The following is a 141,125-nucleotide window of genomic DNA, read 5'->3' on the forward strand; positions in this document are numbered from 1 at the left end:
TTTTGACAGTTTTGCTGCTTTTGTTTTTTTATAATCATTTTTCTCACCAAGTCTGGGATGCAAAACAACTAATTTAGCCATGTAAATGGTAGGTTTCTCTGAATCACTTGCCCCAAACCTCTGGAAAGAGTTGGGGTCTCCACTGAGCCCTTCAAGCACTATCTTCAGTGCCTTTCCTAAGAGGGGGGAATCACCCCAAAAATGCAACTCGAGGGGCGGGCACAGGCTGAGGTATCCAGCATTTAGGTACCTTAATGAAGACAACAGCATGAGTCCCTGAAGGCCATTTCAATTTGTGATGCTTGAAATCAAAAGTATGTTTTATGAAGTCAAAATCAAGAAAGAAAAGGAGAATAATAATTAAAAAAAAAAAAAAAAAAAAAAGAAGGAAAAGAAAAAAAGAAAATATAAAAGAAAATAAAAGAAACCTCTTTTAACTTGTACTACAAACAGAAATGGGGGTTGACCCCAAGCATTGCCTGGGAAGTGCGTTTCAGCTTCTGGCTTTGGTTTAGACAAATCCTGGTTTCCCCAAACAGCTGGAATTTCCCCCAAAGCTGAACTTCCCACAGCATTTCAACCCAAGCCCCCAACAGGGAGGTGTCATAAGTCCAGAGAGGAGTTTGTCAGTCCTGCAGCAGAGCTTGGTACCTGCCAGGGACAGACATGTTACTCCCTCCTCTCTGGGTCGAGTGACCCAGCAGGTCTCACCAGCATCCCGATTATGCCAACTATCCCACAAAAAAACCCATAGACTTCCCCTCCCACCCCGAGCCCTGCAGATAATTAGGCAACACATCAGGGGCTGCTGCACTTCAGAAGGGTGGTTTGGTGTTTTCCCGGCTGATGTGATACTCATCTCGGTGGCGCGGGTGGCCGTGGGACAGATGGGGTGGCTGACGACCACAGGAAGACTTGGATGTCCTCATCTGCCACCCCCACTCCTGGGAACCCTTGCCCAGGGCACCACTGCTATCCTTTTTGCAAGGTTTGATGCTTCCAACCCCCCCTCATCACTTCTCACATGCACAGCTTGGGGCTAAATTTATTGCATGGGTTTGGCTGCTTGAGGCTGGAAGCTGATAGATCCTACAGCAGAGAGGACTAGTGACAACCACACACAGCAAGTCCAACTGTCCTACAACCTGGACCTGAAGGAGTCACGTCACAGCTCCCCCTGACGTCTATCCAACAAGTCCCTTAGGTATTTAAACTGCTAGTTATTATCTCCAACCAGGTATTTATTATAAAATTTGTGATTGTTTGTTGCTTCATCTCAGTTCTACATGTGCCTGCCAGCTCCAGCCACTGAAAGGACTTTGTTTGCATGTCAAATCGTATGTTCAGTTTTGGGTCCCTCACGCCAAGGAAGACTTTGAGGTGCTGGAGTGAGTTCAGAGAAGGGAATAGAGCTGGTGAGGGGTTGGAGCACAAGTGTGATGGGAGCGGCTGAGGGACCTGGGGGGTTCAGCCTGGAGAACAGGAGGCTGAGGGGAGACCTTCTTACTCTCTGCAACCACCCGAGAGAAGGTTGGAGTGAGCGGGGGGGTTGGTCTCTTCTTTCAAGTAACAAGCAATAGGATAAGAGGCAATGGCCTTAAGTTGTGCCTTGGGAGGTTTAGATTGGATATTAGGAACAATTTATTTCCAGAAAGGGCTGTCAGGCATTGGAACAGGCTGCCCAGGGCAGTGGTGGAGTCACCATCCCTGGAGGGGTTGAACAGACACAGAGATGAGGTTCTCGGGGACATGGTTTAGTTCCAGCATTAGGATAACAGTTGGACTCTGTCATCTTGAGCGTCTCTTCCAACCAAATGATTCTATGATTCTAAGATTCTGTGATTCTAAGTGCCATGCTTGGACACTTATTTCTCCATGAACCTTTCTCCACCTCTTGCACTGGGGTCTTTTAGCCCCTTTGGAGGATAACAGCCCACTCTCCCCTCTCTCCGCATGTCTGGCTGGTTGGGTATCCTCTCCACAAATGCCTGTAATAACACTATGCTGAGCCTCTGTAGCATCTTTCTCCCACACCCTGGGCCATCTCCAGCTGAGTTGTCTCTTTTGCACTGTGCAGTGCCCCAAAACCCGAGTCCTGCCCTGTGCTGGGGAGAGCAGAAGGGCTCCTTCACCTCTCTCCCACCCCTCCCATCGCCATCAGATCTTTGAATGGGGTCAGAGAAGCTCAGTGGGGTCTGTAGTGATGATAATGAATTATTTTCCACCCAGTGCACAACCATTTCTGTTTAGGGTCCCCCAAGCCCCTTTCAAACCCCGGGGGGTGAACACTGCCTTGTATGATGACACAGCAGAAGGCTCAGGGTAATTTTCTGGACAGCCCCATCCACGTGCTAATGACTGACATCTCTCTGTGATGCAAATTGTCCATAATTAGTGGTCATAATTAGTGGTTAGGAATCACACAGGCCTCTTCTGACTCCCTACATAGCTTTGGTCTATTGGAGAGGAGTAATTGCCACTCGGGGTAGCTTTGCACCAAGGGAGAAGGGCAGTTTTAAGCATCCTTGAGCTGCAATGCCCTTTGGGCAAGGGAAATAACCCATTTGCTCTTCGGCTATGCCCAGGACAATTTATTTCCCCTTTATATTAACCATGGGATACAATAATGCTCTTTTTTTTTGGAGTAAAGGCGGACTGAATCAAGCAAAAAACAGCCAGTTTTGCTTTAAAGCAGCAAAAAAAATATACCAAACTGTGTCTTCCTGCAGGCTGCAGGGGACTCTGTCTCTGCTACTGCAGGATGTGTAAATCCAACACAATTAAATATTAATTATTAGAGTCTGTCTAACTGGGACTCCTCAGTGCTTTCAGAGAGCTAAAAAATTCTGGCACACACACAAAAAAAAAAAAGCAACAAAACAACAAACTACACAAGTCCTTTTATTTCTATGAGAAAATATTGTGGAGGGAGTACATAAGAGCTTTTGAGAATTCAGGCTGAGGGACAGGAGGGGGGTTGGCTTGCCTCAGGGCGAAAAATGCAAATTACTAAAGGGGATATGAAAGAGATGGTGGTCTAATGGAGGGGTAAAGGGAGATGCATCACCCAGCGTGGCTCCTTCGGCACAGAGATCTGCCCTCGCAGTGTGGTGTAGCTCTGAGAGGGAGAGGGCAAAGGAAAGTAGAAGTCAATTAATAAAAAGAGAGCGCAGATCTCTGAAGACTCCTGTTTATGCAGCACTTCAGAAGAATGAATTTATCCAGAGCAGCCACGGGCACCGGGTCAAGGCAGACGCGCCAGCACAGCTCAAAGACCCTTTTGTCCCCCTTGTTTACCAGAGTTGGGTTCCAAGCACAGCACGGAGCATCATCCTTCAGCTGAGCAATGTTTTGCAGATTTAGGAGCCCAGGCTGACACAAGTTTAGGCATTTCCATGCTCTTTCCAGAGCAAAACTCCAAAAAATTGCTTCTTGGAAAGAGGAAGAGGTATTCAGCAGCACCTCTGGCAAAGAAAAACCTATGAGCTCTCGTCATTGTTCACTTTTTCAACTTCCTTTTGCCCTCATTTCTCTGCAGCCTTTGGAAACATCTACATGAAATATTTGGCCTCTCTGAAATCTGTATTCTTCTCTTATAAATCCCTCCACTGTTCTTCACCAGCTCGACCCAAATGCTGCAAATACTTTTCCTTTCCCTGCAGTTGCTTTGGGGGATGTCTGAGGGAAGGGTAAATTAATGGTTTTCTGGAAGACACATTGCCAAGCAGTTGATTCAGGGCAGTGCTAGCCCTGGGTAAGGTCACTTGGCTTGAACAACAGCCACAACCAAGCAAGGCAACATGAAGAAATGGATGAGGAAGAAATTTTTGACACTGAGAATGGTAAAACACTGGCCCAGGTTGACCAGAGAGCTGGTGGATGCCAGACATCCCAGGCCAGGCTGGACGGGGCTCTGAGCAACCTGATCTGGGTGAAGATGTCCATGCTTATGTCAGGTGTGGAACTGGATGAGTTTTGAAGGTCCCTCCCAACCCAAAGAATTCTATGATTCTGTGAGCAAGGACGGCTGCTGGAGATGGAGGTAAGAACAAAGACTGCAGATAAGGAGATATGCACAGATGTGCAGGCTGTGCAGATAATCATCATTTTAATAAAAATATGGCACTGCATACAGAGCCAACAGGAACAGGCATGTAGCTGACATGTCTGACTCTTAATAGGGCACAGGGGGGTGTCATTGTCCCCAGCTTGGGGCTGGGAATGAGAGGCTGGATGGAGTGGGTGAGGGATGCAAAGAGGAAGAGCTGATGCTAGCACCCATTGCAGGAATCAGGATTTTATACACAGAACTGCCCTTTTTCCTTCTCCAGCAGCAACCCTGTGAGTTTGCAAGGTTTATCTTCTGAGTTTATGCAGAGGGGTTTGTAATTTTTCCCCACCCCCGCTCCCTAATTCTGGAAGCTGCCACTGTGTGGCTCCCAGCTGCACCTGAAATAAGGCAAGATTGCAGAAGAAACCCTTCTAGAGATTTGCAGGACATGCAGAAGCAGCATCTCCCTCCCTGAGGCTGCAGGAAACATAGCATGGCCACTTCTCCGCCAAGCCGCCAAGGTGACAGAGCTCAGGCATGAGAAGCAAGTGAGAAGCTACAGGCTGTGAGGCAACACAGGGCAGAAGGTGGTGAAGGTAATACTTTATCTACTCTGCAGCATGCACGGTGTCCATATCCTCCTGGGGGAATCTGAACGTGCTCTTCAGGGCTTCAGGAGCCCCTTTATCCCACCACCGCTGAAGAAGGACACAGGCACAGGACCCTCTACCATTTCACGGTCGAGCCAGCCTGGGTCCTGGGCATGCATGCAGGTTACACAAGAAGCTTTGGCAGCAATACGAGGTGTAGGTAGCCAGGCCCATGAGGAAGTTGTAGTGTGGGCACGTCTTGGAGCACTTCTTGGTGATCCTCTTCCACAAAGACAAAGAGCCTTGCCCAAAGAAGAGAGAGCAGCATTAGCAATGAGAGTTTGTTGAGTGTTCCTCCATCTTGTACAGGATGGAGAGGGGCTGATGAGTCCCACTGTCCCCAACAGCCCCAAGGGCCAGCACAGCCAATGAGACCCACCCCAATCCCACCACAGCCCAGTAATTGCTGGTGACCAGCTACACAAGGTATTCAATGTCCTTCCCAGGCATCTGGCACCTCCCAGCATGGACACTCATGTCAAGGCTTCCTTAGGTGTACAATAGCATCCATGACACAATGTTCATGCCTGAAAGCACATTTCCAGACTTTTCTGCCTGAATGAAATAATTTTATTCCCCTCTATATCTCTCTAGACCTTATCCACCCCGGCTACCTGTTTCTTTTCATCTCCTTGTCTAATCAAGGTTCAAATTTATTCTTCCCCTGAAAGATCCTCTTTGTCCTTCCTTGGTGTCCCTTGCCTGTTTCAAGCAGGCATAAAACAAAGCTTAAAGGGGAAAATCTCAATGTGTGATGGGGAGGAGGATTTCAAAATGTATGAACTTCAGCACAGCCAGGCTGAGCTAGCAAGGGTTCCACCTCGCACATGTCCTTCCCTGTGACTTCTCAGCCCATCCATCCACAAAGGGCAACCATAAAAAATCCAGGCAAAACCCCACATCTCATTCCTGAGTCCTCGCTGGAGGATACACAGTGAGCACATACCAATTCCTACAGAGCCAACATTGGTCACACAGTACTGATCCTTGTCTGAACACTTCTCAGCCTTCAGACAGTTCCAGTTGCTTCGTTCCCACTCGCAAGTGTAGCAATAAAGGGCATTTGCTGCAGGAGGAGACACAAGATATAGAAGATGGAGACAAAAAGGCTACCAGTCACGGCAGCAAAAGTGACCATTTTCTTTCCATTAACTCCCAAATGCATGAGGTGCAGGTCTGTTGAAAACAGTGGGGCTGCAAGACCCAGACCCAACCCAACCCTGCTGTCCACACACTTGCACATTTACACTCAACACATCTGTACATACACGCACTAATGGTGCAAATCTGCCTTTCCTGCCCTACACTGAAAATAATAGTATGGTCACAGAATGACAGAATGTTAGGGATTGGAAGGGACCTCAAAAGGTCATCTAGTCCAATCCCCATGATGGGCCAAGGGTACTGGGTTTGATGTGATGCAGGGAGCTGGGAAGGACAAGGACCTCTGTAAGAGTCTACAGGGATGTCCCAAGGCTTGGGCATCACCCTTTCTAGTTGATGGAGACACTATAACATAGACTAAAGTCTAATTGGGCAGTAGGCATGGCAGTTGAATAGGATTAATTGGGACCTCCACAGCCTAAAAAATTCAGTGTCCTATGCTGGTGTCTTTGGGAGGGACTTAAATGCCCTCAAATATATATCCATTACTGGATTAAAAAAAAAAAAAAAAAAAGGCAAATAGGCTTTTTAACTCTTTGTTCTGTGAATTCATCCCTAAGACACATATAGTCTAACATTTCATTTTTATTGCCTAGGTTATCTAACATGGATTAGGTCAGTCTTTGTCTTGGCACTGACAATCTCATTGTCTCTTGGGCCTTGTTAACACTTGGAAATGCGCCAGAATAGCTATTCTGGTAAGTGGACAAAGATGAATAGCAGAAAGGTATTCTTAGGCCACAACGAGATGGAAATAACTATTCCCATAAATTATTTTTCTGCACCAGACAATGTGGCAAATTTCCAAGTGCTGGCAAACCCTCTTTCTCTTTACAAAATGAGGATAACATTTACTCTGTCCGTTTACTTAAAGTCTCACCTATAGAGGCTATAAGATCATATACCGTAAGAGGGCTCTGAGTTCATTTGCAGTGTCCCTCTGAAATAAAATACATAACCTATAATGCAAATAATATGGAAATATACATATCCACCCAATATCCCAGCACAAGGATGCTTAGCCCATTTAGCCCACCACCCAACTTCTCCCTAATTCCCCAGTTTTGTTCCAAAAGCTCTGAAATCAGCAGGCTTGTTGGGTCTCTGAGATGGGTAGAAATCAGGAGTGTCCAACAGGCAGCTGCAAAAAGCCAGATGTTGTAGGTCTGGCTCCATCCCACTGCTTCTGCTAGAAACGGTGTCACTGACTGGAGCAGAAACCAGGCACATGGAGCTGCTGATGTGTCGTGCTATCGTAGGCTGAAGTATTTCTTCATCAAGATTTAGAAATAACCACATTCCTGCATCAATGACTCCCCAGACAAGCTCACTGGAGAGTCACTTAGCAAAGGCAGAACAGTAGCAACTGCTTCCTTTTTCTGTCTTGCTTTCATAAAAATCCAGTGGTGCATGAGTCCATAGAGAAATTTCCTTGAAGAAAACAAACCGTTCACACATCCAGGCTGAGACTGCAGATAAGAAACCCACTGCGTCCTTCAGCTTCAAGAGCCAATGCGCCCTCTCCCATGATTTCTTTCTCTGGTTACGAGGCCTCCCTGACTTTAAAACACTCAGCTACTCTTTGTCTAGTAGCAAACCATGACACCTCACCTTGAACTGCACATAGGACCAAAGCCAGCACGGCAAGGAGGGAGGACTTCATCTTCTCTCAGCCGTGTCCACAGCCCAGGAAAAGCACCCTCACCTGGGGACAGGATATATATCTTCCCTGCGTTTGGACTGGGCGATGATGAAGACAACAATTTTGAAAGAGTGGGCAGGGATCACGTATTATTTGAGAGGCTAGGAATGTACGTGGGTTGTTTTTTCACCTCGGCATTGCCTTCAGGCTTGTCTGATGGGTCTTGAAGAGGAGTGAAAGCACCGAGGTAATTCATTTCATTTATTGCTTTTGATACTTTAATTTACCAATGGTCAGGCTAGCAGTGCTACTGATGTCTGAGTGGGGGTTTTGTACTGTTTGGCTCCAATCTGATCACCACATCTGTGGGCAGATAGTTCAGTGAAGGCGGCTACTCAAAGCAAAATAGTAATAAGTGGCACAAATTAATGGCTTCATCTGGGTGGATTATTGCCAAGTCCGTTTCAGAGTTAGACCTGGAGAACTCCCAATATCTACAGTCAGGGTAGATCTAGCTGTGTATTCAAGGTTGGCAATATAAACAGGAAGTGTCTTATAATTTCCTGTTTCCCTATAAAAGTTGCTTGCCATCTATAAAATCCTAAATGCTCTGCCTCATGGTTTTGAGAGCAGCTGCAGCAAGAAAACAATGGCTTTGGGGTTGAAATCCAGGAGAGGGGACACGGGAGGTCAGTTTCCAGCTTTGTAACATCTGAGCAATGAGTACAAACATATTTGTCCCCTGTTTATATGGAGCATCCAACTCAAAGTCCTGCTAGATGCCAGTCGGATAAAATGTTCTCAGTCTTTACAATTTCTCTGCATGCTTACAATTTGGGTGGAGCTGGATCTGATAACTTCATCCCTCCTGGGGCCTTCATTTGACAGCCTGTCTCACTTGGGCTTCCAAGGAAAGAGTTGCCGGGAAGTTTGGTGCTGGATATCAACCAGCAGACATCTCCATGAGTCACCTCTCACCAAGCCACCAAAGAGCAGAGAGGACGAAGCAGGAGCAGCTTGGGCAATCAGCTGTCTTCTCGCCCCTTTCTTCTCAGCCCTGCAAGACTCATTCTGCAGGAAAGAGGACAGAGACCCAGGTGTAGCTACACAGCCTGGGGTTTAGAAGATGGAGATGCAGAAGAGGCAGAGGCTCAGAAAACATGTGGAAGAAAGAGATTAGATGGATGAGGTGAGGGCTAAAATGATTTGGGGCCAACATTAGTTTTTTGGCAGGAGATCAGTTAGATGAGCAAGCATCCCTGAATCAAGAGTCATGCTCATCAGAGACATTTAGAGCATTTGATGGGACTAATCATTGCCCATGACAGAGAAGGCATGGCCAGAGGAAGTTCAAAGGGACACCAAAACCCATAGCATCTTCCTTTTAAAGAAAAAAAAAAAAAAGGCAAAGGGGAATTATTGGGTTGAGATTTTTTTTGTTGATTTGCACATGGTTTTGAGGTTTCTGACACTGGTGTTAAACCACTGGGTCTACCAATAGAGCTGACATAAAGCAGGATTTACAGGATGGTGAAGTCAGCCCTGATAACGCCATGAGTGCAAACCATTCCTCTGTGATAGACATACACCTTCTGGGTGTGAGAGGATAAACCACATCACTTGCCCAACAGATGAAATTCTGGCAGACTCAGGGACCACATGCCACCGTGGATGCCAGTGGAGGTGAGTCAGTTCTCCCAGATGTCACAAGGCAGCAACCAAAGAGCTCGACCTACTCCAGGGAGTAAGGATTGCCCAGCATGATTCACTGCATGGTGTCCTTCTGCAGGGGTGACTCTTCAGGGGTGTCTGGAAATCATCCTGGAATGCCAAGGCTCTATGTTCTGCAGCAGCAGGAGCATCCTGGCAAAGATCTGCACTGTTAAAGCAGTTTGCTTTAATCAGATTTGGGTGGTTTTTTTGAGGAACAAGGGAAAAATAATGGTGTTACTCTTCAGTATGATTAAAAAAATGCATTCTTGATTATTTCTTTTTTTTTTAACAAATAAATGTGTCAGGTCAGTTTATTCTCCCACTTCCAAGGACTCATCATGTAATCATAGAATGTCCCAAGTTGGAAGAGACCCACAAGGATCATTGAGTCCAACTCCTGTCCCTGCACAGAACAACCCCACAGTTCACACCATGTGTCTGAGGACATCGTCCAGTCTCTTCTTGAACACTGTCAGGCTTGGGGCTGTTACACCTCCCTGGGGAGCCTGTTCAGTGTCCAGCACCCTCTGGGTGAAGAACCTTTTCCTAATGTCCAACCTGAGCCTCCCCTGGCACATCTTCCTGCCATTCCCTCGTGTCCTAACACTGATCACCAGAGAAACGAGATCAGCACCTGCTGCTCCTCTTCCCCTTGTGAAGAAGCTGTAGACAGCAATGAGGTCTCCCCTCAGTCTCCTCCAGGCTGAACAAACCAATTGACTTTAGCTTACCCTCCAAACCCTTCACCAACTTCTAATGACGTGAATGTCTCCTCTCTGACGTATAGCTGGAGAAGAGTCACCTGGTCCAAGGACTCAAATTAGCTCCTCGCTGACAGTGGGAAGATGATCTGCAAGGCCACGGGAAGCGGTCCACCACTGGTCCACTGGCAAGAGTGGTTTGATGGACAAGGGCCACTTGACATTTTGAGGGTTGTTGGTGGCCCATTGATCCAGATAGCTGGCCTCAGGTATGTCTGGTGCACATGTGTGAAGTGTGGGAGTACCATGGGTAGCATTTCCTCAAAGGCACATGAGAGACTGAGGATGGTGGTGTCACCCTAGGTGGCCAACACATGACTGCAGTATGGAAGGCAGTGCTTGGACTGGATAAGGACAGATACCTGCCAAAAAAGATGTCCCAGTATCTAGCATCACAGAGCAGAAATGAAGCTACAGCTGTAGTAGTAAATTCAGTGTGACCAGAACCACCTCCAGCATGGAGGCCAAGAGGTGGACATCAATGGGGCCTCTTGCAAGTGGCCTTTCCCTTGTGCTCAATCCTCTCTTTTTTCCCAGACATTGCATCAGACAATGGTAGTTGGCCCATGTTGAAACCTTTCCAGGGAATATGTTAGCAATTAAAATGATTAATTAAATGTTGCGGATGGTGGCATTACAGATCATGGAATATTCCCAGGAACTGTTTATTTCCCTATCTCAGGTTGAGCCTTGGAGATCAGGCCCTTGCAGATGTGTGGATCACATGCTTCAGGGTAAGAGTTTGGTCCCAGATTTTACTCTTGTTTGTGCCACACTGTACTGCACAACTGTGTTGGAGCTGGCTGGTAAATACAGCTTTATTTGGCTGCCCTCTGCAATGTTCTGCCCATTGTGTCTTCCTAGATGGAGAACAGAGATCAGAAGTCACTGAACAGAAGTCAGCCATGGAGCTGCTCATCTCCCGTCTCCTGGAAGCTTCATACTGGGCTCTCCTCAAAAGGCCTAAGGACAAGTGTCCACCTATGGAATCAGAGTGGGGAGGAACAGAACCAATGTGGGTTGGTCTCATGGAAGCTCCTCCTGTTATTTGCCCTAAAGTTTTTCAATTTTTCAGGTTCCCTGTGGTCAGATCATTATGTCTGCCAGACCCTCCTACCCTCATCACTTCTTAGGTGGTATCTCAGAAGGTCCCAAAATATTTCCATCTATCCCAGCATCATCCCAGCCTGCACATATTGCCATTTCCCACCCATTTGCTAGTACACCAGGGATTGCAGGACAGAAGAGGTTCTCGGCACCAGGTGTGATTGCACCAACAATGATTTTTAAGCCCTATACAAAAGCCACTGAAGCAGTTGTGGAATCTAACCCTGTCTTGTTCTCCAGCCTCTGTTTTGGGTGGGGTTTTGTTGGAGGAAGACGACAGGTCAACATGATGCCTCTTGTTGTTTTGGGAAGGAAAGACCACAGTTTGAAGTAGGCATTGTCCTGGAAGAACAGGCAGCTGTGTGTACTGAGCACCTCCCGGGTGAGGGCAAGATCCAGTTCTTCCCATCCTTGCATCCAATGACAGTAGCTGAAGAGTAATTTTACCTCCTGGTTCTCTCCCTCCATCTTTCTCCTTCTCAGGGATTTACTTGTGGTTGGTCTTACAAGACTCATTCTTTGTATCCTTCCTGGCTGTGACACCTCCAAAATCAGGACAGCAAGGTAGGTTGTCATCACCATCCCCCTGAGGCAGATCTGTCGCCATCTCAGACCTTCAGAGATATTTCAGTGCTTAAATTACAGGGAAGCCAAGGGGAATTCAGAGCTAATCCCAGACATGAGGTTTATCGCAAACTAACATGGGCTTAAACGCTCTACATGCCAAATCATGGAAGGACTCAGACCCAGTGGCTTCTCCTACCCTGCGTCCCACACGCTCCCTGTTGCTGGGTGCTGTGAAGATCACCAGGTACTCACTGTAGGAGCCTGTTAGTAAGGCAGACATAATTGTGTTCAAGAACATAGTGTGGGCAGCCTGGGGCCAGGTTACACCAAGGTGTTGAAAACCTTCTGAGAACCTGTCCTTTCAAGCAGGGCGGGGAAATGGTGCCCCAAGGGTATCCCAAATCTCTGTTTACTGGTATGACCTGATTTTGTGGTGTCTCCGGGACTCCTGTATTGCCCAAATCCCAGCTGGGTCTGGATATAAGTTGCATACAGGATCGTACCTGCACGCAGAGGCATAAATAGGGGTATCCAGCAGTGATGTCTGGGTGTCACAAGCTCCAGAGGAGGTCACCACCCTTTTAGCTGGCCTGGGGCTGGAACCAGACTGCAGAAGAGCTGTCATGAAGGCAGCTATGTCTACACCAATAACACATGGAGAGTGCATGCACACTTTCAAGAGTTGCCCCACTGTTGTCCACACTGTTTAACTGTTAGCATACTCCTCAGCAGGTTTTTGGCCTGACAATCTGGGACCATCCCAGACAATTGCAGATCTACTTTTGAATTGGTATTTTGGATTCAGCCATCTTATTTTGTAGAAAGAAGCTTGGCTATACAGATGGGCACCCCAGGACCAGGAAAAGACACAGAGTGTTTCATTTGCTAATATGCTTCCCTCATGCTGTCCCAGACCTTGTCAGGACCATAGAATCATAGAATAATGCAATAGTTTGGGTTGGAATAGACTTTCAAAGCTCATCTAGGCTGACTCCCTGCTATGAGCAGGGACATCTTCACCCAGATCAGGTTGCTCAGAGGCCCATCCAGCCTGGCCTGGGATGTCTCCAGGGATGGGGCATCCACCACCTCTCTAGGAAACCTGGGCTAGTATTTTTCCACCTTCATTGTAAAAAATTTCTTCCTCATGTCTAGCCTGGATTTCCCCTCCTTTAATTTAAAACCATTACCTCTTGTCCTATCTTGACCAGTGTGTTGACAGCATACTAGAACAGTACCATTAGAGATGCAAATCCATTATTTTCCAGATGTTTTCCTACAAGCCTTCAGAAATTTCTGCCTGGCTGAGACAGTAAAAGACTTACTCTGATCTGGGGCTGTGCTGATCAAGATTGTATCTTCCTCCTACTCACCTCCATTTGTTTAGCTCTCTGTGTAATTGCATGAACAACTTGACCATGCTGCTTCCAAACCCCAGGCCTGCTGTGAGTCAGAACTCAACAGACATCTCCAAGATGTTTATTATTTTTTAAAATAGTGGCTGCAGAGTCCTGTGCGTGAGAAGCTATAAAAGAATAAATGACAGGTGTCTTCTCCATCAAGCTCAAGCTAGTTTCAGACTGGCCTTTCCGTGCCTGAACATCAGATGTTCAGAAGATGTTCTGGGGATAGATGGGCAAAATGACTGTAGGTCAGGACCAGGACAGGTTAAGAGGCTTGGACAGGTTATTCAGCAGGGACCTCATCACAGTCTAGCCCAGAGAAGGGACCTGATAACACTGACCAGAACTGCAATTCCCAGCACCACTATGGGAGGTCTCATCCCCGATGCCTCATTGCAATTGCATTTGTCCTGACTGCAACGTTTGTAAAGGTCTCAAAACATTTGAGATTTGGAACTTGAAATGCATTTTTTTTGCTGATCAGCTTCTGTTGGTGAGCGTTTGGAGAAAAAGCCAAAATCAAGCAAGCCATGCATCTTCCTTCTAAGGGCAAATCCTGACTTTACTGTGTAGGCAGCACATGAGGTCACCTAAGTTTATACAGGTTATGGTGTTCATTTAACTACCCTGTGTCTCACTATTCAAGCAAACAAATAATTTTGCTATAATCCAACACTATTCAAGTTCTCCCAAAGCCCCATGGAAGGGGAATGTTTTATACACAAGTTCGCTAGAGCAGGAAGGGGGAAAAGACATAGACACACTGATATGGGGGCTGGGACACACAGGAGCATTAGGAGGCCACAACCCAGGCATTTTGTGACAGTGGGACTCACCAGCACCTATTTTCTCAACTACAGTCATGCGGGCTGTCTCATTTTTGGTTCATGGGGAAGTCATCAGGCACTGATCATTGCTGGTGTGGTTGGCTACAGGAGGGGAACATAAATGAGGTCAAAGCAAGAAACTCCTTCCCAGCTGGACCTATTCCAATCATCATGCAGGCCACAAGACTTAAGACACACTGAGTCAGTTCTACCGCTTCTTCTATCCCACATCCAAAATTGCTAAACACACACTTCCCTGTAGAAAAACCCTGCTTCTGGGTGAGTGGGAAGCAGAGGATTTCTGCAGACATTGATAGACAACTACCCCATTACAGCACTTAGGAAAAGGTCACAGGGTCAGAAGAGCAGTGAAGGTTGCAGTCAACATTTAGCTCAAAGCTTAATTGCATCCTAATCCAAGGAGTCTCCGGGAAGATCTTATTGTGGCCTTTCAGTACTTACAATGGGCTGATAAGGAAGATGGGGACACTGGCCCAGGTTGCCCAGAGAGGTGGTGGATGCCCCATCCCTGAAGACATCCCAGGCCAGGCTGGATGGGGCTCTGAGCAACCTGAGCTGGTGAAGATGCCCCTGCTCATGGCAGGAGTTGGACTGGATGAGCTTTGAAGGTGCCTTCCAACCCAGACTACATATGATTCTATGATAGCAGCCAAATGCCATCAGTAGAGCCTTCATCTCTGTTTGCTCTTCTCTACCTGCATGTTCTTCAGGGGAATCAGTTCCCAACCCTTCATGAAGCCCTAGCCAGGAGGGCAGCTAATGCAAAGGCTGAGACAGGTCAACCCACGTGCTACACAATGTGCAAAGCCCAAACCAGAGGCTGACAGGTACTTGCAGAGCCTTGCAGAAGCACAGTGCTCACATGTGCTGCCCAGGTTTTGTGCACTGCCTCTGAGCACATGTTACCAAAAACCTCAAAATAAGCCAAAATGAAAGCAGTTGTTTGAGATAACAGTAGATCCTCTTTGAAAGAAGCTGGGAGATTAAAGAAGAGAAGGAAGTGGTAACTAGCCTAGAAGGAAGCAAAGCCACCAGAAGAGGGATAGAGACTCTTGGACTTGCATGCTGTGCCTTGATCCTAGAGAAACATAATATCATTTGGTTGGGAAAGACCTTTAAGATCACTGAGTCCAGCCATTAATCCCACACTGACACTAAACCACGTTCTTAAGAACTTCATCTACATGTCTTTTAAACGCCTCCAGGGATGGTGACTCTACCATTGCCCTGGGCAGTTTGTTCCAATGCCCAACAGCCCTTTCTGCATTTTTCCCTAATTTCTAATCTAAACCTCCTCTGGTGCAACTTGAGGCAACTTGTTCTTTGTGAGAAGAGACCAATACCCTCCATGCTATGCATTGCTAGGTCCACCAAGGAGGAACCAGAATTGAGGGTCAGGACAAATATTGCATTTAACCTATTGGCTTCCTCCCCTCCATCTTCAGTTGCCCAGTAGGGGTCAAGCCTGGAGCCTTGGATTAGGACTTGTTTTCCCTGTGGCTATGGAGATTTCCCTCCAGTGACTTGGCCCCAAGCACTGGTCTAGCACCTCTGTTACCACAACTCTAAGCTTGGTGTGGTACCAGAAAGATCAGAGAGTCCATGAGAAGAAGGGAAAGATGCCATGCTACTTCTACAACCTCAAAATCTCATTTTACGGGCATACAATGTATGTATGTATATATATTAGTAGTAGAATTGAAAGCCTAACACTCTCATCCAAGAATGATTGTTGGTCTAGATCTAACTACTAAAGGAAAACAAAGAATAATCCTACGCAGAATGACGTTATAATTAAAATTACTACACACACTTAGTCACTTCTACCCTTTTTCTTGGTGTGATGCTCACCCTTCCCAGTCTTGGGGGTTTCATGCTAGTGGCATTATGGTGAGTCATCAGCATCTGAAGCCTGTGCAGAAATAAGATGTTCATGTTGGTGGTTCCTTCTTCCTCTCCCAAGGATCCACTCAGAGTAATTTCAGTTAGGTTTAGTAAGTTTTGGTTTTTCTTTTTCCATTAGTCTTCAGCTGTGTGTTACATCTCAATGTGCTATATGCAGTATTTTTTACATATGTCAGGGACTACTTTTGTACTGTTTGTTAGCCCTAAAACCAGTCTGGTCCAGCTACAGATCTTTTTCAGCTGGATGAGTGGTTTATAGCTGAGGGGTCTCCAGTTCCAACGCAAGCCCCATCTCATCACCCCATACCAGCACTTCTGTGCACTACTTCCCACTCTTCAAAAGCTTTTCTGTTGTACCAAGCCTGCATTTATCTATAACATATCCTTGGGTCAGTTATAAATACTTCATCCTATACAGAATAATGACTTGTTACTGTTATCTATATAAGCCTACACTTGCACTATGCAAAGATACACAAAAGTTAAAACAAATTAGCCTTAGCAACTTGGTCAATTAGAAAAATTGCTCTTACCACTCAGCCAAATTAAACAAAAAAAAAAGCCTCAGGCAGGTCAAGACAAGCTCAGTCAGAGCAAGACTAATAAGCCTCAATCCTGAGGTCTTGCAAACTCAGTGCAAACCTTGTGGCCCATTACTAGCAATGTCAATACCAAATTAAAATTGCTAATGGATAATAAACCATCTTGTCTTAGACTCTCAAAGGGGAAACACCGGACTGAATTATTCTCTCTTTTATTTACGGAAGCGTATCTCTGTTTGGGTTTTATTTATTTTGTTTCTCTTTCGCATCTGTGCTTTTTTCCCCTGTTCATTTTGTTCTTCTATTTCGATTAGTTTTGTTTCTTTCTTTGGAGTTTTTTGGGGGGTTGTTTTTGGGTTTGGGGCTATGTTTGTGTGGGGCTTTTTGTTTGTTTATTGGTTTTGTTGTTGTTTGGGGTATTGTTGTTTTTTTATTTGTTTGTTTTGTTTTGTTTGGGGTTTTTTGTGCTATGAGAACAGCCCAGCACAGCCCCTCATTGGGGAAAAAAAATAAACAATTATTTGCACAGCAAGGGAGTCAGGGGTTGTGCAGCCACAGTCCAGTCACATTACTTGCTCAAGCAACCACCCTGCAAATCCTGCCCAACTGGCTGTAGGGAAAGTGGAACTAAATCAAACCCAGCTAAGACCCAATGCAAAGGTGCTCATCTCTTTGCCAGCATTGCCAAGACTCCATCAGGACAAAGCTGAGATTGGTGACCCCCCAATGAAGGACATGGGGGTGAAGCAGAAAGCTGCATGAGACACAAAGCCATTGTCATCCAGTATGGGGTCCCAAAGGAGAAGGAAGATAAGTCCAATACAGATAAACAGGATTGTGCCAAGTTCCTGGGCTAGGAAGAGCGAAGAGACCTCCTGGGTCCAGTTCTTTATCTCCCCTCAACACCTTCAAATCACACCCCTAGAAAGGCAGCAGCAGAATTTGCATTTGCAGGCACTTGCGTCCATCTCATGCCTATTTTTGTCAGGAATCCTTCTACATAAAGAAATAAGGACAGTGCCGGGTGTCCAATAATGCACAGGAGAAGCAGGGGGATATTTAACCTTTCCATGTGTTCCCTCCAGTAGAAATGAACTGCATGAGGTCAGGATCTGTTTCTGCCTGGGGAACTACCAAGAATGAAATGCAAGCCCTAATTAAAACTGGTTGTAACAATCACCATACTGTTCTTTTCTGCTTTGGCAAACTAAGCCTTCAGGAGTTGAAGAGTTCAAGCTATAGCTTGAAAAATAGATGGAGGAGATTACACAGAACAGCTTTAAACAAAAATCAAAACAAAAGAAACAAAAAAAAAATACCCATGAAAATAAAAGAACAAACCAAAGAGCTCATTCAAGTGTGATACCTAACAAGGGATTGGAGACTTCCTTGTGTGGCTCACCTTGGCAGACAAATAATCTGCCCTGTTTACAAGAGAAGGGGCAGTGAGTATGCAACCCACCAAGCTTGAAACACAGCACTTTTATTGCAAAGCATCAGCTCCCTGCCTCAACATCCCTCCTGCAATATGGGGCAACCCCAGGGAACTGCTGGGAGCTGCCTTGGTTTGTAGAGATGTCACATCAGCTCTTCTCAGGCTCACGACAGCAGAAGGAACTCGACATCCCTCCTGCAGCTGCAAAAGCACTTATTCAAAGGGTTATTTCTGAGTTAAGCCAATCACTTGTAATTGCAGCCTAACCCAGGCCTGGATTAAGAATATTAATTAAGTAATGTATTGGAATTCCTCCTGCCCCAGCTTGCAGTAGCTCAGGATTAGAGGCTGGAGGAGTCATCCTCAGAGCTCAAGAGAAGCTTGGCTGAGCTCTTCCTGAGTCTTAATTACATTTTGAATAACACAGGTGCTCAGCTGGCCAAAAATATCACTATTATGGCTAAAAAAACACCTGTGAGAAGAATTAACCTATGTCATCTACTCCTTCCCTGGGGACACCTATGATGGCCAACCCATCCCCCTTCCACAGTGGCACATTGCAAATGCCAAGAGTTCCCCTTCACAGGGCACAAACATGATATCGTGGACTTTCATCCTTGCTTTGGAAGCCTTTCCTCTGCCCCTCATTGGACCATCCTTCATTTTATCACAGCAATTCAATTTCTCGTAGGTTAATAATTTATTCTCCTTTGCAGCCACTCTCCTTGGCACCAGCAGCACTGCATCTACAAACATGTGGCGAAGGCTAATGTCTGCCCCGTTTGAGCCTATTTTACCGCAGTCTAAACTTAGCTGACTGTTGACGGACTCTGAGTGCAACCGTGTAAACCCAGGGAGCTCCTTAAGCCCATATTTTATTTATGTCAAACCAGAGATGTGATCTTCTCTCCCACTAATCCCTGTTGGAAAAGGAAATTCCTCCATTTGCTCTGTTCAGAGACAGAGGGTCTGAAGTACAGCCATGATAGCCCCAATTTAAATGTTTTTCTACCCCTTTCCTCTCATACTGACAAAAGCATTACCCATAAAAGTTTCTATTCTGCTTCTCCCTCTTTTTTTCCCCGTTTCCATTTTTACAACATCAAACCTCAAGGGAAGGAAGGAGCAGAGGAAAGACCCTCTGAAAACCCTTCACATTTCTCTTCCTCGTGTCCCCACAGGGGTTTCCCACCTCTCACATATCTCTGCCAGACTACAGCTGGTTTGTTTTCCCCTTAATCCGATCACTCACCAGGGAGCAGATGCAGAGCAGAAGCAGCAGCTCAACAGCAAATGCTCCTCGCTGAGGAGTTTTCCTCACACCCACTTCCCTCTCTGCACCAATTAAGATGAATCAGCCAAAAGCCCATCTCTCCAAACCACCTACGAGTGAGTGAAGGCCCTGTCATTAAGCAGATAAAAGAGCAGATAAGCAGTTTTGACGGCTGTTCTTCCTCAGATCACCTGCCAGGACCTCTTCTCCACCCCATGTAGCCCTGCCAGCCCCCACCACTATGCAAAGCAACTCAAACGAGGAAGCTGATTCACTTTCTTCATCAACAAGGATCAATACTCTGTTGGCTGCGCATCAAGAGCTTGACTCACCCCCAGGAGAAAGCACGACGTGGGAAGGTTTCTGATGAGCGTGGCTCGGTCAAGAGCTTTAGCATCTGCAAAAGATGCACATGTGGAGCTTTATGTTCCTCTGTCTTCAGGATGTTGATGCAGAAGGAATAGGCAGGGATGGAGCCCCATGGGAGCCTCTGGTGGCTCAAACAACTTAAGTGGGGAGAGGGTACAGCTCCAAGCTATATAAGTTAATAGAATACTTTGGGTTGGAAGGGATTTTCAAAGCTCATCCCCCCTCTGCCATGAGCAGGGACATCTTCACCCAGATCAGGTTGCTCAGAGCCCTGTCCATCCTGGCCTGGGATGTTTCCAGGGGTGGGGCATCCACCACCTCTCTGGGCAACCTGGGCCAGGCTCTCATCACCCTCAGTGTCAAAAATTTCTTCCTCATATCCAGCCTGAATCCCCTCTCCTTTAGTTTAAAACCATCACCCCTTGTACTATAAGAACAGACTCTGCTAAGAAGTCTGAGCCCATCTTTCTTATTGACCCTTTTTAAGCACTGAAAGGCCACAATAAGGTCTCCCCAGAGCCTTCTCCAGGCTGATTGAGATGGTCCCATCTCCTTTTGACACATCCCTCCAAGGGTCATAAGGCTGGGGTTTGGTGGAAGGGGAAGCTCAGTAGAGCTCATGAAGTTCAGCAGAGTTCTAGATATGGGGCTAAATGATCCCATGCAACAGGGCAGGCTGGAGGGAAGGGAGTTGCTGCCTTCAACTTCTTCCTGGTGGGCAGGTATAGCTACAGATAAGACATAGCCAGACTCTCTTCAGAGGTCCACAGAGAAAGGACAAGCAGCTGGTCACAAGACACATCAAGGGAAATTCCAACCAGATATAAGGGAGAAAAGTTTGCCAGGGCAGTGATTAAGTGCCAAAACAGAGACCCTGGGATGTGGTGGAGGAACCTCTCTCCCTGGAGATACCAAAATCCAGCTGAAGAAGGCACTGAGCAACCCAATTTTGACAACCCCCTTTGACCTTTTGAGCAGGAGGTTGGACTCAAGCCCTCCAGAAGCCTTGTCAAACTTCAGCATTTCTGGGAAGAGTCTGGGCATGGGCAGCAGATGCCAAAGCAAGACGAGAAACTTCTTGCTACCTCCCACCACCCAGAGGTTTCTCGTATCAAAGACTCACAGTATCAGAGCTGTCCTTGTGCCATCAAACAGTGTAAGACATCCCCGTCCCACAGGCAGGGAGAGACACTCTCCAGACCCCAGAAGATTTTTTTTTTTAAAGCATCATTTTAAGCATATCTAGAGCAGCCCTAAGCCTGTCCCAGTATCAGCATGAGCTTAGTTGCTCATAGATTTGCCTTGAGGTCTCATCCCAACCAATATTAACAACAGGCTTTTATGAAAAGCACAACAGTAACCCAAGAATTTACAGAGGAAGGTACCACTTCTGGTTTTGTCTGAAATCAGATATTCCCTTTTCACTTTTTTTTAAGATAAAAAGAAAGAAGAAAGTAATTGCAAAGGAAAAAAAAAATGATAAACTTTTGACCTTGCATTTCACTAGTCAAATACCGGCAAAAAATGCCAGTATCTTGACTTTGGGCTACGAAGTGTCTTAGGCAAAGCACAGGCTTTTCCACGCCTACTGAAAAGGCACTTTAGTGGAGAATCTGAGTTGAAAACATCCCTGGAAGGGCCGAGGCAGGTAAGGTTCACATGAGTAATTCAGCATTGCTTAGAATCACCAAAAAATCCAAAACCAGGAGAGGGAGCATCCTCTCAGAGGTATCTGTGATGGGGTCATGATCCTGCTTCTCCACAGGGCCCTGAGCAGTGGAAAAAACCCATCAGATTGGGCATCAGGCCACAACTGCTGCTTCATGATGCTGTGATGCCAACAGCGAGTAGCTCAACTTCCCCAACCCAAATCTCACTTGCTTATGGCAAACAGCCATGAGGACACTCCCCAGGACTCAGCCTCTATTTAAAGCTTAACTATTTCAAACACATTGTCTTACTCCAGTATGGGTTATTTGATACCTGGTGAAATGTGTGAATTCTCCACCTTGTGCTTGCTTCACACCTCCCATGAACTTAGGCTTCCAATCTTGATTTCACTGAGCTTTTTGACAGAAGTGCCCAAGCCCCATAGAACCGGCTCACAGGACAATACAATCCAGGGTAACACCCTTTGAGAAAAAGATGTTTCATTTAAGCTCCTGAAGAAGAGCCAATAATTACTGTTTGGCTGACACTGGCAGATCTCTGCAGACCTGACTTCCAGAGCATCTGAGCATGGCCAAGGAGCCCCTGCACAGACCCATCTGCCAGCCTGGACCTCCTCATTTGCAGCAGCACAAGAGGCAAACGCGAACTTCATTATCTGAGCTGTCACTGGGCTTGAACCACCTCCATTTTTCTCCAAGCATGGCCATTTGGAGAGAAGCAGGATGCTTTGATAGAGGCAGAGGAGCTGTTGAGGAAAGCACAACCTTTTAAGTATGAAACATTGGCAGCAGCCACTTTTGACATCCACCACCCCAGAAAAATGAACAAACAGAAAACCCCACAAAACAACAACAATGACAAAAAAAAGCCACAAGAGCAAAACAGAGTGAAGATGGACAGGACCATGTGGCACAGCAATTACCCAGCCTTTCCACCTCACTAACCCACAGCACTGACAGGAACCTACTGGACGAGAGGCCAAGGACCAAGTTACTAATTTTCCTAAAAAAATGTAATAGGATTTGCTTTCCAGGGTGATTTTTCCACAGCTCCCCCAGTAGCTGTTCCAACTGCTGCAGCTGCTCTTACTAATGCAGCTCCTTTCTCTCACATGGTGCTTGACAGACATTTTCCTCTAGGAAATACTTAAAAATCTATTGGTTCAATGGAAATCCGCAGTGCTCATCCATTTGCATTTTGCTCTCTATTTTTTGTCCTTCTGGGAAACAGGAGCACTGTTTCACTAAGGGCTTGGCTAGAATTGTTCCTTTGCTCAAGATGGAACTAATCTCTACTACAGTTAGTGGTGAATATTTGCTTTAACCTCTTTCAAAAGCCAGAAAGCATTTAGCAAGGTGGGCAGAAAAACACCTCCATCCATTGGGACCAAACTGGTTACCTCTTGTTTCACAGGTACAAATCCAACATGGGGGTCAATACATGCTTGGCAGCTTGTTTCTTGTGCAGCTGATAACTGGTCTGCTTTTGACAGAAAAGTAAACCTTGCCACCATTCAGTTTTATTTAAATCCCCATTTTAGAAGTTAGTTGCCTTGTTAAAACTGATGTGAGCTCTTGGGCTTGGAGAGATGAACAAGTTGGAGCTTCACAAGCTGTCACATCTCAGCCAAGTGATGGAGCACACCCCAGTGCAGATGAGAGATAAAACAGCTTTGGCTTCATCCACATGTTTTTGCTTTATATTTGTCACAACTCTGCTATCATGCAGCAATTCAATTTTGGTGGCCCAGTTTTGTATATGGGTCCTTAGGGACCAAGCACAAATGGTTTTTGAGATCTGCAGGCAGACTCTTTGCTTCAAGGCAAAGGATTTCCTATCAAGCCTGATCTGTGCAGACAACTGAGCACACACAGACCCCATAATAGAGATTGAGCCCTGGCTCGGATCTCTGCACAGCAGCTCACAGCAGAACCGCACCTTGGATGGGTTATAAAACGGCCTCCAGTCACCAATACTCAGAAAAAAAAAAAATCACTTCTACTTTTAATGAAATGCATTTCAAGTCCCTGATTTCCAACCAAAACAGCAAGTTTAAACACAAAGAGCAAGTGGTTGTAAATGAACACGTGGGAAGCACCGAGAGCTTTGGACTGTAGCGACCTGAACATCAGCCCTGAGATGACAAAAGGCTTTTCTGCCAAAGCAACAGCTTGTTTACACCTGAGATTCTCTGGCATGTAGCTAACTCATGCCAGGTAGATGCTGATATTTGGGGTTTTTTTTCCTCTGAAAAGCAGCCAATTAGGCAGCAAGCACCAACAGTTTAATGCTATCAGTCCCTACCTGCTCCATGCCCAGCAGGAATGAAAAGGGGAGGATGCAGCCTGGTGAACAAGCTGTGATCCAAACACAGGCACAGCTCCAGCGAGGTTGGTACCACTGCACCGTCACATCCCACGGGAACCTGGTCCAACCTCATCCTCTCCCATTGCTGAAATCCATAGTTGGACAGTTTAACTGCAGACACAGTGAGCTGGGCCAGAGCCAAACGAAGCAAGCAGAGGAAAGAAAGAAAGATGTCCTCTCCCAGACCAAGGTTTAACCACATAGGAGTGATTAAAGTACACTTTGCTCATGTCAAGGTGAATTTCATCCCTCCAATGTGAAACCTGTTTTATTCCAGCATCTTCCCCTCTCCTCCTTCTCATGCCATGACAGTTACCCTCTCCCACAACGTTATTTTTTTCCATTTTGACTACCCCTGACCCAATCCCAGATCTTATGCCACAGCTGCCTGTTTCGGTGCTGTCATTGCCTCATGTTTCTCCATCAGGCCAATTCAGAGAGTCAGAAAAGGGCAGAACAGCTCCACTGCATCAAGGAGATAGGATTAGATCTAATCTCATTTTATCAGCACAATTAAGGCTTTCATTCAATCTTCTTTCCCAGCCTCCAGGAGGAGGAAAGAAAAGATCCAAAGCACTTGGCAAATCTGAAGAGGAATTAAAAGTTCACATGAAAGTCACTGCAGTCAGGATGAGTGTCACAAATCAGCAATACCTGTTTCAACCAAAAAAAACCCAAACAATAAATTGGTGTTTTCTTTTGTATACAAGAAAAGGCACAAAATACCTATATCAAACTTTTTCATTACACAACCTGCCAGCCCCGCTCCTGCAACAGCACATAAATAAAGCTTTGCAACAGCACCAAACGAGCACGACGCAACGTGAAATGGCTCAGAATTCAAAGTCCTCATCAGCCATGTCGATTGCCCAGGCAAACTTCTCCCTCTGCGTCTTGTTGTAGATCTTCTCAATGGGCACACCAAACTTCTTGCACCTGTACAGACCACAAGACAGCAGTGGGGATGTGTGACCCATCCCACTCCACTCCCACCACAGATGTCCTCTCTGCTCAGTGTCCAACATCTTTTATCCTTAAGCCAAAGCTCCTTAGGAAATCACCTTTCCAGATTTTTATTGCTAGGGGCACAAAACAACCCCTTCTTGCCCTGAACTCAGAAGGGACATTCTGCAAATGGCTATTTGCAGAAAGGGAAGCATCACCTTTGGACTTTGCTTGCCTGCCCCAATATCTCCAGGGCTTAGGCAGGTTTCTCTGGCCAGATAAATTTTATTCCTTCCCATCAAAGGCTCAGACATGTTTATCCCCTCCCCCAGGCAGGGTTAGGTGATCTGCACATATCTAGAGGAAAATCTGCCCCATAGCGTGCTCAAGACTTACCAAGCTATACTAATCCTGGGGTCCAGGTAATTCAGCTTGGACGTGCCCAGAGCGATCTGCTTGTTCTCCTCCTTGTCCGTGGCTTGGACGTTCAACTTGGCCAGCTGCTCTTCCAGCCGCTTCAACAGCTTCTTTTTCTTCTCCACATTGCTGAGGGCAGAGAAAGAGCAACACAGACAGTATGTTAAAGGGGAAGAATCAAACAGAGGTGAGATACAGAGCAGTTCTAGTCCACTGCTGCCTGGGAGCACAATGGGAAGCCAACAAGCTCCAGCCTACAGCAGCCTCTACACTCACCTTAAGTCCAATAAGGCTTGAGCCTAGAAATACTGCAGAATGGCAAAGTGGAGGATGCCATCCAGCATTAACCCATTTCCCCAAGTACACTGACCTCATAAGACTGTTTTTAAAATAGAATTATTTTTACCAAAGCGGGATAAGTACAAAAGCCAGAACCCAAAGACCACATCCTCAAATCCAGGCTCCATGAGCAACCACCATCTCTAACAACCAGCTCAGCATCTCACCAACACAATGCATGAGCAGAAAAGTGAAACCCCACAATAAAAACTAAAACACAAGCCTTGTTTCTCTCCTCCAGTCTTCTGTTTCTGGGGACCAAGTCACATGTGGGCTCTGGGAAGCGGGGGGGAAAATCTGAGGGTGGTGAGAGCCTGGCCCAGGTTGCCCAGAGAGGTGGTGGATGCCCCATCCCGGGAGACATTCCAGGCCAGGTTGGACAGGGCTCTGAGCAACCTGATCTGGGTGAAGATGTTCAGGCTGATGGCAGGGGTTGTACTGGATGAGCTTTGAAGGTCCCTTCCAACTCAAACTGCTCTATGATTCTATAAAATTTGGACAGACTCTATGCACTGACTACTGCAGAGATCAGACAGCTTACAACCCACCACTCAAGTGTTCCACAAGAAAAGGAAGTATCAAGGTCAACCTGTGTATCCCCAGCTCTGACATCAAGCTCAGTATCCTTATCATCACGGCATTTATAGGACAATTCAAAGCCAGCAGCTTGACTTGAAGTCTCAGTATTCAGCGAGGTGTCCTATCACAAAGAAATGCCCCTGAAGGAGCTCTTCGTAATGCTGCTCTTGGAAGAACAGTCCATAAGACCTCCATCATCCAGCCAGGCTGCCATGGGACAGCAGGCACCTGATATCCAACAAGGATAGAATCATTTTGGTTGGAAGAGACCCTCAACATCATCAAGTACAACCGTTAACCTAACACTGGCACTAAACCATGTCCTTAAGAACCTCATCTAGAGGGCTTTTAAGCAACTCCACAGATGGTGACTCCACCACTGCCCTGGGCAGCCTGTTCCAAGGCCCAACAACCCTTTCCAGGAAGATATTTTTCCCAATATCCAATCTAAATTTCCCTGGTGAAACTTGAGGCAGTTTCCTCTCTTCCTGTTACTTGGAAGAAGAGACCAGCACTGTCCGTACTACAACCTCCTTTCAGGCAGTTCAGAGATCAGAAGGTCTCCCCTCAGCTCCTGTTCTCCAAGCTGAACCCCCCAGGTCCCTCAGCTGCTTCTCATCACACTTGTGCTCCAGACCCCTCACCAGTGCTGTTCCCTTCTCTCAACCCTCTAATATCATGACATGTCAGTTCTGATGAGCTGCATGGAGGGTATCAGACTGCACCACCCCCATCTGCACAGAGATGCCTCCGCAAAAGGGGATTGTAAGAAGAGTCACTCACGCTTTTGCTTTATCATCTTTTGTGTCTTTGAACTCATCTTCAGCATTTTTTAGCTCTTGCTTGGCTTCCTCCACCTGTTGCTTTTTGGCATCAATCTGTGAAGGTACATACAAAGTGAGCACATGGTCCTGTCCTCCTTGAGGGCTTCAGCTGCCTCCCTCTTTCCCTTTGCCACATTGCTCCTCAATTTCTCACTAGCCTGACCCTAGAGCAAATAACTTGCCCCTGCAGCATTTACTGGAGCTCAAGCATTTCTTAGCATCTTGCTAACAAAATCCTTACAGCATAGACGCCAGAAACACTTGAAGCTCTTATTTGTTTATCTTGTGGAACTGCTGGCTCGTGACAGTGCTGGAGTCCTCTGCAAAGTCCAAGCTCACCAGCAGAGCATGAACAAAAGGTGAGGACAATTAAAAGTGACAGTCTGATGTATTTGCATTGCAGACTCATGACATTTCAGATGGTCCTCTTGCAAACAGCCAGATGAGAAAACCAATTTCCCTGGTCCTGAGCCAACTGTGCCAACACAAAAGGCACCCAGCTTGGTTTTAAGACACCAAGTGATGTAAAAAGAACTTCTTTGCCAAGTGTGCTTCATTCAGCATTTGAGCCTACCCCATATCTCTCCACCCTTGGGTTGCTGATGTCTCTGCACTGATTAAAAAAGCCACTCTTCCTGGCTCACTCCCTGTCATGCTTGATTAACGTCACATCTTCAGGCATCAGGTTATTCACCCTCCCTCTTCCCACTCAAAAAAAGAAGAATATCAGAGGTGAGATAAGGTGTGGGGGCTCTCAGTTTGGACTGTCTTACCTTGGCCTGGAGGTTTTGCATTGACTTCTCAAAAGTTTTTGGTATAGACCTCTGATGGTTGCACAGGATGGCCACAGCTCTGTTAGCTCGGTTGTAGGAGAGCAGCTTTCCAGCAACATTGTCGTCAGCTAGAAATAAACTGAAGAATCAGTATTTGACTCTTTTCTAGGAGTTGGAGAATCACGGAATAGTTTGGGTTGGAAGGGACCTTCAGAGCTCATCCAGTGCCACCCCTGCCATGAGCAGGGACATCTTCACCCAGATCAGGTTGCTCAGAGCCCCGTTCAGCCTAGTCTGGGATATCTCCAGGGATGGGGCATCTACTACCTCTCTGGCCAACCTGGGATAGTGTTTTACCATCTTCATTATAAAAAATTTCTTCCTAATGTCTGCCCTGAATCTCCCCTCTTTTAGTTTAAAACCATCACCCTTTGTTCTATTGCAACAGGCCCAGGCTCCTCTGATTTGTTTGCCTTTCCCACCCTTTCTCAGGGGAGATCAGTACTGGTTGTTGAAACTGGTGAAGGACACTTAAGCATCACTGAATTTGATACTGTGCTTTATCACTTAGGTACCCAAGGCCATCAAAAATAATGTGACCACCAGCAAAACAAAGGAAGGAAAAAAAAAATACATCTTGGCTATTAATTGGCCAAGGTGTTGCTGAGCAGGTAATGGTTTTTCACTAGGCATGGTTCCCAACATGCTGCACGCCCCCATAAGTTACATCCCATCCTACAACTTGGTGCACAACCTGCCAAGGAGGAGCAGGTAGTTCTAGGGACCCCAAGGCAATGGATGGACATCTCTGAGCTCACTGGCCACACAATGCAGCTGCTGATACCAGTCTTAGTAACTCACGGTTAGTGAGCGCTTTGAGCTGCTCCTGCAGGGTGATGGAGGCATTGTAGGTCCTGAACACTTTGGCAGTCAAACCATCCATCAGTTTCTGGAGGTGTTTGTTCAAGATGCATGTCTGGTAGAAGGAAGAAATTACAAAGTAGGGAGAAGGAAGGAAGAGAAGCAGCAGAAGCCAGGACAATAAATCACTTGCTTTTCAGACAATCACCTTCTGCCTAAGCAATTTAATTAGGTATTAAGTCTCCTGTAGCTTGCAGATCTACTTGAGGGCTAAGGCTCTCGTCTACCAAGAACTGGTACAAATTCCACCTAAACCCACAAATAAATTATCTGGAAGTCAACAATTTCTGCCCATCTATGTTCAAGAGGGCGGGCATCCAATATCATATCTGGGGCTTCAGTTGGGCTGGAAACAGGAGATGCAAAGAGGAGTCATCTGGGGTTTGGATGAAGGCTTATTTGTACCAAGAAAGCTTATCACAGATAAATCCTATATAACCAGAGAGAAGCAGGCTCTTCAGAGGAAAGACGGGCAAGGGGCTTTGTAAGGGATGTGAGCAGAAGGGGAACATAGGTGGCAGCACCCCATATTCCATCCTGAGGTAGAGGAGGAAGGAGGTTTTTGCAGGGAAGTAGCTCTGGAAGAAAAGCTGCAGCACATTTCTCCAACAGCTCTGTGCTTTGGCAGCCTCTCATACTTCTGCTGAGCCCCAGCAAGGTGCAAAAGCATTGAACAGCCAAGGTTTGACACCCCTAGAAATGCCCTGAGCAACATGTGTCTGGGCAGGCCTTTCCAGGCTAAAGAAAGCCCAAGCAGATGAGTTAGAGGAGGGAAGGAGCAGAAAGCCACCTCCTTAGCAGGGACATGGGCTACTTGTGGGTGCAGGCAGGCAGCCAAGCCTGCATTCAGAGAAGCAGAGATGCTACCAGTGCAGAAAGAGGATGGAAAATAAAAATACAATTAAAAAAATCACATCATCCCAAGAGGGTGTTGAAACAGTTACAGTGGTGTCTGTGGAGACATTAAAACCAGGGTAAGAGATGACACTGATGTAGCACCACAGCCTGGCAACCTGCATGCTGGATGGGGCTGTCATGGGTTATCTTCTACTCCCTCTGGGCCACCAGTGCCATTTCAAAAGCTTAGAGGTGACAACTCACACTGAGCTGGTCAAAGAGGTCATCTGCTGGATCCTTGTTTTTCATGAACATCTTCAGGTTCTTGAACACCTAAAGAGGAAGAAAGGACAGCTCTGATCAGAGACAAGGAGAAAATTGGTCTCAGACATCTCCCTCATTTCGATCTACCTTTTCATTCAGACAGACTCTGACTCAGACTGGTGCAGTACACATCCTACCACACCAGCCTTCTCAACTTCATGGGATAACAGAAGAGTTTGGGTTGGAAGGGACCCATCCAGCCTGGACTTGAATGTCACCAGGGATGGGGCATCTACCACCTCTCCAGGCCAGTACTTTTGTAAAAAGATGTCTTCTTCATGCATATCCTGAATCTCCCTTCTTTCAGTTTAAATCTGATATCCCTGGCACTCCAGTTTCCCAAAAACCACAATTAAAATAATCTATCCCATGGGCAAAGCAAAAAATAAAATATCAATGAGGACAGTTCAAGTACTAATGCCCACTAGTCAACTGAGGATGCTCCAGAAGGAGACAGGACTTCTCTCTCACGGTTCACTGAGTCAGACAACCTTGAAAACATTATCTCAGCATGTGTGTCCTCATCACCCAGCACCATTTCATCTCACAAACATGCTGTCATCATAGTGTTTAAGCAGAGGAGGCATCTTTGCAATGGATTTCAAATGCAGATTTGGGGCTGATAACCATAGAGTGAACCAAGCAACCTAACTAACCCTACACCCCATTGCCATGCTGGCCACTGCCTCCATTTCTTTCCCACTCACCGGCTTCTCCACAGACACTTTGTTGTAGTAACGGATAGAGTCTTTCCCAAGGAAGTCGAACTCCACGACGTGCTCCTGCCCATCCAACTCCCGGTGCAGTTTGATGTGCTCCACACGCAGCGAGCAGCAGCCAACTGTGTCCGCGGTCTCCCCTTCCTCCTTCTCATTGCCAGCTCGCAGGGCCAGCTGGAAGGAGAAAATTAATCCATCCCAGTCCAACATAATCATAGAATAGTTTGAGTCAGAAGGCACTGTCAAAGTTCATCTAATCCAACCCCTGCCATGAGCCCGGACATCTTCACTCAGATCAAGTTGCTCAGAGCCCTGTCCAGCCTGGCCTGGGATGTCTCCAGGGATGGTTCATCCACCACCTCTCTGGGCAACCTGGGCCAGGGTTTCACCACCCTCAGGGGCAACAATTTATTCCTGATGTCTAGCCTGAATCTCCCCTTTTTTAGTTTAAAACCATCACTCCTTGTCCTATTGCAACAGGCTCTACTAAAAAGTCCATCCCCAACTTTCTTGTTGGCCCCTTCAGCAGAGCCTTCTGCAGGCTGAACACCTGAACTCTCTCAGCCTGTCCTCCCAGCAGAGCTGTTCCAGTCTTGGATCATTTCTGTGGCTCCTCTGGCCTCTCTCCAGCAGGTCCATGTCCATCCTGTGCTGAGGACCCCAGAGCTGGACCAGCACTGCAGCGGGGGTCTCACCAGAGAGGGGCAGAGGGGCATAATCACCTCCCTTGACCTGCTGGCCATGGTCCTTTTGATGCAGCCCAAAATACAACTGGCTTTCTGGGCTGCAAGTGCATGTTGCCGGCTCATGTCCAGTCTTTCATTCACCAGTACCCCCACAGGTCCTTCACCACAGGGCTGCTCTCAATCCTTTCATTCCCCAGCCTGTATTGATACTGGTGATTGCCCTAAACCACATGCTTGGCCTTGTTGAACCTCCTGAGATTCACACAGGCCCACTTCTCAAGCTTGTCTAGTTCCCTTGGTTATAACAGTTATAACACCAAGGGATGCACAGGGGAATCTTTCTCAGGACAGTGCCTCATCTAAATTGTTGCTGGGACCCTCGTGGAAACCAAGCAGTGACTGCCTCCAGCAAGAGGTTATTTCCCTGCTTTAAGAAATCCTAAAATATCCCCCCAGAATAAAGTTATCTAGCTCTCCAGTGGGGCCTTTGCCATCATGCAGAGACACACATGCAGGTAAAGTCCAGGAAGGACAGCACAGCCCCCGCACTGCCACACAACTGCATCCTCATACAAGCATCAGCAGATAGAAGGAGTCACCATTCTCCATGACCATTGCCAGATGCCACATGGGGAGCAACCCTGGCTTGTACAACCAGCAGACACCAAAAAATACACAGGGTGGTGTGGGTCACGTAAGCTAAATCCCAACCTCCACAAGGGGAACCTTGAGGCCAAGGTGAGGGTGTAGATACCTTATCAATGAAGTACAGGGCCACTGCCCTTTGTCGGTTCTTCATCTCCTTCGACTTCCAATCAGCTCGGTACTGAGCACGGATTTTCTGGACAACATCCTTTAAGCGTCGGGCTACCTCATACTTATGCCAGTCTTTCTCCCCCTGGAAAAAAAGAGGCCAAGGCTCACTGTCTCATCTGCCTTCTGCCCCTACCAGTCAGACCATGTTCTGGGAACACCTCAAGCATCTAAATACCCAATAAATCACAGTGGTTTCTTGAGAAAAATCCAAGCGGAAAAAAAAAAAAAAAAAAAAATCAGAGCAGAAACAGCTCATCTAGGTTTTCTGTGCCCTCTGCTGGCTATGCTGGACCTTGGACCTGGCCAATTCTGTGCTGCTCACAGTCTGCAGATGTTCTCCACCAGGTAGGAGCCAGCACACAGCAAGTGGTCAAGCACCGTATGGCCATGGCCACTCTGCTGCCTTGACACCACGAACATGGACTGACACAAAGCACTTGCTCAGTTGTGCCCAACTTGTACAGTTCCCTTATTTAATTTGAGGACTGAAAATAGCCTTAAATCACCTTTCCCTCCCCACCATGTTCACTCCCTCCCTCATGGCACTACAGATGGTGATCCCAGCTCTCCCTAGCCTTTGTTTACTGGCATAAATGAATTTAACCCCATAGACTCAGGTCCTTGTCAACCCTCTCAGCCCTTGTCTGGCTCTTGACATCCTTCCCTGGACACAGAGGAGCAGCACAACAGATGGATGGCTCTGCCATGCACAAATCCTTTCCCTGGAACAGGCTTGATGCTTAACAATCACAGAGCCATTTTAGTTGGAAAAGGCCCTCAAGATCATTGAGTCCAACTGGTAACCCAACACTGGCACTAACCCATGTTCCTAAGAACCTCATCTCCACATCTGTTCAACCCCTCCAGGGACAGTGACTCCACCACTGCCCTGGGCAGCCTGTTCCAATGCTTGACAACCCTTTCTATGAAGACATTTTTCTTAACATCCAATCTAAACCTCCTCTGGCACAACTTGAGGCCATTTCCTCTCATCCTATCACTTGCTACTCAGGAGAACAGACTGAACTCCCCTCATTACAAACTCCTTTCAGGCAGTTGTAAAGAGCAGGAAGGTCTCCCCTCAGCCTCCTGTTCTCCAGGCTGATCTCCCCACGTCCCACAGCTGCTTCCCATTTCTGTCTATTTTCCCTCATCACCCAATAGAACACCCACTAATTTAGTGTACCCCCTTTTTTTTTTTTTTTTTTTTTTTTGCCAGGGGGTGCTAGGGGCAGGGAAAAACACATTTAGTTCCTATGCCACATCTCTGCTTTGCTTTCCCCTGATCTTTCCACCTGGCAAAAAGCCAGTAGTCCAAAAAGCAACAGCTCTGCCTGAACAGCAGCATCATTCCAACCTTCAGCTTGGAGCTGGGGTTCAGCATGATGTACTTTAAAGTATTCTGGATGTTTTCTGTCCACGAGGCCAGCCAGGTAACTGTGTTGTCGAAGCGCACTTCCTTCCACTTGTGTCCTTCTGGTGGCTTGGGGATCTTTGAGTTCCTGTGGGCAGAACAGGATTACAGTCCTGAGATCATGAAGAAGAAACAGGTCATCAGCTCAACTGCTGCTCTACTGTAAGCCAAGGATAGTCAACATTTTGCAGCATTACTTGCAGAAAACATACGGCCCACCCAAAACTGCTCCACAACATGATCAGGTCTTTATCCTTTAGATGCTGGGAACAACAGGACAACTTGCTGGGTTGGTGGGGGGTGTTTTGAATCAAGGCCAAAAGGTGTCCGTGTGGGTGGTTAAGGCCAGTCCAACTCATAGCTTAGAGGGCAAAAGCTCTTAACCCAGACACTGCTTTTCCTCCCTCTGGTGACAACTTCCAGACAGCACAGGGGACCCATAAAATGAGGAGGAATGGCCTATTAGGAAGAGGAGCAAAGGACTTACTGCAGACTTCCAGTGCTTAAAAGGGGCAAATAAGGAAGACAGGGACAGAGTTTTAGCAGAGCGTGTTAGGACAGGACAAGGGGCAATGGCATTAAATTAGAAGAGAAGAGATTAATGGTAGACATGAGGAAGAAATTTTCACTACTGAGGGTGGTGAAACGCCAGCCCAGGTTGCCCAGAGAAGTGGATGGGGCTCTGAGAAACCTGATCTGGGTGAAGATGTCCCTGCTCATGGCAGGCATGGGACTGGATGAGCTTTGAAGGTCCCTTCCAACCCAAACTATTCTACGATTCTGTGAGCAAGGATGGCTGCTGGAAATGGAGGTAAGGACAAAGACTGCAGATAAGGAGACAGGCACAGATGTTTTAGACAGACTGGGACAGCAACATCCTGTCCTGTGACTGTCAAGATTTTGTGACAGTCCTGGTTTTGGTAAGCCCTTCAAATTCAACCTCTTTGGTAGATACGGGCTGATGACACCTGGTTTTTGAGCAGAGGGTCTGGGTATGATGTTCTCACTTTTAATGATGGGGAAGAACCTGCCTCTCGAGGGTAGTAAAATATCAGCCCAGGTCATCCAGCACGGTGGTGGATGCCCCATCATTGGAGACATCCCAGGCCAGGCTCTGAGCAACCTAATCAGAGTGAAGATGACCCTGCTCATGGCAGGGCTTGGACTGGATGAGCTTGGAATGCCCCTTCCAACCCAAACTATTCTGTGACTCCATAACAAGAATTATAGAACTGTCCCTTCTTCAGGGAGACTGTAGGAGCACTGCAGCTTTTGCAGTTGATGTTTGGTGAACAGTGCAGGCAACAGTGAGAGATGGTCACTGCTGAGCAGCTTCCCTGCCTGCTCATCCCTGAACATCCCCAGAGAAATAAAGTTCAAACCTAACTGCAAAGCAGATATTTGGAGGTGAACAGGAGGCGATACGAGGTCTTCAGTGAGCTCAAGCCTGACGGTGGACAAAGCAGTGATTGTAGGAGGGGAAAACAAAAACCACCACAGCTCCAAACAGAGAAGATGTGCTGTTTATCCCACTCCCAAATGCAACTCAGCTTTTGGAAGCTCAGCTCTTCCCAAGGAGACTCACTTGCTGCAGTTGATGATAACGTCCTCTGGCATGATCCTCTTCTTCAGCATGCCCATTTTGGGGTGGTCACCACGTCCACGGAACAGCCCCGGTGGCTCAGTTTTGAAGTTGCCTATCTTCTCCCGGTGCCCATCAAGGATGCAGTACCCGTACTCCTCCTGGATCTTGTCTGCCTCTTCCTTCAGTTTCTGAAACGAGCACCATCCCACAGGATGAAACCAAAACCCCATGACTCTTGCCTACCTATTGTTACCCTCCTTTCCCAGGAAAAAGCAAGGCTGGAAAGGTAGAGTTCAAAGGAGAAAGATATGGGCATAGGCCCAAGTCCATTCCCAACAAAAGGCTCATTCTCCACCCACTTCGCAAACCCTCATGGTGATGCAGTCCCCACAGGAGACACTGATGGAGCAAAGTCTGTGTGTCACCAGCCCCTTAGCAAGGTCCACCATCCTCTGGACAGGGCAGGGCCCCAAACCATGGTCCAAGGATGACTGGTACCCTACAAAGCCATGAAACACTCAGCCTCTGCAGATAGAGGGGTGTGATGGTCATGGAGAAATGGAGTTAGTCGAAAGGACAAATAAGTCCCAGGTCAGGGCATAACACCAGGAAAGGAGAGAAACAGGAGCTGAAATACCCCAAGGTGGTCCCAAAAAACATGTCAGCCAGCCCCAGATATCATAGAAAACATTCCTCACCTGCTTCTCCTCTTTGGAGAGTGCTTTCCGTGCCTCACTTTTGTCCACAAAATACTTATGAATCTCACTGAAGTCACACTTGTCCAGGTCTGTGATTATCTTCTGCTCCATCAAGGTCATCTCCTGAGTGAGAGATGAGAGGGGCTGGGTAAAGCCAGGAAGTAAAAATCAAATCTGCACAGAGCTGCTGCCTGTGCTTCTGCTTTACAAAGAAGGAAAGAGATCTACATGTCAGGTCTTCAGAAAAATATCAGAAGGAAGCTGCCACCCCACCTGTCCCAGCCACATCCACCCAAGGATGGACAAAGCTGCCACGGCAGGAAGCCAAGCTGACTATAGACACCTGAGCCTGCACCCACAGCCAGCTCTGGGGTGGAGAAACCTCCAGCCCCTGCTGGGGAAACAAAAGGTCCACAAGCAGCTTGCAGGAGCTGAAGAAATCACGACAAAGATATCTGAAACATGTAAATTTGCCCCAGTAAAGGGTCTCAGTTTCACTTGTGGACTAAGCCATGGTGCTGTGGGACCGTGATGTTAATCCTTCATCAGGAAACATGCCCCAAGCAGCTCTCAGAGCTGTTTGCAAGACCTAAAACTTGCTTTCTTTAGTAACATCACTAAAACTCTGAGGGGGCAACATGAAGCACTGCAGGATGCTGCAGACAGCAAGGCCCAGCCAAAACCCACAAGGAGCAAGGAAATAAGTCATGAAATTTAGAATCTCATAGTTATATGATTATAAATAAAAAAGTAAGCCACAAAAAACCCCTCATTCCCTCCCATCCCACACTATAGCCCATAGTCTCCCTGAGGATGAAGGGTTTAATGCTGAAAGTTTAATATGGAGGATGGGCAGTGAGGAAGCCCCTGCAGGTAAAGTACCTTCCTCCAGTCATTGAAGAAGTTGTTCTGGAAGATCTCCTTGGTCGTGTATTCATGATCAAGCATTTTGGCATAGAAGGTGGCAATTTCCTCCGTGGCCAGGCTCAGCTTCAGGGGTTTGCCTAGGAAGACAGAGGACCTTTAGTTATGTGGACAACCCAAACCTACAGCCACATGTTACTAGGCTCATCATGGTGCCAAAACATGGACATGGGGCAAGAACAGACACTGGGGGGACTGCAGCATCCTCCTGCACTAGGTACAGCATCATCTGCAGATCAATACCCAGAGCACCAGGCACAGCAGGATGTTGTTGCAGCCCATCTGTGATCACACGCTTCATCATCATCTCCAGGAGAGCGTAAATCCTGATTTATGTTAAGGTCATTGAGCCATAGGGCTTTCAGCAGCCACAATGCTGTGATGAATCCCAAACTAAGGGGTCCACAGGACAACACAGAAAAGTTTGCTTTCTGACCACAATCACTTCCAGGACCACACACTTGGAAAGGCTTCATCTCAAAGGCTTTCCCACATAGATGGAGCAATCATGGGAAGCTCAAAGCTGAGATTTGTGCAAGAGATATAGATGCAAGAGCCTCTCATGGTTGACTATTTCTAGGAGGTGGCAAAACCACCATCCCCTTCTGAGCTCTTTGGCAAGAGCAATCAAGTCTAGTGAACCCAAGGAACACCTTGGCTCTCCCAAGGAGGCCAATACTTTTAAATAGCTTTTCTAGGCAAGCTGCAGAAAAATCATCCTGCAGAGCTCCAGGGGATGGTGTGATCCTACCTGCACCAGACACCTTGGTTTCTGGGGTTCCTGACCTCCACCTGAACTATAGGGCATGGTGGGTCACATCCTTATAGCAGCCCCACAACAACTTACATACACCAGTTCAGCCATGGTCCCCTTCCTATGTGGGGTGGTTGCCTGTTCATAAACACTTCTTTATCCAAGAATGGTGACACCTTTTAGCAAATGAACCAGCGTCACCCAAGATCTGAGGCCAAAGCCACCAGCTTAGATGCAACCAACACAGATAGGTCTCCAACTGCTCAGAAACAACAGAGAAGGTCCAAACCCTGTGCAGGACTTGATACAACTGCCAAGGCCCTCATAGGGCCAAAAAAAGTCTCTTACAGGCCGATGGATGTCCCAGCAGTGCCCTCTGGTGACTTGCCAAGAAACCTCATTTCCCCAGACTGGCCTCTTTTTTCTCCTACTGTAAATAAATCCACAATGTATACAAAGCCCCAGTGAGGGGGCTGAAGAGGACCAAGACTCCATGGGGCTGTGGTCTCTTCTCATCTCCAGCATCCTTTGGTCAAGCTCCAAGGTATTTGTTGCCTCCTCAGGCTGCTCCTCACAGGCTCCCATGGAAGTGGTGGCGCCACCATCCCTGGAGGTGTTTAAAAGGTGTTTAGATGAGGTCCTTGGGGACATGGTTTAGTGCTAGAGTTCGGTTAGGTTATGATTAGACTTGATGATCTTGAGGGTCTCTTCCAAACGAAGCGATTCTATGACTCCTTCCCTTGATCTGTCAGAAAACACTCCAGGGATGAAGCTGAGAGCGGGGAGGAAAAGATAACCCAGCAGGCATGGCAGGAAACCAAGGGGGAGAGCAGAGACCTGGATCTGTCGTGTCAAACTCAGCCCCTCATCGATGCAATAAGTGGCTGTAAGTTGATGTGCAGTGACTATGGGGACAACACCAGGAGCCATGACCAAAGAGCTCAGAGCAGCCCAGGCAAACCCTTCAACAACTTTGGCTAGTGGTTGGACTTGAGGGTCTTTCCTAAGCAAAATTATTCCATTATTCCATCTTGGAGTATAAGTGGTGTGTCCATCACTGAGGCCATGGGACAGGGAAACTGCAGTTCTCAAAAGCAAAAATCTAATTTTCCCAGCTTGCAGGGAAACAAGGCATGAGTTAACTTAAAGCTCAAACCCCGAATGTACCCTAATGACAAAAAAAAACTTGTTTTTTCTCTCCAGTCCATCTTCAGAAGAGATACACAAGGATTTCACATGAAGTACTGTGTCCAGCTCTGGGGTCCTCAGCACAAGACAGACATGGACCTGTTGGAGAAGGGCCAGAGGAGCCACAGAAGTGATCTGAGGCTGGAACAGCTCTGCTGGGAGGACACACTGAGAGAGTTGGGGTTGTCCAGCCTGAAGAAGAGAAGGCTCCAGGGAGACCTTATTGCAGCCTTTCAGTACTTAAAATGGCCAATAAGAAAGATGTGGACAGACTTTTTAGCAGGGCCTGTTGTGACAGAACAAGGGGTGATGGTTTTAAACTCAAAAGACATGAGATTCAGACTGGATATGAGGAAGAAGTTATTGCCCCTGAGGGTGGTGAGAGCCTGGCCCAGGTTGGCCAGAGAGGTGGTGGGTGAATCATCCCTGGAGATGTCCCAGGGCAGGCTAGATGGGGCTCTGAGTAACCTGAGCTGGTGAAGATGTCCCTGCTCATGGCAGAGGTGGCACTGGATGAGCTTTGAATGTTCCTTCCAACCCAAACTGTTCTATGGCTTCAGGCAACAGCATTGACATGAATTGCTTCATCTCAAGGAACTCAGGGTCCAGCTCCACCACTCTGTCTCCTGCAGCCATAAGAGGCTCATTAGTTTTCCAGTAAATCCATAACTCCCACCAGATGCAAAACCCTCCAGCTTTAACCCAGGGTTCAGTCTTTATCCAATAAGATATTTAAGCTCTTTAATCATTTGTGGTCTCCAATACTTGCCCTGCCCCGTCCCGCCCCCCCCCCCCAACCATACAAGAGAAGATTACAGCTCTTTGTCCAGGTAGGACAACTCCATGTGCCCCAGGTCCCATTGTAAGGTGGACATACCATCATAATAAAACTGCACATCGTCGGGCAGTGGCTCGTAGAGGGGGGCAAAGTAGGGTCCTCTGTGCTCCAGCTGGGTCCACTTCACTCCATCTTCTTTCTTCTCCTCTTCCCACCTGGAAGAGACGCACAGGAACCCATGAGACCATTACAACCCTGGGGTCTGGGACCTCCTCCCAAGCTCACCCTGGGAAGATGCTTTGAGCAGCGACGGTCAACACAAAACTCATGTGAAATCCTGTTGTCCCTGCTACTGCCTCAGTTTCCCCATTCTTTCAAAGAAAGGCTGCAATGCAACCCAAGGAAAGGTGTCTTGAGGAAAGGGATATGCTTGGTGCGGTGACACAGAGGGACACCAAAGGGGTGAGACTAAAGGGGTGGATCAGTCAAACAAAATCATGTGCACAAGTAGACACCCCACTGCCAAGCCATGAAAACTGTTCATTTCGCACAGAAAGGGCTAAAAGCACTAAAATGCTCCCTCTCCAACAGCCCTCATTGCCTCCTTTTTCTTTTAAACAGCATTAAACATTTAAACAAACAAACAAACATACCAACCCCCAAAGGTTCAGAGATTCATGTGCATATGCCAGAAACAGGCAGCACGTAACATTCATGAATATTTATGCCTGTGATTTTAATGCAAATAACATCTTAAAGCAACTCTTCCCCCCCCATCCAGAGCAAACAGGATTTTAAAGTCATTGCAAGCTTTAGCTGTTAAAAGAATATCTTTTAACTTAAATAAATAAATAAATAAAAAGGCAAAACAGGCATCCTAAAAAATCAGAATAGCATTAAAAGAAATAACCCAGGTCAGGAGCAGAGGAAAAATTCCGCTGGAAGAGCGGTGCTGACAGCAGGTCATGGGACTGGCAGGGGATTCTGCACCCCTGCAGCTCAGCACCAGCCCATTAACCCCAGCAGCTCCAGGAAAACAAGGATTGAAGTGAAAAGACAGCAAGGTTTAACCCTTGGGGGGAAGAAGAACAAAGGAAAAGAAAAATGAAAAGAAAAAGAAAAAAGAAAGCTCGATTTTCTCGCTCAGCAGTGCCCCGGAAGTATTTCTGACCTTCCTCCTCCCCATGGGAAGCGGGGTGGAATAAATTAAATGCTTCAAAATGTGCATTGTGCCAAGAAAACAGAGGGAAAAATATAAATAAACATTTATATATAAAAGAAAAAAAATAATTAACAAGATACAGAGAACTTGGCTGAAAGTACTTGAGAGACAGGCGGGCGCAAGCGTGACTTGCAGAATGCAGCAAGGGCTCTGTATCTCCTCCCAAATCCATGCGATCCCCCCATCCCATTGCCCACACTCACCTGTCGCAGCCCCCTGAGTCCTGCCGCAGGCAAACAGGGGTGAACCGGGGGTGACGGACCCTGCGGCCGAGCAGCGAGGAGGCGAGACACCGGTACATGCCACCAATGACCCAGGGGGACGATGGGGCTGGTTGGGTGTGCAAGTCACGCCGAACATCCTGTCCCAGCACCCCGCTACCCACCGGGACATGGTGGTGCCCAAGGCATGGCCATGAGAAGCCACCACTGTGTCCAAACTAGTCCAGACTCTGGCACTCCCCACGTGCCAGGGCACCACAGCCTTGTGGGAAATGTAGTCCCTGAGTGTGTTTTTTGGGGACAAAACTGCTGTAAACGGAGTTAATGCCTTGTACCAGTCTCTTGCCTCCGTGCCAGGCTCCAGTACCTCAAATAAGGGGGAAAAACTTTGCCAAAAAAATTTGTATACTTGCATTTTTCCTGCCACATCATGTCCCACAAGAGCCTGACCCAAAGATTCAGGCACCCATGGGCATCCCTGTCTGGCATCCCCATTCCTGGCATCTCCCCTTAATCTGGATTTGTGACCTGTTCCAAACCATCCAAGCCCCCTAAATACTCCTTTTTTCTGCCCCAGATATTGGGGTGCTCTGGGAGAGAGTGACACCAAGTGGATAAAGTTGCCACCCCACCACCACCTCAGAAAAAACACAGCATCCATCAGCCTTGCTCATACACTCTTATCTCAATGTTCTTGTACCAAAAAGCTTGCCTGAATCACCCAAAAACTCCTGAAAAGGGGAGGAAATAAATGGCAGCTGCTTTATATCCTCTACAACTCCCCAATACGGCTCCAGCTGCCTTGGAAGTTGTTTTATTATATTACAGGAGGTTGTGCAAATTCCAGCAGCCATCAGCATCTCCCTTCTTTGGCTGGGCACCAGAAAAGATATTTCAGAAGAAATACACATATTGTATTAACTGCTATAAGAATTTAAAAAAATATATTATACAAATACTATTGTGTATTCAGGACCTCCTGTCACCTCTCACCCCCTGACTCCTGCCAAGAGTGGCAAGTTCAAGGCTTAAGAAAATACAGAAGAGCAGTTAAAAATAGTAATTTAAAAAGTTTTCACAGTTTTACCAGAAGGAATAAAACTAAAACCCCAATTGCATCGGTGTCAGACACACATACAGGCCAAAGGCACAAACGGCACTTACCATTTCCACTTGTTTTCTGACTCTTTCTTTTCTTCCTCTTTCTCTTCCTTTTTAGCCTTTTTATTGTTCTTTTCTTCTCCTTCTTCCTTAGATTTCCTCTTCTGAGTTTTCTTTGGAACTTCCTCTTCTTCACTCTTCTCTTTGCTCTTTTTCTCCTTCTCTTCCATTTCCTCCTTTGGCTTTTTCTCCTTGATTTTCCGCTTTTTCTGTTTCCCTGACACATTTCCCTCCCCCACCTCATCTTCCTCCATCTCCTGCCCAACCTCTGCACTCCATGTCTCTCCCCATCCTTCATCCCCTTTAGCATCCACCTCCTCCTCTTCCTCCTTCATTACTTTTCCACCTTCACTTTCCTTTCTCCCATCTCTCTCCTTCAGTCCCTCTCCCTCTTCTTTCTCTCCTTCCTCATCCGTCTTCTCCAGCACTTGCTCCTCTTCAAGTGTGTTTTCCCTTCTTTTCTTCTTCCTCATCTTCTCCACCTCATCTCTTTTTGCCTTCTTGTGCTTCTCTGCTTTCCCTTTCTCCTGCTTTTTCCTCCCATCACCCCATCCCTGGGTGCTGCTGCTCCCTCGCTTGGTTCTGCTCCATCCCCCTGCCTGATTCCTGCCTCCATCAACCCCCTCCTCCTCCTCAACACCTTCCATGACATCCACAGGGTTTTCCTCAAGTTCAGCCTTCTTCCTCCCTCCTTTTCCCACCAATTTCTTTTCCTGCTGCTTCCTCTGCTCTTGCTTCTTCTCTCTTTTCCTCTTTGAACCTTGCTGCTGTGGAACAGGGGGGTCCAGCTCCTTCTCCTCACCTTTCCTCATAGTGGTGACCCCCGCATCCATCTTCAAAGCCCCAGGCTCTCCAGAGAGGGATGCAGCCCCACCAGCAACACCATCGCTTGGTTTTGGGACCTGTGGGAAGCAGCCAGAAGGGGAGAAAAGTTGAACTTGGGAAAGGAGAGAGAGATTACCCCAAATCCCATGCGCATGGAAGAGGTGATAAGTGGCATGTGCCATGCAGGATGAGGTCTGGGTGATAATTCCTCGGGTCTCTTACGCCAACTCCAACCTTGGTCGCCGAAAGTTGCCATCCTGCTCCGAGTTCTGGTCTCCGAAGTTTGTGCTGTGACCTACAGCAAAAGAACAGATATTTCTCACTGTATTGGTGAGCAGCAACCTCCACCACTTGCATGCAAAATTAGGGGATTTCTCCCAAACAAGCCCTTGTTTCTCTTCAAGCATGGCAGGAACATAGGTGCTGTGACAGCTGGAGGTATCAAAGCAGCAGTGACTGGTCCTGGTAGGACATGGCCCCAGGGTGCAGCTTGTGGGATGAGGAAGCTCAAATGAGCAGGACCACGAGGTCTCCAGACCAAAATGGGGGAGGCCCCAAATAAATGTCCCCAGAGACACAAAGGGGACCTGTCCAAAATGTTGGGCAACACCAGCAGAAACCAGGAGATAAATGACAACAGGCTGAGCATTGTGGACATGCTAGAGGAGGAGACCTTGTGATGAGATGTATCGTAGCCTGGAGAAAAGACAGCTGAGGGGAGACCTCCTTGCTCTCTACAACTACCTGAAAGGAGGTTGTAGCGAGGGGAGGTTGGTCTCTTCTCCCATGTAGCAAGCAATAGGATAAGAGGAAACAGCCTCAAGTTGCACCAGGGAAGGTTTAGATTGGATATTAGGAAAAAAATTCCTCAAGGAAAGGGTTATCAGGCATTGGAACAGGCTGCTCAAGGCAGTGGTGTTTTTCACCACTTTCAAACCCCTGAAGGGGGTATCACAAACCCCTGAAGGGGTTTGAAAGACACGTAGATGAGATTCTTAGGGACATGGTTTAGTGACAGCATTGGGTTAACAGTTGGACTCAATCTTGAGGGTCTCTTCGAACCAAAATGATTCTATGATTCTATCTCCTGAGACTCTGAGGACAGGCTCACCTAGTCCCCTCCCAACCTGAACATTGGTACAATAGTGAAGGACAGAACCTCATCAATGCGACAGGATGCAGGAAAAGAAGCATCCAAATCCATAACCTCCACCATAAGCTATATGGGTGAGGAACACGGGAACGTTTCCATGGTCAGCAGAGAGGTCAGGTGAATTTTTGGGACTTCTGCAGGACTTTCAGACATTATAAAGCACTAATACGCCCCCTATGAAATATTTTCTCACAAGGCTTCTCCAAGCCACACAGGAAGTTGGGAACCTCATCTTTGAGTTGCTCATGTTAAAAAAAAAAAAAAAAAGTAAGAAATTAAGAGAGAGCGCCTCAACCAAGTCTACACCTTGTAGATTGCGCCTACATCTCCACAGGCTTGAGGTGATGGTGTCACCATCCCTGGAGGGCTTTAAAAGACAAGTAGATGAGGTTCTTGGGATATGGTTTACAGTATCACAGTATGTTTGGGATTGGAAGGGACCTCAAAAGATCATCTAGTCCAATCTCCTTGCTGGAGCAGGACTCAACAGTGCTAGGTAAATGTTTGGACTCTATGATCCGAAAGGTCTTTTCCAACCAAAATGATTCTATGACTCTATGCCCCTGCTGGGTCATTGCCCTGTCCCAACCAAGTGAGATGCCCAACAGGCTTGCAGAGCATCACATTCCGAGCTTGTGATCAGCACCACCACAAAACAAACAAAGAAACACAACACATTAACAACAACAAAACACCAAAAAAACTCAACCCCACACCACAGGCCAGCAGGCGAGGGCAGCACATGGAAAGCAACCAAAGTCACATTCCTCCAGTCCATGCTAAGCAAACTTGGAGCTGAGCTTAGGCCCTTGCACCAGTCCATGGGTCTGACCCATTTCCAGACTTTCCCTCCTCCTGGCACCGCTCAGAAAGGCCAGTTTGAAAGCATGGCCACCTGTCCTGATGCCACCCAGGAGGGAGCTGGAAAGCCAGGTTTCCCCTCCCAAGGAAGGTGGTGATGGCTCTCCTGCATGTCCAGATGAGCACAAAGAAAATTAAGCCACAATTTCTGCTTTTAGATAAACCTTCCTGTATATAATGTTTCTGTAATAGAAAAGAAGATATCTGGTCCTTTTCTAAAATTTCATTTAGGCTGATGCTTAATTACCAGGCTGTGGGACATCAGAGCAACACAGGGCTCAGGGAAGCCTTCAGCTGAGAGAGACGAGGTTGTTCAGCCTGGAGAAGAGAAGCTCTGGGGAGACCACACTGTGGCCTTTCTGTACTTAAAAAGGGCCTATAAAAAAGATGGGGACAGCCTTTTTACCAGGGCCTGTTGTGATAGGACAAGGGGTGATGGTTTTAAACTCAAAGAGGGGAGATTCAGGCTGGACATGAGGAAGGAATTGTTGCCCCAAGGGTGTTGAGACCCTGGCCCAGGTTGCCCAGAGAGGTGGTGGATGCCCTGTCCTTGGAGACAACCCAGGCCAGGCTGGACAGGGCTCTGAGCAACCTGAGCTGGTGAAGGTGTCCCTGCTCATGGCACGGGTTGGACTGGACAAGCTTTGAAGGTTCCTTCCAACCCAAACTAGTCTATGATTCGATGAGTTTGCCTGAGGTGCAGGCAGCAAGTTCCCAAAAAACAGGGGCCAGATGCTTCAACCGGAGCATGCATTACACAAACTCCACTAAATTCATTAAGGCAAATGGCCCAGTAAAACATACTCATCCCCCCAATCTCATTAGCAGCCAAGTACAAGCAGATCCATGACTAAGAAGGTAAAGTCCTGCCACCTTTTGGGATCGGCTCCTTCCCCAGAAGGTCTTATTAGAGGCCTCTCACTGGACATTAAAGCCCCCGCCTCTAAGACAGAGAGGATTAGCCTGCTAAGGGCCAGCTTAATGAATGCAGCTTCCTATCTCTGCCCAGATCTAGCATGGGACAAGGGAAAGAAACACCCTTTTCCCAGGCTTTGCAAGGCTGGTTGTCCCCAAGAGCGTTTCCCCACCGCCTACCTCCATATTTATGTAGGTATGTGCATCTGAGCGATCGCGCCCTGCTGACTCAAGCATCCTTGGGGAGGTTGGTTGGGACCAGGAGCCTCCCTCACTGCCCTCAAATTCCAGAATGAGGCCTCAAATTCCACTTGCAATGTTTTTGCAGGCTTTAAGGTCACGGAAGGCACCAAGGCATGCCAGGTTGTCCCATGAAGGCATCAGCAACAGGGTGGTCTCAGAGATACAGGAGGGAAAACCAGGGTTGGACAACCCCATGGCAAGAAAAATAAAGCACAAATTTCCAGTTCTCTGTGCAAAAAACATTCAGAGCATACCTTGAGGAGTCTCCCAGCCCCACTGATGGCCCTTGGTTGTGGGTTGATTCAGTCTCCTGAAAGAGATTCACAGTTTTGATCTGGAAGGTGTTAGAAAGACAGAGATGACTCGGGTATCCCAAAAGCAGCATCACCCCCAAGCAATTACCCAGCCCCTGAGATGGCAGCCAGCCAGGCCACAGTACCCATCTCCCATTCACATCACCTTCTGGTACCTAAGCCATCTTGGCTAAAAACCAAAAGCCTAAAACAGCAGGGTCTTCAAGATCAAAGAGAGTGTTGAGGTTTTATGGGGTTAGGAAATCCCTGTCTTACTTCCAACAACAGTGAAAAGGTATTTTCTGGAGCAAACACACTAAAACTATCACCCCTTCTCAAACACCTTGCTCATTAGATGCATTGTTGCTACCAGTGACACTGGTCCAGGACAACAGAAGGGATGCGAGAGCTCCAAAACAAAGATGCTTCAAATGACAGCTTATGTGCATCCATGCCAGCTTGGTCTTTAGAAGATTAAATGACTCTTTGTAGCAGATGGTAGGAGGGAAAGAGAAGTGGGGGGCAAAGCCACAGGGTGGGAAATACAAAGGTGAACAGAGGGCAAGAAGAAAGAAAACGCAAAGCATAGGGAAAATGGGGACAGGACGTAGAAGAAAATTAGCTCAGAGGGGACTCTGAGCCCTCAGAGCTGACCCATGGTGGCCACCAGAAATATCACACTGTTTGCATACTTGTTTTCAAAGCTGAAGCCAGGTTCTTCTGCTCCTGGCTGTGCAACGTTACATCCAACCCACGCAGAGCCCCAAAACCCATCCCAGCTTCACCCAATGCTTGCCAAGCATCGAGGCTCTCGTTATGAATTCTGGTTTCCCCAAGTTTCTCTTTTGAAGGCTTTCAAGGGAGGCTAAAACCACACAGGAATTTTTCTTGAAAGCTGCTGCTGAGAAGCTGCTGGCTTAACTCATTAAGGGGGAAAACAACCCTGAGTTAATTATAGGTTGGTTATGGCAATATACATTTTGTTCTCTGGGAATACGCCTGATCTCAAATTCACAATCCTTCAGCTTCTGTCAGAAATCAGGTTGGTAAATTCAGGAGAGACAGCCTCAATCTTCTACAAAAGTCCTGCAAGCAAATGCCTGGTGCTTGGACTGGGAACACCAGCAACACCAGGACGTGGACCACAGGCACCCTTGGGGGGTTTCAGGGTTGCAGCTCCAGTTGCATCCACCCAGGAGAGTTTGCTGAGATTTCAGACACTGTCTGCAAGAGGAATGGAGACTCATCATGGAGAAGGGAAAAAACAAAAACATCTCCACTGGTTTTACATGCCAAGAGGACAAGTACAATATGTTAATGTGGGCAAAGCAAAATGTAGGGGGAATTGGCCAGGATCACAGAATCACAGAACGTCAGAGATTGGTAGGGACCTCAAAAGATCATTTAGTCCAATCCCCCAATGGAGCAGGAACACCAGATGAGGTTACACAGGAAGGTGTCCAGGCGGGTTTGAATGTCTGCAGAGAAGGAGACTCCACAACCTCCCTGGGCAGCCTGGGCCAGGCTCTGCCACCCTCACTGAGAAGAAGTTTCTTCTCAAATTTAAGTGGAACCTTTTTTGTTCCAGTTTGTACCCCTTGCCCCTTGTCCTATCATTGGTTGTCACTGAGAAGAGCCTGGCTCCATCCTCCTGATACTCACTCTTTATACATCTGTAAACATTAATGAGGTCACCCCTCAGTCTCCTCTTCTCCAGCTCCAGAGCCCCAGCTCCCTCAGCCTTTCCTCATAAGGGAGATGCTCCACTCCCTTAATCATCTTTGTTGCCCTGCGCTGGACTCTCTCCAGCAGTTCCCTACGCTTCTTGAACTGAGGGGTCCAGAACCAGACACAATATTCCAGATGTGGTCCCACCAGGGCAGAGTAGAGGGGCAGGAGAACCTCTCTCGATCTACTAACCACCCCCCTTCTAATCCACTCCAGGACGCCATTGGCATTCCTGGCCACAAGGGCACAGTGTTGGCTCATGGTCATATGATAATGGCCAATGACAGTCATCTCCAGCATCATCCCAGAAACTGCCATAAAGACCAAACACCTCAAAAAAGGATGTTGCCACTATGAGATGAACCCCAGCCTTATGCCTGAGAAGCGGTAGAGTCACCCATGTCCTGGTTATCCTGTTAATGCCAGCTCACACTCCTGGTCCAATACCAAACTGTGACTGATTAAACCCCAACATCACATGCATCTGCTAGGAGGGCACACAAGCTGCAGGCAATTTACTTTTTGATTTAATGCAAGATGCTCAAACATTTCATTTCAGGGGCTTGCACATAACCACAAGTTGCAAGACACCATCTTCGCAGCTCCCTCAAGATCAAACCACAAGTGTTCCTAATCCTTTGGTGCAGAGACCACCACATACCAATCCAGATGCAGCTTCCTCCTCTGCCTGGATCCCATCCCGGGGGCTCAAGATGACACCTTTCCCTTCTGCAGCTTCTTGCTTTAGGGAGCTTCTTGACCAAAAGGGAGACAGAGAAGGAAAACAAGTTTTTCCTGGTTAAAAAAACCTTTTTGATAATCAAAGCAACCCAAGGAGAGCAGAGTTGGATGCAGCGCTCCAATGCTTGGGTCTGGGTCGAGGACACATGTGGAAATCCAGCATGGGTGGGAGGACAAATTCCCACAGCTCATCTCCCTGGTTGCCACCATCAACCCCCCCATCCAGCTGAGGACTTACCTGCTGATGACGTTTTCCTGCAGTGGTTTCTCCTTGGCCTTGGGTGATCTCTTTTTCTCCCCTTTTACCACAGGGGGCTGCACATCAGGACAGAGCAGTATAAGAGTAAAGGGAGTTCATGGAGTAGACGTGATGCCCACAAAACATTGTGGGCAGTCACAAGGGTCACCCCAAAACCTGGGCATGGTGAGGGCTGCCTAGTACCTGCACCACATGTCGTATTTCCTCTGGTTCCTTCTTCACGGTCTTTCTCCTGGATGCCTTTGGTGCCTCCTTCCCCTTCTTCAACTCACTCTTTTGCTTCCTGGGTTCAAAAGCAAATTCATCCCACTCAGGCCAGGCAGGCAACACCTGCAGCAAGCCCTTTGGCGGTGGAAATAAGCCAAGGTGGAATGCCACGCTACTTAACCCTTATATCCAGCAGCACCAGAAAAAGGCTCCAAAAAGGAAATTTGGAGGGATTTCCCTGCTGACCACTTTATATCTAAGATGTCCGACAGAGACAGGTGCAGCAAATATGATAACATGAGCCTGGAAGTCCCCCATGGTACCCACCTGCTGCTGTTCTTGGCCCTTGAGACCCCCATGGCTCTGTCATCCACCAGCTCTTCAAGATGCAATATGGAGTTAAGGTAGCATCCCCAAGGATGGTCACTGCAATAAGATAGAGGCAGCTTGTGGCTGGTAACACCCCAGTTTTGCTCTTAGAGAAAACCCTAACAGATATTCTACATCTCAACCCTGAAGTTCACAGCTACCCACAGGGTCAAGTTCAGCTTTAACAAGGACCTAAGCAGAACACCAAGTTGAAAAACCTTGAGCTCAGTCACTGAGCTGCCATTGGAGACAGTAAAAATAAAATTGCTGCTAAAATAAAAAGAAAATCCTCCAAAATAGTATAGGAATTCACAGCTGCAGGTAGGTAGATGGGGGCTGGATGGTGCTGGGGTGGATTCACACCCTTAGAACAGCCCAGGGTATACAGCAAATATTACCTAGGCCTTAAATACACCCAGAAAACCACAACAGCAGAAAATATTAAAACACAACCAAGAAATAAGAGCAAAATAGAGATAGATTCCCCCCACCATAGCAGGCAGCTGGGCCACCATCACCCAGGTATCACCTCTCCTCATGGTCTGGAGCAGTCAACCCACCCAAAAAACACTGTTTCCCCTGTAAATTCAAGGCCTCAGAGGATGCAAGAAATAAATATAAAATCCAAACAACACCAGGGTGGTCCTTTATCTGAGAGGCCTTCACCAACCGAAGAAGGGGACTTTTCAAGGAGAGAAGACGAGCTACAAAGCACTATGAGACACCCTACAGACTTTTGAAGGAGTGAAAAAAAGTACATTGAAAACCTCCATATTTTACCAGCCTTTGCCAAGCTGTGAGCACTTACAGCTGCTGGTGGGACCAAGCTCCCCTAAAAGCCACCCAGCCTGGAGAAGACCCCAGCCCAGCTGCCTCCCTAAGGGAAATGCCCCCTCCCAGGCAACTTATAAAAAGTCTCCCTCAGCTCTGATTGGAGCTTCCCAGCCCAAAATGCACCCTGGGAAATGAAGTTTTAGCCCAAAAGCTGAATTTGAGAAGAATCCCTAGCCAGCATCTCCTTGTCAAGGTAGAGAGAAAACAGTTTGTATGGCTCAGGTGAAAGACGAGGCCAAAAATATCACTAAAAAAACAACCTGGGGAAATCTTCCTTCCAGAAGATACCCCCTCTACAATTAGATAACTAAATTAAGCCCCAAAATCCAGCCTTTCTCAGCTAGTTCTTACCTATCAGAGCCTCATGGTTGGATTTAGAGAGGTCTTTGAGCCCAAACACTGGGTGCAGAGGTTGGATCTCACAGGGTGTTGCATAGTAGAAGCCATAAACCTCATTCTGAAGCCCTTACCCACTCCTCTCCACTCCTATTCATGCAGGTGACTTATTACTTTCACCTGCCCATGTTGCCATCAAGCACCTCATCACAGCTGGACCTAAAAATGGTCTCAATCATGCTCAGACTAGTGCAAGCAGTGTTGCTATGAAGGGGCTGGTAGAAATAATATACAGGGGCTTTGCACAGCATGAAGAAATACAAGCTTTCCCCAAAAATGCTGGGTTTTGGGAAGGAAGATTTGTGGTAGATGTGAGGAAGAAGCTTTGTATAATGAGGGTGTTGGAGCCTTTGCCCAGGTTGCCCAGAGAGGTGGTGGATGCCCCATCCCTTGAGACATCCCAGGACAGGCTGGACGGGGCTCTGAGCAACCTGAGCTGGGTGAAGATGTCCCTGCTCATGGCAGGATTTGGACTGGATGAGCTTTGAAGCTCCTTTCCAACCCAAACTATTCTGTGATTCCATGATTGCCCCACAACGAGATCCCCGGCCACGGTGAGTAGCGGGGCCACACGTTCCCCTGGGAAGATGCCGCCCGGTTCGCAGCCAGGAGCGGAAAACCCCAGAGGCAGGGCTGGCTCTGGGAAAGCCTCTTTGATCCTCATTGCGCCACCCAACTGAGGAAAAAGCATCCAAGCCACCTTTCTTGCTGGATGAGTAAAAGTTGTCAAGGGATGTGAGCCAGCCCCGGGGCAGGGAGCAGAAGAGGACGGTGTCTTGTTGGGGCTTGTTTGCTCTCGGTCACCTTCTGCCAAGCCAAGGACCAGCGTCTTTTTGTTTTTCTTCCATTTTCACCTTGGGATCTTGTATAGATTTATTCAGCCTCGTTGACTGGTGAAGGTTTCTCCCAAGTTTTCCATGCTGGTTCACATGTCTTTGATATGAAATGGTGGGGCTTGTAGTGTGGTTGAGCTGGGAAAAATCTGTGCTAGCTTAGACCAGCTCCAGATTGCCTACGCATCCTACCCAAACACAACTTGGGGTAAACTTCTTAATAATAGGAGAGGTTTCATATATTTTTATGTATTTTCCCTTTGCAGATGCTCTTTGCAACGGGCGAGATGGAAACAGGGTGACTCCATCCAGGGCTCTGCAGTGGGGACGTGTGGACCACAAAGAGGGTCTGGCTCATCTTTGGGGAAAACCAGACTGCAAATGGGGTCCCTGCGAGGTTTGGTGACACTATGGTGAGCTTTTGAGGGTGATATCAGTGACAATATCCTGTGGGCTGTCAATTGTAGTTGGGCTGAAGGCAGCTCCCTCGTCAGCAAAAGAATAAATACCTCTTCCTACGCACTCCCCGGTTCGGCCACAGGATTAAAAGCACTTCTCTTTGCAAACCACCACAGTATTCACGCGGAAAAAGCATTTCTGCCACTCCAGATTAAACAGTAATTCCACCTTTCTCGTCCAGTGGCTTCTTTCAAATTGGGAAATCCAGGAGGGAGAGAAAAGTCCTTCTTAACATACTCATTTCCTCGAGACCATGCAATCCTGGAAGCCCCGATGAGCAGAAATTGGCTGCAAAAGGTGGAAATGTTTTAATATATTCAGGCAGTTATAAAATAGAATCATGCAATAAAAAAGGTTTAATGTATGCTGGGCTAATTTTTTTTTCCTCATTAAACAGCTGAATCTGCACAGGTTCCTTGTGCCATATTGACATGATTAGGATCATCATGCATGAGTGCTGTCTCATTAATTTCATTATGTAAAGGAAGCCAGGCCCCAGTAAAGACTTAGGGACCTTTTCATGATGACACACGCTGGTGATAACACAGTTCAGCGTCCTTGTGCCGGGTACTGCACGGTTTATTGTCCCATTTGCATCTTGGGAATTGGAGTTTTCCAACCCCTGGACATTTTTCCATGAAATCTCGACAGTTTTGACACCATTGCCCAGTCCCAGCTCTTATTTTATGGGCGTGATTGAGAATAAAACCCTTCCATGGTTCAATATATGGCCCAGAGAGGAAAAAGCGGGGTAGGATTTGACTGTATCTGGCTGGAAAATGGATTCTTCTCTTTCCTTCCTTCTCTTTCCTTCCTTCTCTTTCCTTCCTTCTCTTTCCTTCCTTCTCTTTCCTTCCTTCTCTTTCCTTCCCTCTCTTTTCTTTTTTTTTCCTTTAATTTTGTATTATATTGTGTTTCATACAGCAACATCTGACAGGTATAGCAGAGCAAAGGAATGAAAGTCACAGGAGTTACAAAACTGCTCTGGCAGCTGTGGGAGATGCAGTGTCACCATCCAGCTGTTTGTTTTTATGGGGGGTGAGTTGTGTGTTCAAGGGGCTACACAGAAGGGAGCAGAAGTGGGGCAGACGGCAGCTGGAGCTGGCTGAGTGGTGGTGCGCTGTGAGTGCTGCTTTATTGTACCCCCCGCCACCACAGCAGCCCAGATGTTGCGCGGGGCGGGGGGGGGTGTGTGAAGGGTGTGAAGTCCAGGGGGTTGCAGGGATTATAGGGACTGAATGGGGGGGGGGGACACGACACTCAGATGTGGCCGGGACGGTGTGGGGGCGCCCGGTTGGAAGTGGGATCGTCCAGGTGGGGAGCGGGCGCGCCCCCAGATGTGGTAACAGACTGGGGGGGGAAGCGGAGGCAGTGGGAGGGGCGAGGGGGCGAGAAGCCCCGCCCCTTCCGTGACGTCATCAGCGTTCTAATTCCCACCGTTGCCACGGGCGACAGCCCCTCCGCCCCTCCCCTCCCCGAGCAGCTCCGTTCCGCTCCCCCCTCCTCTCCCTGCCCCGCTCTCCCATTGGGCAGCGCCCCCGCCGATCCGCTCCGTCCCCCTCTGCCATTGGTTAAATCCGCTCTTCGCCCCGCCCCGCCGCCCTGCTTATGCCCCGCACCGCGGCGGGGCCGGCGCCGCGATCGCTCTTGGCCGGCGGGGGCACCGAGGGGTGAGCGGGGGCAGCATCTCCTGGGGTGGCCCGGGGATTGATTCACGCGGGGGTGTGGGGTTTGCCCTGGTTAGGGGGTAAGTTTGCAGGCCTGTGGGGTTTTGCCTCTAGTTGGGGCATCTCTGCAAAGGAGTTTGGGAGGTCTGGGGTAGCTCTTGCAAGGGGGCTTTGGGGGGGTTTACCCCCTCGTTTGGGGTAGTTCTTGCAAGAGAGCTTTGCGGGGGGTCCTATCCCGGCTGGGGTAGCTCTGCAAGGGAGTTTTGGGGAGTTTGACCCACCCCTATTTGGGGTAGCTCTGTAAAGGGGGATCTGCCCCCTTCCCATTTGGGGTAGCTCTTGGAAGGGGTTTTGGCGGGTTTACCCCCTCATTTGGGGTAGCTCTTGCAAGGGAATTTTGGGAGGCTTTGACTTCCCCCTCTATTTGGGGTAGTTCTGTAAAGGGAGACTGCCCCCCTTCCCATTTGGGGTAGCTTTGCTGAGGGGGTTTGGAGGGGTTTGACCCCTTATCTGGGGTAGTTCTTGCAATTGAGTTTTGGGGCACTTTTCACCCCAGCTAGGGTAGCTCTGTTGGGGTTTGACCCCACTCCCCATTTTTGGGAGCTCTGTAGGAGGTTCCCCCCCCCCCCGCCATCTGGGATATCTCTGCAACGGGAGTAGCCAGCTGTGGGCTTGCATCTAGCCAGATGTGAGGTGTGCAGGGGTTTGCAGCACCAAAGCACAGGGGCCAATGGGGGTTTAAGCCCCCCCCCACCCAGGACAAGGCTGGGCTTTGAACCCCTTGGGGGCTACCAGGGTGTGGGGTTTGGCCAGGAGAACCAGAGCAACCCAAGGAGGGGACACAGAACCCCAGAATCACCCTGTGGGTGTGTCAGAGTTACCCCAGCTGGGGGCCCACCCCTCTCAACCTGTGGATGCTGCACCCCTGGAGATGATGTCCCCCGAGGAGGAGACCCCATCCACTGGTGGGGAAGGGGACGGGGACAGTGGCCACGTCCTCCTGCAAGCCCTGAAGAGCAGCAGCACCCGGAAGGTGAGGAACAACTGTGGGGTGCCATGGGTGGCGGTGGGACGGCCAAGCACCCAAGTGATGATCTGTGGAGCTGGGGATCTGGTCCATGGTGATGGTGGTCTCCATGGGTGGGGGTGCAAGTCCATCCTGGCTATCAAACCATGCTGGGGATGGCAGGTGGCTGGATGGGGAAGGGTTTGGTGTGTGATGTGGGGTGGAAATGAGTCAGTAGCATCGCAGAATCATAGAGTAAATTGAGTTGGAAGGGAACTTCAAAAGTCATCTGATCCAACCCATCCGTAGGCAACCCTACACAACTCATCGTTCCTCTCTCAAACTCCACTCCTCTATCACTTCTTCCTCTGCTGGCTCCATCTGCAAGCTTCCCAGTGACTCCTTTTAACCAAATTCTCCTATATTTTGGCTTTTTCTCCTTCTTACCCATAGGAAGATGGTCCAGCCAAGCGCTGCCTGTCCCTCCCCTCGCCATCGGAGGTACCGGGCAGAGCATTTATCGCTGCCACATGTCTCTCCCGGGACCTGCCCACGAGGAGAGTCGGTGCAGCCCGGCTGTGCGTGCGAGATGGGGCCGATAGCTCTGCTGGCGTCACTTGTTTAATTAGTAACAGCGAGGTAAAACCAACGGGGATTGTCCTTGGGCTGCCACCGACCCTGCCGCTTGACTTTCTGTGCCATCCCTTGGGCGTGAATATACTCTCCGAGGCTTGGGGAGGCTTCAAAAAGCACCGCTTGTTACGAGAAAAGATGGGGAAACGTTATTTTTTAGGGCTGCTTAAGCACATCTCGTGTTAGGTCTGTCCTCTGGGAGCCGGCTTTATAAACCTGCGGCGAATTCGCCCTGTAATCTGATCTCTTCTTGCAAGTGTATAATTTTCAAAACTTGTTCTTCAGCAGAGAGCTGCGTTTCTGCAGCCCTTTGGCAAAAAAACCTCCTGTGCGAGTGTTGAGATCGCAACCTAGCTAAACAAGGATCAATCTGATCTTGAGTCACTTGAGCCTGGCCTCGCTGGCTGCAGCTCAAGAGGTTGCAACCTTAAACCAGGTTGGAGTTTGCCCAGGACCTTGTCTAAATAGCAGGTGCCATTTGTAAGGGAAGATTAGCAGCAGTTCTGTGTGGTTTTTTATTTCATTTTATTTTCCAATTCGTTCTGCATATAGACACACCATTTCCCTTGTATGAGCAATCAGTTCACCCTGTTTGCATCTGCCGGACGGTAGCACAGAGGAGAATAACACAGGAAAATATTGCAAAGCTTTAGGGGGGGGGAAACTGGCAGGGGATAAGCAACATCTGTCATAACATGATTACTTTTTTTAATTAAAAAAACCCTAAACCATTTCCTATTAATTATATCAGTTTTTTATTTAAGAGAAACTATCAATATAACCTCTTGCAGTTGTGTGTCGCAGTTTTGTTGTTGTGGTTCATTTTGTTGTTGTTGTTTATTTATTGTTTGTTTGTTTTGGGGGGGGTTGTGGTTTTGTTTGTTTGTTTTGTTTGTTTGTTTTCCGGTGTTGGTTTGTTTGTTTAGGGTTTGCTTATTTGTTTTTCCACACTGAGAGTATCAAGGGCTGTGGATGGGACCACTGCATGTTTGCTTCCATGCAGGGGAACCTGAACACTGCTGTGACAGTGATTTATATGTATATATACATATATATATATATATATACACGCTTTATTTATTTTTTTAATGTTTTTGTCAGGGTTCATGTATCAGTGTTGAAGATTTAATACATCTGTTTCCTGCTGGCGCTCTGCCCCGGCTCTCATGATGCTCTGTACCTCCCCCAGCTCCCCAGAGCAGTTTCACTCTCATAAAATTCAAGCTCTGGATGCAGGTTTTGATGTTTAAAAACCCCAGTCCCCCATTTTTTTATTATGTTTTCCTCCCGTTTTATTTTTTCTTCCTCTTGCTGAGTGCATTAGCCAAAGAGTGAGGGCACTTTGTTGGGAAATTTAAAACCTTAATCCTGCACTCATTTGTTAAAAGGCTGTGTGATGTAACCATATTCTCAATAAAAGGTTTTAGAGGTTTTAGCTGGTAATGTCTCCCACAGAAAAACAGCTTGCAGACGGAGTGCCTCATGAGATTAGTTTCATGATAGGGACTTTCATATATAAATAGATGTTCAGGGAGAAAAAAATATATTTGCTGTGACCTACTGTTTGTCTGGTAGTAACAGCCCATATTACTTTCTGAAAAGCCCTTGACTAGGAGGAGAAGGAAATTATCGATGATCTTTGAAAAAAGGAGTATTTTAAAGCCTGCTTTTGTGTTTGGAATGGTTCTGTGGCTTTTGTTTTGCTCTCTGTCCCGTGGGCTAATGTGGCTAAACCAGGGTCACTTGGCCACTTGTCCTGTGCTGGCCTGACATGAAGAATCATGGGTTGCAAACAGGAATAATAATCCAAATTGACAGATCTGGCTCCAAAATAACTTTTAGACCAGTGTGGTTCTGGAAATAAAACAGGTTCTGAGAGCTTGATGCTCCAGTTACCATGTTTCTACAGCAAGTTTTCTGGCTTCTGGATCATCTGTGCACTTGGAAACACCGATTTTTGGGGATAAAACTCTGTTAGGAAATATTATTTCTTCTGAGAGGGGATGAAAATAAGGGCCTGCCTATTTTATTATTTTATTTTTTCAATTGGGTGGTGCTGTAATAATTTACTGAGTAAAACCCGCAGGGCTGAAGTTGTACCTAGAGACGGTGTATTCCATGCACAGGGTTGGGCTCATAGATCAAGGGTATCTCTGTTAATAACAGTGGTAGCTTGTGTGTCAGTGCTTCATAGAGCTGTAGAAATTGTTTCAGTTTTGGTGATTCCTTGTCTTTTTGCTGGTATTTTGCTCTGGCTTTTATTACAGAGCAAATGGAGTGTGCCTTGATGTGAGTTGGGTGGATTAGTGGAGAGCAGATGCAGCTTGGACTTGACCCGCTCTCATGGAGTTATCATAGAATGTCCTGAGTTGGAAGGGACCCACAAGGATCATCGAGTCCAACTCCTTTCCCTGCATATGACAACCCCACAGTTCTCACTGTGTGTCTGAGGACGTTGTCCAGTCTCTTCTTGAACACTGTCAGTCAGGCTTGGAGTTACCCACTTCTGCCTGAATTACCCTTGGTGCTTGGTGCTTGACCCTCTCAAGCACTGATCTTTGGCTCTTCATTCACCATCCCTGCTAGAGTTGAAGGTTCCCAGGGTACAGACTCTACTATTTCATAGAACTATAAAATGATTTGGGTTGGAAGGGACCTTAGAGATCATCTAATTCCAACCCCTCTGCCATTGGCCAGGCCATCTTCTTCTAGTCCAGGTTGCTCAGAGCTCTGTCCAACCTGGCCTTGAACACTTCCAGGGGTAGAACATCGCCAGCTTCTCAGAGCAGCCTGTTCCAGTGTCTCACCACCCTCGTGAGGAAGAATTTCTTCTTTGTATCTAATCTAAATCCACCCCGTTTCAGTTTAAAGCCATTAAACCTTGTCTTATCACCATATGCCCTTGTGAGAAGTCCTTCTCCAGCTTTCTTGTAGGTTCCCTTAGGTACTGGAAGCCTGCTACAAGGTGTCATTGGCATCTTCTCCAGGTAGAACCACATCAAGTCTCTCAGCCTGTCTTCATACCAGAGGTGCTCCAGGTCCCTGGTCATCTTCATGGCCTCCTCCGGACTCATTCCAACAGGTTCATGTCCTTCTTATGTTGGAGACACCAGAGATGAACACAATACTCCAGGTGGGGTCTCGCAAGAGTGGAATAGAGTGGAATCACCTCCCTTGTCCTGCTGGTCACACTTGTTTTGATGCAGCCCAGGATGCAGTTGGGTTTCTGGGCCGCAAATACGTATTGCTGGGTCATGTGGAGCTTGTGCTGTAGCACTTTGTGTTCCTTGTGCTGTTTTCTTTAATTGCATTGTGAGTGCAGACTAGTAGTGCTGGAAAGGTTGGTTGGTCACTAAAGTGGAGTGCTGTAGGAGCTCACCACCCAGCAGCCACTTTGCAGACAGCTCTGAAGACTGGAGGCCTTTAGGGTTAGCAACAAACCATATCCAGCACTGGCATGGATTTGGCATTGACCCCGAATCTCACTTCTACACAAAGGAATGTCCCCTCTGGATAAGAGGACAGTTTTCAGATGGAATGACTCGTGGCGTACCTAAAAGGGCCTACAAGAAAGCTGCAGAGGGACTTTTTACAAGGGCATGTAGTGTTAGGAAAAGGGGTGATAGCTTTGAATTGGAAGAGGGGAGATTTAGATTAGATACGAGGAAGAAATTATTCTTCGTAAGGGTGGTAAAACTTGGGAACTGGTTTCCCAGAGAAGTTGTGGCTGTCTGATCCCTGGAAGAGTTCAAGGCCAGGTTGGATGGGGCTTTGAGAAACCTGGTATAGTGGAAGGTGTCCTTGCCCATAGCAGGAGGGCTGGAACAAATGATCTTTAAGGTCTCTTCCAACACAAACTAGTCTATGATGTCCAAAGGTTGCTGTGGCTCTATCTGACGTGTGGCCTTCATGTCTATCAGGTGTCAAACTGAGATATCTCAGGCCAGTCTTGTAGCTTTGCTTGGCTTTGCCTTTGGCTCCAAAGGATTGATTTATTTTATTATGACTGCCAGTTCTCTTTCTGTGTGTGAAGAAAGTTCATCTGGGTTGGCTTTTGTGGGAACTGCTGGGGTAGGAGGAGATGAGGTGGAGCTGAGTCATGGGGAGCCAGGCTCCAGGAGAACTCCTGCCATTTTGTCTGAGGGGTGTATTTATGCTCTGAGCAACCAGCCTCAGGAGGTGGCTGGTGTGAGGGAGGGAACAAGGCAGCACTGGAGATGTCAAATGATTGAAAACCCAACAGGTTATCCAACAGAAGAGTTGAACCATGTCCTTTTTTCAGTGGTGCCCAATGATAGGCTGAGGGGCAACAGGCACAGACAAGCACACCAAGTTCCATCTGAATATGAGGAGAAACTTCTTTCCTTTGAGGTGCAAGAGCCCTGGACCAGGCTGCCCAGAGAGGTTGTGGAGTCTCCTTCTCTGGAGACATTCAAACCCACCTGAACACATTCCTGTGTGATCTGCTCTGGTGAACCTGCTTTAGCAGGTGGGTTGGACTGGATGATCTCCAGAGGTCCCTTCCAACCCCAACCGTTCTGTGATTCTTCCTTCCCTGGGGAAGGGTTTAATAGCAAGGGTCTTGTTGCCTTTTGACTCCCTCCCTTAAAAAAAGAGGCAATAAGCTGTCCATTACCTGGGAGGGATAAATGGTAAAACTAAAATAATCCTTAAGGCTTTAAAGAACATATGCAGCAGTCTGGGATAATGGAAACAATGAAGGCAGTTATGGCTTCAGGCGATGTAGCAGATGAGCATTGTTGGTCCCTTTACTAAATGCAGCTGGGCTATGCTTAATATATTTGTGGTATCCACCATCTCCTGAGTTGGTCTCAGCAGTGGAAGGTGAGATGGGCCTAATACTGCCCCTTGTACTTCAGCAACATGCCTGAACTCTGGTTGTCCCATATCAAGCGTGTTGTTCTGTGTTTTGAGAGCAGATAAGAGCCTGTTTTGTCCTACAAGAGGTACCAGCACAACAATCATAGAATCATTTTGCTTGGAAGAGACCTTCAAGATCATTGAGTCCAACCATTAACCCAACACTGGCACTAACCGATGTCCCTGAGAACCTTATCTCTGCATCTTTTGAACCCCTCCAGGGATGGTGACTCCACCACTGCCCTGGGCAACCTGTTCCAATACCCGACAGCCCAACAGTGAAGAAATGTAGGTGAACACAATGTAGATGTGCTGCTACCAATGACATTAATGGCATATCTTAGGGAAGATTATTTTATTTCCGTCAAACCAGGTGATTCCCTCATTGAAAAAAAAGACAAAATTGTAGCTAAAAATGCCTCACCTCCCAGGAGTGGCAGCTCATCCCTTATCCATTGCACTGCCTGACACCAAGTGTCTCTACATATTTATATAACCACATGGCAGCAATACAGGGCAGGCTGGTGTCCTGCTGTCCTTGCACCTTTCTCCTTGAACTTCCCTGTCCTTAGGCATGTGAAGGTTGTCTGCTTGGTGGTGGAACTGGTTGTAGAGCTCAGGTCAGCACCAGGTTTCGGCTTATCTCACCATTGCCACATTATGGAAATCTCCAGTCTACGTTCAAATTAAGCTGCTTTAGTTTCTCCTGCTATTCTATGGGCACTCTCTAGCTGCTCTAATTGGCAATAATCCTGGTGGTGACTATTTTATGGCTAAAGCTGGACTTGGAAATGGCACAGCTTGGTCCATGCTTCAGCAGATGGGCTGTGGAGCATGTCCTATGATCCAACCCAGTTCTACAGGTAGCTGGGACCTTTTACTGCGATATCCATTGCGGTGATAACTAAATTACAACTACACATTCTAACAGCTCACAGTCATCCTTTGATCACTTCATATGCATAAGTTTTGATTTTATTTTATTTATTTTTTTTTTTGCTGGAAGCAACTGAGCTCCTGTTCTTCTAGCAGAAACAAAAGAGCAGAAATTAGCCCCTTTGTGTGTGGCTTTGCCCTTTGAACTTGCTGGCATCTCCCTCTTCCTCCAGGTGATTAAGTTTGTGTGTCATTAGTGCTGAGAAAGCTGGGAGGTGGTGGCCTTGTTTTGTCACCGGGGTCACAAATAATGCTCTAGGTGTGTCACACAAGACATATCCAGGCTTCATCTCCTGGAGAAGTGAAGTGCAAAGTACCTGTGGTGATCATGTCTACACAAACATTCCCTAAGGCCTTGCTTGCAGAAGGAAATCTAACCACGTAATTGCCCTATTTAACACCTCAGATGGATGTTCTTGAACTGGAAGAGGTGTCAGGGAGTTAATGACACCATTACATCATTGTATATATTCCCTGCAAAGATAGGGTTTGAGTTGGCAGAAGCCTTGACATCCCTCAAAGAGGATCTGTTTGTCTTGGCCACCTCTGGAAAAGGTCTTCTGGCCTCTTCCCTTCCTTACATGGTGACATGGGCTGGGTCCTTTATGTAACGCTGACATCTTTCCATGCTGAGTGTTGAATGCAATGTTATTTGGCAGATGTCTTCTGAGAATAAAAAGTCCTTGCTACAATAATACTGGCTCTAATCCTGCTTTGTCAGAGGCAATAAACTTCAGAGCTGGCCACAACTCGTATAACTTAATGACCCACACCTCATTTGTTTTCATGGCTTTCTTAACACACGTTGTCCTCTGTGTGCTGTTCCTTGGCTGCTACATGACTTATGGCCTTTTATTGGAAGAGTAGAAGCTTTGAACTGGGAAGGCTAAGAAATCTCAGGTTCAACCTGGCTACTTCTTAAGCACCCAGCTTTATTCTTCTCTTGATGTCCCTAGGTGCACCCCAGAGCCCAAGAGGCTGGTTGAAATAACACATCTTTCTTCTGACCTGAAAGGGTTGACCTCAAGAGCTTGTACAAATAAGAATTAGGTTATAAAAGGGATTTTCCTCGCTTAACAGAGGGGTGTTTTTCCCCTATGTTCTCCCTTATGTAAGGCATTCTTAAATCCATTGCCGCTTACTGTAGAAACTCGGATGCTGTAGTTTTTAGCTTTTGGTGGGGTCTTGGAGAGTATGGGTGCAGGCAAAGCGTTTGGTTTCTTTGAATGCAAGGTGATAGAGGATGGGCATGCTCTCCTCTTGACTCTCTATTTCACCTATCATAGAATCATTTTGGTTGGAAAAGACCCTCAAGATCATTGAGTCCAACCATAACCTAACCTAACTCTAGCACTGAACAATGTCCCTAAGAACCTCATCTATGTGTCTTTTAAACCTCCAGGGATAGTGATTCAACCACTTCCCTCGGCAGCCTGTTCCAATGTCTGAACTATCTACCTTTTTGTTTAAATATGACCAATTTTGCTTGTGATGGTGCTTCCTTTCCTATGTAAGTTAACCTGGACTAAGCATCTTATGCTGGAGCTGAATTTCTTTCTTGCTCCAATACTTGTGTTGCAGAAATAACGTTATTTCACCCCAGGAGCAGCTGCAGACTAGACTTAGTGGTTCTCCATGGTGGCCTTGGCATAACGCTTCTACTGGTCCATGCTTTGGGACCAACAGCAGATCTTCTTGAGGTGAGATGTGCTGCAGTCCCATGGGTTACTGTAATTACCCAACATCATAATGGATGAGGAGGAAAGTGAGGTGTGGGGAGGTCACATTAGGTCCCTAAAGGGGCAACAAGTCTCAAGATCCTGACTTGATGTTAAACCCCTTAATTGCTTTTGCAGCAGAGAGGTTTTAACGCTGAATTTGAGTATCTTGTAAAACCATCCTAGAGTCTGCTCGTAACACTCTGCGTCTCGCTTCTTGTCGGAGACTGAGAGAACTGGGGTTGTTAAGCTGGAGAAGTGAAGCTGAGAGGGGATCTCAAATGTTTATAAATATCTCCAGGGTGGGTGTCAAGAGGATGGACCAGACTCTTTTCAGTGGTGCCCAGCTATAGGATGAGGGGCAATGGGCACAGACTGAAGCACAGGAGGTTCCATCTGAATATGAGGAGAAACTTATTTACTTTGAGGTGCCAGAGCCCTGGTACAGGCTACCCAGAAAGGTTGTGGAGTCTCCTTCTCTGGAGACATTCAAACCCGCCTGGACACGTTCCTGTGTGATCTGCTCTGGTGAACCTGCTTTAGCAGGTGGGTTGGACTGGATGATCTCCAGAGGTCCCTTCCAACCCCAGCCATCCTGTGATTCATGGACCTTCTCTGTGGTTTTGGATAGTCCTTCCATTTGTGCCTCTTCCATCATCTCTCATTTGGAGTTCCTCTGGCCTCCAGCTCATTTATTCAGGTTGTCTTTGCTCTTCTCTCCAAAAAAATCTAAGAATCTTCTGACTGCTTTCAAGCAAACTTTTGCAAAAAGTGGAGCGGTCTCAAAGGTCATGAAAGCTCCTGTAGGAAGAACTGGTGCTTTCCACCTCCAACGGTTGCTACCAGGGCTGTTGAGTTTTGGGTAGATTTTTATGATTCTAGAGGCAGAGAGAAGGGGCTTGGGTCCTGCTCATTTGCGTGTATTTGGATATATTTTCATGTTTATTTGGATATATTTGCATATGTATTTGGCTTGCGTGTCTCTGGAGCTGACAAGTGCACACAGTTCTCATCAATAAACCTGAGGGGCTGTTGAAATTTTAATTAACACCATCTTCACAGCTTCTTTCCCCCGCTTTAAGCTTTAATTTCCATATACAGGTTAATGCCTTGCACTGTATGAAGAAACACAATGTTTGTAATCAGCCTTTAATTAATAAAAGAAATACTTGTGCAGTATCTTGGACTACATCTGTATGAGCAGCTACTTTCTGGGCAAGAGTTTGGTGCCGTCTCCTTTGTTTGTGCTCAGATATGACCCAGCTCCTTCTTGCTGGAGAAAACCTGGCATGATCCCTTGCTGGTCTCCATGGTGTGGGATTACTTGTACTTTTCCTTTTTCTTCCAATTTCTGGATATTTTTCCCCCTGGGGAGCCAATGACATGTACAAGGTGGGTGGGTTCCCCAAGACAAATCAACAAGTGGCATTTCTGGATCAGCCTTTCCTGTATTTGCTCCTCACTCCAGATTTGTGCAGCTGTTGGGATGTTTTCCTTAACATCCCAATTAAGTGCTTTTCCAGAATAATCGTGACCTCCTGCTTCCAGCTTATTCCTTCAGTAATTTCGACAAATTCGTAGATTATTGTATAGCATTAAGCCTGCAGATTTATGGACCAAATGGAGTGACTCTTATTCTGTGGTCTCCAATGTACCAATTAGGAGCTCAAATCTTTCACTTAGATACAAATGCTGATGTTAATCCAGGACCCTTTTCAAAGGGGGCACCACTGATTGGACTTTGAATACAATAAATTAATTTTCAGAAAGCTGAAGTCCATGAAAACACAACATTTCCCATTCCCTGTTTACTAATCGAAGCTGCTCTCACACTCTTTTTTTGAGCAAATATTTTTTTCCTTTCCTATTGGCCCAGAAAAAAAAAATCAAATAATTTGTTATAAGTTTTCCCAGAATACGAACAGGACCTGCAGTATCTTCTAGAGAGGTAACCAAGGGTTTCCTTGGCTTCTTGGGTTTGAGACTGTTGTGGCCCATCCTGGAGGATGAGGTGAGGCCTAGTGAAGCCCATCAAGATCTTCTCTACATGGAAGAAAAGAGCTGAGAAAGTGTTTTGGATAAGGTGCACACTGTTTGAGCTCTATTGAGTCTCTTGGGTGGCAAAACAACTTTTGGATGTGGAGTCAAGGGGTCCACCACCAGTGATGGGGGAAAAGCAGTGGGGACCAAGGCAAGATGTAGCAAACGGATTTTTTTTTGAGGGAATCAAAGGGCAAAATAGTGGCTTTGAGGAGTTTCTTTCAGTGCTACAGTGATCTTAATATGTTCTTGGAGGCATCTGCACATACTTTGTGCTGGTGTATGAAAAGCAGGCTGAGAGGTCTCCATCTCTTAAACTGCCTGGTCTTATGCCCTCCTGAACACGTTTTTTGAAAATTATTATTTTTCAGGGGGCTTGTATGGCCCCATTTTGTCTGTCTGAACTGCTCCTCGCACAACAAAAATAATCTCTGCTTGGGTAGAGCTTTTGTGACCCCAGATTCAGAGACCCTCCTCGTAGCAACCTCTGTGCCGGAGGCATCCCATAATAACCCGCAAGACAGAGGGATATTACTGTCTGTGTTTCCTGAAGTTAGAGATTAAACATCATTTCCCTGTCTGCAGAAAATCCCAGCCGAAGCCGAGGAAGGAGGCAGGGATGGAATTAATTTATTGCTTTGTGCAGCTTGTTTCTCCACCCCCATGAACTATTGACTTGCTGCCTGTGCCTCATCCCCTACAGCCAGCAGGAGACGGGAGCACTTATAGACACAAGATCACATCTGTTCCTGAGATCAGGGGTTGTATTGAGTCTTGTCTTGCATCCAGATGGTGAGACCCTGGAAAGAAGATGCTTGGTTTCCGTTCACGGTGGCATTTGTGAAGCGTTTTCTGCATAGAATAGAGTCATAGAGTCATTTTGGTTGGAAGAGACCTTCAAGATCATGGAGTCCAGCCGTTAACCCAACACTGACACTAAACTATGCCCCTGAGAACATTATCTCCACATCTTTTAAACACCTCCAGGGATGGTGACTCCACCACTGTCCTGGGCAGCCTGTTCCAATGCCCAGCAGCCCTTTCCAGGAAGAAATTGTTCCCAAGATCCAACCCCAGCCTGCCTTGGTACAACTTGAGGCCATTTCCCCTCATTCTGTCACTCATTACTTGGGAAAAAAGAACAACCACTATCTCACTCCAAGCTCCTTTCAGGCAGTTCAGAGATCAGAAGGTCTCCCCTCAGCTCCTGTTCTCCAGCTGAACCCCCCAGGTCCCTCAGCTGCTCCCATCACACTTGGCCTCCAGCCCCTCACTAGCTCCATTGCCTTCTCTCAACTCGCTCCAGCACCTCAATAGCTTAGAAAAAAAATTGCTGTAAGCAACAGGTAGTATTAGATAACAAAACATTCTTCCAAGTGCAATGTCAGGCTCAGAAAGTGCCATTTTTACTCCCAAAATTCTAGGTCATTTTGGTTTTGTTTTGGTGAGACCCTTTCCCTCTCTCTCAGCAGGGCTGCGACCCCTTTGCCCAGACCCAGCGCAGCAAATTGCAGCATCGCCGGGCGAGGATTAACCAGCAGATCAACAAGGAGATGAGGATGCGAGCTGGGGCAGAAAACCTCTTCAGGTGAGTTGTGGTCCCTTGAGCATCCCTCAGGTCCAGTGATTTGGGGGAAATATGGTCTTGATGTCTACGAGGCAACTGATGCTGGCACTCCTATGGCTATGGCGGGGATTTGCTCTGTTTTTCTTTGGCTTTGCAGTCTTCATCCTAGAAATGCCAGCCCTCCATTCGGTGGAATGCTGATGCTATGCATTTTAACAGAATAGTATCATTTTAATGTCCTGGGAGCCTGGGGCAAAGCAGGGTTTGAGCACATGTAATAATGGGCATAAAAGTTGAGCTGGTATTGAGCTCGGAGTGCAGCATCTCCTGCCTGATGATACCCCTTGCAAATGGGTCAAATCCAGCTTTAGTTCCAAAAATCTCCATCCCAGTGGTTCCACCAGAATCTGAAAATTCAGGTATAACTTTGCGGATGGGTTTTTCACGCTGTTGGAACAACACATTTAAGGGATAGTGCAAAATTTGGTACCTTTGTGTGGTTTTCAGATTGCAGCTGGTCCAGCACAAGTAAATCCAGGGAATTAATGCCTTTCTCTGTAGAGCTGTCATGATGCAATTTAATTATTTTTGCAGCTATTTTAACTTTTTTTTAGCCCGAGGATGACCTTTTTTTGTAGCTTTTGTGTGTATCTTCATGTTTGTATTGGATATTGCCCCTCAGTTCCAGTAGGACAGGGAAGTGCTTGAGAGAGTCCAGCGCAGCCACCAAGATGCTGAAGGGAGTGGAGCATCTCCCGTGTGAGGAAAGGCTGAGGGAGCTGGGGCTCTGGAGCTGGAGAAGAGGAGACTGAGGGATGACCTCCTTAATGTTTACAGATATATAAAGGGGGAGTGTCAGGAGGATGGAGCCAGGCTCTTCTCGGTGACAGCCAATGATAGGACAAGGGGTAATGGGTACAAACTGGAGCACAGGAGGTTCCACTGAAAAATGAGAAGAAACCTGTTCCCGGTGAGGGTGGCAGAGCCTGGCCCAGGCTGCCCAGGGAGGTTGTGGAGTCTCCTTCTCTGCAGACATTCAAACCCGCCCGGACACCTTCCTGTGTAACCTCATCTGGGTGTTCCTGCTCCGGTGGGGGGATTGGACTGGATGAGCTTTCGAGGTCCCTTCCAACCCCTGACATTCCGTAATTCTGTGATATTGGAGCATAAGACTACCCTAAAATAGCTTTATTTTTGCATATTTTTCCAGTATGATTGGGTGTTTTTTTCCCCTCAATAAAATCAGATTGGCTTTTCAATTCTGAACTTAATCATGTAATGTCAGCGCTGCATGCACCTGGAAGAAGGGAGTAATAGTTGCTCCGCTAAAGTATAAAAGAAATGGTATTTTAATGGCAGCGAGGCTTCCTGGGGGAGTTGAGGTTACAGCCCCCACACCTCAACCTCATCTAATTAAAAAAAAACGTCCATGAAATCCCAACGTGTGCTGCTCCACACGACTCCCCTTTATTATAAAAAAAACAAAAGGGAAATGCGCTGGCTCAGCAGAAACGCGCCTGGCCGCGGTTTTGGTGCAAACAACAGGAATCGGAGCCGCATGTAGGGGAGTGAGTGAAAAATGTGATGCAAAACACATCTTAATTACTCAGCCAGGGAAATGCACTGATGAGGCTCTTTTTTTCCTTCTTGTTTTTTTGCTGGATCAGCAGTTTGAATGTCTTTTCGTAGCAGCCACTTTTCTGCCCTTACACAAGTTCACTTTCCAGATGAGGACTCTATAAAATTTCTTAATTTGCCTTATTTTGTTCTATTTGCTTTATTTTGTTCTATTTTATTTTGTTCTATTTTATTTCTTTATTTCTTTAATGTGGGTTTTTGTGTGCTACAGTGCTCAGAGCTTATGAAACACAGGAAATCTTGGAGGGGAAAATAACCCCAAACAAACAAGCTTTTGCCTGAAATTTAAGGCTGCGGGGGGATTATGTTCTAAGTCTAAAGGTTATTTCTTAAAAATTACAGACTTGAAATTTCTTTTGCATCTCTATGTGCTAATGCTCAATGCAAATGGGAAAAAATGCTGTGGGTTGCCCAGCCTGGGGCAGAGTTTGCAGCTGAAAACGCTGGTTTCTTTGCCTCAAAAAAAAATGAAGATAATAAAAAAGACTTCTAAATGCTTTAAAAAATAATCTGAACTCTTCTGTGCAGCGTATCAGTCGCCTTTCCTGGAGAGGTTACCGTGAATGGTGTGCTGGAAAAATAACGCACGTGATGTTTGCTCAGGGGTGTTAAGAGGGTTTGTTTGCCGGATAAATAAATGGGCAGGGGCGGCAGAAACCTTTTCCGTTCTTGTTCAAATACTGGGGCTGAGTGAAGCAATCGGGGAGATAAAGGTGTCGCAAATAAAGCAGTTTCTTAAAAAGAAATTAAAAAAATAAAAAAGAATTAGAAGTCTTTGGTGTTAGCTAAGCAAACAGCTGATAACTTCACCCAGGAGGTCGATGGAGACACGTAGGCTCTGAGTTCTCATAAATCAGCTCCCACCCTGGACAGGGTGCACAAAGCACTTGGGTTTGGTGATGGAAAAGATGGGGTTCTCCCCTAAATTAGCTTTCTAAGTGGTCCTGTACTCTTAATTGCCGCGTGTGGCACTTGGAGTGCCCCAAAGTGACACGCTGGGCTTTAAAACCTTAACCTGGTGACAAGACCTGGAGAAACTTGCACGTGCATACAAAACCCTGCAGAGCAAATTTGGGCTTTGAGAGGTGATCAAGTCCTTTTTGGTGCAGAGCAGAGGTGAAAGCACCAGTCAGAAATACAGCGTGTGTGTGTCTGCAAACTTAGCATGGTGTTGCTGGGTTGAAAATCAGCACACATCCACTATTAATAACTTAAGAAATTTAAAATATATACATAAATATTGTTGCCAACTGGGAGCAAGGAGGGGTAACTCCCTTTCATTTTTATTGGAGGAAAATTGTGATGACAGCAGTGATGCACCTGTGTCCTGGAAGTGTTGTGATGTGTAAAGGACTAAAATAGCAATTAAATACTGGTTTATAGGGAAAAAAAGAGTGGTAACTGTGCTGATACCATATGGGGAATAACGGAAATGCTGAAGGATGTTTAAATGGAAGTGGCTGTGGTTCTCCTTTGTTTGAAATTAAAAAGAAATTAATTGTTTTTGGGGAATCCCAGCAAAGGGGAGTGAGGGGAGGAGACAGGCAATGAAGGGCAACCAAGATGATTAAAGGAATGGAGCATCTCCCTTATGAGGAAAGGCTGAGGGAGCTGGGTCTCTTGAGCTTGGAGAAGAGGAGACTGAGGGGTGACCTCATTCATGTTTAGAGATATATAAAGGGGGAGTGTCAGGAGGATGGAGCCAGGCTCTTCTCAGTGACAACCAATGATAGGACAAGGGGTAATGGGTACAAACTGGAACACAGGAGGTTCCACTGAAAAATGAGAAGGAACTTGTTCCCTGTGAGGGTGGCAGAGCCTGGCCCAGGCTGCCCAGGGGGTTGTGGAGTCTCCTTCTCTGCAGACATTCCAACCCGCCTGGACACCTTCCTGTGTAACCTCATCTGGGTGTTCCTGCTCCAGGGGGGATTGCACTGGATGAGCTTTCCAGGTCCCTTCAAATCCCTGACATTCTGGGATTCTGTGAGACATTAAAGGACCAGCATATTAAAAGAAAAACAGCATAGCTCTTTCTACTGCCCTGAGCCAGGTCCTGGCAAACCTTTTGGAGGATGCTGTCCACAAAGAAAGAAAGAAAACACAAAAGGCAAGGGCAAAATGCTCTGCAAAAGCTGGGGAAAAGCCCTGAGCAGAGCTTGTGCACGTGTTGTTTTTCCCGGAACGCGATGTGATTTAGTGCAAGCAGCCAGAATCGCTTCCAGCCAACGCTGTCAGCTCTGGGTTATCTCTTCCCCACTTTCCTTCGGAGCAGATAAGAGGGTTATAATCAGCCTGGGAGCTCGTGTTGCTGGGAGCAGGCAGCTGAAATCAGTCCATGGTGTTTACATCTCATGACGTTCAGGAGTGGAGAAGGGAGGGCAGGGTCTGGCTCTGCTAATGAGTGAGCAGAATGGTCATTTGCACCTCCTCAAACCCGACCATAAAGCACTTTTTATTTTAGTGTGTGTGAGCACTTTGAGTGCTCATAACAAAATCTGAAGCTGCGCTGGAGGTGGGAGCGTGGATGGGCGAGAGGAAAGTTGCTCTGGGGCAGAAAGAGCAGGTTGATCTGAGCAGGGTGCAACACTGATGAGTTTTGCCCGGCCTCAGCCTCCGTGGCACAGGGGTCTGATTGATCTGGTTTCCCTGGTCTCAAAAGGCTGAGAGATTTAGGGTGTTCAGCCTGGAGAAGAAAAGTCTCCAGAGAGACCTTCTTCTGGCCTTTCAGTACTTAAAAGGGGCTGATAAGAAAGATGGGGCTGGAATTTTAGCAGGGCGTGTTCAATAGGACTGGCGGTGATGGCTTTAAACTAAAAGATTGGGGAGATTCAGATTAGATATAAGGAAGAGTTTTTTTATGATGAGGGTGGTGAGACCCTGGCCCAGGTTGCCCAGAAAGGTGGTGGATGCCCCATCCCTGGAGACATCCCAGGCCAGGCTGGATGGGGCTCTGAGCAACCTGAGCTGGTGAAGATGTCCCTGCTCATGGCAGAGGTGCGACTGGATGAGCTTTGAAGGTCTCTTCCAACCAAAACCATTCAATGATTCTATGATCATGTGCAGAGCAAGAGACACAGTTCTCCAGGAGCATTTGTGTGGATGCACATGTTACTGTACAGTTGGATAACTTCACTTCTATTTATCAGTGCAGCCAAGAGTTGATAAATAAAGTAATTGATGAAATGGAGGGAGGTTTGATCCATATCGTGTTGTCTTGCAGGGCCACCAGTAACCACAAAGTCAAAGAGACGGTCGCCCTGGAGCTGAGCTACGTGAACTCCAACCTGCAGCTGCTGAAGGAGGAGCTGGAGGAGCTGAACAGCAGCGTGGATGTCTACCAGAACGAGAGGTAAACTGCAGAGAGGGAAGAGCAGCCTGCTCAAATGGGATGTTATTTTTATTATTGTCATTTAATTTTTGCTTTTTTTCCGTGAGAAAGGCAGCCTCTTGCCTTGGTATCCGTTGCTCTTGCCTCTGCACAGGGTTTGACCTTCTGGCAGGGACCACGACACGGAGGTTGGAGAATGGGGGAGGACCTGGGAATGGGCCAGATTTGCTGGGAACAGTTTTTCATCCTGGGAACACTCACTTTTTGCCTATAGAACTACACAGAGAGCAAACTCATAGAGCTGCAAGGAGACCGAACTCAGCATATTTTCCTACTTGGAATCACAGAATCATTTTGGTTGGAACAGACCCTCAAGATCACAGAGTTAAACCACTAACCCAACACTGGCACTAAACCATGTCCCTAAGAACCTCATCTATGTGTCTTTTAAACATTTTCAGTGATGGTGACTCTACCACTTACTTGGGTGGCCTGTTCCAATGCCTGACAACCATTCCATTAACATTTTTTTCCTAATATCTAATCTTAGGAAGCATTTGGGGATGGGTTGTGCATCCTCTGGATGCCAATGTCACAACGCATGAGGAATAAGACGGAAACAACCATATTCACTTTTTTTTCTATCAGGTGAAATAGGATATTTATCAGAAACAATTAAAAAAATGGCTATAGAGGTGCCCAACCTCCTGTTCTGGCTGTTCCCACAGTGGATTACTCACTAGTTTTCTTTTCCCATCCAGGGTATCAGGTTATTTTTCTGTCTTTCTGAGGTTAGCCCTTTTGTTAATTGAAACTCTCTGCTGCTGTGAAATGCTTACCCAGCCACCTTGGGCTTGACTCACTGGAATGGTAACCCTGGCATGTTCACCAGCAGCAAACCAACGTGCCAGGGTGGTTCATCAGCACCATTTTGCTGGGTGAGAAATGCAGAAATCCCTGAGGCAGAAAAACCTGAGATGCTGCAGCAACATGGGAACTGCTGCTGCTCCTTCCCTTCCTGAGATGGGTGGGTGGATGGTGTTTGGTGACACCAAGCTGAGTGGTGCGGTTGACACACCTGAGGAATGGGATCCATCCAGAGGGACATGGACAGGCTCTAGAAGTGGGTCCATGTGAACTTCATGAAGGTCAACAAGGCCAAGTGCAAGGTCCTGCACCTGGGTCGGGGCAGCCCCCAGTATCAGCACAGGCAATGGATGGATGGATGGATGGGTGGATGGGGAGCAACCCTATGGAGAAGGACTTGGGGACACTGGTGGGTGTGACCCAGCAGTGGGACATGACCCAGCAACGTGTGCTCACAGACAGAAAATCAACCATATCCTGTGCTGCAGCCAGAGCAGCGTGAGCAGCAGGTGGAGGGGGAGATTCTGCCCCTGTGCCCCCATGTCCTGAGCCCCCTGAGCTCTGTGTCCAGCTCTGGGGTCCCAGCACCAGCCAGACATGGAGCTGTTGGAGCGGGACAGAGGAGGGACACAGGAATGAGCCGAGGGCTGAATAGCTCTGGGGAGAAAGGCTGAGACAGTTGGGGCTTCAGCCTTGGGAGGAGAAGCTCTGGGGACACTGTACTGTGGCATTTCTATACTTAAAGAGGCTGAAAAGAAAGATGGGGACAGACTTCAATAGGGCATGAAGCAACAGGACAAGGGGTGATGGTTTTAAACTCAAAGAGGGGAGATTCAGATGAGATATAAGGGAGAAATTTTTTACTCTGATGGTGGTGAGAGCCTGGCCCAGGTTGCCCATAGAGGTGGTGGATGAAGCATCCCTGGAGACATCCCAGGTCAGGCTGGACGGGGCTCTGAGCAACCTGAGCTGGTGAAGATGTCCCTGCTCATGGCAGGGATTGGACTGCATGAGCTTTGAAAATCCCTCCCAACCAAAATTATTCTATGATTCTTTGTCCATCCACGTACCTTTCCTGTTGCATGGTCCTCCTCAGGTGGCCAAGAGAGCCCATATCTCCACCACCCTTGGGTGTCTGCTGCATTCAGAATGTCTGTTGCAGTCTCTGATTGTAATTCTGGATGCTGGTCCTTCTGTGTTAGAAGCAGGGATGCATGTAACATATCCCGCATTGCATGCATCCTCCCCAGATTCTTCCCTATCAAGTATGATGGATTTTTCCAATCCACTGCTTGTTTGCCCTGGTTTAAGAAGAAAACAACAGTAGCAGCAACCCCAAAACCTTTCCCAGGCCAAACAAAAGCCTGTTTGTTTGCTTGGGGCATTGGATTCAAGCGGAAATCTTGTTAGGGAAGGAGCGATAATGGCTTTTCTGCACTAATTATAGCTCTCAGAGATGTTTATTCAGTATGAGCAGATGAAAATATGGGTGTAACCTCCCTGCCCCAAACCCCAGATTTTTGCAACTTGCCTCTTTTCCTCCCTGGACTAATGAGTGATGTGCCAACAAGTTATCAGCTGTATCTGGAGGTAAGGTAACGGGGCTGTTGTGCAAACCTGGGTGAATGATCTGGATGAGGAGACTGAGTGCACCCTCAGCAAGTTCACAGATGACAGCAGAATGGGTGGGAGTGTTGATCTGCTCAAGGACAGGAAGGTTCTACAGAGGCATCTGGATGGGTCAATGGGCTGAGGCCAATTGTCTGAGGTTCAACAAGACCAAGTGCCGAGTCCTGCACTTGGGTCACAACAACCCAGTGTAGCGCTACAGGCTTGGGGAAGAGCGGCTGGAAAACTACCTGGTGGAAAAGGACCTGGGGGTGTTGGTTGACAACGGCTGAACATGAACCAGCATGTGCCCAGGTGGCCTGGAAGATCAAGAGCATCCTGACTTGTGTCAGCACTAGTGTGGTCAACAGGACTAGAGAAGTGACCATCCCCCTGTCCTGGGCACTGGGGAGGCCAAACCTGGAATCCTGGGGTCAGTTTTGGGCCCCCCATGACAAGAAAGCCCTTGAGGTGCTGGAGCGAGTTGAGAGAAGGGAACGGAGCTGGTGAGGGGCTGGAGCACAAGTGTGATGGGAGCAGCTGAGGGACCTGGGGAGTTCAGTCTGGAGAAGAGGAGCTGAGGGGAGACCTTCTGATCTCTGAACTGCCTGAAAGGAGCTTGGAGCCAGGGGGGTCGGGCTCTGCTCCCCAGGAACAAGCGTCAGGAGCAGAGGAAATGGCCTCAAGTTGCACTAGGGGAGGTTTAGGTTGGATATTAGGAAAAATTTCTTTCTGGAAAGGGCTGTGGGTCATTGGAACAGGCTGCCCAGGGCAGTGGTGGAGTCACTATCCCTGGAGGGGTTGAACAGACATGGAGATTAAGTTCTCAGGCTACCAGGGTTGGGTTAACAGTTGGACTCAATGATCTTGAGGGTCTCTTCCAACCAAAATGATTCTATGATTCTGTTTTCAGCATTTCACAGTATCGAACCGGCTCTGTGATAAGAGCTATTATTAGACAACTGCTGTTAATAGAGGTAGAAAACTTCAATATCAGGCACAGCGCTGCAGCCCAAGTAAGTCCTTATCAGCACTGAAGCCCAGATTAGCACACAGGAGTGGCTGAATCCGTGACCTGTCCTCACATCACACCTGGTTCCCAAGGGTTGCTAATTAAAGCAGCTTTATTACTGGAGCCTATTTTGTTGCTCTTGTACTTGTTATGGAGAGAAAAGCAGAAGCTGGAAGAAGCTGGAGTGATGGTTTCAGGTTATTTTCTGTGCACTCCTCCTCTTTTGTTGCTTTTCCCAACATCCCATTGGGAAGAGCATCCTTCTGCAACGTGGAGTCGAGTCCTCTTCTAGTTTCACCCTTTAATAGGAGCAGCACAAGCCCAGGGCAAAGAGCTACATCATTTTAATCCGCGACACACAGGGTCTTTCCAAGGCTTTTAAACCAACCACTAAATACATTTTTGTCTTCTTCCAGCGAGTCCATCAGCGTCCCCATGATCCCTTTGGGCCTGAAGGAGACAAAGGAGCTGGATTTGCTGGTACCACTGAAGGTGAGCACTGGAGTTTCACACATTGTAAACTGATGGAGGGGAGCGACCGTGCAATTTGGGAGATGTTTCAGCTCATGGGTAGGGTTGGATGTTGTAGAGGAGGTGCTGCGGCATCTACAAAACATTTTCTTGTTTAGAACAGCTGCAAAAAGTAGATTTGTGGGGAAGAGCTGGACTTAAGACACGTTAAAGTGGGAGGTAGAGGTCTGGAGATGCTGGAGAGCAAGGGCCAGGCAGGGGACGAGATGGTTTTCCTTGGTGAAGGTTTCCTTGCAGGGAAAGCAGTTTTATACGGAATTACCCAAAGTCACCCTTTAAATCATGAAAATGTGTTTTAAAGGGTGGGTCAGGGTTTTCTTTTCTCTTGTTTCCCCATCCAGGATTTCATCAGTGAACACTATGGAGAGGAGAGCATCTTGTTTGAAAAAGAAATCAAAGAGTTCATGGAGCTGCGGCAGGTCGGTGTCCCTTGAGCTGAAAAGTCTTGCTTTGGCTTGTCCAGAAACACTCATTGGAGGTGCCACATATTGTTTCAGATGTCCCCTCATCCCCTCTCCAAACAGCACCCTTAACCTTGTGAATAAGGGATTCCCACACTAGAGCACCTCAGCTTCAGTTCATAGGTTACTGAATATTACAGACTATTCAGTAATTGTTTTCTTACCCTGTCCTTTAATGCCTGGCTAACCTGGAACTGAACAGCAGTAAAATGTGTAATGCAATCCATTACTGATTTATGAATATTAATTCACTCCCAGCAAGGCTAAATGACTGCTCTCTCTCCTGCTAGTGCTTGGAGAAGAGGAAATATAAAGTAATCCAATAAAGGTGAATTTTTCCTCTCCTATGAATCGGTCTCATAAGTAACTTCAAGTTTTGCCTTGCTGTGAAGCTTTGATCTCGGAGAGCAGGAAGGAAAACACTTGCCCAAGCACTTGTGAAGGGCCTGATCGTGCTCTTCAGGCTGTGGGAGAGGAGCCTTGCAAAGCCAGACACTGGGAAAAAGCCTAGTTAAAATTAGGCATTAGGAGAGCTCTGACCCTCCTCACTATGCTGGGTCAAAAGCTCAAGAGCTTTTTTATTAAGAGGAAAAAATGCTGTTTCATCATTAGCATTTATCTAATCAAACTTTGCATGAATTTCTCTTAAATAAAAATAAAAATAATCTCAGCTTGGTTTAGATGAGCATCACCTCCAGCACAGCTCCCAGGTGTCTGGCTCTGGATTTGGGTGCCCCAGCACTCAATTGGTGCCTCCTCAGCCTTTCCAACAGCTGAACCTGTGCTGGGGGGCTGCACAGCATCTCATCCACTATTGACCTAATCCTATTGATTATGTTGGTCTGATCCTATTGATCTAATAACTCGGGTGGAGTTTATTGCCCATGGGCCGGCCAGCACGTGCAGCTCCATAAATCTGTCGTTTCCCTTCTCGTTTCCCCCTGTCTTCCCACCCATGTGTCTCCTCTCCCATCCCTGCAGGCGATGCGCACCCCAAGCCGCAACGAAGCCGGGCTGGAGCTCTTGATGGAGTATTACAACCAGCTCTACTTCCTTGACAGCCGTTTCTTCCCTCCCACCAAAAGCCTGGGTGTCTTCTTCCACTGGTTGGTGCAGATTTCCCCATCCCGCCCGGGGGCATCACGAGTGGGGAGGGAGATGGTACCAAACATCCACGATGGGATTGCTGCCTCAGCCACAAAGCTGGAGCTAGCAAATGCAAGCGGAGCTAGGTTTTTGCCTTGCTCTGGGCTTGCTGTTACAGAATCATGAAATAGTTTGAGTTGGAAGGGACTTTCAAAGCTCATCCAGTCCAAACCCTGCCACGAGCAGGGACATCTTCAACCAGCTCAGGTTGCTCAGAGCCCTGTCCAGCCTGGCCTGGGATGTCTCCAGGGATGGGGCATCCACCACCTCTCTGGGAAACCTGGGACAGTGTCTCACCACCCTCAGGGGCAAAAATTTTTCTCTAGCCTGAATCTCCCCTCTTTGAGTTTAAAACCATCAGTCCTTGTCCTATCACAACAGGCCCTGCTAAAAACTCTGCCCCCATCTTTCTTATCACCCCCTTTTAAGTACAGAAAGGCTGCAATAAGATCTCCCCAAAGCCTTCTCCAGGCTGAACACCCCAACTCTCTCAGCCTGTCCTCCCAGCAGAGCTGTTCCAGCCTCAGATCATTTTTTGTGGCCTCCCCTGGCCCCTCTCCAGCAGGTCCATGTCTGTCTTGTGCTGAGGACCCCAGAGCTGGACCAGCACTGCAGGGAGTCTCACCAGAACAGAATAGAGGGGCAGAGTCACCTCCCTCAACCTGCATCCTTTTGATGCAGCTGAAGATATGATTGACCTGGGCTGCAAGCACACAGGGCCAGCTTTTGTCCAATCTTTCATCCACCAGCATCCCCAAGTCTTTCTCTGCAGGGCTGCTCTCCATTCCTTCATTCCTAATCTGTATTGATATGGGCAGTTGCCCCGAACCGTGTGCAGGACCTTGCCCTTGGCCTTTTTGAACCTTATGAGATTCACATGGTCCCACTTCTCAAGCTCGTCCAGGTCTCTCTGGATGGATCCCGTCCCTCAGGTGTGTCAGCCACATTGCTCAACTTGGTGTCATCCGCAGACTGGCTGAGGCGGGGGTTGGTTAGGGGAAGGAGAAAGTGTGTGCCCCATGAGGATCAGTGAGAATGGTGGCTTGCAAGCCCACGCAGAGCACTGAAAACCCTCCAGGCTCCTCCTGCATCCATGAACAAGAATCCAGGGTTGGACATTGACTCTTTTGTTCTCCAGGTACGATTCCCTGACGGGGGTCCCATCCCACCAGCGGGCCCTGGCCTTCGAGAAGGGCAGCGTGCTTTTCAACATTGGAGCCCTGCACACCCAGATCGGAGCGCGGCAGGACCGTGCGTCCCTGCCGGGGCTCAACCAGGCCATCGATGCCTTTCAGAAGGCAGCTGGTATGTGGATTTTCATCCTTCCCTGGTTCCCCAGGGGCAAGAAGGCAGCATTTCCCTGGGGTGGGAACAATCCAGACAAGTGCAAGAAGTGGAGGGAGCAGTTGTACAAAGAGGGATCACAGAATAGTTTAGTTTGGAAGGGACCTTCAAAGGTCATCTAGTCCAACCCCTGCCATGAGCAGGGACGTCTTCACCCAGATCAGGTTGCTCAGAGCCCCATCCAGCCTGGCCTGGGATGTCTCCAAGGATGGGGCATCCACCACCTCTCTGGAATGGGGACAGTGCATCTCTAAGGGACCACAAACCAAGTGTATGTTGGCACCATGCTGCTTCTTGTGAGTGATGAAGAGGAGCTGGGATGACCCAATAGCCACCCAAAGGGCTCTCTGTTGCCACACAGCAGTAGGAATGTCCCAGCTGGGGCTAGGAGAGATGCTGATCCATCTGTGAGCAGCTGGGGAAAGAATGGATCCTGTGACTGTGGTCGCCCAGGGCTTTAGAGAAGAAAGCTGTTGGCCCAAGGATGGGTTAGATAGCAAGGGAGGGACTCCTGACCTCTTTACCCACCAGTTATGGTGAGATGTTTGATGTGCAAGCTGGTTTGCTGACTCTTCTTCCATGCTGCTGGTGGGGAAACCTTCATAGGCCAAAAGCCTGACCCTCCTGCTTGCAAGTCCCATGGCTACCAGGAGCTTCTCCCTCATGCAGGTGCCTTTAACTATTTGAAGGAAAACTTCTCCAATGCTCCCAGCCTGGATATGAGTGCAGCCTCCTTGAACATGCTGGTGCGGCTGATGGTTGCCCAGGTCCAGGAGTGTGTCTTTGAGAAGATGACCTTGCTGCGTGCCCAGCATGACTTCCTCACCTGGCTGCAGCTTGCCCAGGAGGCAGCAAGGGTGAGCACCCTGGGGAAGAGAGGACTTGGTGGGGCTGTCACCAATGGAGAGGCTTCTTCTGTGGTTGGCAGAACCCCCTAGGAGAGGACAACCTTCTGTCACTGTCTCCTGATGGACATCCAACATCCCAACCCATGGATTAGCAGTTTGTCTCTTGACTCCCCACAGGTGGAAGATGTCTACTCGCTGGTACACCAGACGATGACCCAGGCCCATGTGAAGGATTACGTTCCCTTCTCTTGGACCACCATGGTCCATGTCAAGTCAGAGCATTTCAAAGCCCTCTCCCACTACTTTGCTGCTGTTGCTCTCTGCGACTGCCCCGGTGAGTGTTACAGCTTGGACACAGCTGCCTGCTCAGCCAAATTCTGGCTTTGCATGGCAGCCTGGTGCTGGGGAGGGATTGCAAAAGAAGAGGTGAATGGAGGCATGCACAAGGTAGATGGATACAAGACCTAAAGTTTTTGGGATACTCTGAGCTGTTGCTAGAATCATAGAATCTTTTTGGTTGGAAAAGACCCTCAAGATCATCGAGTCCAACCATTAAGCCAACACTGACACTAACCCATGTTCCCGAGAGCCTCATCTCCACATCTGCTCAACCCCTTCAGGGATGGTGACTCCACCACTGCCCTGGGCAGCCAGTTCCAATGCCCGACAGCCCTTTCTGGGAAGAAATTGTTCCCAAGATCCAACCTCAACCTCCCCTGGTGCAACTTGAGGCCGTTTCCTCTTGTCCTGTCACTTGCTACTTGGGAGAAGAGACCAACCCCCTCCATGCTCCAAGCTCCTTTCAGACAGTTGCAGAGAGCAATAAGGTCTCCCCTTAACAATGGGAGGTCTCACTTATAGACTCAGAAATTCATGCCCTTGGCAGATTTCCCTCATATTTCTTGTTTGCAAAGTCCTTCCAAGAAGATAAGCATAGAGGTCCTGAAGGGATGTCACCTGCTGTCCACTTCGTGGTTGGGTGGGTAAGCAGCCGGGGGGTCAGCTGTCTGCTGACCAATGAATGTGCAGGTGTCCTCGGTTGAGCATCCTCCTTGGGCACCCCGGGCCATGTGACAGGCCAGCTGGGGGCTTCAAAAAATAACAATAAAACAAAAAAAAATCCAAAGTAACCCTGGACAAACTGGTCTGGGCTACTCAAATTTAATTGCCAGCCTCATGGCTGGTTGCCCTGGGCAAGCAAGGGTGGTGGGGTGGTGGCAGCAGAGTATGGGTGTCTGTGCAAGAACTGAGCTGACGTGGCTCTGTGGAGCCAGCTGGAGCGGGGACGTGGGCTGTGACCTATCGTCTCCATCTGCACCGTCACCAGCAATTTTGGGTCAGGCAAGAGGATCTGGGGGCAGACAGCCGATGCACGCTGTGACCTGTGGTGCCAACCCATGACTTGGTGGTGATGGGACACCTGAGGACAGGCTGGGTCACTTCTTGGGGGATGGCTGCTGAAAGCAATGCTGTGACGGTGATGGCTGCCAGACTGTCCCAAAGTCCTCCCCCGCTCTGCAGTCTGCCCGAAATCTTGCTGCTGGGCTTGCGCCGCGTGGGTGTTGCAGAAGCTGAATTGAGACTGAGGTGCCGTGCGGCTGGAGCGGCTCAAAGACAGAAACAGCAGAGGATGGTGATGGAGCTGATTTTGCATGCGGTTACATGGACAGGGCAAACGTTTGCCCCAAAGTTTTGAGGCTGTTTCAATGTCCTAGTAACCTTGGCTGCTGGGGGGAAGCATAAATCTGCAGGAAATCCCTAATTTGAGTGTTTGGGGATTTTCTTTTTCTTTGTTCCATCTAGAGCACACTGTTGAGATCTCACGTGCTCGCTCGCTGCCTCTCCAAGCGTGCCCTGACCCCTTTGTTCAGAATAACAAATCTTCCGCTCCCATAACCAGCTGGCAATAAACTCCTTGTGCTGCAGTTTAATCCCCTGGGGATTCTGGCACGGGGAGAACCAGCCCTGGAGCTGCTGATTCCCACCCCGCCAATGCCAAAGTGCTCACCAGGCTTTGGGATCTTCCATTTGGACCAGCAAGTCCACAAAGCTGCCTGGAACCCTCTGGGTTGCTTCTTATCAGACTCTCTGCCCAGGGAAGGAGGCTGCTATGAAACCCTGAGCTCCATGTGAGCCAAAGGGGATTAGGAACAGCTTTGACTGGAAATAAATGTGTAAAAATCACACATACAGAGCCCAGTGTGGTGCTTGGAGCACCTGTGCAAGCTGCATCCATCTCCATCCTCTCCATCATAGAATCGTAGAACCATAGAACAGTTTGGGTTGAAGGGAACTTCAAAGCTCATCCAGTCCAGCCCCTGCCATGAGCAGGGACATCTTCACTCAGATCAGGTTGCTCAGAACCCGTCCAACCTGACTTGGGATGTCTCCAGGGATGGATGGGGCACCCACCATCTCTTTGGCAACCTGGGCCAGTGTTTTACCACCCTCACTGTAAATAATTTCTTCCTCATGTCTGTCCTGAATCTCCCCTCCTCTAGTTTAAAACCGTCACCCCTTGTCCTATCGCAACAGACCCTTCTTAAGTCATCGAAGGATCTGTGGTTGCACTGCAAGATCTCTGCCCATGTCCCACGTGCAGCAAGGAGGGCTCACTTTCCAAACTGCACTTTAGTCTGCTCTGCTTTTTTGCTTTAGTTGTTGTCTGAATTGTCTCTGGCACGAACCTCCAGGTGGGGAAACACAGGGCTCTTGGTTTCCAGTGCTGCTTCCAGACTGGGGCAGAGGAGGGAAAAGAGGCAAAGGAGTTGGATGCTTGTGCTGTGAATGGGACAAATCCTGCACTTGACTTCAAAGCCTGGTGCAGCCTTGAAAGTGATGACAGGACAAAAGGAAACAGCCTCAAGGTGCGCCAGGGGAGGTTAAGGTTGGATATTAGGAAAAATTTCTTCATGGAAAGGGCTGTCCAGCACTGAACAGGCTGACCAGGGCAGTGGTGGAATCACCATCCCTGGAGGGGTTTAAAAGATGTGGAGATGAGGTTCTTCAGGACACAGGTTAGTGCCAGTGTGGGGTTAATGGTTGTACTCAATCTTGATGGTCTTTTCCAACCTGAATGACTCTATGATAGCTCATCCCTCTCCAGCAGTGATGTCTTAGTGGTCGTTTCAGGCTGTGACTGAGTCAGAGGAAGCTTGTGCTGAAGTTATCAGGGCCATATGAGCATGGATGTGACTTCATGGTCACCTTGTCCCCACCACCATGGGTGTCTGGGTTGCCATGCAATGCCCTTGACTTCTCTTTAAGCCCATACCCACCCATTTGTTTTACACAGCGGCATCTGATGCTGAACTTCCAGAGCAGGAGAAGGCTTTTATGCAGTTCCACGTCACCATGCCAGAGGGACCATCGCTCCGTGTCCTGCTGCAGGACCCCGAGGAGAGGAGGAAGCTGGGTAAGTGCAAAGATGCTGAGGGGTCTGGAGCATCTTTTTTTGAGGAGAGACTAAGAGAACTGAGTCTGTTCAGACTGGAGAAGAGAAGGATGAGAGGCAATCTCATCAATGTTTATAAATATCTTCAGGGTGGGTGTCAAGAGGATGGACCAGACTCTTCTCAGTGGTGCTCGATGACAGGATGAAAGGCAACGAGCACAGACTGAAACACAGGATGTTCCATTTGAATATGAGGAGAAACTTCTTTCCTTTGGGTGTGACAGATCCCTGGAACACGCTGCCCAGAGAAGTTGTGGAGTCTCCTTCTCTGGAGACATTAAAACATGCCTGGACACATTCCTGTGCAATCTGCTCTGGATGAACCTGCTTTAGCAAGTGGTTTGGACTGGATGATCTCCAGAGGTCCCTTCCAATCCCAACCATTCTGTGATTCTGTGAAGTGCATCGTTGGGGGCAAATCCCCCGGTTCTTGTAATGAAACCTCAAAGCGTTGGCAGTGAGCCCCATCATCACCTTCCCCATGTAGGCACGGTCTCCATGAAGCAATGCAATGAGCTGCTGGGGGATGTTTCCATGCAAAGACACCTCTCTTTTTTTGTTTTCTTTGAAAAGAACCTCTTTTGTGAAGGTGGGAAAATGTCACAGTTCCCTATTAGGGTGTTGAGGACCAACTCATGGTACTTGCACCAACCTGTCCAGCTGATTTGATGGTAAAACCTCAAACACTGAGGTGGCCTGAGCCAGATAACGTCACTCAACGCAGCGTGGAAAAATCCGTAGGGACGCAGAGATCCTAGAAGCTTCTTGGCTTGGGCTTGCTGCTAACTTGGCTTGATGACAAGAAGACACAGCAGATGCCAGGGGGGTGGATTTTTTTAGCTGTGCCAAAAGGCTCGAGAGACGAGAGCTTCCTCCCATGCGGATCTTCAGCTTCAGGGGAAAAACAGAGCGTTGCTTATTCAGCTGAAGTTGTGTTTTGGCAGCCCCTCGCCAATGAGACTGCAAAGAGAGTCAGCTTAGCACCCTGATTTTGGGGTGTCATCTCCTCTTTGCCTCCCCCACGAGCATGAAGAATGAGTTTGTCACGTCACCGGCCCCAACAAAGTCCTCCTGGCTGCTCAGTCTGTATTTTTCTGCTCCCCTGGTCTCCTACTCTTATAACATTCTGTTTTATCAGATGTGGTATATTCCACCATCTTCAACAGAATGGAGCCAAAAGCTTGCACAGCTTCCATGCTTGACCTCTATTCCCTGTGATCTCTTGAAATAGCAGGAGTTGATGATACTTGATAAAACCTCATTGTTTTCTTGGCCATGGAGTGGGCTGGCTGGGGGTACTTCGATAAAATACAATTGATTGCATTTGATACAGTTATTTTGGAGAGTTTCTTCCTCTCTGGTTTCCATCCAGGCTCAATATATTTCCTCGATTGCAGCTTCTTGAAGGGGGAAAGCAGAGGTCATCAGGCTTTGGTCCTTATTAAGTCTGGAGCAAAGTTGCACCATCTCCCTGGGTTATGTTGCCACCGTGTGTCCTAAAAGTGGAAATGCTACAGGCACACGTGTTTCTATGACACATCATTATTTTTATAGATAGAGAGATATATATATATGTGGCTTTTTTTGGTAGTTCAGCATTGGATACGGGCATCTTGGTTGCAGTCTCTCGCAGAGGAGATGTTTGCGTTGATACCCTTGGGCCATCGTAATTTCATCTCTTCTGGCTGTTTTTCGGCCGCTCCGTTTTCCCGAGGGTGGAATCACGTCGAAGGCAAGTCGAGAGGAGCAAAGCATGAGAAGATGTGGAAGAACGGTGGAAAAGCAGGACCTGCAGGGCAAGGAAAAGGCTTTGCCTAGCCTAGAAAACAGGGAGACATGTTGCATCTTCCTGAAGCTGTCACCAGGAGGACGGGGCTCAATTTTCCTCCGTGTCCCAACACCCCCCCAGGGGACACAAAGCGATGGAGAGAAGTTAATTTGTGGAGGAGATTGAGGTTAAGCGTTAGGAGGGACTTCGGGGGCGGCACGACGTGGTGGCAGCTCCTTTGCTGGTGGTTTTTGGGAACATCTGCCGGCTCTGCCACCAGCGCCGGGGGGGGTGAAGTAGGTCACCCCTTCAAGGTCCTTTTCCCAGCCCTGCATCAGGGGGGGTGAGATGCTCTGACAGCTGGGACCTACCCCATTTAATGCGCGTTGGAACGCCTGGCAGGCTGCGAACGTGACTGGGCTGTCCCTGAGTCACGTCGGGTGACACAGGCTGCTGTCATCCGTGGGCAGCCAAGCGAGCGGAGAGAGAAACAGCGGCTCCTCCGCTCCTCTCGGGCTGCGACTGTGTCTCTCTGCCCCCCTCGCAGGCAAAGCTCATCTGAAGAAAGCCATCATGAAGCACGAGGAAGCCATGAGGATCCACGGCTTGTGCAAGATCCTGCGGAAGATGGACATCCTCCAGGAGGTCCTCTCCTTCGCTCACAAGCGTTCGCTGAGCAAGTACTCGGAAATCGACCACGAGGAAGACTTCTTTGAAACGGGAGATGCCCCGGACATTCACCGTAAGTGTTTAGTTTTTTTTGGGGGGGTGCATCTGAGGAGGGGATTTGTGGCAGCTTTGCGTGGGGTGGGCAAACTCCACAGTGAGTTTGTGGTGTGTTGCTGTGGACCATAGCTCCCTGCACGGTGGTGGAGCATCACAGGTGGGAGTTAGGGGCTTGAGGTGGCACATCTGGCACCTACCCGAGCAGATCCCAGCTCTTATGGGTCACTCCATCCCTTCTTGGGGAGCGCGATGTCGAGGCAGTGGCTGCCGCAACTACCTGACCCCAGTGTGTGTGCTTTTCTCTCCCTACCACCAGCCAAAACGCACCAGAAACCGGAGATAAAATCCCCCAACTTCTCCCAGGTGAAGGTGACCGACCTCTTCCACAGGCTGGTATGTACAGCTATGGGATGGAGGTCTCCCTGAGGGAGCAGACATCTCCTCCTTCTCCCCTGCATGCTCTGCTTGCCTGGTGTCCTTCCTCCCCGCAGCCTCTTCTCCCTCTCCCAGTGCAGCTGCTGCTCTCATGGGTGGTTTTCCAAGAAGGACGAGCCACCTCCTCCCAGGCAAAATGAGGGGTGGGAGGGCACGGATCTGTCTCTGCTAGACCTAAATGGGTCATGAAGCTCCTCTGGTGCACGGAGGAGTGGGCACAGGCATTTTTAAATGATTTTTTACTGTTTTTTTCTACAATGAGGGTGGCGAAACCCTGGCCGAGGTTGCTCAGAGAGGTGGTGGGTGCCCCATCCCTGGAGACGTCCCAGGCCAGGCTGGACAGGGTTCTGAGCAACCTGATCTGGGTGAAGACGTCCCTGCTCATGGCAGCAGTGGGACTAGATGAGCTTTGAAGGCCCCTTCCAACCCAAACTATTCTATGATTCTGTAATTTCGGGTGGGCTTTACCTAAGAAGGACCAAAGGAACCCTTTAGTGGAAGTTTTTTGGAGGAGCAAGATGATGCCAGCTGGGAGGCACTAGGAGAATCCCACCAGACCTTCATCCCTACCGTCCTTAGGCTTTTACAGGGTTTTGGGAAGCAAGGTTGAGCTTTGGGGCTGATGTCCTGGTCGCCCAGGCAACCCAAGGGTTATGTAGCACCTCAAGGAGAGGTTGAACATCTTTGCTTTTGAACATCTCCAGGGCAGGCAGGTATATCCTGCTCCTGTGGGAATGGGAAAGCAGGAAAAAGACAGGAAAACAGGAAAGATTTGGGAAGGATCTGACCCTGAAGAGGTGACCCATCCCACCAGCTCACACCCTGCTGCTGCATCACCCCAGCCAGGTGTGGGGTAAAACCTCAACTCCCTCCTTGGGCGATGGGTTTTATTTACTTATTTTTCCTGAAGGGAGAAATTAAGGACCCAGCTCCCTCCACCGGAGCTTTCTGTTCTGTTTGCTCAAGGATTTTAGTGTCTAAACTGATGCCAGCTTGCTGACCAAACATCTGACATGGGCTTTTAAGCACCTTTAGCTTTGTAGTGTATAAATCTGTATTTTGGGGCATGCAGGATGGGTGTTGGTCTCTTCTCCCAAGTAGCAAGTGATAGGACGAGAGGAAATGGCCTTGAGTTGTGCAAGGGGAGCTTCAGGTTGGATATTTGAAAAAATTTCTTCACAAAATGTTGCTTGGCATTGGAACAGGCTGCCCAGGGCAGTGGTGGAGTCACCATCCCTGGAGGGGTTTAAAAGGTGTTTATACAAGTGGTTTAGTGCTAGTGTTGTGGTAACGGTTGGACTGTATGATCTTGAGGGTCTTTTCCAACTGAAATGGTTCTGTGATTCTAAAATACCAGGCAGGCTCAAAACTACACCCTTAAATCAATGCAAAAAACATGTTTTCTTGCTCTGCCTCCTCCCCATCAGTGGGTGTTTTGCAAGGTTGCACATCCTTGCACCAAAAAAAAGTGTTTTCCATTTTTCTACCTTCCCCCAGGGGCCCCTCTCGGTTTTCTCAGCCAAAAACAAGTGGTACCCAGCACGGAGGGTCCACCTAATGAGAGGAGAGAATGGCTTTGGGTTCACGCTGCGAGGAGACTCCCCCGTCCTCATCGCTGGTGTCATCCCGGGGGGCTGTGCTTCTGTGAGTACCTGGAATGCCACAGGTGGGGTCTCAGGTCTTCCTTTGAGGGGTGCTGGGTGGTTTTAGGTCTAAACGTCCAGTTTTGTGTGACTTGGTAACTGCATTGGTGTGCTCAGGTGGAGACTCGTCCCTGCCAGATCTCAGCCCGGGTGTTATACAAGAATTGAGGTTATATTTTTAGGAGACAGCTAAGATAAAAAATAGAGGTGAGCTCAGTTTTTAACTGCTGGCACCTTTTCTTTGGCAAGTGCCCAGCTCCCTTCTCCCTCATTTTGGGATGTGACAGTGGATGGGACAAGATGGCAAGTCTGAAATGCGAGTTATCTCACTGTATGGGTTTCCTGATGGATCAGGGGCAACTTTGTTTTGCAGCAGAAGCTTGCTGGAGCATCCTGGTGGGATGTCCAAAAGGTGTCCCCCTTCCCCCAGCACTGCTCAGCATCAACCCTGCCATCCACAGCTCAGCATCTCCATAACAACACGCTCTGTAGCAGCAGGATCACATCCCTTTTTTGGAAGACTAAAATCTTCTTAAAGACTATGTATGGTCCATATCTGGATCCATATGATCCATATGATCCATATCTGGGTGTCCCTGTGTGGGCAAGTTTCTAAATGTCCCTTGCAGCTGGTCTGGCGTGTCCTAACTGGGTTACTCCTGGTTCTGGTGTTGTCCTCATAACCCCAGGCTGGCACATGCTTTCCTTCAAGCACATCAAGGGCTTTGTTGATGCCTTGATGAATAAAGAATGTGCGTAGGACCTTGCTGAGCCTGCTCCATTTTCTCAAGGATCTAGGCTTGTAGGTGATAACTCCAGCAGCTGCAGAAGAGATCTTTAGTCTGTAGAGCATCTCACTTTTGTGTGCATGCTGCAAAGCAGATGTCAAATCTTTGGGATGATGAAGGCATCGTCTATCTTGTGCTCTAGGTGGAAGGTGGACCCCAACCCTCCCTGTGGGCTGTATCTCTGTAGGATTGGAACATGTGGGGTGGGATGGACACTGAGAAGACCTCACGCAGGGGCATCCATGAGCTCAAATGTGCATGTCTGCTCTCTACCCCCACAGGAAGCCGGGCTGAAAGAGGGAGACTACATCATCTCGGTGAACGGCAAGGACTGCAGGTGGTCCAAGCATGCTGAGGTGGTGCAGCTGCTGAAGAGCACTGGGGAGGAGGGAGTGGAGATCGATGTGATAACCCTGCAGGGTTCGGAGGGACCGAAAGCTGTAAGTCACATAGAATCATAAAATAGTTTGGGTTGAAAGGAACCTACAAAAGCATCTAGTCCAACCCCTGCCATAAGCAGGGACATCTTCACCAGCTCATGTTGCTCAGAGCCCCATCCAGCCTGGCCTGGGATGTCTCCAGGGATGGGGCATCAACCACCTCTCTGAGCAACCTGGGCTAGTGTTTCACCACCCTCATTGTAAAAAATTTCTTCCTGAATCTCCTTCTTTAGTTTAAAACCATCACCTGTTGTCCTGTCGTAAAGGGCCTTGCTAAAAGTCTGTTCTCATCTTTATTATAGGGCCCCTTTTAAGTACAGAAATGCTGCAATAAGGTGTCCCTGGAGCCTTCTTTTCTCCAGGTTGAACAATCCCAACTCTCTCAGCCTGTCCTCCCAGCAGAGCTGTTCCATTCCTCTGATCAGAAGAGGCTATAAAGTTGGTGAAGGGTTTGGAGAGGAAGCCATTTGAGGAGCAGTTAAAGTCACTGGGTTTATTCAACCTGGAGAAGTGGAGACTAAGAGGACACCTCATGGTGGTTGCAGCTTCCTCACAAGGGGAAGAAGAGGAGCAGGGGCCGAACTCTTCTCTTTAGTGACCCACGACAGAACCTGAGGGAATGGCAGGTAGATGTGCCAGGGGAAGTTTAGGCTGGACATGAGGAAAAGGTTCTTCACCCAGAGGTGCTGGACACTGAACAGGCTCCCCAGGGAGGTGTCACGGCCCCAAGCCTGACAGTGTTCAAGAAGAGACTGGACAATGTCCTTAGACACATGGTGTGAACTGTGGGGTTGTCCTGTGCAGAGACAGGACTTGGACTCGATGATACGTGTAGGTCCCTTCCAACTCAGGACCTTCTATAATTCTGTGATCATTTTTGTGGCCTCCTCTGACCCCTCTCCAACAGGACCATGTATTTCTTAACCCCAAGCCTTAGGCGGGAAACTGCAGAACAGATTCCCTGGTGTGTCGCTCCCAGGCTGGAGGTGCAGGGTTGAACCCGGGCATCACATCTCCAGCCCGGGTGCTGCCCTGGCTTCACTCCCGCTTCCCCTCCCTGAACAGGCAGACAAGAAGGCAGCGGCAATGTCCTCATGCAGCGGGATGCTGAAGAGCAACAAGGAGAACAGCCGAAAGAGCCTGATGAACAGCAAGAGCGCCAGCACGCTGCTGGTCTGGAGCAAGAAGAGCAAGAGGAGCAAGAAGAGCACTTACGGTGTTCCCTTCACCGCGGTGGGTGACAACGAGGCCATGTACTGAAGCAACCATGGGGTTAGGTCGTGTCCCATGAGCTTGGGGACTCGTGAACCTTCACAAGCATTGGTGGCCTGTCCAGGCTGTGCGGGCGTCAGTTCTACAGGGACCCCCCTTCCCTGGGGATGTGCCGCTGGTCGGATCCTCTCCAAAGAGGCAATGCACAGCACCGGACTCCGCCATCTCCCAGCTCCTGCGTCCAATGATCCTCAGCTAAACAATACAGGGAAACATTGATTTATTCTTAATTTTTAATTAATTTTTTTTTGCTCTTAAGGGGTCAGGGGGAGCTGTGCTTCGGTGTAAAGCAGGGACTGGTTTGTGTCTTTTGCTCGGTGCGAGGAGCAGCCAAACCAGACCCCAGCCATTAAAGCAAAAGCTGTAACCTTCTTTAGCGTCTCATAGGCTTTCTCTGCAAGGTTAGAAGATGACACCGCTGCCACTGCTCACCCGAGAGCTGCTGGCAGAGACGAATCGTTCAGCAGCTCCAGATGGAGATCACTTTCGACTCCTCTTTTTTGAGAGAAGGGATAATGTGGGCATCAACGATTCATGGTGACCCCATCACGGGGTCCAGCACCGACCTGTCCAGGCAGCAGTGGGCCATGCATCTCTGCCAGGTTACCAGTTAGGGGTGTCCAAGTGAAATGGGTTGGAGTTAGCATGGGTTTAACTATTTTTTAGTGCTTTTTGTTGTTTTGGGTTTTTTTTTTTAATGGAAACCCAGGTTGGCCCAGCAAAAACAGCCCAGCTGCACAGTCTGCTTCTTTGGAAGAAAAGGGAAAGACTTAACGTGCATTTGTCGTCTTGCTTTTTTTAATCAGCAGAGGTGGATTGCCCTAAATATGTGAGTAGATTAATAGCTAAGAGTCTTTCTTTCTTTTTCTTGGTATGAGATTAAAATTCCAGGAAGATAGCTTCTCCAGATTATTAAACTACTAAATTTGTGCTAGTATTGGATCTTGCACACGTTGCTAATACCCTAACACTGTGCTGTCAGCATTTGTACCAGGGCTGGGCTGATGGATACATACATCTTGGTAATTGTACTGGAAACGCTGGGAGACTCCGAATGCACGCTTAGATATATTGGCAAAATTTTTTCAATCCCATTTCCGCCTCGTGCATTTATTTTTCCGAAGGCTAAAGAGCTGTCTGGTCTTCAGTGCTTGGATGATCTTGGTAGGTATAAAATACCCTTCAGAGATGCAATTGTATTTTTGTACTTTTTAAGTCGTGACGAATTTGTAGCGGTAGTTTAACGAAGCGAACGCGAGCTGGCAGCGGGACATCATCGCGAGAGCATCCCCCCTGCCCAGGGTTGTACCGTGACTTCTAGGTGGTTCCATGCCCATGTGCCAACCTTTCAGCCCTAGGTTTATTAAAGGAGAGCTAAAGGAGGGCTCTTAACTCTGCGTTATTGACCCAGAGGCTTCTCTGTAGACTGAGACATCGTCAGACCGGATTATGGATCTGGCTGCCACCATGGGGCCATCTGGCACCATCGTATTTCCTACGTCATCTCACCAGCTGCTTGGTGAGGACGGGGGTAGGTTCACGAAAAAAAAGGCCACCTTGCATCCCGGCAGCATCTTCCCACGATCCTTAAAACGTGTTGTCGACACGGACGTCTCCGAGCTGGAGGTGTATTTATTTGGAAGAAGCCGTGCACAAGCGGCGAGCCCGCACGTCACGTTGCCACCCGCATCACACAGCTCCTCCACTGGTATTGGCGGAGGGGTTGTGTTTTGTGCGGGTAGGATAATTTCCCTAACAATGATGGTTTTGTTGTTTTATTATTGTTGTTTTTTTTTTTTTTTTTAATTTGTAAATGGACTCTCACCTTTTATGGATTAAAAAGCACTGATTCGAGAACACTTCATAGCGCATCTCTGTTGTGAATTACAGATAGGTTGGGTGCACCAGCCGTGGAGGGGAACAAGCCCTGGATTGAGCTTGCAAATGGGTCTATTTGGGGTCATTTCTACCTAAAACTGGAGCTGTTGAGGTTGGGAGAGATCATTTGGTTCTTGGACAGCCTGATCCAAGCAAACTGTGCTCCTAAGCATCTAGATCAGTCCAACAGCCCTTGGTGAGACATCATCTCCACCTCTAGTGTTGTGTGATGGGAGCTGGTGGCTTTGTCACCTGAGTTATTTCATGGAAGTAACATGGGAGATGGAGAGCAAAGCTCAGGCTGGATCCCCTGGGGGCTTTTCTCCTTGGAAAACAAAAGGAAACCGTTCAAGAAAGTAATCTTTGCTTCACCCAGCATGTTTTAATCTTCTGGGTTTGGGTTTCCCAGGGGTTTCCAACAGAGGTTTCCAAATCCCTTGCTTTTGGAGGAGCAGATCAAGAGGATCAAGGCAACACCCACACTGGAGGAGCTCCTTGGCAGTGGGTAAGCAGCAAAGCTTTGATGTGGGACTCCCCATTCTACTCTCCCTTTGGAGGTCTATGTTTCACTGGACCCCACCTCCCCAACACCCTGGGAGGACAACAAACCTCATGGCTGTGGGGCTGGACCATGGCTTCTGGTCCACAGGTCCCTTTCTCCAGGACCGTGCACCCCACAGAACAGAGTAACCCCTCTCCAGAGACACAGAGGTGGCTTTAAACCCCCTTAGATGGGAATGAACCAAGGCCGGTGCTTTCAACGTTGGTTTAATAAATAAAAAAGTGGTGGGGGGCCTCCTGTCTACCAAGCCAGGGTTAAAACACCATCTAATTTTTATTTTTGACATATTTTTGTAATTTGTTTCCTCTTTCATCACACCTCCCCTACCCAGCACCAACCTCAAAGCCGTACCAAGTACTTTAAGCCACCCACAGCAAGTCGTTCTGCTCCAGTAGATCCTTTTCCCACCCACGTTCAGTGGATGTGGGAAACTCGTGACTCCATAGCCGGAATCACCTCCCACTCTGATGACAGATTTTCAGAGGAGATGTGTGCTCCATCAGCAAGAGCCTGGTGCTCCTTGCATCCTCCTCCTGGATCTCTCCATGCTTGTCTTCTCCATCTGGACCAGGAGGTAAAAGGATCCTGTTGGTGGAGGAAAACATGGGTAGAAAGCACAAGAACCATTGCAGAAATAGCTTTGTAGTTACTAAGAACTTAAGGTCTCTCCAGCCTCTGTCCCTGTGAAGAGGACCTCCAGGTGGGCTCCATGCTCCTCAGTCTGGGCATCCTGGGTTGGCACCAGTTAATGCAGCTCTTAGGGGCATCTTATGACCAGAGGGAAGATGCAAATGGTATTTCTACCTCATGTTGATTTATAGAACACTTGAGACAGAAAACAGTGGTGTCCACCATCCTGGAAAACCCCATCAGGTAGAACCCACCAAACCCACAGTGGTTCAGCCCAGTTTCCTGCCTTTGAGGTTGAATTTTCTTCCTCTTGGAGCTTCACGTTCAATAATAAAAATCTCCTGGCTCATATATCAGCCCTTACAGCACGGTGGGAAGGTGGTTTGATTTTCCCCTCCATTAAGTACACAATGGCTCTCTTAATAGAAGAGGAAAAGGTACCTGAAGTGTCAGGAGGTGCGGCCATGCACCTGCCTCCTCGCTTCATGGCTCATTGGTACCGTAAACCATAATTGCTCCTCTGGAGCTGTCGCCAGCTACAAATTAATGCTCCTGCCTGTCCCTGGAGACAACAGAGGGAAAGTAGCTACTAACGGAACCCTCGCCCTAATGTGTATCATAGAATCCTAGAATCATAGAGTAGTTAGGGTTGGAAAGGACCTTCAAAGCTCATCTAGACCAACCCCCCCCTGCAATGTACAATGAGCAGGGACATCTTCACCAGCTCAGGTTGCTCAGACTCCCATCCAGCCTGGCCTGGGATGTCTCCAGGAATGGGGCATCCACCACCTCTCTGGGTAACCTGGGCCAGGGTTTCAGTACCCTGACTGTAAAAAATTTCTTCCTCATATCCAGCCTGAATCTCCCTTCTTCAGTTTAAAACCATCACCCCTTGTCCTATCACAACAGTCCCTGCTCAAAAGTCTGTCCCCATCTTTCTTATTGGCTCCTTTTAAGTATGTAAAGGCCACAATGTGGTTTGGTGCTGGGACACTGCACCCATGCAACGTGCTCACTACACTGAACTTGCAATTTGTTAGCGGGATCAGGCCTTTCAGCAGCACCTGGTGCTGCTTTCAAACAGTCCTGGGCCAGGAGCAGATTAATGGGGCCATCTTGTGAGAAGGATGGGGCAGCGCAGGCTTTCTCCTACTTCTAGGGAGGAGAGCGATGCTGCCCCCACTTGGTCCTTTGTCCTGTGCTCACTCCATCCTATGGAAGGTATCATAGAATCACAAAATCGTTTTGGTTGAAAAAGGCCCTTAAGATCATTGAGTCCATCTGTTAATACTGAGTCTACGTCTAACCCATGCCCCTAAGAACCTCATCTCCGTGTCTGTTCAACCCCTCCAGGGATGGTGATTCCACCACTGCCCTGGGCAGCCTGTTCCAATGCCCGACAACCTTTTCCAGGAAGAAATTTTTCCCAATACCCAACCTAAACCTCCCCTGCTGCAACTTGAGCCCATTTCCTCTTGTTCTGTCACTTGTTACTTGGGAGAAGAGACCGAGCCCTGGCTACAACCTCATCCTCGGCCCCACATCCCACCTTGGCCCTCCTGAACACCCGTGTTCTTGGTGTAGAGTGGGGTGCCAACAACCACCCTCCTTTCCAGCCTGAGCCCACTGGAGGGCAGCAGCACCTTGTCCAATGCACCCATACCCCTCCACCTGCCACGCCAGGGTGAGTCTAGGTGTCCCTGGGGTATTTTGGAGACCAGTGCATTGCAAGGCATGGCATAAAAAGTAGTTTTAAACCATATATCCTGTGAAGTCACACACACACACAAAAATAATGATCAGAGGGCTGGAACAGCTCTGCCGGGAAAACAGGCTGAAAGAGTTGGGGTGTTCAGCCTGGAGAGGAGAAACCTCTGGGGAGACCTTATTGCAGCCTTTCAGTGCTTAAATGGGACTGATAAGAAAGATGAGGACAGACTTTTTTACAGGGCCTGTTGTGATAGGACAAGAGGTGATGGTTTTAAACTAAGAGAGGATAAATTCAGACGAGGTATAAAGAAGAATTTTGGTGAGAGCCTGGCCCAGGTTGCCCAGAGAGGTGGTGGATGCCCCATCCCTGGAGACATCCCAGTCCAGGCTGGACAGGGCTATGAGCAACCTAAGCTGGGTGATGTCCCTGTTTATGGCAGGGGGTTGGACTAGGTGAGTTTTGAAGGTCCCTTCCAACCCACATTATTCTATGAACTTCTATGGGGGATGTGTGCAAGAAAGATAAATAAAGCCAAACATTCATCGCAGCATCCTCTGGGGTAGAGGACTCTATAGAGGAAGGGGTGAAATTCCTCTGGGAGCACTGGGAACACCCACCCTGCTCCTACAAGCTGGCCCTTTGGTCCTTCTGGGGCTGCAGAGGGGGGTTTGCTCCCCTGGGCTCATCCTAAAAGCTTTGCCAAGGTACTCTCAGAGATTTGCCAGGTCCCATCTCAGCCCTGGCTCCCCAGCAGCTTGGAGGTGCTCAAACTCTCTTCTGTGGCCTTACATGGCAGCAAACAGGGTCATCAGACATGAGGCCACACAAGAGGGGCTGTGCTGCAGGGGTGTGAGGCCAGCAGGACAGCAGAGCCAGGTGGGCCAAGGTTGAGCTTCAGGTCAAGGCGCTGGGGGTTGAAGGGAAGGGAGACCAGCAGGTTCAGGAGCTGGTGGAGTTGTAAGCTGGCAACATTGCGCTAGAGGGCAGAGTCGGTACATGCTGAATCCTGCTCATCACAGCTCAGACAGCTCTTGGTCACCCCAAGCCACCCCAGCACAGGGTGGGGTGGTTTTCGAGTCCCCAGTCATCACATACGCCGCTATGCATGTAGCTCCATTACACATGCCTGTGTGCAAACTGATCTATGCGCTCACATGCAAGGCAACTCTTGCTCCAGCGATTGCCTCGATGCTGCCCAACAGCAAGTCCTCTTGCATCTGCCCCATGGGCAAAGTGTTGCTGGGGGAGGAGGAAAGGTGACCTGCCATTAACAGGGACCTGCCAGACACTTGCCTGTCCCCAGGGCCCATCAGCCTTAGCTGCATACTACCAGGGACAAAAGTGATGGCTGGGGATAACCCTCATCCTCGTGTTGTCCTTGGGGAGTGCTCAGCCACCTTCCCATGCACAGGATCTAGCATCTCCTGCATGGGAGCAGGTTAGAACTGGCCAAGGGTGGACCTGGTCCAACAGAGGGGCACAGATGGAGAGGGGAACCTCCTTTGATCCCTTGTGCCTGATTTTCTGCTGTACTTGAGTGTTTCTGAAGGGTTTGTGCTCTCTAATCCAAAAGAGGATGGGGAAGGATGCTGGTCCTCTACTGGATTCATCCCCAGAACTTGTCCTGGGTTAAGGGTCGCCTTTTCTAAGCTAGTAGCTTTCACATAAACTCTCTTTCCTTATTTTATTCTGCAAAATTTTTACCCTAAACAGAGTACAAAGCTGCCCTGTTTTGGGATTTGCATCCCCCTATGAGGAGCTGTCTCTGACCATCTATTTGCAATAGCAACAGCATGAGATGGGCAATTTTCCACTGCAGCAAACTCACTGGCACAGGAGACTGAGGCTGGAGCAGAGATGTGGGGCTTTCACGGGCTACACGATGCACTGGGAAAACAGTCTGGGTCTACAGTGAGCAATGAGGGCAAGAGAGCCATGCTGTGGAGCAAGGAGATCATGCTGTGATGAAGGGAGGTCACGGTATGGAGCAAGGTGGACATGCTAGAGGGCAAGGAAGTCAAGTTCTGATGAAGGAGGGTCATGCTATGTGTGTCATGCTATGGAGCAAGAGGCTTGTGCTATTGGTCAAGGAGATCATGCTATAACACAATGGGATCATGCTATTGAGCAAGAGGGTCATGCTGTGGGCCAAGGTGGTTGCAAGAGGGTCGTACTATGGAGCAAGATAGACACGGAATCATAGAATCATTTTGGTTAGAAGGGACCTTTAAGATCACTGAATTAAACCCCTCCAGGGATGGTGACTCCACCACTTCCATGGGCAGCCTGTTCCGCTGCTTCCCAACCCTTTCTGTGAATAAATTCTTCCTAGTATCCAATTTGAACCTCCCCTGGTGCAACTTGAGGCCATTTCCTCTCATCTTGTCACTTGCTACTTGGGAGAAGAGACCAACACCCTCCATGCTACAACCTCCTTTCAGATAGTTGCAGAGAGTGATAAAGGTCTCAATTCAGCCTTCTTCTCTCCAGGCTAAACAACCCCAGCTCCCTCAAACATGCTGCAGGGCAAGAGGGTCGTGCTATGTAGCAAGAGGGTGATGCTGTGGGGAAAGTGGGGTTTTCAGGGTCCTGTTACCCAGTGGGGATCTCTCATGGCTTGGAACAAGCCCAGCTGATGTGATCTCACTGCAGGGCTGAGTGAGCTGAAGCAGCAGCTTATATGATCCTCCAGGAGCTGTGGGTCCCACTCAACTCATGGGGGCCAAGTGTAAATAGAGGGGCTTCTCTGCAGCACCCAGGGGCAATAAATGCAGAGCAGCTCTATGGGCTGGATCTCCCTGTTCTGCTTCTTCCTCCTTTCCTACGAAGTCCCAAGACTCTCCCAACAAACTCAGCCTGCTGTGGGTTTTTTTTTCCCATCTCAGGAGCAGTTCTTATCTTTCTCCTGCACTCACGAAGGGGCCTCCTTTGCCAAAGCCCAGTCTTTAATGGGAAGGACAGAACTGAGCCGTTTCAGAAATGACTCCTGAATCTTTAATAAAGCAAACATTGCCTGGGCCATAAACATATGATGACAGCAACAGAGGCTCTCAAGCTTATTGCCTGGCCGCTAGTTCTTTACTTAACTCTGCCATAATGGCTTTAATAGCCCAGGAGGGAGCTGAGGTGAAAGTCCTATTAAAAAATGTATTTCCGAATTTAATTGAGGCTCCATCTGCGGGGAAAGACAGAGAAGAGGTCGCTCCACAAGAGAGTTATGAGAAAAAAAAGAAAAAGAAAGATATTCCTATACCTTCCCCTGCTGCTGCTCTGCCTGGTTAGTGCCCAGCAGCAAATCCCAGCCCAGCCAGTGGCCATGGGGATATAAGACCTTCGCAGTGTCCCCTTCCTCAGGGAGACTACCAGCCCCCTGAGGATGTCCCTTAAGTGAGAGGAGGAACCATCATTTGTGATGCACCCCCTGTGGCTTAGAGAGGGTGTCCCCTTTACAACTGGCCAGGAAAAGCAGCTGTGGTCCACAAAGCCCATCGGCACGTGCAGGCAGCACCAGCATCCATACTGGATGGCCTGACTGATTGATCTGACTGTGTCCCCACCTGTTCCACCTGCACGTGACCCTGCAGTTACCCATCAGTTCGTCCAGATATCCCCACAGGTTCCTAAACACTTGGTCCCATATACATATATATACATATACATGCACACACAGACATACTCACATCAGGGTCATCAATCTGTTTGTTCCAGCCCCATCAATATCCCTTCATCCATCCACCATCTATTCATTCACCTCTCTCAGTCTATCTATCCACCTACCTGCTTATTTATCCATCCATCTATCCATCCATCTACCTATCCATCATTTAGCCTGTCCATCTGTTTCTCTCTCCATCTATCTACCAGTTCATCTATCCACCTATCTAACCATCCATCTGCCTCTCAGTCTATCTATATATCTATTCACCTTTCTACCCTTCCATTGATCCATCTGTCTATCCATCTATCTCTCCATCCATCCTGTCACCCAGCACTGAGCTTTTCTCCATCCAGGGAAGCTTTGTACATTGAGACCTTTGCAGCCCTTTAAAGAAGTCACTGGGGATGAGCCCAGCACGGCAGGATGGGAGATATCCCCACGTCCTGGATCATCATTGTTTGGGGCTAAACACATTGAGATAGGGTTATTTCTCCCCAGATAAGTGTTTATTACATATAAAGGGCCAAAAAAATCACTAGTCATACAGATCTTTAAGATGGCCTGCAAGAACTCATTTTACTGTCTTTGAATTCATTTAACAAATGTGCTTAGTGAGCCTTATGAAGAGATATTTTAGGGTGCTGTTGACAAATTTGCTATATTTAAACAATAATCTGACTACCAACACTTCTGAACAAGTAAACTTAATTTTCATTTCTTTGCTTTTAAAGTCCTATTTCAAAATAAAGATTTAATGCGTCTGTGTCAAGTTAAGTTATCGATAGGAAAACAAAATTTTCCTTTGGTAAAAATATGGAAGCTGTAATCGAAATTATGTAGGTCTCCAGAAATGCTACCCGATCTGGTTGAACATGTCCCTGAGCATTACAGGGGGTTGGACTAGGTGATTTTTTAAGGTCCCTTCCAAATTATTCCATGACTCTGTGATTCTGTTGGAAGATAGAGGAATAAGGGGACAAACAGACAAGAAAGCAGATGGACAGCAGATAGGGAAAGGAGGAATAAAGGAGGAAGCAGTTGGGATGAGGCTGGAAGACAATCCCTGTCTGTTCAAACCATGCCAGCGCGTGGGTTTGCAAGCAGCCACTCTAATTAGTGATGAAGAAGAGGGGTTGGGAGAGGAGGAACTCACTCCTTCCTCCACCCCCTTCCTGTGTCCCCTCCTGGCGAGCATCACCCTGAGTCAGCAGATCTGCCGAGGTCATGCCACCCGCTCTATTAATTGGATTAATAAAGATGTACGTCATTGAGGTAATTACCCGCTAATTGGGGATGACAAGGTTGTCAGGGTTTGTCCCTCAAAGGGACAATTTCCCGTCCCCGGCCCTCCCCTTTCCCAACACGCACCGAGTCAATCGCATTAATTAAAAATCAGAAAGTCCATAACCTTGTGTTGCGAAGCTCCTGGGAAATCGCTGCGTCCGGAGCCGCGTGGCCGGGCAGGATGGTGGCATCTGCCACCTCGGGCCACCAGCTCAGCTGTGGAGCACAGTACAGGCTGCCACCACCCAGGCACTGAGTTGGAGGGGTCTCAAATGTCCCCTCTGCCTCCCCTGCATCCCTCATTAACCCCCTGATGATGCATCAAGTTGCCAAGAAGAGACACGTGGATGCTGCAACCAGGGTCAATGTATATATTGACGTAGCAGCTTTCGTGCCATAATATCCAGGGACATAAGATCCACAACTTTTTGAAAGAAAACCAAACTGCAACCCCTCCATAACATGCAGGTAACTCTTTCAGACAAAGAAATGCTCATTGGAAATATTTTAAGAAAAATTTCCCCGAGGAAAGAGCTCAGCCCGATGATATCTCAGTGATTAAATATTTCCATTCCGCCAAACCTTTCTCTGCCCTTTCCCTGGAGTGAATCCCTGCTGTCAACCACCGGCTGTGAATCATCTCTGCCTCCCTCTGGACTCCTGCCTTGGTAGGGATGTCCAAGTCCTTTCCACTGCATGGCCAGGATGCCTCAGAACAACCCAGTGCTGAGCTCTTCACAGCTGGATGCTGAATCCTGTGAGATACACACTGTGCACTGATGCTCTGCACATCTGGATGCTGCTCAGCTGGATGCTGAGCTGTAATGGGCTAGCAATGTGTCCTACACAGGGATGGGAAGCACTACACATCTGGATATGACTCTGGCACAGCTTGATGCAACTCTGGCACAGCTGGATGCTGAGCTCTGCACATCTGGATGTGGCTCAACATGGTCCTGAGCTCTGTGTGAGCTGATGCTGGGTCTCACATAGACATGAGGAGCCCAGCACAGCCAGATCCAACTCTAGCACAGCTGGACGCTGAGCTCTGCACATCTGGATGCGGCTCAGCCTGATGCTGAGCTCTGTGTGAGCTGATTCTGAGTCTCACGCAGGCATGAGGAGCCCAGCACAGCTGGATAGTGAATGCAGCACAGCTGGACACTGAGCTCTGTATGGGGATCCGGAGAATGGCACAGCTGGATACCGAACTCAGAACAGCTGGGCACTGAGCACTGCACATCTGGATGCTGCATGTCCCGAAAGGGAGTCAGGTGCAATGAGATTGTGTGACCTCAACACCCGCTGCAGCCTTGAAGTGCTGAGTTTGGGGATCGGATAATGAACCCAGGCTTAACAACAAGGCAGGGGGGCTGCTCCCGTGGTGGGAACGCAGCAATAAAAAAAAGCCGAGGGGCTTCGTGAACAATCAGTCCTGCCAAAACCAACACGATTATCGCAGTTTTGTTAACAAGGCAACAAAATTAGCAGCAGAAGGAAAGCAATGGCTGCACCAGGGCTATAGCGGGATGTCAGCAAAACCAGTGAGTCACTGCCTGGCAGAGCTTGAAAATTAATAGCAGGTGTTGGGACTGGGAGTGTTGGGGGTTCGGGGCTTATCCCTGCAATGGGAACAGCTGCTTGTGCTGTGAAGGTGCCTCTAAACGCTGTGAAAAACAGAGGGGAGGGTTACGTGGCTTGCAAGGACCCAGGGCTGGGGGGGGTTGCTTTGGCTTTTCCCATCTCTAGTTGGCTTGTTCCTCCAGATGTGTCCCCCAGATCTCTCATGCTGTTGCTTCCTTGGAGCAGTCCGGTTGACAGAGAAGGGAAACTGAGGAACATGGGATAGCTAGCTGGGCTGCGCTGCCCCTTATCTTCTCTAATCTCCAGGTGGAGAGATGGGAGGCGGCATTTCCTCAGCTGCTTATGCGATATAACCAAATCATTTAATCCTCGCTGAGCCGAAATCAGCCTCCCTGCCCAGGCCCCATGTTGTGGAGAACACAGATATATTAAAGTGCATATTAAATTGCTTGAATGGCCGTTAAAAATTGCCATATGTATGTAATGCTACTAAGTTAATATTTCTACAGAGACTCGAACTTCTTAATTACCCAATTTGGGGCGTGTTTGATTTCTCCTGACTTTTTTTTTTTTTCATTCTTTTGTTTAAATCAGAATGAAGCCAACATGATTATTTGTGTTTTAAGAGAAAACCGTAGCTGAAGGTGACATCCTCATCGTGGCCTTTTCCCTTCCGTATTCACAATGAAAAGCTGCAGGTATTGTGCTGTGCTGATGTTATCTCCACCAAAGCTCAACAGAAAGGGATGGAAAAGGAGGCTGGGAAAGTAGGAAAGTCAATGAGCTGAATTTCTATCCTGGTACCAAGACAAGTATAAAACGTGCAGTTGAATCGCTATCCCTGGAGGTGTTTGAAAGACACTTTGATGAGATTCTAAGGGACATGGTTTAGTGCCATTGCTGGGTTAATGGTTGGACTTGATGATCTCGAGGGTCTTTTTCCAAACAAAATGATTCTGTGATTCTACGGATCTATGATTTTATGATGCACCAAAAGATTTGAAAGGGGTTTTTTTTATCCCACCATTCAGGATCTGGCCATTCAAAGGGGACTGGGCTCTTCTTTCCGTGTTTGCCTCTGCAGAAAGAAAGGCAAACAACGAAAACATTCTAAGAGCGCAAAGGTTAGCACAAGCTCAGGAAGCCTTTGAGCAAAGGCTCATCCCCAAAGGATGCACCAGCACACCCTGATGAAAAGGTGAATGGTGAAGAACCAGCAGCGTTGTTTTCCCCAAACCCCTCTGGGGATGTTTGCAGAGGATAAGGAGGCCAGAGGGATGTCACAGGGCCCGTAATAGCCCTGGTCTCTCCTTTTTAACCCAAGAGATGCTTTTTGAGAGCTCTGGTGTAAGAAGAGCAGGAGACGCCGAGGCTAGTGGGTGCACAAGGAGAGTGATTACCCGAGCGATAAATCAGCAGCGCGGTGCTGATGATATAATAATGGCGATATGATGTCATCTCAATCCTGCCCATCGATTTTTTTTCTCTTTTTTTTTTTTTTATTCCCTCTCAGTGAACCAGCTTTTCCCATCCATTACCCTGCCCAAGCCCACGCCGACACTGCTGCTGCAGCTCTTTATATCCAGAGCTATCGATTGAGCCCCAACACTGTGCTACAGTGGCAAACAGCCATGCTTTTGGGGGTGCAGCATCCTTGGGGGGTCCCCTCACCAGGGACACACTTGCTGAGGCACCAAGATGTTCCTCATGAGCTGTCAGAGATGCCCAGTTTGTCTCTTCATCCTCACCCACAGGGAGCAGGAAAGTCTTTGCTCACAGCTGGGCTGAGGTTTTGTGCAACCCTTGGTCCATGAGCTGTGACCTTTCTCTTGCCCTCTCCTTGCTCTCCCTTCCCCTCTGCTGCTGCAAGTGAGAAAGAAGCATCTCCCAGCACCTGCAGGCAGCTCCTTAACACATCTATGGCAAGAGGAGATGGGAGAAGGTTTCAGCTCAGAAGAAAATCAGCTCATCCCCTTGGTGGAAGCATTTATAATACCTGCAAGCCCTGCCTGGGGGTTTTGGGAATCCACAATTTAGCAGGACCTGACTTATGTTTCTCCTGGCTGTGGCTGCAGGTTTCAACCCTCCCCATTCCTTTGAATGAACATCCCCATCCAAATCCAGGTCAATGTCCACACTGCAATGGCATCCACAGCTTCTGCCTCATGTCATGGAGAAAACTGAAGCCTAAGCTCAGACGGACCCCCACCACCTTCCCCATCACCATGCAGCACCCTCTCAGAGAGGATTTTCCCCATCTCAGCATCCAGGATTCAGCAGGGAAGGTACAGGCAAGACAGCTCCTCCAGGGCAGACGGGTTTCCATCGGAAATGCAAGGACAAGCATTAATCTTTGGGCTCTGCCAAGCATGGCTCAAGGCAGGGAGCAGCTCCTCAGTGTGATCCCCAGCCCATCACCTTCTCCTGGCCCCACTGTCCCTGTCCAACCTCCACAGCCCCTCTCCATCCCCCTGCCATCCAGGGACTGAGGGCAGAGTTGATCTCCTCCAGACCGAGCTCCCCAAGGGGACAAGACCTAACTGCGATAGTACCCAGTAGACTTTAAAATGAAAAAATCTGGAGTTAAAACAAATGGATGTGAAGATGCTTTTTGTCTTTTTTTTTTTTTTTTTTTTTTTAAAGCACTGAAACCTCCCACCAATCCCTGGGGAACCAATAGGGTGAACCCCACCAGGATATTCCTGCTACCCTGGACCCCATGTCCCCCTGTCCCTGTTCCCAGGCCTTCCGAGCCTCGATGAAAGGCTGTGGATACCAAGCTCACCTGGGGAACTGAAAAGTGGTGAGCAAGGAGCCGCTGATGGATCGCCCGAGCTGCTGCCAGCAATTTCATGCAGGGCAAATCCATTTATCACCCCAGCACAAGGAGGGGAGCCACTGGCAGCAGAAGCCGCCAGCAGATGAGCACATCTGTCACCGGCGGGCAGGGGGGACTCCAGGGCCTCCCCCTGTACCAGAAAACCCTGGGAAATATTCTTATTCCCAGGGAGAGGCACCTGTTTTGGAGACAGAGTTGCAGCGACAAATCACAGATTGCGATGCCCATGAGCCTTCATCCTTCTCTCTACCTCGGGACACGATGAGGATGGAGATGGGATTTCACAATCAAGAGCAATGCAAATCAGTGGGCTGGGGAGGGACAGGGGTGTCACACCACAGATGGGATCCACCGGTGTCTCAAGGGCTCCTGGGTTGCCCAAAGGCTTTGGGGCTGGTGCAGCCAAAGGAGCACCCAGGGCTGAGCAAGGTCTTTTGAGAGTTGTCTCTGCCTCTTGGGTCACAGACACATTGCTGGTGGCAAGGTGCTGGCACAGGACTCTCCAACCTGCAGCATCTTCTCATCCCAGCAGTGATTTCTCAGCCCCTTTTCTTCCCGGAGCCCACCCAGACCTCACTAAAAAAAATACATATATATAAAAATAATAGCAAGGCGCAGAGCTCTGGGATGCATCTCCTTGCCCCTTCATACGTTATCCTCTGATTTTTCCCTGCTCTCCATTGCTGCAGTGGGCTCCTATTTCCATAACTCCCTGGACAGCCTCCAATGGACAGGTTCAGAGCCAGATGGGCACAGGACGAGCACATTTGAGCCCCCACCCAGGCAGCATCTGAGCAAATTCCCCTCCAGCTCTGGTGTGTGTGTGTGTGTGTGCAGTGCACGCTGGCAACATGTCACGATCAGAGCTTTGCTGCAGGCACACACGTGGGGCTGTCATCCCTCTCTGAGTGTGCAAACGCACTTTATCTGTGAGCACGTGGGAAGATGTTGCATGTGCAAATCCAGATGCTCTTGTGCAGCCAGTGGGCCCCTGGTGGGGAATTTTTTTGGGGGGTGCACAGGTGCCTCATCTGCCTGTGGGATGCAGGATGCTACGGCATGTGCTCCTTTAAGAGCAAGCTGTGTTTCGCGGAGTTAGCACTTTGTAGCGTGTAATGTTAAGGCTGCAGTGGGAATTGCTCTCTGATATTGAACAGGTAAATAAAGCACAGCTTGGAAAAAAAGTCTCTAGAAATGGGCTGCTGTGTGAGGCAGCCTTCCCTGGGGTGTCCTTAACCCACAGCCCTCCTCTCCACCCTGAGAACGCTGGTGGGGGGCTGCCAGCCTCACAGCAGGGGCGCTTGAGCAGCCCTCAATCCTCTTAACCCTTTCCTCACCCCTCTGTAAACTGAAAACATGAAATGTTCATGCAAGACTTAGACCAGAAAGTGCAGGACCGGAGAGGTCCAGTCCAACAGGGTGGCAATGACCAGGAGTGGTCCTAGAGACCTGCACACCCTCAAACCTCCCCGTGTGCCCCTGCATGGGGCTGTCTTGCTTTAGGAGCGGCTTCAGAGAGGATTTCAGAGACCAGAGGCATCTGAAGGGAACATCCAACACAGCTCAGTGTCCTGCAGCACTACCAGCAACTGCCAGTTATTCAAACCCCCTTCTGTAACTGAGGTGCAGGGTAAGGATGGACCCCATCTCCCAGAGCATCTAGTAGCAGGAGGGGGACTGAACCTGAAATGAACCCCAGCATCCTGCCCTCTTCCCATTAGAGAATAATAGGGATAACTCACATTCACAGAGTCATAGAATCACAGAATGCTTTGGGTTGGAAGGGACCTCCAAAACTCATCCAGTCCAACCCCTGCCATGAGCAGGAACATCTTCACTCAGATCAGGTTGCTCAGAGGCTGGTCCATCCTGGCCTGGGATGTCTCCAGGGGTGGGGCATCCACCACCTCTCTGGGAAACCTGTTCCTGTGGAGTAGCTCCGACACTGTAAAAAATTTCTTCTTTATGTCTAGTCTGAATCTCCCCTTTTTTTTTAGTTTAAAGCCATTACTCTTTGTGCCACCACAACAGACGCTGCTGAGAAGTCTGTCCCCAGCTTTCTTGTAGGCCCCTTTTAAGTACAGAAAGGTTGCAATAAGGTCTCTCCAGAGCCTTCTCTTCTCCACGATGAACATCCCCAGCTCTCTCAACCTGTCCCCATAGCAGAGGTGCTTCAGCCCTTTGATCATCTTCATGGCCCTCAATGTTATCCTCCCTCTGTCTTTGCCTTGTACCCATCACTGCTTAATGTGAGACTCGCTAGCAATAACCAGGAAGGATTTTGGTGGCATGACTAGATTTGTATGGATATAAGCCAGAAGAGACTGGATGATGTTTGGACTGTAATGGACACTGGTGAAGACCAGACCTTGAATCCTGAGTTCAGTTTTGGGCACCTCATGACAAGAAAGCCCTTGAGGTGCTGGAGCGAGTTCAGAGAAAGGAACGGAGCTGGGGAAGGGGCTGGAGCACAAGTGTGATGGGAGTGGCTGAGGGACCTGGGGGGTTCAGCTGGAGAACAGGAGCTGAGGGGAGACCTTCTGATCTCTGAACTGCATGAAAGGAGCTTGGAGCATAGAGGGGGTTGGTCTCTGCTCCCAAAGAACAAGTGACAGGATGAGAGGAAATGGCCCCAAGTTGCACCAGGGGAGGTTGAGGTTGGATCTGGGGAACAATTTCTTCCCCAAAGGGCTGTCAGGCATTGGAACAGGCTGCCCAGGGCAGTGGTGGAGTCACCATCCCTGGAGGGGCTGAAAAGACGTGAAGATGAGGTTTTTGGGACACGGTTTAGTGCCAGTGTTGGGTTAATGGTTGGACTCCATGATCTTGAAGGTGATTCTATGATTTCAACAAAAGTGATTCTATGATTCTATGTCTCCCAACTTCACCACGCACGTGTCACTGCTCATACTCCTACAACCCCAAAAACCCACAGCCAGCGAAGTCCCAGGCACCCAGGCCCCAGTCCTATATATATGGAGTGCATAATTCTCATCTCCATGCTCATCCCCTTCCAGTTTGATCCTCCTTTCTCTCCACACTCCTATCTGGTTGTAAAACGGTTACATCTCTGCTGAAAGGGAATCACGGACAATATTATATCAGGATTTTCACCTCCCCTCGGGGATCTATTTGTGACGTTATTGCTGTAAGGTAGATGGCTGTTACCGCACACTGGGCAGCCCTTACTTGCAGTGTTTGGACAGATTAACAGTAGGTTTCCCTTAGAAATATTAAATGAAAGGGTTATTATTTTTTAAAAGAAAAAAAAAAGGGAAAGGGGGAAAATAGATGAAAACCCTCTAGAGCCTACAGAAACCTCCAACTGAAGAAGGAGTTGGGAAATGAAGTTTTTACTTCAGGAAAATTTCCAGAAAAAAGTGGTATTTGGATGGTCTTCTTTAAAAGCCTGAATCCCACTGACCCCTTCAAGGTATTATTTCCCTATGTCTGCTAAAAACAATAAAATTTGCCTTTAAAAAATGTTTTCATTTATCAGAAACCTTGAAGTTGATGCTTTGCATTTTAATTTTCTAATTGAAAACATGGAGAATTTCAAGGAAAACAAACAACAGAAAACACCACTTGCAGTAAAACCACAGACTTTCATGCCCTTACTACTGACTTTGCCAACTGCCTCAGTAGCGCAAATGAGGCACAAAAAGTGGTTGATCTGATTCACACTGGGTTTTGGTGGGGTTAAAATCAGAGGGTTTCCCCTGTTTATGATTGCATCGTGACTTTGCACGGAGGGTGCGAAACATACTACCCCATTTCCCCAAAAATAAGACAGGGCCTTATATTAATTTTTGCTCCAAAAGATGCCTTTTTTTTTACGTGTATAGCTGCCTGGACATGATTTAAATTGACTTTTTAATGAACTGTAACTAGGGTTTATTTTTTGAGTAGGGCTTATATTTCAAGCATCTTCAAAACTCTTGAAAAATCATGCTAAAGCTTATTTTCTGGATAGGTCTTATTTTTGGGGAAACATGGTATACATGTGTCTGCATGTGTATGTTCCTGCACATTTTTGTGCATGTGTATATTCACCCTTGCAGAGCTGAGGGCTTATACAGGTCAATGTAGAAGCTATGGCTGCCTCAGGGCAGGGGGATTCTGTGAATTTGCTCTGGGTTTTTCCATCCTAAACCCAATGGAATCAATGAACCCGTATGTCTGGAGGAGACTGAGCACCTTCTGCTCATGTGAGCTTGCTGCTCTCTCTGCCAACATGCAGCTGCAAGTGCAACCAGCTCAGCAGAACAGGCACAAACCCCCTAGGGTGGCTGGTAAGAGGTGGAAGCACATAAAATCATAGAATAGTTTGGATTGGAAGGGACCTTCAAAGCTCATCCAGACGAACCCCTGTGATGAGCACGGACATCTTCACCAGGTCAGGTTCCTCAGAGCCTTGTCCAGCCTGGCCTGGGATGTCTTCAGGTATGGGGCATCTACCACCTAGGTCAAGTGCCTCAGAGCCTTGTCCAGCTTGGCCTTGGATGTCTTCAGGGATGGGGCATCTACCACCTCTCTGGGCAAACTGGGACAGTATTTTGGCACCCTCATTGTAAAAAAAATTTTTCCTCATGTGTGCTTGCCCCAGAAGAGTCGTCATGTGTGGGATCCCTGTGTGCATTTGCAGATGACACATGCGCATGGGCAGCCCTCAGGAAGGCTGTTATTTCCCAAATCCTTGGGACCAGAGCAATAGCCATCTTCTCCTCAGATGGACAGCACAAGTGCCCAGTCATCCCAGCTTCTCCACTTGGCACCCCATGCTGCTTATGAAGCATTCTGCATCACCCCAGCTCCTGACCTGGCCCAGCTGAGAACCTTCACAAGAAGGGCTCATCCCAGACACCCCTGTCCTAAAGAGATGCAGACTTAAACCTCCTGGATGGACCACTGTAATACAAGCTGGTGATGGGAGAAGACAATGCCACATCCTGAAGCAGCCCTTTCTTGAGAGGAAAAAGATGTTTGCTGTCTCTAGGGTGATGCCATCGAGGTGGTTTTCCCCATCCCTTGAGACATCCCAGGCCAAGCTGGATGGGACTCTGAATAACCTGATCTAGGTGAAGATGTCCCTGCTCATGGCAGGGGTGGGAACTAGATGACCTCGGAAGGTCCCTTCCAATCCATTCGATGATTCAATGATTCTGAGGTGAGGTTGCCATTAAGGGGCTGGAGCCATGGGAACAGTTGGCTCCAGGCTCGGTCTCATGGATACATCGTTTAGTGCAGATGGATAAAGACTCCATGAGTACCATGGCTGGTCAATATGCCTCGCTACAATCAATGGGCAAGTGGCGGTAATTACATTTCCAAGATCAAATGGACATATAAATGTTTCATCTGCGCAAACGTGTCATTGGGTATGTTGTTTTATTTTGTTTCCTTTTGTTTCTCCTTTCTGCACATGCTGAGGGCATCTGAGTGGATCCCATTGACTTGAACCAAGCCTCTCTGCTAAAGGAATGGGAGAGCCTTGCTTTAACATCTAGGGACCACCATGGTAAATCTCACTGCTCTTCACATACCCTGGGGGTAATCAGCCACGTGCTCTCACCTGGCCCCCCTACAGCCCTGGCTGCAAAGCTCAGCAGATACATGGACAAATGGGCAGGCAAAGGGCATGCCTACACCAATGTATCTTTCAGGTTTGCAGCACCACTCTGGTGCAGCTGGAATGGCTCTTTTGGTAGATGAAAGACTGGACATGAGCCAGCTCTGCCTGGGAGCAACCCTATGCCCTCGTCTTCCCCATCTACTCATGCACCAGGTTGGGATTCTGTTGATTCATGTGTGATGCTCTATGGTGCCTCAGAGTCCTTGTGTGATGAGTCAGTCACTGTTGCCTCCCTCCTAAAGGTCACATCTCTTTCCAACTTTGCAAGAGTGCTGGGAGTCCCTGAAGCAAGGGTTGTCCTCATGCAGGGCTGGCCCCAGAAATCCTGCTTCAGGGCCATTGTGTGTCCTGAACCTCTCACTCCTCAACCAAAGTGATCTTTGTCAGGAAGACAGATGGTCTGATAGACAGATATCCCCAAGACGTGTGCAGAAAAGACACTCGCCTGGTATCCACCTATTTCCTTAGGGATCAGACTCAGAGACGAGTCCACCCAAACTTCATGCACTTCTTGCTTGCCACCTTTCTTCTACTCCACCCCTACCACACACACTGGCCACACCACACTGTGTGTCACCCTGGTTTCCCAGCCCCATGTGGCCTCTGTAGGAACATCGTCCTTGAGACATCCCCCAGAAGCTGCTGAGGAGCCAGTTCCTGAGCTGCTGACTTGGTGTGTTGGCTGCACTCTCGCATGGAGGCATTTTGGGGCCAGCTTACCCACCTGGGCCCTGGAGCTGAAATCCAACACCAGGTTGACTGTTGGAAGGAGGTTGACCGTCCTGTCCCTGACAAAGATGAGTTTTGCTGCGGAGAGCCAGGATGCTGCTCACAGATCTCCTGTCTGTGGTGTGATGAGACCAGACTTTCAAACTTTTCTACCTGTTTTTCAGACACAATTGTACCAAGGAAGAGCGGGATAATCCCCATCTGCACAAAACTCTTTGGGTCTTGATGCAGTTTAACTAATAGGACAAGGGGTGATGGTTTTACATTGAAGAAGGGAGATTCAGGCTAGACATGAGGAAGCAATTTTTTTACAATGAGGGTGATAAAACACTGTCCCAGCTTGCCCAGAGAGGTGGTAGATGCCACATGCCTGTAGAAACATTGAAGGCCATGCTGGATGGGGCTATGAGCAACCTAATCTTGTTGAAGATGTCCCTACTCATGGCAGGGAGCTTGGACTAGATGAGTTTTGAAGGTCCCTTCCAACCCAAACCGTTAGATGTATGATTCCATAACGCTGCCCTCAGTGCGTTTACCAAGAACATAACAATCTCCTTGTCCAAGCACTAGAATAAGAAAAAAGACCCATAGGGCCCATAGAGGTGGACACATATTTTCCTTCTTTGGCTAAGGTGAGTTAACCATTTCATGCACAGGGCTGAGAACAGCCTTCTCTTTGCATGTAGCAAAGAATCACAAAATCATAGAATAGTTTGGGTTGGAAGGGACCTTCAAAGGTCATCTAGTCCAATCCTCCTGCCATGAGCAGGGACATCTGCACCCAGATCAGGTTGCTCAGAGCCCCGTCCAGCCTGGCCTGTGATGTCTCCAAGGATGGGGCATCCACCACCATGCTGGGCAACCTGGGCTGGTATTTTACTACCCTCGAGAGGCAGGTTCTTCCCCATCCTTATAAGTGAGAACATCATAGCCAGACCCTCTGCTCAAAAACCAGGTGTCATCAGCCCGTATCTAACAAAAAGGTCGAATTTGAAGGGCTTATCAAAACCAGGACTGTCACAAAATCTTGAGAGTCCCAGGACAGGATGCTGCTGTCCCAATCTGTCTAAAATAGAAGAAATAAATGGCTCTAACCCACAGCTGAATTGGGGCAGGCAGGGAACAACCAAGAAAGAATGAAACCCCAGCAGCTGGCTTGATAACTTCATCCCTTAAGCAGTCACTAAAAAGACCCCCCACACTCCAAGCTCCTTCCCCACATTCCTGCATTGAAATAATTAGTTTTCACTTCTAAATTATTTTTTTTTTCCAGAGCCCAGAAGGTCAAAGTTTAGTACCTTCAAAAATAAAAAATAAAAATAATACTAGTAAAAAAAAAAAATCCTCTCTCTGCTTTGCTGGCAGAAAACAGCAGGGGGTGAGGGGTAAGGGAAAAAAATCAATTTGAGCTTGGGTCAGCGGTGTGTGCGAGAGAGACCTTTGGAGCAATGGAGATTAATTTAGTAGGAGAGAGAAGGCAGAGTGGAAAAGCGAGGAGTGGAGAGAGGAAAGAGCCCAGCCCTGCTCTAGGGGAGTCAGGGACAGGTTCAGGATGTGCTTGCTCTCTCTTTAATAAGATCCCAGCAAATTAATCACTGCTTCGTTAGTACACAGATGCAAAAGTGCCAAGTCAGTTGCTGCACTAGAGGAAAAATCTGAGGAGCTGCCAACCTGCTGCTGTTTCCCAAAGCCACTGTCCCCCGGGATGGGAAATCAGGGTGCCTTAGATATGATCCCCACTGTTTTGCCTTTTCTGGAAACTCTCCAGTGCCACTGGAGACCTTTTCCCAAATCTGATGAAGGGTCAAAGGGGCTTGCCATCTTCATCTGAAGGCTAGGGGGATGGTTCAACAGCAACAAGGGTGACAAACTCACCAGAAGCAAGCTAAACCCAGGATAGTGTTGGGGTGGCATCCCCAATGGATGACGGGGAGCCTGGCCCACTACAGAGCCACTGGAAGTGTCTTAGTTGCAGGAGGGTCTACCCGCTCATCTCCACCTGTCAAAAGCATCATCCCTGGATTATGTGTTGCTATAACAGGGAGGATAATAAGCGTCTAATCCTATGTCTGCCCAAGCCTTGGAGCATCTCAGTGGAAGATGAGCTCCTCTGAAAATCTGTCCTGCTCACCTCTGCTATCACAGTGGTGGCTTCTGTGACGTGGGACATGTCCAGAGCTGCTTAAGAGCTTATGGAGACCAGCTGGCTCATTAGAGGCACCTTCCAAGGCTTGGGGTGGGAAATATGAATGTTTGAATTGAGGAGTGGCGGGGGGAGACGCTGGGAGAGAATGAGGTGGAGCAGAAAAAAAGGAAAAATTAATTTATCTCACTGTTTCACACCACAATGGGATGTAGAAGGCCCAAACCATGCTTGCTGGCAAGGAGTCATTCACGGGTTGATTGATTGTATCTGTAACAATGTGAAATATTCTGGGGTGAATTCTGAGCATATTGATCCTGGTGAATGCAGCAATCAGAAACAGTATTGACAATGATGAGTATTGCTACGGACAGCATCCTGGATGGGCTGGGATGATGGCAGTGGTGGAGGGTGGCACAGGGGAAAGAGCAAGCTCTGCTTTTCCTAAAGATGCTCCAAAACTGCCAGAAGTGCAAGGAATAAGCCCAAATGGGAAATATAACATCACAGAGAGGAAGTGAAGGTGAAATCAGGGAATTCTCACACCACTTGGCAGGTGCTCCGTGACTGACAGGTCTCAGGAGGGGGACGGAGGAGCAACCTCACCTTGGTAGGGATCTGGGGAGACTTTTCCTTCCTCTACAGCCCAGGAGATGACTGGTCAGCCAGGAACCTCTTGGTCACTGTGAGGACCTCATCAGCACAAGCCATCACTGAGCATGTCCTACCTTCTGCTTGGGGTGGGCAGCCACTGAGGCCTGCAGCACTTTTGGTTTTTACTTTCCACAAAGCCAGAGGTTCAACACAGAGTGAAATGCACATGATGCTGCAGATGCTGCAGAGATATCCCTTGTGGGTTTGACAGACTGGAAAGAAAACAGTCACTTGAAATTTCATGGGGAGAGGTAAACCAGCAACTGGAAGAGCCCTTCCCATCTTTAGGGGTCTTGAAAGCACTTCTCCTCTGACATTAACCAATGGCCAAGACTTGCCCAGATCTTTGTGTTTGACCATACAGAGAGGACAACAGTGCTTGAATAGAGAAGAAAATGCAGAGCAAGGTGCAACTGCTGTCACAACACCCTTGTGTCTTAGCTCTGTGCTGTTTCTCACAGGAACAGATAAAGATATGCCTGACTTGGTGTTGTGCTGATGACCTTAACACTTGTTGTCCCAGCTTGAGACCAAAGGTGGGTCTGACTCCACCAAGCTCTCGGTGACAGTCGGATCTTACCCAGCTGGAGAGGAAAATATTGCTAACAAAGCTTATGTCCAGCAGGATTAATGGCTCACCAAATGACCCCAGGCTTTCAGCATCCTTGCTCTGCCAATCACACTAGTGGAAATGAATAAAGACTTTCTTATTGGTATTTAAAAGGCTTTCAGGAAAAAAATAAATAAAAACAATAAAAAAAACCAAAACACAACCCAAAACCCAGCAACTCCCTCCAAACCTTTTAATTGAGTCTGCAAAGTATTTAAATGCTTGACTGGTCAGCAATTCCTTACAAATTACTTCAGGAGCCATGGGGACCTCCTCATGTGGGGCCAGCATCATTGAGCGGTTCTGCCTCATGACACTGCACAGATGTCCAGGCATGTATATTGTTGGAGGATGCTCATCCTGTCGAGGGTGATTTGAGACCCGGATCCAGCCCAAAAGACAGAGTCAAGGTGCAAGGTCATGAGCTGAGCAAGCAGGATCCTTCATAGCTTGAGCACAGTCAGTGTGCCTCAGTTTCCCGAACACTAAAGTGGAAAGAATAAACAATGTGGTGGATGGTCAAGGTTGGTCAGGTTAAGTATTAATATTTGAAAAAAGAAAAACACTCTTTTAAGCATCTCTTGCTCACACACATGCATATATACATATATATATATGTATATGTATTTCCTTCTCATATTTGAACATAGCATGAAAGCAGCCAAGGAGGAGCTCAGTTTGCACTGAAGGACTTTGTTCATGGCTTCACTTAGTGAGAACACCAAGATATATCAAAATCTAAAAGGGGAAATCATCTTTAAGGAAAAAAAGAAAGAAAAAGACCCAACTCAATTTGACTTTCATGAGACGCCAGTGAATTTTTTATTTTTTTTTAAACTTGCACACAAAACGGCAAGTCGTCTAAAATTAGATCTAGGGAATTATTTTATCTGCATGGGGAAAAAGGCTGTTTGATACTGCGACTGTGTAATAGGGGACTTCTCGGCTTCCCAAACACGTTAACAAGGTGCTTTTGATTTTTTCCCTCTTCTCCTCCTCTTGTCTTGGCAAGCGCTCAACGTGTTATTTAAAGAAAAATTAAGAGGTGCTCTCAAGTCTGGCTAAGCCAAACGTATAGATTTCATTTTAAAATGAAAGTTTGGACTGATTTTTTTTGTTATGTACTTTAACACAGCAGAGGAGCGCTATAAAAGCAATCCCATCACTGACACCATTCCCAGTGCTGATGCCCCCTGTCCACCTCTCCCTGCAGCATTTCTAACTTGCACAGTGCAACTGAGGGTGAGATGCCAGGCTCTGCCCAAAACTTACTGCAATCAGTGAATCCCTGGCAGAGAAGAAAAAAACCCCATAAATTAAAGCGGAACATACATTTGTTTGAGCTGCAAAACCTGGGGAAAAGGAGGTATCTGCTTTGCAGATGTTGAAGCCTATGATCATAGAATCATAGAATAGTTTGGGTTGGAAGGGACCTTCACAGCTCATCTAGTCCAACCTCTGCCATGAGCAGAGACATCTTCACCAGCTCAGGTTGCTCAGAGCCCTGTCCAGCCTGGCCTGGGATGTGTCCAGGGATGGGGCATCCACCACCTCTAGGGCCAACCTGGACCAGGCTCTCACCACCCTCAGGGGCAAAAATTTCTTCCTTATGTCTGGCCTGAATCTCCTTTCTTGGAGTTTAAAACCATCATCCCTTGTCCTATCGCGACAGGCCCTGCTACAAAGTCTGTCCCCATCTTTCTTATCTACCCCTTTTAAGTGTGGAAAGGCTGCAATAAGGTCTCCCTGGAGCCTTCTCTTCTCCAGGCTGGACAACCCAAACTCTCTGAGCCTGTCCTCACAGTAGAGCTGTTCTGGCCTCGGATCATTTTTGTTTCCACCAATGTGAGCCGTGGGGCTGTGGGGCACGTCTGGGTTTCGGCTGTATCACCTGCACCTCTCCAGGGTCTTCCGAGGCTTGAGGAGGTGGTAAAGCAAGGTGCTTGGGGTGGTGGGAATGTGTTTGCACCCGTGGGTCATGTTACAGTGGGGAAACTTGTCAAGATTCTGTTGGGGCTTTTCTTCATAGTGCAAGTCCCTATAAGCATCTTACATACACGTGGGGTTGTGGAAGAAGAAAGAGACTGTCACACAAGGCTGCAAACATGGGACAACTCCAGCCAGCTGGGGGACAAAGCATCACCACGGATCTGCTGTAGGTAGCTCAACGTCAACACAATCCACTGCACGTAGCTCTGCAGGAGACAAATCCTCCGTCAGCCCCCTTGGGTTTCTGTGGCCACGCACACAAGGGTTTGCAAGGCCAGGACCTGGGTTTTGTGCAATGTCAGGCACAGCTGGGGTCTGATTATAGCATGAGGCAAGAAATAATGCTGACAGGGTAATAGATTTTGAGGCCAGAAAGATACGTTAAAGTCTCGACTGACCTTCTGCACAGTGCTGGCTGGGCAAGGATGGCACACAGTGACGAGAAATACCCATCTACTCAGTTCCCTCATGCTTCCAGAGGGCCTCTTACACAAATAAAGATGGAGAAGACAATTAAGTGAAAAGTGGCAATCCTTTCATCTTGCGTGACTGGTGTTGTGTGGACCAGTAACTCTGGGGAGTCTGTTTTTTAAAGACGGTTTTTCACCCAACCTTTTCAATACAGCTCTGAGAGCAGAGGACTTTAGGGAAGAAAGCAAAGGTTTCTTATTTTTTCATTTGAAACTGCCAGGAGAATTAAGATCCACAAGATATTCTTGCCCATGATGCTGGATCTAATCTCCTTACCTGTCAGCAATTCTAAATTAAAACCTGATCCATGTCCGCCTGTAGCCCATGGACCTGCCCTGCAACTGGTCACGGTTGCATTACACGTGATGGGTCCGAGCGTGAGGACCTGACAAAGTCCCAGCAGGGTGGCAGGAAAGAACATCTGCACAGAACGAAGGCCAGATGCAAGCATCTGGTTTCATCATTGTCACCTTCTGGGAAAACCGACCTTCGTGGACCTCTACCATCCTGTAACACCAGCAAGAACAAACTGATTTCATCGCTGGCCAATTTGTACAGAGCTTTTTCTTGCACACTGGCAGGGACATACAAGGAATAGGTGGAAACACCTTGTGTGAGATCCAAGTGTGGTGTTCCACCTCAAAACACTGCTTTGCAACCTTCGGCTGGGCTTAAGGGCCAGGATGAGACTGGGCAGGAGACTGCACCACCAGTTCAGAGTTTCAGTTAACAGCTAAGGCTCTGTTGGCCACCAACCCGTGTCCTGGGAATGGTGTGCTTAGCTCAGGTGTTACCTTCATCAATGTAGCGCCCGTAGATCAACATCATACAGATATGGCTTTTTTTCTGCACTTTGTCAGCACAACCGGAGTCTGAATCTGAAATAAAAGCTGTTTTGTTTTGCCTTCACCTTCCTCACATAAGACTAAACTTCGGATCTGGTGGATGGACAAGCCACATGCAGCCTCTGAGTAAATGGTTTTTCTCCTAAGTTGGAGAGTGCATGTCTGCAAGCACTGTGAAATGGTGAAGTTCAAGATCTTGAGGGAAGACACCAAGACAAAAAGCAGGATCACAGGCCTGGACATCTGGAGAGAAGACCTAGGACTCTTTGGAAGAATCCCATGGGATACGGCCTTGAAAAGAAGAGAGGTCCATGACAGCTAGTTGCTTTCCAAGAATCATCTCCTCCAAGCTCAAGAGTAGTCCATCCCAAAGTGCAGACAGTCTAATAAAAGGGAACCTGAAAACGTGGCACAGGCAGTGAAAAATAATAAATGTATATAGCCAATCTGGAGTCTACCTGCTTACTCAAAACCTTCCCCAACAAAATCCACTCCCAACCCATCTCCCAGAAGCGGAAAGCTCTGCTCAGAAAGTGCTCCCTCCACCTCTTCTTCTCCACTCTTCATCCTGCCCTTGTGCTCTGAGCCCCATCCCAGAAATCAACACAACACAAGCTCAGCGCAGACATTGGGCATCTGCCACCAAAATCCTCTAGAAAAATTCCCTCAAGAGAAGGGTGTGGAATTGGGAAACCTCATGCAGAGGTACATGGTAGCAAAGGTGACCATCTAATTGAGCTGTTCTCTTGGAGATGTCTGCTAGATATCAGTGAAGCTGTTCACTGGCTAAGCCAAGGAATCATGCTCTGTAGCCTGTCATGTCATATTAATGGGCAGGATCATTTAAGCTTGGATAAAACCCACAACTTAATTTTTTTTTCCTTTTTATTTTTTTGGTGGTGGTGCTTGTCGCAGCTGCCTGTTCCAGATGATGAATGGTTCTGTTTCAGGCCGATCCGCTTGTTTGAGCACTGTGGTGGTTTCAAGACTTCATGCAAAAGAGAAGCCCTGGCCATTTTTCACTTGGAGAGATGAGCGACACAGGAATAAATTTTCCTGCTTAAAATCTGCTGGGCCCAGGGTTTCTTGGTGAGGCAGCTTTGACAGCCTGTCACTTTGCTAGATGTTTGGTGCTTCGAGTGTTCTGGGTGCTTTTATTGCTTTTTAAAAGATTTCAAGGAAACAAAACCCTAGTGCATTATGACATTTAGCAGGGTCGATATGTGTATCTGACTCTATCCAGGCGTCACACTGAAACATGCTGGGTCCTGATCCCACCTTTGCTCAGCCCAGCATAAATCAGGAGCAGGTCAGTGGCAGGTGCAGGAATCCCAGGGCTGTAAACCAAAGGGAGGTGAGATCAGAGCAGCACCAAATGCACAACTCACCTCTGGCTCATAGATAAGCCAAGATTTAATATTCTTCATTTTTCTGTGACAGTGACGGAAAGCGAATTTTCCAGGCCTGATAAAGTATAGGAAGGCACGTGCGATATACATCCAATGCACAGAGCTGTGCTCTGATATGTCAGCCCACAAATGGAACTGGATGCATTTGATCCAGCGACCTCTGAGGATTCTCAGAACATGAGCAAAAGGCCAAGATCCTCCCTCAAGTGAGATGTTTTCATTTTGAGGTTGTAAATTCAGAGTTCTTGCCTGTGTTCATGTTGGCTAACACTTGTATCCTTGTCTGTGTTGTGGTTCAGCTTCATGGGGAAAGCAAAATTCCCATTCCATTCCAGCCTGTGGTCAGGACATGTTGGGTGGTGGGAGTGTTTCATCCAATCCCCTCAGGATGAACAATAACCTTCTTAGACAAGCTGTCTACTCAAGAGATTAGGCACTTTGGAAAAGGAAGAAACCTCCTCTTCTATCTCTGAGGCTGTTTAACATCCTGAAGCTACCATGACATGACCATGAGATCTCACTTGCAGTGCTGCATCCAGCTCTGGAGCCCTCAGCACAGGACAGAGGGTCCAGAGGACACCACCAAGATGATCAGAGGGCTGGAACAGCTCTGCTGTGAGGGCAGTCTGAGAGAGTTGGGGTTGTTCAACCTGGACATGAGAAAGATCCGGGGAGACCTTATTGCAGCCTTTCTGTACTTAAAAGGGGCCGATAGGAAAGATGGGGACAGATTTTTTAGCAGGGTCTGTTGCAATAGCACAAGGAGTGATGATTTTAAACTAAAGGAGGTGAGATTCAGGCCAGACATGAGGAAGAAACTTTTTATACTGAGGGTGGTGAGACACTGGCCCAGGTTGCCCAGAGAGGTGGTGGATGAACCAACCCTGGAAACATCCCAGGCCAGGCTGGATGGGGCTCTGAGCAACCTGAGCTGTATGAAGATGTCCCTGCTCATGGCAGGGATTGGACTGGATGAGCTTTGATGGTTCCTTCCAACCCAAACTGTTCTACAACTCTATGATACCACAGTGCTATGCATTTTCCATGCAGCTGGTCCCCTGCAGTGCCCTCTGCAGCATGTAGAAGATTGAACCGCTCCATGGAGGTTCAGTAATGGAGGACAAATGGTCAGAACCATTCTTTCAAGGTATGTACTGCTCTGTGTTAAGGTGTCTTAGACAAGTAACTTTGCCATTGCAGGTATGTAGAGTGGTTGTAAAATCCTCCAGACACCTTCAATTCCTGGTTTGACTGTGGCCCTGACTTGCTGCATATTTTGCCTCTGCAGGCAGTGAGTGACATCTGTGTAGACCAGCTGGAGAGATGTGGAGAGGGTGGCACACATGAGAAAACACCTGAGATCCACCTACTGGTGTGGTCTGGGCTGCCAACCCATGGGGTTCTGGGCCTTCAGGCCCACCAGCCCCAAGGGGCCTGGAACAACTTGGGCAGATAGAGAAGTGTGGGGCTGAGCAAGGCAAAGAGTACATAACAACCCACACATGCAGAAGCAAAGAGCAAAAGGGTAGAGGATGCTCTCCAAGAGATGAGGTAGCTGATATTGACCCCTCAAACCTCATGTCAAGTTGCTTCTCTGTCTGAGAACACATATCTCAGAGACCTGAAAGACTGGGGATGGACAGTAGCAGTTCACAGACAGGAGATAATTGTGTGTCCCAAGAGTCATCACCACTCTCCATGGCTGGATAGCGCTGGGCTGGGAACACGGCCAGTCCCCAGGATGAGTAGTATTGCTACTGCCGGCACGGTTGGGGTGGAGAAATTAAGTTAAGCACTAAGCTAAGACCTGGAAAGTGGAGAGAAGCCACACTCAGCTACAGGTCAGACCTCAGGAGAGCTATTTAGGGTGAAAGCCACTGCTTGGGGAAGGGTGGAAGCCATCATCTATAGGAACAGAGTCAGCCCAGCACTGCCTCAGCAGGGATTGTCCCGGGGAGGGGGAGAAAAAGGAACAGAGGATCAATTCCTTCAGCATGGAGGCCAAGCTGGCCCCGTAGATGGGCACTGGGGGAACATGGCTTATAAATGCTGCATGGAGTCCTGGAGGGACAGAGATTGGTGTCACTTTAAAAAGTAAACATAGGCAGCCTAATGAATGAGTTATATCCCAGACGCTCCATTCCAGGAGAGGTATTTAACAGGCACTATTGGATTCTGCGGTATCTCTCTATCTGTAACCAGTGCATTATGACCATTAATGGATTTTTGAGGCTGGATTGATTTTTCATTAATTTGGTAAAAATCTTTTCCCTCTCCCATATAATTCTGTCTTAAAACGCTCCCCCTGACAGACCGATAAGTCACTCACCTCATAATGCAAGTCTGGCTCATAAATCTCAGCGATCTGGTGAGGCGGGGAGTGGGGGAGCTGACTGGGCTTGAGGAAGGAGGGAGGGAAGGAGGAACCTCTGTGGGTCTGGATGGAGCTGCCAAGCAGCTTTCATCACATACAGAATAGGAATCAGTAAAGGACTGAGGATGGAGGGTTAGGGACATGGGGATGTGGACATGATGATTTGTGGGGGCTAATGGTCATCCAAGCGTGGGTTCCAGAGCCCACCTTGTCTCCCCAAGCCTTGATGTTGTATGTCCATATGTAGGACAGTAAACTGGGACCTGCTCAGGGACACCCTGTGCCCAGCTCAGCTGATGAGTGTGATCCATAGATTAGTTTGGGTTGGAAGGGACCTTCAAAGGTCATCTAGTCCAACTCCCCTGCAATGAGCAGGAACATCTTCAACCAGACCAGGTTGCTCAAGGCCCTGTCCAGCCTGACCATGTTGTCTCAAAACTTTGCACCTTATGGAAGGTGCTGTACAGGGGTGAAAGCTCATGGCACTTCTTTGTGTTTAGCCCAGGGCACCTTGGTTAAAGGCTCTGCATGGCTTCAGAATCAAGGATTCACAAATTTTACTGGTATATGGTCTCAAATACTTGGCAGAGATGCAGCCCTCATCCAAGGTTTGTTCCTCCAAAGGTTGTATCCTAGCCCCAGGGAACTCAACCAAGAAGACATGAAGTAGCAGACCAGTACCAGTTTCCCTGAAGGTGTCTGGGGCACCCTAGTACTCTGGGACAGTTTGGATCCAGCCTGTGACAGATTCCAGGGTGCCCCAAACTAAGGGCAGGTCTCTACCCTGATACATCCAGGAAGAGGCCATCTCTAGAAAATGAATCTCATCTTCCACTTATCATAGCAGGGCCTGTTGAGATAGGAAAAGGGGTAGTAGTTTTAGAGTAACGGAGGGGAGATTCAGACCAGACATGAGGAAGAAATTTTTTACACTGAGGGTGGTAAAACACTGGCCCAGATTGCCCAAACAGGTGTTGGATGCCCCATCCCTGGAGACATCCCAGGACAGGGTGGACGGGGCTCTGAGCAACCTGAGCTGGGTGAAGATGTCCCTGCTCATGGCAGGGGTTGGACTAGATGAGCTCTGAATGTCCCTTCCAACCCAAACTATTCCATGATTCTATGATTCTACAGTTCTACGATTTAGTGACCTATGGGCCACTAGGCCATTGGGTTAGAGGAACAAGGCCTTGCAGAGCAAATGCATCTGAGGGACCTTTACCAGCCAAGCAAAGACATCTGCACCATCAGGGAGGGAGGTGGAGCAGAGATTAGCCTGCTCGTAAACATTAGATGCTCATCAAGTTGTCTCTGCTTGCATGGAAACAGTCATGATGAGAAGGAGTAAGGAGCAAGTAAGGGTTGAGTCAGGGTTGTTCAAAGAGTGAGGGAATTTTTGCAGCTAGTTTGGGGATGGCAGTCCCAGTCCTCCCTCTGCTCAGGGACATCACTCACATAAACATTACGTGGGTTCACACGTGGAATCTTCTCCCCAAAACACACGTGCAGAACAGCATCATGCCCTGGGCAAGGACAGACCTGGAATGGGAAGCTCATGCATGGCCACGGCAGGGAGCCAGAACATCTTAGAAAGAGGCAAAGCAGCCACTGTGTTCTTCTGAATCTGCTGCCCCTTGCACGATCCCACACAAATTACTGTGACTGCAGGAAGGTGTGAGAGACCCACTTTAGCTCACACTATTGGATTTTGCTGTAGCTCTTGCTCCTACTACGTAACCAGTGCATTATCATCATTAATGGATTTTTGAGGCCAGATTGATTTTTCATTAATTTGGCCCAAAATAAGGGAAATATTTTTTCTTTCTTCTTTTTTTTTTTTTTTTTTTTTTTTTTTTTCCCTACATGCATTCATAATTCTGTCTTTAAATGCACCCAGGGACAGCAAGACAAGTAAGCGCTTCCCAGTGCCATCGGGAAGGCAGAGGTGGAAAACTCACATTCAGAAATCCCCCCTTCGCCTCTTTCAGGTTAGAAACCCTGTGCCACTTTTGCTCAGCAATGCTCTGATGAGAAGCCACAGCTCCACTTGCACCAGAGTTTTATGTCCTTTCCCTGCCTCATTCATAATGTGGGTGCCACAGGTAGATGCCCAGATATCTCTGCGCCTGCCCGCATGCACCCTGACAGCCCTCACCCATGTGCACACACTCATTTCCAGTCCTATCACCTATTTTGCATGACCCATGTAATCTCCAAAAGGTTGTGCACCAACCCTGCACCCCTTGTGCTTTCATGAGCTAAGCACACCCCAAATGCAAACCCTCTCCCAGAGAGCTGGAGTGCAGACGGCAAGCTGGGCTGTAGAAGAATTGGCCCTGATCATAAGGAGAGGCAATGCAAGAAGTAGGAATGATGGGGCTCTCAATTATTTATGCATTTCCATCCCCCAGCTTGGCCTCCAGCTTCTGACCCAGAGAGGATCAAGAGGGTTCCATTGATCCAAAGGGGGTTACATATAGGTCCTACAAAACATGTATCAGCCTCAGGATACCAGATACCTTGAGGCAACTTAGATGACATATGATGCCCCATGTTTCTAAACTGAGCCCGTAACACCAGAATCCTGGGCAAAGAAGGAGACAGAAGTGGTCTGGGGAGGAAAGGCAGAGGCAGGAGCTGGGTTCACCTCTCCCAAGTCCCATCCAGTACCATAATTGCCTCTGTTTCCTGCAGACTCAGAGAGTGCTGATTACCCACCCAGACCAATCCAGTTCAACCATCTGATGACCAAAGCAAGGGAGAGAAGTGGAGCTCTCTTGATCTCCCAATGCAGAAGTTTTCCTACATTAACATCCCAGGAACAAGGAGCTTTTTTACCACCAATACTCCCTTAGTCCCAGAACAGGGTTTGTTAAACACAGGGCATCAGTGACTTCTGGCCAGGGATCCCACAGGGAGTGAGCTGAATTTTCTGAGACACTTCAAACTGGGCAAGACAAGTATTAATACAATTTCTGAGGATACTTTCCTGACTGGGAGACATTGCTGGAGGATACCATAAGACAGAAATAAACCCAGGTCATTAAAAAAAATTTTAAAAAGTCAGGAAACCATATTGAATTTTTCTCCCTCGAAGAAATGCAAGTAAACAACACCATTTTTTTTTATTCAGATGGCCTATCTGAAGTAGGTGTGCAATGTTTCCCAAGAAAAGCTTCTGCTTCTTTCTTGATTATCTTCCAGTTGTTTATTAAAAACTATACTTAATGAAGACTAACAAGCAAATAATCAATACCCACACAGGTCACCTAGGAATAGATAAGCCTCAATAAGCCCTTGGGGATCAGTGTATTTACTAAGCAGACAATTACAAGGGTAATGACTATCTGTGCAATTTAAAATTAATAAGACGTGATTGCATCCTGAGGAAATACAAACTGATTAGCTGAATCACACGTTGAGGTGTGCAGGCGTTTTGGAAACATATTTTAACCTGGGGTAGGCAGGATACCCATGAAGGCCCAGTACTAAAGATCTTCATTAATCTGACAATTAAAACCAAATCTGGACAGTTTATATTAATTTATTTATGTTACAGTGTTCAATCCAAACCATTATTTTCCCTTCCTCATATTTGTCCCATCACATTTATAAAAATCAACCATGACTTCTGCCAGATCACTGTTTACTGACCAACCAAGCCAAAATCTTCTTGCTTACTCCTTAAAGCTGTGGTTTTTGTTCCCTTAGTCCTACCTCATCCTTTTGTCCCAGCTCAATGTCAGCTCTGCCTTATTGACCTCAAGCAAAAGCATTCTTTCTTGACCAATTTTAAGAAAAATCCCTGCTGTGGCATATCTTACAGTCACATTCACCTTTTTTCATGGTTGCAAGCAAGTGACATCTCATAGCATCAAGTTGGTGATTAACTTCAGTTTTCCCCTTTTTTTTTCATGTTATAACAAAGAATCTTGTTGTAAATCCATAATGTGCATCACCTTGTGCTTTGCATAACTGCATTTCATCCCATTTCTCCTCTTCCAATCTCTCAAGGTCATGCAGCACTTTTCTGGACATGGGTTTTGCCACCTAAACTGATATCATAGTCAGATTTCATTGGTGAACTCTTCTTTTTTTTGAAATTATGTCATGCATGAAATTATGAAAAGTGGTTCCAAAGCCATATTTAAGGAATTCCACTTCCCTTCAGCCTGATATTTCTCCTCTCAGCCACTGTTCTATTGCTGTCTGCAAGTTCTATACCCACCTCATGGTTCTCAAACATATCTACTCCAGCTTCATCTCTAATAAACCGTGAGGTGCCACATCACAGGTTTTGCTAGATCCAGATAGGTGAGACCTACTGCATTCTGCTTTTCCTGGAAAAATCTGTTGTCTGGGGAAGATCTCAAGAGAGAAGGACACTGCATATCTTTAATAAATGTATCTCCTTTCATTTATCATTTGCTTCAAGTTTTCGATAACTGGTGCCTTGCATCTCCCTGGGACCAGGCTAACAGCCCTGTAATTGCCCAATTTAGAATATTCTTAAGCAAGCAACTACATCTTGCAATCTCCAATCAAATGGATCTGTTCAGGCTCACAATCCTGCTACTCAGCTTGTGCTGATTCATATTTTCAGCTCTTCCAGGATCCTGGTTGGAGCACGGTCGATCCCAATATGCTTTAGGTGTGTATGTGTATAGGTGTGTAAGTGGAGTTTCATGTGGTATATCCTGTGTGGGTTTCCAGCAGTGATGTCTCTCTTGGACTTAGTGGAAGAGATGACCTCAACTTTGTCCTTCCTTAGACTGCCTGGAACAGGCGATCTGAGTCCTGGGTTGGAAATGACTGAAAATATTGATGGATCTGTGTACGTAAGAAGAATATGGCATCTGGATGGATTGTTACCACATCAGAGAGGAGATCTAGACACGTTGTGAAGGAGAAAGTCTTGGCACCTGCGGGCTGCCCCATCTGGAGAAGACCAGAGTGAGTAGAGAAGCTCTTTTTCGGTAGCTGTGTTATAATTGGCTGTGATGGCCACTGTCACTGTCTTTGAGCATTTCCACCTCATCTGCCAGCCCTGCCTTTTCTCTTCATCTTCGATGCCACCTGCCTGCACTCAACAGTGGGTTGCAGACAAGTCCTCGTTGTGTGGCAGCCCTGGGCTTCCTTCTGCATCCATCCTTGCTCCTTTGCTGGTGCAGCTTTTCATGATTTCTGTTTCCGTAGGGTGACACCTGTTGCTGTCACATGTCAAAGACTGATAATGATGAGGGGCAGAAAATACAAATCCAAAACAAGCTGGGCTTCCCTGCAGCACATCCCCAGAGCAACAGGCCATCAAAGGAGGCATGAGTGACAAGTTTGTGTCACCTCAATGTGGCAGAGCACCTTCATGTCTCACTTTCCTCCTCATAGACAGCTCATTAAAGCTGAAAGCACTGAAGAGAGATCAGCCATGGAGTCAGTAAGCTCTCAGTCAGTCCTCTGAGTCTGGCTTTGATCAGTAGATACCACAGGTCTGACTGCTTGAAGGCTGTTTTATAGTTGGGTTCTGGTTCCCTGGAAACATGACCTGTAATCCCTGGAAAACAGGGCTGAGATGGGCACTGTAGGGTCATGTAGTCATTTCTTCTCCTCAGGATAGGAGCAGCAAGACCCATGTTACTCTTGAGAGGTGTTTTGTCTGACCTGGTCTTGAACTCTTCCAGTATTTGAGATCCCCCTCCTCCCCAGACATTGCTTCACTCTTTCCAGTTAGGGAGCTTTGCCTAATGTCTAGCCTACATCTTTTTTTGCTGCAGCGTCTTCTAAACTTTCCCACCAGGGACACAGAGAGCAAACTATTCCCTCCCTCTTGTTGCTTTGTTTATTTGATTTGAAGGCAGTCTTTCTTCTCTTAGCAAGAAACAGCCCTAATTCTTAAAGTCTTTCCCTGTAGTTCCTGTTCTGTAAGCCCCTGATCATCCTGACTGCTTGTCTCTGAAGTCTCCACCTTAGCCCCAAACTGGACATTCCATCAGGATCCTCAGCAGCTGGGCATTTCCTACAGGTGTACCCACATTGTAAGAAAAGAGTTGTTTCATGCTGAAGATGGGAATACTAGCACTGGTGTGAGGGAGGTAAACCCTTATGTGGAAATGTTCATTTAAAGCATAAACACTTCTGCTCTCTGTACTTCTCTTATCCCAGGCACAAATTTGCAGTTTTAACCTCCATTCAGTGAATTTCATCTAAGCAACAACATACCCTGATTAGTGGCTTTCCTTGGCTTATGATAAAGATGTGTTGGTTCTTGGACTCCTGCTGCAAGAGTAGGGTTAAATAGTTCATTTCCTTCTACCCTGGATCTGCTCTCCACAGACGGAAGATATAGATTCAAAACCAGCTGTGTGAAAAGCAGGGAAAACAAAAACCCTGCGTGGAAAAGAAGGGAGGAGGTGTCTGCATCATTTACAGACTTCCCTGCAGGCAAGTGGCCTGAGAGCCAGGAAACCCACCCCATTGCTGGGAGGTGAAGTCAGTGGAATACAGGCATGGAAGAGAAGGCCAAGAGCTAGTCATTTGGAAACTGCACATTTCTCAAACAACTAAAACCAAAACAACCCAACAACCTGTATTTGGGAACCCAGCTGTGACCTGAGTCATCTCCTTATTCCATTTGTGGAGTAACACTGAGTGATGCAAATGCTAGTCCATAACAAATGGAAATCAATAAATATTTCAGGTCTTATCTAGAGAGGGGATGAGAGAAATGCCTTCCAAAAAACACCCTGTGTTCTTCTTTACACCTACCCACTTCACCTAGGTTCTTGAATTAGAAGCATTAGCACTGTGAATGATGATAACTCTGCTGGATGTAAAGTCAGGAGTCATCCTGACTCCAAAGCCAGATCTTTGGAGATCTACCAGATTTACTCCCTGAGTCCCACTGGGTTGGATTTATTGGAATATGAAGACAAGGACTATGTTTAGACCACCTTTCTAGCTTTCTCGACTAGGCATTGGTTGGAAAGCGTATAAAGAGTTATTAACTCCCAGCAATTAACTCTCAGACTTGGTAATTCTTATTTTCTCTCCCTGCTGTTCTCAAACTCTAAGCTATTCAGCCCCAGGAGGCAGTGGAACACAGCCCTGATAGTCTGACCAGCATTGCCATGATTTTCCAAGCCGTCTTTTCCAACTGTTTGGAGTAAAATCCCCATAGTCAGATGGGAAATAAATATGAAGACTATCTTCATGCCAAGCTGGTATCAGCAAAACAGTTGTTATCCCTGGTTCAGTCATTAATAGTCAATTGCAAACTCTGGGACAGAAAAAAATAACCATAAAACTAAACTGCTATCCAGTGAATATGCATTTCCTCTCTTCAGAAACGTCTGGAAGCTCTGTCTCTTTGCATCCAGTTGTGGGATTATAACTCACAGCTCTTCTGGCAGCTGGTGCTGTAGCTCACCATTCATTTTATGGCTGCAAGCGTTAACATTTCTGCAGAACATCATGGTAATTTTCTGAAGAGAATGATCATTTTTTTAGTGACTCGCAACAATTAATTATCTGCCTCTTAACAATTTGCAGGGATGAATGATCACCAGGGAGAGGCATTGGGCTCTCAGGGAAGCTGATAGTCTAATGGCTGAAATGGCAAGAGGTGAACAAAATATATTCTGCAGTTTTGTTGAGGAGCTTCCTTGCGTGATGCTGATTCAGGTCATTGCATGCTTTGAGAACCACCAATCCCACACGTGAGTAGATGCATGCTTGGGAAATCTGTATGTAGGTGTCAGCCAGGACCTATTGAGATCCAAGTCCATGCTCCACAATGGTAGATCAGCTCCACATCAAGAGTTACAAAGTCAATGGTTTTATTTGAAGTTGGTGCCAGGCACCTAGGAGGAGGGCTGGATCAATGAAGCCTTTTCCATGCACATTAAACCCCATTTTGAACAAAAGTCAATGGTGTCTTGCACCCTCTCTGGCTAGGAAGTGGCTGCTTAGCATTATTTTGAGTGCTCAAGAGGAGATTTGTACACATCTGACATGTGGTAGCATTACCAGGAGTCACAGCAAAAAAGCTAGTAAGAGTGTTATCCTTTCAGATGAACACACATTAATCGCCTCAGGCATCTCATGGCATTCGGGTTATCTCATAAGAAAGACCATACCTGCTCAGACTCCCAGCAGGAGCTCATCTCCCAGCAGGACCTCATAGAGAGTGTAAGCACAAGACAGTCCCAGTGAAAACTCCCCAGAATATCATCCCAGATTTCAAAAACATACAGCTTGCAACTCCTGAGCCAGAAGCAGTCTCATATTTCATAGCCCTTCACAGATTTTTCCCAGCTTAATCCATCCAATTTTCCTTTTCTGTATTTTTTAACCCTTGTGAAGGTGTAGCACCCACAACATCCTGTGACACAGCTTAACTGTGTGCTGCCTGAAGTAGGACCTCCACTTTTCTGTGTTTTTATCAACCCTGCCACCTCCTAATTTCATGCAATGTCCCACAGTGCCTCCACTGGAAGAGGCCATGGGCAGCTCTAGCCCTGAGTAAAGTTGTCAGGATGGTTAATCTTGACCCTCTAAGACTGGAGTCAGAACATTGCTGTGAGCTTGTCTGTGTCACCTTATTTTTATGCTAGCTCAGAACAAATATCTACATCCCATCCATGCCATGCACAAGGTACATCTGCCAACTTGTTACCATGAAACCCATCACCGTCACCCACCAGCAAGCTATCAGGATCACAATCCCAAGGGTCTCCTCCTGCCAGGCGCTGCAGAAACACACTCTCACAAAGTCATCTCTGCTCTGAAAAGCTCTCTGTTCAAACTGCATGTGGGATTCATGTCCCCTAAGTGCCTGCGAAAGGGGATATGTCCATCCATGCCAGTTATTTTTGAACCCATTATTGTTGATGGTGATCAAGTCAATGGGGCTCAGGTCATCATTTATCTGAGGCAGTGCAGACGTCGTGCTTCGGGATGACATGATCTCCACTGAGTCGCTGCCCTTTGACTACAGAGTGGTCCCAGAGTGAGGTCAGATATCTGTGCCCCCGCTGTAGACAGCTAGAAGATGTGCATTAGCTCCATCCTCTACCCTCCGGGTGGGAATAAGTGCTTGCACCCCACATGGGCTCTTCCTGCAAGGCTCAGCAGTGCTGGGAGAAGTAGCCTGATGTGATTGCAAGCATCCAGAAGAAGAGACCAACAACCTGCCACCCGGGATGGCTGGGGGGAGCTCAGCGTGACAGCCAGGAGCCCAGCCCTGCTTACAGACTCAATCTGCTGAAGCCAGCGTGTTTCTGCCGACTAAGCAAGTTTGCCAATAAAGCCCTCTCATAATCTACCACTGTTCAGGGAAGAGAGAGAGAGAGAGCAACTGGGCTGAGTCTCCGTGTGTAATAAGCACTGGAGATTTAAGTGCTAGAATTACCTTAAATATGTATCTATATAGAGAAAGAATATATAGGTATACTTAAAAAAAAAAATGCATTGCCGAAGAGGAGTAGAACCAATTTCCCAATTTCAATCTCCGGCACGCTGGGACTCAGCTTCTCAGATGTTGCCTGCTTTGCTAAATTGGCTGGGCTGAGGGCTGCTCCGTTGCTGATTTCGGCTCATTGTGGTGCATTTATGAAGGGCTGTCACACAGGTCTGACAGGGTGATGAATTGACCGGGCTCACCAGAGCCTGAGGATGGTGGGGAGGGGGGGGTGGGAGGGCAGGGGGTTTGACGAGGGCTGGATAAGGTGATGGGAGAGAGAAGAGAGGGCATGAGGTGGGAGGCAGAGGCAAGGGGGAGGAAAACATCCCGAAGGGTTTCGTTCCATAATCGATTCCACTGGCAATAAGCAGCCAAGCCCGGGGGAGGCTCACGTATATGGGGGCTGAAAGAAACGGCGGGGAGAGGATGGAGTGGAAACAGCAAGTTAAGCAATTTGTTGCACAGTTCGCAGAGGCTTATTACTTGGACTTTACAGTAACAGCAAAACTTAGTGCTGCCAGTTCTGGATAAAATACTGTGGCACAGATGGATCCCATCTTCTCAAAGTTGGTGTCCCAAGATCTGAGCACCTCTCTGCTGGTGGGACTTCATGGATGCCAACACTGGGTTGGCAGAAAAGAGTGATGGGGAGCAGAGCAAGCAGGAGAGAGGTTAAATGCACATCTTAGGCCTTCTGTAGCATCTGTCTCTTGGGTGTTTGATGATCTCACTTTCCTTTGCATGTGTGTGGATGGGGATAAAATGTTTCTTTTGACCTGCAAAACAGAAAAGATAAAATAAGTCAGGTAGCCACCAATGGGTGTAAAGGAGATATAGATATATTGATCTCTATGTGAGACAGATAGTATCCATCCAAATCTATCTCCCAAGCATATTTATCTATTCTCAAATCTCCCTGTAGTCATTTGCCCATCTCCACTATAGATCTCTATCTATTTCTCGATCAAATTTTATGTCTGTAAGTCTCCCTCCCTCCTACATGTCCCCAAGGCACATAACACCAAACAGATGTACAATAGCAAGGAACAGTCCAACGTGTTAGCAGAGATCATATAGCAATGGTAATAAAGCCTCTTTTCTGTCCTGTGTGGCCTGGTCCACCCTACTTGAAAAGCCCCAGATGGACTCCAAAGCCAAAGACATGAGGTCTAAGCCTGCAGCAAGTAGTTGTACTGCCAACAACTGGGTGCAAAAGGGGAGGAAGAAGAAGCAGAAACATCCCTCGAGGTACTGTCCTTTTTCAGCTGACCATGGAAGGCATCATGCTGGCAAATATGTCCTACCTGGGTCGGCCTGGCCTATCCATATTGTGAGTTCAAGTTCTGTCCATGTCTACTTGGAAGGTTACAATAAGGAGGGTGTAGGACATCTCCAGAGACTGTAGACATGGATCATTTTTCATGACCAAGATCAGAGGAGAGGCTGGAGAAAGCTGGGCCCTACACCTCTCATGGTGAACACCTTTTGGGCTCAGGTCCCAAACCATTTCTCCAGAAGGAGAGACCTTCTTGGTGTAAATTTACAGTTTTGCAGACGGAGAGGAAGAGTTTCCTTCTGTTCCCATTTTTGACTGCAATACATGTAAGTACTCCTTAAAGAACAGGAGCAAAATGGGTAAAAGCGGCTTTCTAAAATCTAACCTTAAATTGCAGAAATATTAATATTGACTATCTATAGCTGTAATACAGGAAATATATAGATAATATAGTCCCTTCTCTGCAACATATATTCTGATAAATAATCATATAATCCATAAGTCTTCACTGTGCGCTAATAAGCATATTTTTTCCTACAGAAAATCCAGTGCTTTCAAAGTGGCTTCATCAAATTCCCCACCTATCCCGGCAGATATATCCCTTTTTATAATTACACTTTTTGTCGATTTCAAATACAGTTAAAAATGTGCAAACCGAGTCAATTTTTACACCGTAAGTTTGTGTGATATAGGGCCCTTGTGTCTCAGACAGCCAAACCCCCCCTCCTTGATGCTCCCCTCCTCCCTGATCCTGACATTAAACTGTTCCACTTAGACTGGGTACCTGGTGCCAGGCAGGCTGACCTCATTAAAATAGATTACTACAGAAGTAAAATCTAAAAGGTAATAAAAATCACCAATATTTTTTACCAGGACACACATGTATTTCCTTTTCTTTTTTTTCTTCCCTCTGTATCTCAGCAGGAAAATGCTTCTCTTTGGATTTCAACATACCCTGCCTGATGCTGAAAATCTACATTTTTAGTATTGTCCTCTAGGCAAGATGTTGGTAGTGACCTGGACAAGTGAGAATACATATACTTTTACTTCTTTTGCAGTTCTAGTACTTTATACAGATGATGTAGTGACGTGACTACAGCTGAGATGAGCTAAAGCTTATAAGCAAGACAGAGTTTCTAGGGAGAGACTTCATGAATCTGCAGATGTTCCTGTTTTTTCTAGTTGCATCAAGTAGCCCTATAAAAGCTACTATCTCTCCAAACACTCACCATGATGAAAGAAATGCAAGGGTTTTTTTTAGTGTTTGTTTTGTTTTGTTTGTTTGTTTTAAATTTAATTTTGCCCACTGTTTTTTATTTCTTTCCATGAGAAACATGTCCTGTGCGGTTACCTTCAAGGCATGCAAGGAGCATTGCTTGGCAGCTCAGAACCACGGGTGCTTAAGCACAAAAGTGACAAGCGGCACAAATGTGGTGACCTGGGTTGGTATGTGGTCTCCTACCAGCCCAAAAGAGCTGCCTGTGTGTACATCCATCACATCCAGAGACACTTGAGCCAGCAAAAGCCTGAAAACCCCAGCAGGCAGCGGATCCACTACCAGCGGATCCACTACCTGGTCAGTGCCAACAGAAGCCCAGGAAGATGATGAATCATAGAATCATAGATTCTTAGGATAGTTTGGGGTTGGAAGGGACCTTCAAAGCTCACCTAGTCCAACCCCTGCCTTGAGCAGGGACATCTTCACCAGCTCAGGTTGCTCAGAGCTTATCCATCCTGGCTTTGAATGTCTCCAGGGATGGGGCATCCACCACCTCTCTGGGCAACCTGGGCCAGTGCTTTACCACCATCAAGCTCTCCCTCAACTGCATCAGGATAATGCAGTTGGAAGCACTTTATTTAACCCATCAAACTTTGTCCAGCAGGACCAGGCACTTCTAGGGTTGGTTGGGAAAAATGCTTCTCAGTGAGCTCCCAGAAAACACTGCTTTAAGAGGAGAGGAGGCTCAGCTGGATTGCACCTGCAATGTGGCTCCACCACATCTTTTGCACCCCAGAGGCCCCATGATGCGTCTTGGATGAAGGCAGCTCGGGTGGCCTGTGGATCCATGGAGTGGAAAAGCAGCCCAACTTAAACCTGAGAAAGAAGTGAAAGATGGAGCCCAGTTGTGCCTGGGGTCCTCTGGATGGGCTCATGGAGGCCCTCTTGAAGAGGAGCATTATTATCTGCCCTTTTGGAGAAAGAGATAGGGATTACAAGGGTGGTTCAAACCAGACATGCAAGGCAGTGGTTCTGTCTCTAAGAATGACTAACATGTCCTGTTCCTGGAGGAATGAAGGTCACGTGAAGATGGCATATTCCCTGGGGCAGGAGGATTTACATCCCATCTGAAATTCAAGTTTGCATATCATCACACTAGGGATGCAAACTGGAAATTGCAGCCTAAACAAAAATGCATGCAGCTAATCAAGTGTGAGGAAGAGGTACTTCGCAGCTGGAGGCCAATAAGAGAGCTCTTGATGCTCTTTCACCAGCCTTCCCCAGCTAGGGACCTGGACAAACTCCAGAAGTTGGCCCTCATGAGGTTCAACAAGGCCAAGTGCAAGGTCCCGCACATGGGTCTGGGCAACCTTCAGTATCAGTGCAGGTTGGGGGATGGATGGATTGATGGATGGATAGATGGATGGAGAGCAGCCATGCAGAGAAGGACGTGGTGGTACTGGAGGATGAAAGATCTGACATGACCTGGCAATGTGTGCTTTCAGCCCAGAAAGCCAACCATATCCTGAGCTGCATCAAATGAAGTGTGGCCAGCAGGTTGAGGGAGGGGATTCTGCCTCTTTGTTTTGCTCTGGTGAGACCCCCTGCAGTGCTGGTCCAGCTCTGGGGTCCTCAGCACAGGACAGACTTGGACCTGCTGGAGAGGGGCCAGAGGAGCCACAGAAATGACCCGTGGCTGGAACAGCGCTGCTGGGAGGACAGGCTGAGAGAGTTGGGGTGTTCAGCTGGAGAAGAGAAGGCTCTGGGGAGAACTTACTGCAGGCTTTAAATATTAAAAAGAGCTGATAAGAAAGATGGAGACGGACCTTTTAGCAGGGCCTGTTGTCATAGGACAAGGGGTGATGGTTTTAAACTGAAAGAGGGGAGATTCAGGCCAGACGTGAGGAAGAAATTGTTGCCCCTGAGGGTGGTAAAACACTGGCCCAGGTTGGCCAGAGAGGTGGTGGATGCCCCATCCCTGGAGACATCCCAGGCCAGGCTGGACGGGGCTCTGAGCAACCTGAGCTGGTTGAAGATGTCCCTGCTCGTGGCAGGGTTTGGACTGGATGAACTTTGAAAGTCCCTTCCAACTCAAACTATTTCATGATTCTGTAACAGCAAGCCCAGAGCAAGGCAAAAACCTAGCTCCTCTCGCATCTGCTAGCTCCAGCTCATGACAGGGTTGGGACTAGATGAGCTTTGAATGTCCTTTCCAACCCAAACTATTCTATGATCCTATGATGACATAATAGGAGAGATGGGCTTTTTAAGTTCCCCTAGAAAGAAGATCTGGCATTGGTGGGCTGCGGGTGACCTGGCCACCAAACCCCTGTACCCCCAGACTCTCCCCTTTTACAGCTCCTTTGAAAGGAATTAGAAATAACAACCTCTCTTGCCCCCAGCACTCTGGGAAGCACTGGGGAGTGATTTACTCTGCGCAGGGGAAAGGAGATTTATCAGTTCTTGGAACCAATGTTTATGAATATTCCTAAAGAGGAAAATCAATCAGTTCTATCATAACATTGCCATTTTTCTAAATGATAGAACAAGCATTTTTATACACCTCGCACTGGCTGGTCGAGAATCGATAGGAATTATGAGCTTCTCTCTGAATTTACTAATGTTCTGGCATCATCCCCTCCCGTCCCTGAAGCTAAGACAGGGAGGGTGCTCAGAGCCCTGGGGCTGAGGAGGCTCTAACTCATCTCTTGCATCGTTAGCCTCCTTCTTCCCTGTTTATACTTCTTCTACCTCCTCAGCTTTCAAGTCACCCAACAGCCCTGGTCTGCTTGTGCTGGGCTGGACCAGATGAAACTGAGAATGTTGCGAAGCATTCTGAGGTTAAAATCAAAGGTTGGGTTTGTGTCTCACCTGTGGCAGCTTGGGTTAGATACCAGGAGTCAGGGCTCACCTGGGAATAAGACACCTAAGTGTTTTCCCTATAATTTCTCTTACCAATGAGTCCAATGCAAAACGAAATCCAGGCACCCCTGGAACCAACCGAATTTGCAAGAACAGGTCATACTTCTGGTAAACTTTCCAAATTACAGAAAATAGATCCTTGGAGAGAGACATTATTCATACTTCTCTGATCACTAAATGAAATAGTTCAGGGGGAGAAGCTATCATAGTATCTCCAATAAGACTCTCTCCTTCCCCAGGGATGTGCAATCTCAAGCCTTGTGCAATATTTAGCTGGAAGGAGACCTCTGAAGATGTTTTTCATGCTGACTCGGTTGCCTCAGTGTTAGGTGGTCACCATTTGCGTTCTTCTAGCTGATGTCCAGACATGTCTCTGGAAGTACAACCCGTGTAAGTGGAATAAGAGCCACAGCCTAAAGAAATGTATCCGCTCATGGGGCATAAGGTATGATCAGACCTTCAGTTGTAGCCCAAAATCTACCCAGGGCTGTTCCCTGTGCTTCTGAAGTTCATTCGTGGGGAGATTAGACCGTCTCCTTTGTATGCCTCTGTATTTGGAAAGTTTTCTGCTATGTGTACCCACGCCTCCACATGGCACTCAGTGCCATGAAGCTTCTTCTTGCTGTTATGACCCCTCCTGCTCTGGTTAACTAGTTGTTTTTCTTCCTCGTGGATTTGTCACGTTGTGCTGTGCATCCTTTACAAATTTCACATCAGGAGATGTTTCATATAAAATAAATTAACTGGTGAAAGCAGGGATTAATTCAGGAAAACTATTATGTTAGAAGAAATGCTCCTCATCATCCCACCTGAGTGTTCAGTAGTTATGTCCCCATGTCTCTGTTTTATTTAACTTTGCAGCACCTGCTGGTCACCAGCTCTGGACCTGAGGGTCTAGCTGAGGGATGTGCCGTGTCTTCTTTAGGAGGTCTATGCTGGATCAGGCCCTACAAAGGCAGACCTACCACCTTCTCTGCAAGCCCAGATATCCCCCTTGCATATACCCAAAAACAACCCCATGGGGGGAAGAAGAGAGGTCGATGCCTTCAACCCTGAGTTTAGCCACTTGGTCATTTTTTCTTCTTGGGAGACATGAATCTCTGCAATAAGGGGCAGGCAGGCCAGCGATAAATCCCACTAAAGGTAAAAGTGATTGATTTTAGAAGACACTGTTTAAGAATTTGTTTTTCTAATGGATCCTAAAGTCCCGTCATCAATTTTGCCAAGCTCAGCGGTGCCAGGAGGCTGCTGTATCCTGTCCGGAGAGGAGGAGGGAGATGAGGAGAAGGAGAAATGGAGTGGGTGAGGATGAAGGAGGCGGGGAGGCTGGAAAAAAAGAGTTCATCATATGTCCCCTCCAGATGCAGTATCCTGAAACGTGGATAATACTCGACCATAAATACTAATCCATTAGTTGCTCTTTCACACGCTGCTGGCTGGAATGCTGCCTCCATTTGCCTGCATGATAATCTATTTGAATATCAATGTGGCTTCATGTTAAACTGCTTCCCTTGGAGTTTCAGATGAAGGGCAGGTGTGCAGGGCCTGCGCTTTGGGGATAGGGTACCGTATCGGGGGTAAAATCGGAAGGTAATTATTAAAATCCCTCTTCTCTCTGAAAGCTTCCTCACAGCCGACCAAAAAGAAAAAAAAAATAGAAAAAAAGGGAGTAAGCCAGCCAGTATTGCCTTGGTCTTTAATAGGACATTAAAAGAAAGTTCTTCTTTATTTTTAATTCTGCTAGAGGACTGTGCAGATTTGCGTGGTTCCCAATGATGGGGAAAGGCAAACACAACCAAGTGATGCATAGCGGGGGTCTGCACGGGGAAGGTGTTTCTACGGGGGAAGGGAATTTCTCTAAATAAATTAGAGTCCTGCACAGCTGTGGCGAAGCCTGGAAGCTTGACAATAAGACTGCCAAAACCCCCACTCTGTCCCTTCCCCTTGTCCCTTACAGAGATTAGTTTTGTTTTCTGGGTTACAATAATAAGAACAGCCAAAAGTGACAAAATCCCAGAAGCTGAACCAGAATTGTCGTTGTTCAAAAGGTCACTGAGACGTTGCTTGCCCAAGCTGATGCAGGGGTCTGTAATTCCCTTGGAAATTATCATAAGACTGGGATCAGTCTCCACAGTCATGGCTTGTTACCTCTATGTTTAGGTGAGGTAGATCCAGCCTGGTCTACAGTGAGCAGAAAAAGGCCCCACTTGGTGTGTACCAGCTCACTCTCTAGCAAGATACACATCTTACTACACCAATTTTGCTTTCCTTTAATGCTAATGAAGAAGTAAACCTGGTGCTTTCAAAAGGAAATGGCATCTTTGTAGTGGCTCAGGTTCTTGTTGCTCTCTCAGCTGGATCTTTTTTTCCTGCCTTGAAAGGCCTGGATGGGATTTGGTCTGTCCTACCCTACCTGACTTGCAAGACCTTCTGGTAGATGTTTGTCTGCAGCATCTTTCTTATGAGTCTGAAGCATCTTTCTTATGAGGATAGACTGAGAGAGCTGGGGCTGTTCAGCCTGGAGAAGAGAAGGTGAGAGGGGATCTCATCAGTGCTCATAAATATCTCAAGGATGGGTGTCAAGAGGATGGACCAGACTTTTTGGTAGTGCCCAGTGACAGGGTGAGGGGCAATGGGCACAGACTGAACCACAGGAGATTCCATCTGAATATGAGGAAAAACTTCTCTGAGTGTGACAGAGCCCTGGAACAGACTGCCCAGAGAGGTTGTGTGGTCTCATTCTCTGTAGACATTCAAACCTACCTGAACACATTTCTGCTACCTGCTCTGGTGACCTTGCTTTAGCAGGTGGGTTGGACTAAATGATCTCCAGAGGTCCCTTCCAATCCCAACTATTCTGTGATTCTCCTTAAGGGAACCCCTCCAGCAGAGAATCCCAAGATCCATAGCTCAGCATCTCAAGGAAAAGAGCCTGGACATATTTGTTCTGAGAAGGTTTGGGCAGATGATCGTAGGCACCAACAGATAAAACGCAACCTCTTCTTAACAGATATCCCAAGCATAGTTTGAGAGTCCTGAGCATGAGCTACATCTGAGACAGGCTGTTTAAAACATTTCACCCATGGGGACTGGAGCATGGCCAACAGAGCTACATTGACTTCTTGCTTTGTTTGACACAGCAATGAGAAGCCATTAAATGCCTCCTGCTCAGGATGTTCATCCTTGATGAGCGACTTCTGGAAAGTGGCCAGCTAAACCAGCCAGCACTCAAGCATTGAGGAGAAGGGTCAAAGAGGAAAATACAAATGCCTGACAGAGGAAAAGCCAACTTTAACATTGACCAAGTAAGAGTTGTGCTCAAGTAACAGTCACAATTGTGTGGGTTTGTTATATCAGCGTTAACTCCATGCTCAAGGCATCAGTAGGAGATTGACCTACATGGATGTCAAGCCTTTCTCCTGGGCCAAAGAGCTGAATAACCAGGATCTTTGCAGCTATAGCCATGCACCATTTCCTCTCTTTTCTACCTTTCTTCAGCCCCTGCTCCTATTTCTGGTTTTCTTGGTGAATGCTCCTCACTGGAGAACTGGTCCTGTTTTAAGCCCTTCACATGAGGCCAGTGCCCCATCCTTAGATTGAGTACATAGATTTTGAACCTCCAAGGTTTTTAGGTGAGCTGGGGCTCTAAGCAGCTCAGAAACAAGAGAATTGTGTAGGGACACAGGGTATTAAAACATTTCTAGGTTCAAATGGCAGCTGAGCATCTGATCTGGAAAAGCCTGAATAGGAGGAATAGCAACAAAAAAGTACAGGGGACTTAAGGACTTCCAGGGATCTGGGGTCTTATGTTTTCCCTGGAGTATACAGCACCTAGAATATTGAATACAGCACGTTTTTTTTTCTCCTGGGAATATATAAAAAAGAAAGAAGGGAATTCTAGTGGCTAAAGGGTTCTAGGGTTCAACAAAGATGTAAGTAAAGCCCAGGTCTCTGGCAGCAGGGAGTGAGGATGCAGATCCTGGCTCTGAGGATGCTTCAATCTCAGACATGTCTCTATAAGAGATCTCTAGAAATGATGAGTACCTGGTACCTGGTCTTGGTTTTCTGCCTGCTATACCAGCTGCTCCTTTCTCCAAAGAGGTGGTCAAGGCTGGGAAAGAGAATGGCCACCCAATGCCAAGCACGGTGCACTCCCCACTGCATCACTGCACCCCTCCCCAAGCTGCTTCCTCTCCAAGGCCTGGCAGAGGCTCCTTCCCTCTCCACGCCTCATCCATCAAGCCAGATGATGTTGTTTGCCCACCGTATCTTCCTCAACCTGTCAGTGCCCAGAGAAAACAATGATAAATAAACTGGCACTGAAGAAACTGTCTCCTACTGCTTGATTTATCTATTATTTGTGCTGCTATCCAAGCCCCTTTTTCTCTTCCCCTACACCCCAACTATTAACTCTTCTTCCTCTGCCTCAGATTGTTTTCCTACCTTTAGCCCTCAGAGCCAGCATGCACATTTTTTACAGACTCTTTATCAGCCTTGGCTTTTGTCTAGGGATGAATTAGGCTCCCAAAGATGAAGGAAAGCAGATGGTACCCATAACACATCAGCTCCAGTGCAAGGTTAGGGAGGTGAGATTACAGGACCTGGGACCTACTTCACATCTAGCCCTCAAGCATGGCTCTGAAGTGCCTTTCCATGTACACAGCAGTCTCCAAGGCAGTTTTTGGAGGAAGTTTGGTGTGAAAATAGTGGAAGTCCATGAGTTACTGCATAAATAACACTGTGCCAGTCAGATTCAGGCCTACGTGCATGTACAACTGGGAAAGGGCTTTCCCAGTACTTTGCTAAACTCCTTACTTCTGTCACCATGAAACCACTCACCCTCGATGGTGAGAGAAGATGCAGTGGGCATTTTCTCTGCTACTTGTTTGTTTCCTGTTTATGTGAAGGGTCTGGAGCACAAGTGTGATGGGGAACGGTTGAGGGACCTGAGAGGCACAGCCTGGAGGAGGCTGAGGGGAGACCTTCTCGCTCTGTGCAACTACCTGAAAAGGAGGTTGCAGCATGGAGGGTGTTGGTCTCTTCACACAAATAGCAAACGATAGGACCAGAGGAAGTGGCATCAAGTGGCATCAGAGGAGGTTTGGATTGGATATTAGGAAAAATTTATTGACTGAAAGGGTTTTCAGGCATTGGAACAGGCTGCCCAGGGCAGTGGTAGAGTCACCGTCCCTGGAGGTGTTGAACAGATGGGGAGATGAGGCTTTTGGGAACACGGGTTAGTGCCAGTGTTGGCACTTGATGATCTTGAGGGTGTCTTCCAACCAAAAATATTCTATGAGTCTACATTATGTTTCTGCAAAAAGACAGCTGAAGTGGGACCTTTTGAGGGAGCTGGTCTTGGAGATCTGCTGAGCCTGCTCAGAGGAGAAGCAGAGAGGTAGAGCCACAGCACACAGCTGGGAGCCTGCAGCTCCTGCTAGAAGATGGAGACACTGCAGGGAGCAGCAGGGAGTTGCCAGCTAGGTCACAGAACCTGGAGAGATCTTCCCAGGGATCAGAGGAGACTCTGCATGGTGCGATGCTCACTGCAGAGGAAGGACAAGGCACACCGCAAAGCGCTTCCTATTATGGAGAAGAAGCATGAGCTACAACCCTATAAGGCCCTACTGAACTTTCAAGCAGTAACTCTTTCTTTCCCGTAGATCTTTCTTCTTTGCACAGCTGCTGAAGCAGAGCACCAGTATGCCAGGAGCCATGAATCACCCTCTGTACCTGAGCAGTGCAGTAACAGGTTAGACTCCAGCTCTCCTTGACCTTGAGCA

General features: G+C 47.8%; 4 protein-coding genes and 1 long non-coding RNA gene across 17 annotated transcripts; 2 read left to right on the plus strand and 3 right to left on the minus strand.

Moving 5' to 3' along the window:
- Window positions 1–2,888: 2,888 nt before the first annotated feature.
- On the minus strand, window positions 2,889–23,545 carry LOC102083788 (lymphocyte antigen 6 family member E). 4 transcript variants are annotated; one of them, XM_065054603.1, is made up of 5 exons: window positions 23,406–23,545; window positions 21,615–21,846; window positions 13,895–13,987; window positions 5,648–5,767; window positions 2,889–4,943 (listed from the first exon to the last, which is right to left on the minus strand). In XM_065054603.1, exons 3-5 carry the CDS (start codon window positions 13,920–13,922, stop codon window positions 4,786–4,788), a joined length of 306 nt encoding a protein of 101 aa, XP_064910675.1. In that variant the 5' UTR covers window positions 13,923–13,987; window positions 21,615–21,846; window positions 23,406–23,545; the 3' UTR covers window positions 2,889–4,785. The 4 variants fall into 4 exon arrangements, with proteins under 4 accessions (XP_064910675.1, XP_064910674.1, XP_064910676.1 ...); XM_065054602.1 differs by lacking the exon at window positions 13,895–13,987; XM_065054604.1 differs by lacking the exons at window positions 21,615–21,846; window positions 23,406–23,545 and adding an exon at window positions 19,041–19,338.
- On the plus strand, window positions 9,404–13,505 carry LOC110360032 (uncharacterized). The gene is made up of 4 exons (XR_010470819.1): window positions 9,404–9,619; window positions 9,913–10,190; window positions 10,664–10,715; window positions 10,846–13,505. It is a non-coding gene; the product is annotated as an uncharacterized LOC110360032 (long non-coding RNA).
- Window positions 23,075–40,710, minus strand: TOP1MT (DNA topoisomerase I mitochondrial). Of its 4 annotated transcripts, none has more exons than XM_005504251.3 (14): window positions 40,415–40,710; window positions 39,089–39,204; window positions 36,228–36,349; window positions 35,346–35,468; window positions 34,648–34,835; window positions 33,006–33,150; window positions 31,587–31,730; window positions 30,135–30,320; window positions 29,368–29,436; window positions 28,207–28,321; window positions 27,346–27,473; window positions 26,532–26,626; window positions 24,810–24,959; window positions 23,075–24,404 (listed from the first exon to the last, which is right to left on the minus strand). In XM_005504251.3, exons 1-14 carry the CDS (start codon window positions 40,510–40,512, stop codon window positions 24,302–24,304), a joined length of 1,782 nt encoding a protein of 593 aa, XP_005504308.2. In that variant the 5' UTR covers window positions 40,513–40,710; the 3' UTR covers window positions 23,075–24,301. The 4 variants fall into 4 exon arrangements, with proteins under 4 accessions (XP_005504308.2, XP_064910668.1, XP_064910671.1 ...); XM_065054596.1 differs by lacking the exon at window positions 40,415–40,710 and adding an exon at window positions 39,647–40,163; XM_065054599.1 differs by lacking the exon at window positions 40,415–40,710 and adding an exon at window positions 39,900–40,160.
- Window positions 40,711–41,586: 876 nt separating this feature from the next.
- On the minus strand, window positions 41,587–50,473 carry LOC135578718 (cilia- and flagella-associated protein 251-like). Of its 2 annotated transcripts, none has more exons than XM_065054601.1 (8): window positions 50,373–50,473; window positions 49,146–49,244; window positions 48,795–48,894; window positions 48,591–48,667; window positions 48,273–48,363; window positions 45,845–45,900; window positions 42,653–42,713; window positions 41,587–42,495 (listed from the first exon to the last, which is right to left on the minus strand). In XM_065054601.1, the coding sequence occupies exons 2-8, from the start codon at window positions 49,175–49,177 to the stop codon at window positions 41,593–41,595; spliced, it is 1,320 nt and encodes a 439-aa protein (XP_064910673.1). In that variant the 5' UTR covers window positions 49,178–49,244; window positions 50,373–50,473; the 3' UTR covers window positions 41,587–41,592. The 2 variants fall into 2 exon arrangements, with proteins under 2 accessions (XP_064910673.1, XP_064910672.1); XM_065054600.1 differs by having other exon boundaries at window positions 42,641–42,713.
- Window positions 50,474–53,311: 2,838 nt separating this feature from the next.
- On the plus strand, window positions 53,312–91,325 carry RHPN1 (rhophilin Rho GTPase binding protein 1). Of its 6 annotated transcripts, none has more exons than XM_065054605.1 (17): window positions 53,312–53,379; window positions 54,252–54,409; window positions 54,836–55,021; window positions 66,060–66,178; window positions 71,016–71,144; window positions 75,027–75,102; window positions 75,483–75,560; window positions 76,584–76,708; window positions 77,887–78,053; window positions 78,762–78,949; window positions 79,118–79,274; window positions 82,236–82,355; window positions 84,710–84,904; window positions 85,205–85,281; window positions 86,821–86,967; window positions 88,036–88,194; window positions 89,260–91,325. In XM_065054605.1, the coding sequence occupies exons 2-17, from the start codon at window positions 54,308–54,310 to the stop codon at window positions 89,452–89,454; spliced, it is 2,220 nt and encodes a 739-aa protein (XP_064910677.1). In that variant the 5' UTR covers window positions 53,312–53,379; window positions 54,252–54,307; the 3' UTR covers window positions 89,455–91,325. The 6 variants fall into 6 exon arrangements, with proteins under 6 accessions (XP_064910677.1, XP_064910679.1, XP_064910681.1 ...); XM_065054607.1 differs by having other exon boundaries at window positions 66,063–66,178; XM_065054609.1 differs by lacking the exon at window positions 54,836–55,021 and having other exon boundaries at window positions 53,314–53,379; window positions 66,063–66,178.
- The last annotated feature ends 49,800 nt before the right edge of the window (window positions 91,326–141,125 follow it).

Source organism: Columba livia, chromosome 2, assembly GCF_036013475.1.
Source record: "Columba livia isolate bColLiv1 breed racing homer chromosome 2, bColLiv1.pat.W.v2, whole genome shotgun sequence".
Lineage (NCBI taxonomy): Eukaryota > Metazoa > Chordata > Aves > Columbiformes > Columbidae > Columba > Columba livia.

Coding starts and splice junctions, on each gene's coding strand:
- LOC102083788 (XM_065054602.1), bottom strand. Junction 5,768..21,614: donor CTGCCAGTGTCAGCCAAACA/GTAATTATTGGC, acceptor CTCCTCCTGCAG/CAAATGCCCTTTATTGCTAC. Junction 4,944..5,647: donor TGTTGGCTCTGTAGGAATTG/GTATGTGCTCAC, acceptor TCTTTGGGCAAG/GCTCTTTGTCTTTGTGGAAG.
- TOP1MT (XM_005504251.3), bottom strand. CDS start 40,512: ATGTACCGGTGTCTCGCCTCCTCGCTGCTCGGCCGCAGGGTCCGTCAC. Junction 28,322..29,367: donor ACCTCTTTGACCAGCTCAGT/GTGAGTTGTCAC, acceptor TCCTTCTACCAG/ACATGCATCTTGAACAAACA. Junction 27,474..28,206: donor GCTCAAAGCGCTCACTAACC/GTGAGTTACTAA, acceptor GTTTATTTCTAG/CTGACGACAATGTTGCTGGA.
- LOC135578718 (XM_065054600.1), bottom strand. CDS start 49,177: ATGGGGGTCTCAAGGGCCAAGAACAGCAGCAG. Junction 42,714..45,844: donor GGGCTGGGAGACTCCTCAAG/GTATGCTCTGAA, acceptor CTTTTGCTGTAG/GTCACAGCACAAACTTCGGA. Junction 42,496..42,640: donor CGACCAAGGTTGGAGTTGGC/GTAAGAGACCCG, acceptor TGCTTCCCACAG/GTCCCAAAACCAAGCGATGG.
- RHPN1 (XM_065054605.1), top strand. CDS start 54,308: ATGATGTCCCCCGAGGAGGAGACCCCATCCACTGGTGGGGAAGGGGAC. Junction 75,561..76,583: donor AGTTCATGGAGCTGCGGCAG/GTCGGTGTCCCT, acceptor CCATCCCTGCAG/GCGATGCGCACCCCAAGCCG. Junction 78,950..79,117: donor TTGCCCAGGAGGCAGCAAGG/GTGAGCACCCTG, acceptor GACTCCCCACAG/GTGGAAGATGTCTACTCGCT.